Source organism: Peromyscus eremicus, chromosome 2 (assembly GCF_949786415.1).
Source record: "Peromyscus eremicus chromosome 2, PerEre_H2_v1, whole genome shotgun sequence".
Classification (NCBI taxonomy): Eukaryota; Metazoa; Chordata; class Mammalia; order Rodentia; family Cricetidae; genus Peromyscus; species Peromyscus eremicus.
The window spans coordinates 59,772,430-59,916,608 of NC_081417.1; positions in this window are offsets into that span (position 1 = coordinate 59,772,430).

The following is a 144,179-nucleotide window of genomic DNA, read 5'->3' on the forward strand; positions in this document are numbered from 1 at the left end:
TGGGGACACATTTCACATGAGATTATTCTTTTATTTCTTTTGTTGAAGATTATATTTGAGCACTTCATGATATGAAAATGAATATTCTTTCCAATATTATATTTTCTTTTCACAATTAAAATATAATTAAATCATTTTGTTTCTGTCCTTTCCTCTCTCCATCCCATTCCAAATACTGATGCTGCCTTTCTCAAAAATGCATAGCCTCTTTTCATTTGTTATTGTTTTATACACACACACACACACACACACACACACACACACCACCACTGCTATACCATTTAATGTTGATTGTGTGCATATGATTTCAGGGCTGACTGCTTGTATTTGGATAACCAATTAGGGACCTCATCCTTGGGAAGACTATTTCTATCTTTCTCAGAAATCCTGAGTGGGCTGTACTTCTTTGTCTAGTAATAGGGCTCCATGAGACTTATTGCATCCATGTTAGCACATCTGTTGGTGTTGTACTTCATCAGGTTATGTTTAGGAAGCCCTGTTATTGAGGTACAATATAACACAACTGGGATAGCTAGGAACCCCAACAATGAACAGGATGACAAGATAGCCCTTAAGGTGTAGTAGTAGAGCTCAAACCTTAGTGGTAACTAATAGCAGTCTGATTGGACTTAAGGCTCACTCAACAAGAGGGGAAATATGCCTGATTCTGGAAACCTACCCAACTTTCCAGGGTTAGTGAGGGCCTGGATCTTAGAGAGAAGCTTTCTACTGCCATCTTACCAAACCAGCATTATTCTTGACTGCATTCTAAACACTCATCCTTATAACCACAGATAAGTAGTTCTTTTTTTTTTTGTTTTGTTTTGGTTTGGTTTTTCGAGACAAGGTCTCTCTGTGTAGCTTTGCGCCTGTCCTGGAACTCGCTTTGTAGACTAGGCTGGCCTTGAACTCACAGAGTTCCGCCTGCCTCTGCCTCCCGAGTGCTGGGATTAAAGGCATGCACCACCACCGCCCGGCAGATAAGTAGTTCTTATCCCACATCCAAGAAGCTTCTCTTTGTATCAGAGAGAGACGTTACAGAAAACTGTAACTGGTCTAAACACAGAGAACCAAAAATCCTGGTGAGCATGGACCCAACAGATATATCAACAACAAAACTCCTTCTCCTAGGGGTCAGAGAACATCAAGAGGTGGAAAAAGATTGTGAGATAGAGGACCAGGAAATCTGCTGTGAGATATTGTTTCCTAGAAATAAATGTTCTTCTAACATGTATAGCCAATCTCATTGAGTTTGCATTTTGGTGGGTACAAAGACAAAATCAATATTGCAAAAATAGAAAGGAATGGAGAAAAGTTGAGTACTTTCTAGTAAGAAAAGATGGAGTTAATTGAATGCTGATTAGCTATTCTAATAAAGTGTGGGTATTTTATTCTGGGACTTTATATATATTTTTATGTACAAATAATAGCTAGGAAAATATGAATCAACTTTTGAAAACATTTTCGACTTTAAATCATATTTATATCCTTTCTCATGTCTGGGAATATTTATTATAAAAGGGCATTGCATTTTAAGAAATAAAAACAAATCTTGCATATATCTGATGTTTTACATATAAACCTTTCCATTTATTTATTTATTTATTTGTTTATTTATTTATTTATTTATTTATTTATTTATTTATTTATGGTCAGCCATCATGATTTTGAGGCTAATCACTTTAGTTGAATCAGAGATAAAGCAGGATTAGGATTAGGTTTCATCTCTTCCCAATCTCATATACCCTCTCTTTTCATATACCATATAGGTAGAAACAGCTCTATAGGGTAAAAACTCCACTTTTAAGAACAGTTTTGGAGTGAGTAAATTAAGGTGAGGATCAAATATTTGCTTCATCTCCATGTCCCCAGGCTTACGTTATGTTACATTGCCATGGTCTGAACTAAGCAATTAGGCACTGGTAAGCAGGAAGAAAGGAATGTCCATAATGATTGAATTCCCTACAGATTCTCATTGGTCACATTGGTCACCACATTCCAACAGTTCTTCTGAATTTTTCTAACCTTAAAAACACTATATTCTGAAAGATTTTTTATACCAAGAGCTCCTAGCTCAATTCTTGGAAACATGGATATTAAAGAAGGAAAACCTTGCATTTATTACTAATTTGCAGCAGATATAATTTGCTTTTGTTGGTATATAAACTATGCATATAATTTTGACATGAAGGTGATATTTAATATATTACATTAAAATTAAAATTATGAAATCTGACCAAAAATTCGTCTTTCTGCTAGAAAAATATGTCCCTCTCTGAGAGAACCTGAATAGATAATGTATATAAAAATAAGCATGAGTGAATATATTTCAAATAGTTCATCTATAAAAACTAAAGAACTATTGTGCTTTTCACCATTACATTCAAATAATCATTCATAAATGATTAGTTACTCTTCCTGTTGCTGCAATAAATACCATGATTGAGGCAGATTAAGGAAAAAGAGGGATTATTTGTGATTAGGTAATAAGACACCATTCTATCATCAAGATATAGAAATCATGGTAGTAGAAGCAGCTGAACATATTTCCTTGGCATTCAGAAAGCAGAGATTGACCAGGAAACAGATCAGGTTATAAAACTTTGAGATCTGTTTCCAGAGGCTATAAATTTATACTTCTTTGAGTTATTTTTACTTAAAATCAGCCCTTTTTTCTATCTTTTTCTGTTTCATTTGTTGTTCTTTTTCACTGCAGAGCTGAGTAAGAGAGATGACTAATCACCATGATGCAGATCGAATGCTCCTCTGCCAGAAATTTACTCTGTGAAATATATTAGTTTATTGCATTTAAATTCAACTTTCCTCCAATTCTTAGATTGTCAGCCAAAGAGAGATTATTCAACAGTTAAGAGCACTGCCTGCCCTGCCAGAGCTCACAGGTTCAAATCATGGCACCCACATGCAGCTCATAACCATTTGTAACTCCATTTCCAGGAGATTCAATGCCCTCTCCTAGACTCTGCCGACATTAGGCTCTCCATGGTTCACAGACAAACATGTAGGCATAGCACAAATACACCCAAAATAAGAAAGAAAGAAAAAAGGAAGAAGCAAACAAAGAAGAAAGGAAACTGGGAGGAGAGAGAGAGAGAGAGAGAGAGAGAGAGAGAGAGAGAGAGAGAGAGAGAGAGAGAGAGGGAGGGAGAGGGAGAGAGAGACTCAATTCCTCCATTCATTGAGGGACTACTCTCTAAATGTTCTGTGTCCTTGCTCGTCAGTCCCACAATCTGAGGTCCAAGAAATCAAACCAGAAGCCTATGGGGTATGTTTAATTCTTTCCTTTAAAATAACTAAGACAATTAAGACTTCATGAATAATAGAAGCATTGCATTTAAATAACAGTGAACATTTTCCTTATAAATGTAATTAAATGTGAAAAATTATAAATGAACAGTGAAACATATAAGAAGTGATGGGTTCATTTTTGTACACTCATAGGATGGTCTGTATACTTTTTTTTCTTCCAGAAATAGCATTGATATTGATAAAACTGTATTAAAGATGTGGAAATTCTAGTGATCAAGTAATAGCCTTAACTACTGTGATGGTTAATTTATGTGTCTACTTGGCTAAGCCACTATAACCCAATACATGCTTAGTTGTCAATCTAGACATCACTGAAAAATACTTTTAGACAGGATTAAAATTCAAATAGTGGAGTTTCAAAGTAACAAATTCTTCTTTGTAATATGAATGTTCTTTTTCAATCGGTAACAGGCCTCTTAAGACAAAGTGAACTATGAGGAGTCTATGAGAATAAAGGAATTCAGTCAGAGCCTGTTCGTAGATTTGACCTACATTGTCTGCGATATGGATTCTAACCTAGTTGTCTAAACCGCTTGCCTGACCTGCTGAATTCTTGATGGTAGACTCCATATACATGTAAGCAATTACACAAGACAGGAGAGAGAGAAAAAGAGAGGGTGGAAATAAGGTAGATGATAGAACAAAACAAAAATAAAGGGGGAGGGTGGCAAAGAGAGGAGGAGGGATAACCTGACTTTGTTTACTCTGGGAAATCCTGACCAAAATATATCATAGATATCATGTCTCTGGTAAACCAGAGGTTTTGAAGATGTTTGGAAGGTATAATGGTAATCTGAATTGAGGGGCAAGCCAGAGCAGCGAACCCTCAAAAGTAGACCAGATAATGGAATGGGCACGTGCAATGGAATGAAGTAAGAATTAAAACTGGCACTTGAACTCAACTCCCTCTTCCGAATTTTAATGTTTTCTCATGACAGAAAAAGAAAAGTCACAGACAAATTGCCTGCACCACATACAAGCTACAAGTTGGGATTACCCTTGAATCTGACTTAAAAGTTGTTAGAAGATATTTTAAACTGAAATTAGGCAGTGATGCTTGTAGTCATGTGTTTAGCGTACTATGATTGTGCTTTCAGTACAATACTTCGTTTCATATGGAGAGAAGTAAATTTTAAATGTACAATCAAACAGGTTCATTTGATGCTATGATTATTTTAGTATTATTTAATTTAATGTAGAAATAATAATTATAATCATAAATAATTGTTTCATGAATTAATGGGACAAAATTTCCAAAGTTCAAAGCTCACTTTAAAATCTGATGTGATCTTATGAATGAATTTCCCTTGAATTTCTTTGTTATTCCAGAAACTGAATTAATATCTTTCTTCTATGCCTAAAACAGTTCTTTAAGAGAAGAAATAGATATAATTCTCTCTGATATCTCTGAAGATAAATATTTAAGCTCCTGAAGTCAAATTTAATTTACAGAAAGAAGGCTATTCAGAACTTGCTAACACTTATTCTGAAATCAAAGCTTTGTCACTAGCACAATAAGCTAGTGTATATAATTATATTTATGTATTATTGTGTGTGCAAGTGCATGTGTGCACATTTGTGTACACATGTGCATTTATATGTGTGTAGGACAGAGGTCAGCTATGGGTATCATTCTTCAAATAATTTTCATTTGCTTTTTGAGACAAAGTATCTTACAAGCCTAGGCCTCCTAGTCCAGGGACCAGATTGGCTTACTAGGGAATTAAAGATATGTATCCTACAGTGTGTATTCAGAAGGACAACAGTAGAGTTTAGGCTTGTTTTTGAGTTCCAAATCTGAATTAGGCAAAAGACCTTCAGTGACCTCTTTCTAATTTCCCATTTTATTTATATTGCATTTGAGAAATTAATATCTGTACTACATGATCTTGTTTACATCTTGATTACTTGATCAAGACAAATCTTGTAGTCTATGTAAACAAACTTAAGGGAGTTCATTATATTGTATTTCAATGTTTATTTTTCCTCCATATTTCAGCAATACTAAATCAGGAACTATTGACAAGAATAGAATCATGAGTCGATATGGACAGCACTTAAATTTAGATCTTGCAATTTTAGTGAGACAGAAGACCCACCCAACTGTAATTATTGCCTAAGACACCATATTTGTGCAAAATATGATTTTAATACCTCAGGTACCTTGAATTAATTAAGTTAAGAAACTTAATTAACTTATAAACTTGTTTCCTCTATATGTTTATTAGCTGTGTGAAAAATCTTTGAAACAGAGGCATTATAGAAATAGTGTAAATAAAAATTTTATTTAAATACTTTCTCAAGTATATCTATTCTTTCTTCACTGTAGAAAAATATAAAGAAAATAGTTTGTCTGTCCTCATCTAAAATAGAATATTGTTAATACATATCTGAACAGGAAAATTTTAGGATGGCAATATATTTATGAGTCTTAAATAGTTTTGCATGAAAGTCAGTGTTTGTTTATTATACTTGCTACCAACTGCAAAAAAGAAATGATCCTGTTGTTTCCATGATCTTGAATTTTAATTTAGTGTGCTATACTCACGAAATTATAAGAGACACATTTGAAAACATCCAAGGTTATGTATGGTTTCCATTTATTTCCCTCAATCACGTGAAGATGGCAAAAGATAGGTTATTTGGAATTTTGTAAATTGTTAGATGAGAATTAGTTCTTTGCTACTTTTAAACTTATTTTCCCAATGCAGAGAACAAATGTTTTGTACCAGTATCTTCTGAAATGAAACCTCTAATTTTTGAAGTGAGCTCATTAGGACACACATAGGATGTTAAAAGGAGGTAAAACAGCAGGTTATCATGAGAAGTGGTGTTTACAGGAAAGTCAAACAACAGGAAATTCTAAGAGAAGGGAAAAAAATCTCAGCTTGTGGTGGAAACTCCTTAAGCTCAGGAATAAGCAGCTCAGAATAACTTCAGGAAGTCCCTGCAGCTGACCAGATTCAGCAAGCCCCACATAAGCAGGAAGGACTCCTGAAAGACACGCTTAGCCAACCTGAGCTGTGTGGAAGAAATAGAGACCAGAGAAACCAACTGTAATAAGCAGGGAACAGCCAGTGGAAATATAATGGCAAGAGTTAGAAATGCAATGACAGCATCACTCCATTCTTTCAAACACTGGTTCATTTAATATTCACATGTATATTTAAGTGCAGTTAAGGTATTGGTCTTGACATTCATGCGTATTTTGAACCAGATCAGATGGGTGTTCATTAATTTGGTGACCTAAGTCTTCCTTTATCATGATGCTACTAATCTATGGCTTTCATTTTTTCTTAGACCTATTTTATTTAACGTATTTTTGTATATATAAACATGCATGCAGTGTTCACAAATGACAGAAGAGGACATTGTATGCTCTGGAACTGAGGTTATCAGTTGTGATCTACCATGTTACTGCTGAGAACATAATCTAGTCTCTGAAAGAGCAAGAAGTGTTCTTAAGCACAATTCATCCCTTTAGTCCTCTCACTTACTTCTGTGTCATGAATGTTTTTTTTTTTTGGAGTCATCTATACAAGCTTAGCATTGTATATTACTGTTGAGTACCAACTCATCATGTGTAACTAGAGTTATATTGCAACACAATAGGCAACCCCAGTAAATTATCACTTCTTCAACATTAGCAGACTACCAGAGGTGTATAAAATTAAGTTCATATTTATTGATTAAGGCATAATTATTGGGCAAAGATACTTGAAAGGAACATATTAAAAAATTATATATATATATATATATATATATATATATATATATGTTTAACTGAGTAGCCTTTACAATCAAATGTCTCTCTGCAGTTAAAAATCCCAAAGACAATATAATTCAGACTCTCTGTGTGATTTCCATCTTTATGTGGCTTATTTTTTATATTACTTTTACTTTCTCTTTAAAGACTTTATTTTTTAAAACTTTCTATTTCTTTAGATAACTGTCTATATTCCTTTTCCTCTCTCTTCCAAGCCTACATACATTTGTACACACACTGTAAACTGTTTAGGGTTTATGCCATCTGAATGTGTCTTATTGTGAATCTATAATCCTTCTCTGACCAGAAGAGATTTTTAACTGCTGAACTACTTGGCTAGTACAAAAAGCAGCAACCTTGGTTGCTGACTCCACCTACCTCAGCTTCCCAATATGGCAGCCATATGTTTATAGCCAGCCCTGGATGCCATGCTCTCTGCTGACTCTGGGAGGCAGTAGGTCCATGACTCTATCTAGCAGTATATAACCCAGAAACCTCTTTTTTTTTTTTAACTAGAAAAAGCTAAATCCACCATGCAGCATACTGTGTTGCTTGGAGATGCCCCTTTGTACTATGGTGGGAATCTGCCATGCTGTGTTTCAGCCTGCACACAGTGAATCCACCATACTGTAGCTCAAGTCCATATGCAATGGCATCTCTGTACCTTGGTGTCTCTATACCTCAGCCAGCATGAGATATGAAGTAGAAAGCTGTTTTTGGCTCCATTGTTGTGTGTTTAGAAGCCCTTTTTAAACTCTTATAGGCCTTATGGAAATTTGAGAGCCCCAAGTTGGTACATCAAATGTAATTGTAAGTTTTCTCCTGTCCTGCCTGCACCCACAGCCACTCAGACCCAAATAAACACACAGAGGTTTATATTATTTTCAAACTCTATGGCTTAATGGTTCAGGCTTCTTACTAGCTAGCTCTTACATCTTAAATTAACTCATTTCTATAAATCTATACTTTGCCACACAGCTTGTGGCTTAATGGTACTTTACATCTTGCTTCTCCTGGTGGTGGCTAGTAGCATCTCCTCAGCTCTGTCTTTCTTCTTCCTCTCTCTCTAGTTAGAATGTCCCCCCTAAACTTATTTTGCCTCACCATTGGCCAGATTTATTTATCAACCCATCAGAGCAATATATATTCACAGCATACAGAATGACATTCCACTGCAGGGGGGAGGCTGTCTAAAATCTTTAACTATCAGAGAAAAGCAAATTTAAATAGCTATGATATTCCATCTCATCACAAACAGAACAGGTATTATTGAGAAAAGAGAAAACAGCTAATTCTGGTCATGATGGGAAGAAAGAAGAAGCCTTATTCATTGCTTGTTGTGGTGTATAATAACACACCTATCATGGAAATAATGAAGGCTTCTCAAAAAACAATAATAGAGCTACAGCATGACATATCTATACTACTGTACATATGCTCAAATGATTCTGCACACTAATAGAGACATTTTGACATCTATGTTTATTGATTCATAATTCATAAGAGTAAGGAAATGAAGCAAGCCTACATATGCATCAACATGTGAATGAATAATGCTAGAATTGCATTCAGCTGTAAAAAAAAAAATTGCTGGAAAATGGATATATCTGGAGTCTTATATGAGCTGAGATAACCCAGACTTAAAAAAAATGAAAATAAACATGTTTGCTTTCATATGTGGAATCTAGCCTATAAGGCTTTTATGTGTGTAGAAGTGGAATTGAGCATGGATGCATGATATGAAACTAGAAAAGATATCACAATCGAGGAAAAGAGGTGCTGATGAAGGACAAATATATTCAAAGCCAAAAAGAGACTATGTTGGGGACAATAGCGTGTTACAAGGAATTGTTAGGGAATGAGCAGAAGGCACGACAAGAAAAACAGTGAAAATTAATTTGTTGATAAGTTTTATTATTTCATATATGCAACTTCTATTGCATATAGAATCTGCAAATGAGTTTATTTCCCAACCTTAATAATTCCTTTTTCCTAAGTTCACAATAGCTATAATTGTTACTGTTGTTAACAGTTTCACATTTAAAGTTACATAGGATTATGTATTCAGTAAGATAGAAGGATGACTGTAATTTTGCACTAAACTTTACAGGATTTAATTAACCTCAAGTGTACTCATTGTAAATGCTCAATTATTATAGGTGATTGTTTGGTTTCTTTAAATAATACTTTAAAGTTCTATATTTATTAACTTCAAACAATTCTATATTTATTAACTGTCTTAGTTTGAGTTCTATTGCTGTGAAGAGGCACTATGATCATGGACACTCTAATAAAGGAAAACTTTTCATTAGGGCTGGTTTACAGTTCAGACGTTTAGTTCATTATCATGAAAGGAAGCATGATGGTATGTAGGTAGACATAGTGCTGGAGATGGGGCTAAGAGTTCTACATCTGGATCCTCAGGCAACAGGAAGAGACAGTGAGCCACCAGGCCTGGCTTGAGCTTCTAAAACCTCAAAGCCCAGGCCCCAGTGACACACTTCCTCCAACAAGGCCACACCTTCTAATACTGCCATTCCCTATGGGCCCAATGAGGCCAATTTTATTCAAACCACCACATTAACTTAAAAATTTATTAATCCAGCTTGGAATCAACTGGATCAGGCCCTCTGAGTGGGTGAGACAGTTGATTGGCCTGATCTGTTTGGGAGGCATCCAGGCAGTGGCACCGGGTCCTGTGCTCATTGCATGAGTTGGCTGTTTGAAACCTGGGGCCTATGCAGGGTCCCTTGGCTCAGCCTGGGAGGAGGGGACTGGACCTACCTGGACTGAGTCCACCAGGTTGATCTCAGTCTGTGGGGAAGGCTTTGCCCTAGAGGAGATTGGAATGGGGGGCGGGCTAGGGGGAAGGTGAGGGGGGCGGGAGGGGGGAGAACAAGGGAATCTGTGGCTGATATGTAGAACTTAATTGTATTGCAAAATAAAAATTTTAAAAAAAAATTTATTAAAATACAACTAATCATTTAATAAAGAAACTGTTTCTTAGCAAATTGTATTATCTTAAGGTAAACAAAATAATATTGAAATTAGTAATTTAATCTGATCATAAAGAAGAACAGTTATGCATTGTTTAGAATTATAGTTTAGAATTCTCTATATCTCCATATACAATCTAGGGTTTGTCTTCTCTTTCAGTTAAAAAATTTAAAAAAAAAAGTCTTTCAAGCACCGCAAGTAGCAGAATTTGAAGAATGTTGTTTATTAGGGGTAAGGAAACACAGACACAGAGAGAGAGAGAGAGAGAGAGAGAGAGAGAGAGAGAGAGAGAGAGAGAGAGAGAGAGAATATACAGAGAAAAGGGCCTTCTGCAAAGCAGAGTTGGGAGACTCAAAAAGTCAAAATCTCTGGTCTTTTCAAGGGCTGGGAATTTTAAGGTCTCTAAGGAGCTTTCCTCCCTTTAGCTACATTGGTCACTGTGAAGGAAGACAGGATGGTTTATTGGCCTACAATGCTACCTGTCCTTTTCTGGCCTTGAATTTGTTGAGCCAGTCCACGATGCTGATGGAAGACAAAGGCTTTGAAAGGCCTTTGTTTTAAGCTGCCAGGCTTCTATCTCAAGTCAAGATGGTGAGGAAGAAGTCGAACATTTTGAGTTTACCACCTTCATTGTCTAGCCATGGCCCTTTTCCCTCTGCCTACAAGGGAGCCTGTCCAACTCCTAGTCTCTCAACCCACTCTCAGAGATCACCCTAACTGTTGTTAGGGGTTTGAGGTCATTGAAGGCTACCCTCTGCTTATATCTGACAAGGATCAAAGATTGAGCGGCAGCATCAGAGTGCATCTAGAGGGTCTGTCTAAGGGAGGATGATAAGACCTAATCAATGACAATGGTCCAGAGCATAAGACAGCCTTGGTGATGCTGTTTACCTTTGGAGTTTGTCATATGTAGGAAGTAGCATCTGCAACATGTAAAAAGTGAGACTGTTAGTTATATAGTAATTCCTACTGAGAGGCAGTTAGAAAAATAGCTGGGGCAGTTGGATCCAAAGACTCATCAGCAGACTTTGTCATTTCTCTCAACGTGTTTCCATTTATCAAAACCTGTTTTGAGCATGTATGAAGAAATTTTAATCATCATCATATGATATTTATTTTTAAATTGTTTTATATCGATTCTCATTTTCAGTTAGACTGAAGGAATTTTCTTGCCACTATTTTTGTAGTTTATCTTATTTTTATCATGTTTAATTGTACATGTTGTTAGACTTTCATACGATATTCAGTTTGTACATTGCAGTGTGACTAAGATTGATGAAGTAATAGATTGATAGACTCAAATTCTCTCACAGAATTCCTTCAAGTTTTATAAAAGCAATTATTTATTTTTATTATTATGACTGGTATACTCATATTTTAACATTCATTTTATAAATTCATTTCATTTCATGACCATTTCATAAAGTACTAATGTATATTTTAGATGGCAGATCTATTCAAATGATTTTTGTGCTATACTTGAAATAACTTCTTCTTGCAACTGAAGTGAGGATAATGTTTTTCTGAATATTGAGATCATTCAATACACCATTTTGCATAATTCACAAAACAAAATTAAATATAACAAACTGTGTTTAAAGTGTGTGTTCTACCTTTAAAAGAACAGTTGAGGCTGAGATGGATGGTGTGAAAAACTGTGGTTAACTCCAGGAACTGACTATAAAGTCAAGTGTTCAGAGATCAAGACTGGGATCACTAAAGAGAATTCTAGCTATGCTTCAGCTGTTCTAGTTTTTCTAATAAACAGAACATAGAATTTCAAAGAGAATAAGGAAGAGAAAAGCTGCCCAGAGGCCTGAGACAGTGGAAGCACCTTGAGTCATACAAACTTACACCCTGTAAAAAATAAATAAATAAATAAATAATAAAAATAAAAAGCTTTGACCACCATCTCTTTGGCTTTGCTTTGATTTTCTTTTGTGAGGAAGTTTGTTCAGAAAGATCTAGCCTTAAGAGGTTCCGAGAAATAGCCAGGGAAGCATGTGTTCTCTCACCATTGGTTGTCACTTTCTGAGTCACAGTGCTCTCCATTGAGTGAGTGTGGAGTTGGTAGGTTAAGGCTGATAGCAGAATGTGAATGTTTACCAGATAAGGCTGTCAACATTCCAACCTATCAAATATATTTTTAGTTTTATTTCTTCAGAGTTCTCAGACTCTAAAATTTATGTAACTTCTGTTTTGCTTTATACTTTGTTGTTTGGAATATACGTGGTGAAATTTTTCCAAGGGATTACATGATGACAGACTCTTAAAAAATAATAATGTGTGGGGAGAGAAAAACACAAGGAAAACAGACAACTAGCTCCCTTTCTCAGCTCCTCTTATTTGATAAGGAGATGTCTTAAAGGGCAATATTTTAGAAAGCTTCATTCTTTTCTATTATCTCAATTGTAATTTGTTGTTGTTGTTGTTAATTTTGGCTGAAGCCTTGAAGACTTTACTTCTTTTTAAACTGTCGTGTGTATGTATGTGTGTGTGTGTGTGTGTGTGTGTGTGTGTATGTATGTGTGTGTGAAGATTTGTGAGCATGTGTATGAAGGCCAGAATTTGACTTAAGATATCTTCCTCTTATATTCTCTACTTTGGTTTTTTTGTTTGGTTGGGTTTTTTGTTTGTTTGTTTTATTTTATTTTATTTTTTTTAAATATAGTCTCTCAATGATCCCAGAGTTCGTTCATTGGCTAGTATGGATATCCGATGATGATCCATGCAAAGCTTTTCTGTGCATGTGAAGAATTTGTATTTGGGTCCTCATCCTTGTGTGGCGGACACTGAATAACTGAGCCACCTCCTCAACCCAAAAGCTGTTATTATAATTGGAAATACATACTTGAAACCATTATGTACCTTTTTATACCGTAAGTTTCAGAAAAAAATATCTTACATTTACGCTGGAAATTCCCCACCCAACTCTTTCTCTGAAAATATACCACCTAGAAGCCAAGGTCATGGAGTACCATGGCCACTGTTCACTACTTGTAGATCTTTGCTGGCATACTGAAATGAGCAAAAGTGTTTTAGAATTTGGAATACATAAGCCCTTTGAAACTCTAAGAAAGTAATGGATGTCCTCTCATCTTCATATATTTTTGACCCCCATATATCTGGAACACAGAAATCAGGACAGTTACTGACAAAGGTTTTGGGCTACTCTTTGGTAAATTTAGTGTTGTGAGACACATTAGGAAACAAATGCATTGATTCTGGCTAACTGCTTGAGTCATAAAAAAAAAAAAACTTGTAATTTTTACTTAAAAAATGCTTGTATGAATTCTTCAAGAAATACAGCTGATTAAATTATGATCAAATTTACAAAATCTATTACATAACCTCTCCAACATTCATTCCTACCGTCTTGCCCCCACAACTTCATGTACTTAAGCTTTTTTTTTTTTTTTTTAATTAATCATTGACTCAATTCTGAGCTTCATATATATTTCTGGGTGCAGGGTCATCTATTGAAATAGGGTCAGCCTATCAGGAACCACATTGTCAATAAAACTGATTCTCTTTTGACAAGAAGTAATCAACTGTCTGCAGCTCTTCAGTACGGGCTGGAAGCTTGTGAACACATCTCCACTCCATACTAGGCTACTGACTGGCTTGATTTTGTGCAAGTCTTACTCAGATAAACATAGTTTTTAATCAGTGGTCCTGTATTGTCCATAAGACACTGTTTTGATCAGATGCCTCACAACTCCTGAATCTTAAAAATATTTCTACCCAATCCTTTGCTATTGTCCCTTACCCATGCTGAGAGAATATGATAGTGATACCCCATTTCTGGATGAGCCATACACTAATACTTATTCATTGCACATTGACTAATTGCCAAATTCTGTGTTAACCACTATCTACAGTTTGAAGAAGTGTCTTTGATGAAGTCTAAAATCTTAACTAATCTTCACAAGATAGATGTAACTTTAGAGGGGAGATTGACATTATGCACATATAGCAGAAAGATGGTAATATGTAAACCCCTAGGAGCCATGAGCTCCCAACCAATGTGATATATTGTATATCAAATAAAGCTTGCCTGAGGATCAGAGGACAGAGCCTGCCACCAGATTAAACATAGAGGCCAGGCAGTGGTAGCACACACACCTTTAATACTGACACTCAGGAGGCAGAGATCCGTCTGGATCTCTGTGAGTTCAAAATCACCCTGGACTACATGAGATCAATTCAGTCTAGGAGAGAAACAGAGTCAGGCAGTGGTGGCACACACCATTAATCCCAACACTTGAGATTTCTTTGCCTTTGCTACTAGTATTTGGGAAGTACACATGCCATTAATCCCAGCACTAGAAAGGAAGTGAAATGGCTGGGGGGAGAAAGGTATATAAGGTGTGAAGAGAGAGGAACTAAAACCTTTTTTCAGCTGGAGGCACTTTTGACTGAGGAAGCTTTTTCAGCTAGAAGCTTTTCACCTGAGGACTCAGAGACATTAGGTCAGAGGATTTGTGGAGTTGGCAAGGTGAGATGTGGCAGTGGCTTGTTCCTTTGTCTCTCTGATCTTTCAGCATTTACCCTAATACCTAGCTATGGGTTTTTACTATAAGACCATTCATGATTCGTGCAACAAACCACAGATACTTGGCCAGACTTACAGTACAAGGCCTGAGTTTCCTCTTGTGGAACAGGCCTTAAATTCAATCAGAAAGCAATTAGTTATTTCCATAACATTCCTAGAAATATTGCATGTGTGGTCATGACTTGCTGTATTATTAACTTTTCTAATGCTGTGATAAAACAAGATGATCAAGGCACCTTATTGAAGAAAGAGTTCATTTCGCTTTACAGTTGCAGAAAATTTGATTCAATGACAAGATAGCACGACAGAAAGCATGACAACCTGAGAAAGGAGCTAAGCACTGGCATCCTTTGCCACAAGCACAAAGCAGAGAGAGTAGACTAGAAATCCCTTGAGTCTTTAAGCTCTTCAAACTGCCTACAGTTACATTCTTCTTCCAGCAAGGATGTACCAAGTAAACTACTATGAACAGTGCCATCAGCTGGGAAAATACTCAAATGCCTGAGCCTATGGGTGATACTTCTCATTCAAATCACCACACTTGTCATGTCATTCATTATTTCAGTTCATAGGTTCACAATGGAAAAGTTCACAATTGGTAACTTTCTTCCTTCAGCATCCTGAATAGCATCTGCCAGCATCATGAAGGATAGCCAACAGGGATGAAACATCCTCTATGCAAAAGTTTTATTCAATACTTTTATTTTTTGGTACGTGGAATTAAGAAGTCATTTTGTTACTTTTTTTTTTTTTTTTTTTTTTTTTTGCAAAGCAATCACCCACCCGGAGGCAGTGGCGCATGACTTTAATCCCAGCACTGGGGAGGCAGAGCCAGGCGGATCTCTATGAGTTCAAGTCCAGCCTGGGCTACCAAGTGAGTTCCAGGAGAGGCACAAAGCTACACAGAGAAACCCTGTCTCTAAATACCAAAAAAAAAAAAAAAAAAAAAAGAAAAGCAATCACCCATCTCACCCAGCTGTGAACAATTTGAGCTAAAATGGCTGACAGACTTGACAAGAAATGCCCATTGGTGCAGTAGTGACACAGACCTTATGAGCATAACCATGATGAGGAGAAGTGATAACTCCCCCACCCATGTGACATCTCTACAAGTTGTAAGAAAAACCGAACAAACAAGGGAAAGGGGTCATGTTGTGGTTCCTTCCTTTTTTTTTTTTAATCCTGGCATGATCAGACACTGGATGGCCTGGGAATTGAACCCAGGTCCTCTGGAACATCAGTCAGTGCTCTTAACTGCTGAGTCTCTCTCTCCGTAGGGACCCCTGAGACTGCAGCTTCCAACACCATAACCAGCCACTTTATAATTGAATTTAAGACCTATTACACAAGTTGAAAACCTTATATGACACTGATACTGAGGCCAATAACCTGTATCTAGATGCAACAGAGGCCATAGGTAAGAACTCAGTACTATTTTTCTACTAAATTGGGCATAGTATGAATCTGACTCATAATGACTTATTGGCATACCCATAGATTAGCACATGTCTCAGCTTTCATGAAAGAAACCTCCTTTTGCAGTAGATGACAATTAACACGGAGACCCATAACTCATTAACCTACAGAGAATAAAGTGTATTTCTCATTCCCAAATGAGATATCTGTATCATACTCCTCCCCACAAGGTTCCATGATCATTGTGGAAGAGAGGGTAGAAATATTGTAAGAGCCATAGGCAGTAGATTACTACAAAAAAATTGTAACAGAATACACAAAAACTACCCAAGCTCAAGCCAGACAAAATTTTAGCATTAAGAGAGAGGTTAAACATCATTCCCACCAGGATCTATAGAGCAATTGGCAATTAATAGCAGCTGGAAATAGGGAGAGACAATTTTCTTTATTAATATGACATCTGGCAGGTTGAACATGCTCTAGTGGAAGGCTGCACATCTATTGTATGGGCAGCATAAACTATGTTTGATGGATTTGTTTGTTTGTTTACTTGTTTGTTGATAGAAATTTGAGTGGGTAATGATGAGGATAAGTATAGGGAGAAGTATTAAGATCTGTAGCCCTTGGAAGAATTGGGAAAGGTAGTGAATAGGATAAAAATACATTGTATGAAATTCTTAAAGAACTAACTAGAAAAAGTGGAAAAAGACAGACAACTATACCTTTGTCTTTAGAAACACAAAATCTCCAAATATCTGTTGATTATTTAAAGACTTCCAAACTGAATCCCACAAGTTAAAAAAAAAATCATGCTTTGAACAAAGAAACTTCAGTTTCAGGATAGATTAAATCAAATGTTATGTTTCACAAATGTGGGTGTTATGTTCCTGCTAAAAGATGCCTTTCCTCTCATCATCATTATCATCATCATCATCATCTTCATCATCATCTTCATCATTATCCTATACCTACAGCAACTTCATCTGAGCAGAGATATAATGCAACAACCATTCTCTCCTCTGGAATAAAATCCATCATCCATTTTATGTGGTTTATGTAAAAATATTCTGCCACTTTTGAGTTATCTATTGAAAGATCAGTATGATCGCACAATCTTAAATCTCAACATTATCTGGTCACCTTCATAGCACCACAAGTCACACAGCAGGAAATGCTAGACTATAAAAATCTATTCTCTGAAGAGAAAGAGTATTACTTAGGGTAACTGGGTTTCAGATTTTTTGTTGTTGTTGCTTTTATTTAGTTTGGTTTTGGGCTTGTTTGTTTATCAAAATTTCTTCCAACCACATGAAATTTAGACATTTCAGACCATGAAATTAAGGCTAATAAGTGAAAGAAAGTAAGTATGTCAGACTCCCCTCTACTCATTTTCCACCTGATCTGCTCCTAAATTCTAAGTGTATTTACTGTGAGTATTGGAAGCTGGTATATAAAACCAAGTAACTAGAGAGTTTTAGTTATAGCATTTCTCTGTGTGTCAATAAATGTCATTAGCAGTAGAAAGAGAAAAAAATTAGCAGGTCAATTCCCCCAAAATCAGTTTCCTGAAATATCAATTTTCTGAACACAAAATTGCCAAAAAACAATTTGCTGAAGCACTGGTTTGAAGAAAACAGACTGATGTTTAAATTGTATGTTGCCTCAGTCAGCTTATCCTTATGGGCAGGGCAAAGCAGAGTAAACCAGACAAACAATTGCTAAATAAATATCTAGGGCAGAGTCCCAGACAGAAGTGGGGGAACAAAAAGAAGAGTGCTGCAAGAGTCCAGGATAATGTCCTTCAAATTATTACTTCAGGGAGAGGAAAGACAAAAAGACAAGCAGGGCTCAGACTCTAACACAAAGGGAAAAAACAAGGTCTGGGAATGGCAGAAAATATGATTGCCATGAACCATAGGTGTTTTCCCAATGACACCAATCGGTTTCACCCACACTCTGCTCACCACCTGGTCATGGGCAGTTCCCAAATCTATATCACCATTAGCAGCAGCAGCCCAAGAGCATGCCCTCAGCACCCTCAGTGACAGCACATAAACTAAGGAAGTGTAGGCAACATGAATGCCAAGAACTGCATGGGATACCGCATAGGGCCCAGGACTCACTTTGTTAGGGCATTTGAGTGTGCTGGTGCCCAGCAAGATTTATCAACTCCTAGTTTATGGGTTTCAAATCTACAGCCAGGAAGGATCCCTGCCAGCCAGCAGCTGCAGAAGCTCACCAACCAGTATTTCTAATATCACACACACACACACAAACACACAACACAGGCATGGACACATGTACTCATGCACACACAAGGGTACACACCTTGTTAAAATGCTTTTTGGCTGACAGTGCTCCCCACAAGAACCATAGACTAACAGAAAGCCCGGTACCAGATGTAAGAAACCTCCTTTTAAGGGTTGATAGGGTAATTCAAGTGACTGCAAAACAATATAGATAATTTGAATAGCCCTTTCAGTCTCTCAGGGTTTGAAGGTAGGCCACTATTGGTGAAGACATCAAGCAATTAAGACACATGACTCAGAAAATTCCATCTGAATCTGACCTGCCTCCTTCCTGAAGTTTAGTTTCTATGTCTCAAGAAAATATTAGGCACATTTCCAAGAGAAAGAAGCAATTAAATACTCCTACCCAGCTGCAACACCTATAAGCCAGGACAATTACCAGAATGGTAAGATACACATAAAGGTGCAACCAAGAGCTACCTAATTATGCTTAGGGTCCACTCAGTGGGAGGAAAATCACATCTGGTACTATAAACCTAGTTAGGCTTCCTGGGGGCTAGTAATGTCATAGAACTTAGAAAAGAATCCATTACCACCAATTTGCCAGATTAGCATAATTCTTTACTCCATTCTAAATCTTTTTCTTATACCACTGGAAAGTGTAGCACCATTCCTCATGAAAGAAGACTCTCTTTACAACTGGATACCAAACAGAGACCAACAGATCATGGGGAGCCCAACCCCAGAGGATACATCTACATCATAGTCTTGCATTATGGCCCAAGGGCTATCAAGAAGAGGGGGCTAAAAGGTTGAAAGAGCCAGAAAACTAGTTTCTCTTATAAATGACTACTTAAACAAGAATAAAACAATGGCAATATCAGTGGACCTGTTAACATGAGAGGTAAAATGTTTACCACCCTTAGAAATAAAAACACAGTCAAATTATAATTGCTGGGAGAAGGAGAATTAGCCTCTTCCAGGGATGAATTCCCTTATGGTTGCTCAATACAGACTGATAAGCCTTGAAACCACATACACACCACTAACCAAAATGTGTGTGTGTATATATGTATGTGTGTGTATGTGTGTGTGCTTGTATGTGTGCATAAACACAAAAATACATATATGTGTACCTATTTATACATGTAAATATATATACATACATATGTGTGTGTGTGTGTGTGTGTGTGTGTGTGTGTGTGTGTGTGTAGTGGGTAGCCATTCCAGCTTTGACCTGGAAGTTCCAATCCCTAATGAGGCTTCAGTAATAGCCACGCCTACAAGGCAGGTCTGAGAGTGGATGCTGAAGACCTGAGATCTAGATGCGCGGGTTCTCTTGGTTCCTGGACCCAGGACACTGCTGAAGGTAGACCAAGTAGAGTTCTCCATTGAACACTGCTGGACTGCGCTACACCTTTCCCAGACCCTGCAACCTATCCCTTCACTTGTAAGTTACCCCACAAAATAAACCTCCCTTTTAACTATGTGGAGTGACCTTAATAATTTCACCAATATCTGATGCCCAACATGGGGCAAATTCCAAAAGGCCTGGGCAGCTCCCACCCTCAGTTTCCTCCCTGGCTAGCAGGCACTTGAAGCTGCAGGGTACGACCTGCAGAGCTCCATAAATTCCTGAAAAGGAGCTAATCGGGTCTCAGTTTGGATAAGCGAAACTGCTGTGAGTGAGGCTCCCCGAGTCTCCTCCCTGAACACTGGCTCCCCATCCTAGCCGGGGGGCTTCCACAGTTTCACCTAGTTAAAATAGACATGGCACTGTCCCAGGCAGCGGCATCCTACAGAGGCACAGAGAGGGCTTGGAGCCATGCCTGCTGGATAGGTATAAGATATTATGGTAGATTATTGTATACACTAGTAAACAAATTTAGTAAAATAGCAGCCTTAGATAATTTACAGTGTAATTTGCACTGTCATGAATTCTTATATGTTGATACAAATATAAACTATTCTTATATTCCTGTTTAAGATATTTTGTATATTGATACAAATACAGAACTTTATTTGTTATAATGTACACATATTTTTTACTCTTATTTGAAATATTTGTATATTGATACAAATGTAAATTTATATCTGTCATACTGTATGTATGTTCTCCTTCTGTTCAAGTTATTCTGTATACTGATATATATTTAAGATTATTGTCATATTGCATATTGTACTATACATTCCTACCTCTGTTATAAATATCTTGTGTATTGTCACAATTTTGAAGTCATTGTCCTTTACCGTACATTTGCTTATAGACTGTTTAACTTGTTTTCATGAAGCCTTAGTCCTTAGGTTATTTAGGTAGATAAGACTTACAGATTTATATTTACCTATGCTTGTCATCTCTATAGTTAAGTTAGTAAGGTTACCCAGATTCACAGATAACATAGGTCTGATGGACAGGTAGTCTTCAAACACTTCATGGACCTAGAGAATATGGCATTTAAATAACTTAGAATTCTGTTGACGCGAGACAAAATTGCTTCTGGCAGCACCAATTTGATCCCGAGAGAATGTTGGGCTTCTAAGACATTTCCAGTTGGAAGTTTGTCTTCTTGGCACAAAATGGCCTATTGGGCAAAGAACTGCCCTTGCCTCAACTGCTGACAGTATGAATGCTATCCTTCTGGACAAGCACGACACAGGGAAAAGTGACTTCTGAACTCTGGCAAGACAGGGTAAGATGGTCTTTCAGAATTCCTGCTTCTGAAAATGGTCTGTCAGATACTCTAGGCCTGTAGCCAATTTGAATGCACCAACAATGCTGAAAAACATTAGGTGACTGTCTAGGCTGCCAGCTGTCTCTGTCTACTCTTGCAAGACTCCCAAAAGTTGCTTGCATCCATCTTCCATTTCTCAGGTACCATTATATTCCTTCTCAGGTTTTTTTTTTTTTTTTGAAGATATCAAGGTCTGTTTTATTTTGCGTTCAACTGTAAAATGCCACCCTTGTAGGGCAGAGGATCGCTGCTTCTGAGTAGGGCTCACTGACTGCTAAGTTGTGGGTAGTATTTCACTTTGAGACACTGTTAATATCCAGGCTTATCCAGGTATAATGACCTCCCTATTTGTGACACATTGTTGAATTTTCTGGTTCTTTTAACTGATTTAGACCTTTTTCTCCCCTCCCTTTCATTGGAAGACTGGGATGATCCTGAACAGAGCGATAATTCAAGGCTGCATGGCTGTTGGTCATCCAGACAGAGTCAAGAGCACCCAGGGGACATCACTGGAAGGATATAAATTACTGCTACAGAAAAGGTAATTCTTCTGAGTGATCTGGCTCAAAACAACACATTTTCATTTTGCAGATTCTGAGCAGGAGTATTGAGGTGTTTTCTGGCTTGGATAGAACAATCACAAGGCATTTACACCTTATATTAATATTTCTATTTTAATCTAGAAGAATCTTGAAAATTTATGTCACTTAGTTTGGTAGTATGCTAAAAAGAGAAATATTGACTTCAAATGTTTCTATGCAGGTAACAAGCCACGTGAGCTTTATTTACTCTGTGAGCTCCAGGGCTCCTTGCATTGTGTCCATCTTTATAGTAAATTAGAAAACTTAAATTAGCATGTGTGCTTTTAAACTTTTCTCCATTTTTTTGAACATGGAATACTGTAAAAGTAAAATTATAGAAATGAAACAATAGCTGACTTGGATATAGAAAAAAATCATCCTGAGTGAGATAACCCAGACTCAGAAAGACAAACATGGTATGTACTCACTCATAGGAGGATACTAGATGTAAAACAAAGATGACTAGACTGCTACTCACAACTCCAGGGAAGCTACCTAGAAAACAGGACACCAAGAAAGACACAGGGATCGCCCAATGACAGAGAAATGGATGAGATCTACATGAACAACATGGACATGAGTGGGGGTAATGAAGGGCAAGGGTCGAGGGAAAGAGAGCTTAGGGGAGTGGGAGATCCCAGCTGGATCAAGAACAGAGAGGGAGAACAAGGAATAAAAGACCATGATAATTGAAGACCACATGAGAATAGGAAGAAGCAAAGTGCTAGAGAGGCCCACAGAAATCCACAAAGATACCCCCACAATAGACTGCTGGCAATGGTCGAGAGACAGCCCGAACTGACCTACTCTGGTGATAGGATGGCCAAACACCCTAATTGTCATGCTAGAAACCCCATCCAATGACTGAGGGAACCAGATGCAGAGATCCATGGCCAGTCTCCAGGTGGAGCTCCAGGAGTCCAATTAGTGAGAAAGAGCTGGGTTTGTATGAGTGAGAATTGTTGAAACCAAGGTTGGATAAAGCACAGGGACAAATACCCAAACAAATGGAAACACAAGAACTATGAACCAATAGCTGAGGAGCCCCCAACTGGATCAGGCCCTCTCAATAAGTGGGACAGTTGATTAGCTTGATCTGTTTGGGAGGCATCCAGGCAGTGGGACTGGGTCCTGTACTCAGTGCATGAGTTGGTTGTTTGAAACCTGGGGCTTATATAGGGACACTTTGCTCAGCCTGGGAGGAGGGGACTGGACCTGCCTGGACTGAATTGACCAGGTTGAACTCAATCCTCAGGGGAGTCTTTGCCCTGGAGGAGATGGGAATGGGGGGTGGGCTGGGGTGAACGTGGGGGGTGGGAGGGGGGAGAACAAGGGAATCCGTGGCTGATATGTAAAATTAAATTAAATTATAAAAAAAGATAAAAAAATAAACTTTTATTTAAAAAATAGTTCCACCATATCTTCTTTAAGAAAAAAATATGATAGACAGAGCCTATTTCTGGCCCATTCCAAGTCCTTCTCAGGTCTTTGATGGGACTGAAGACTAGCAGTTATACTTACAACTTAGTATATATATAAAATCTTAGACAGAACATATTAAGTATTAGATTTAGGTTCTTTAGGATAGGACACCTTTTGGAATGATCTTTATAACATGCCATTTACCCACGCTCTAGACTTCTCTGGATTTTAGTATGTGATTCTTGCTTGATATTGTTCACATTGTTTGTAGTTCCATCTTATCCAGGTCATTATCCCTCATTACTTTTGTACAATATTTGATAACCATTCCTTTGTATATAGTCTTGTATTAGGTTAGAACCTTCTTATTTAGACAAAAGGGGGAGATGTAGTGGGTAGCCATTCCAGCTTTGACCTGGAAGTTCCAACCCCCATTGAGGCTTCAGTAATAATCACGCCTACAAGGCAGGGCTGAGAGTGGATGCTGAAGACCTGAGATCTAGATCTGCGGGCTCTCTTGGTTCCTGGTCCCAGGATGCTGAAAGTAGACCAAGCAGAGTTCTCCAGAGAACACTGCCGGACTGTGCTATACCTTTCCAAACCCTGCAACCTATCCCTTCACTTGTAAGTTACCCCACTGCTGTGGGATGTTCTGTATGGCAAATGTGTTGCTCTGATTGGTCAATAAATAAAATACCGATTGGCCAGTGGCTAGGCAGTAAGTATAGGCAGGACAAGGAGGAAAATAAAGCTGGGAAGTGGAAGGCTGAGAGAGACACTGCCAGCCACCACAATGACAAACAGCTTGTGAAGATGCCGGTAAGCCAGGAGCCACGTGGCAAGGTATAGATTTATAGAAATGGATTAATTTAAGCCATAAGAACAGTTAGCAAGAAGCCTGCCACGGCCATACAGTTTGTAAGCAATATAAGTCTCTGTGTTTACTCTGAGTGGCTATGGGACTAGCAGGTGAGAGAGATTTGCCCTGACCTTGGGCCAGGCAGGAAAACTCTAGCTACACCCCACAAAATAAACCTCCCTTTTAACTACGTGGAGTGGCCTTAATAATTACACACACACACACACACACACACACACACACACACACACACATACACACATACATATATATGAGTATATGTATATATTTGAGTACCTGTATATATTTATATACATGTATAGGGAAAGAGGCTATCAACTTGAAAATGAGGCACATGAGAAGAGATTGAGAGAGGGTAAGTAAGAGGGGCTGGGAGGATAAAATAGGGGGAGGAGTGATATAATTCCATTTCAACTCAAAACATTAAATATGTGCTTTCTTTGTAATTGACTTTTCCCTAAATTACAAGTCCCTAGTACTTGCAAACAGCTTTTAGTTGACAATTCTTCTTATTCCTTCTAAATTGATACAATTTCAGGAACTTTTTATGCATAACAATTTTTGAAGTGTGAATGCCTTTTGACATGACTAATTTAGCTAATTAAAAGAAATTTGCATTAAATCAGAATTCTTTCCTGATGATAAAACTATATCACTTTTTTAGTGTTTTCAAGAAATTTTCAAGAAAATCAACCAACAAAGAAATAAGTCTGATGTTCATAGATGCAAACATTAGTACAAATGCTGTCAAATCAAAATCAGTGACACAGTCCCAACATCATCTGCCATAGTCAGGTGGGCTCCACCTAGAGATGAAAGGATGACCCAGCATACATGGATATGATGAATATCAGTGTGATGTATGGGATTAGCAGGATGAAAGGCAAAATTCTTCATCCTCTCAACTGGTGTTTGATAACTTGACCACAGGATGTTTCTTTACCATTAATATTATTTGATGACATGTTTCCTTACCGTTCATAGTAGTAGATGGGACAACTTTTAGGATTCTTGTGTTCAAATTGTCTCTTTCTTTCTATTTGGGGAGGAAGATTAAAGAATCTGTGAATTCTCTCTATAATGTAAGAACAAATTAAGAAAGAAGAATATAACGTTTTTTCCATTTCTGTTTTCCCAGCCTATGGTAAACAGGATTAATTATTAGTGCTTTAATTTTGTTTCAGTTTTTAGGATTAATTGTTAGTGTTTTCTTTTTAATCAAGTTTTTAATCCTTTGTTTGTTTGTTTGTTTTTCTGAAAGATCAAAATTTTTTTGCTTTTATCCTGTGATGCTGGGTCAAAAGAGAACAAACTAAAAAGAGACTGGTAGTTACACTCCCAACTACTATATTCCTTAACTTTGCTGCCTATAGTTTGGCTATTTTTTTTCTGATTAGCCACACTTCCTTCTGAGAACAGAATAAATTACAATTCTTTGTGAATGAACAGCTTACTTCTAGGAAATGATAGTCATATATTTTCACTCTTTAAATAAATATAACAAAAATATGCCCAATTGCCACAGAACTGTGAACTCCAACCTGTCATGTAAAACAATAGAATATGTGTTCCATCCTCTCAGCTTTCATTTGACTCAAAAGGGAGTCTATCTACTCCCTCAGGATGCAGAGTCCCCCATCTGCTGAAGCTGTCTCTGCCTGAGGACTGCATTCCCTTAGGCAAGCATTAAAAATAGGACACATTTACTTAATGTTTTAAAAGGAAACTTAATGAGAATATGTGTATCTGCATGAGTTTATGTACGTCACATGTGTGCAGGTGCCTTTGGAGACCAGAAGAGTCAGATGACTTGGAACTGAAGTCACAAGCAGTTGTAAGCCATGGCATGTGGGTACTGGGAACCAAACCTTGGGGCCTTAGAAAGAGCATTAACTCCTCTTAACTTCTAGTCTATTTCTCTAACCACTATTTAAGTATCTCAAACAGGACTCTTGTCTTCAAGCACTGATGAAACTAGCCACATAACACATGCACATACACACACAAACACACACACACACACATACAACACACACAAAATTTGAAGAAAGGTATTTATACACCAGTGAAAAAGTGGAATATTTTTGAGTACTGTTTGCTGTACCACTGTACAGATATGATTAACATAATGAACCCCTTAAGGCCTTGGAAATGTTCCTCCTATTTGACAATATTTGCTTAAGTAAAAGGCATAAGACACTCAATCATATGTAATTATACTGATTTAAGAAGTTTTCTTTACACAGATGTACACTAAAAATATTTTTCAACAAATGTTGACTCAATATAAATTTTCCATAATTTCATCAGTTTTATTCAATCAATTCATTTACACATCTGCTGTGTCATTATCTGGGTGCATTATAACATTAGCCTTCATGTTTAATAGATCATCACATAAGTGACAAAGGTGCTAATTAGAGAGAGTTACCGCTGAAAAATCGCACTCCTTAAGAGTAATACTGATAGGGCCTGGCATAGTGGCTCTCAGTTACTCTCCAAGAGTGGGCAAGAAGCTAAAATCGATGCTCAACACTAGAGAATCACACTATAAGGATAGTTGAGGCTTTTTTCTTTTCTTTTTTTTTTTTTTTTTTTTTTTTTTGGCTTTTCGAGACAGGGTTTCTCTGTCTAGCTGTGGTGCCTGTGCTGGATCTCTCTCTGTAGACCAGGCTGGCCTCAAACTCACAGAGATTCACCTGCCTCTGCCTACTGAGTGCTGGGATTAAAGAGCCTTTAAAAGGAGCTTGCTAAAACATAATATAGTAAGTGAATAAATAAAACAGTCACACTGGTTGACTTGTTTAATAATAACTTTCTTTTACTGGTGTAAACATTATTTAAAATACTTTTGTATGTACCTTTCATCTAAATTGTAATGTTTAGTAATCATTTTTTATAATTAATGGACATAGTAATTCATTAATTACAAATGTATACACATTACTTAAAATTATTAAGGTCAATAATACTGTTTTTTAAAAAGTATGACTGCTTAATGAAGTTAATACTGTTCAGAAAACAGCAAATTATTTGTATGACTTTTATTGATTTATATATCACTAGAAATATAATATTTCAGTCTTTATTATGACATTTTTAGAACTTCACAACAAACTGTGATGAGTTAATGCTTGTTGCAAACTTAAGATTCATCACTAGAGCTATGCAGCAAAGACTGCACACTGTACACATGGGCATTTTCTTCTACAGATGGTGAAATAATAGGTGTGGAACAATTTAAAAATTTTCAGGTATAAAAATAAAAAATATTTTTCCTTACTTTAATTATGAATAAAACTCTGATAAGGTTATTTTAATGCTACTGAATAAAAAGAAAAATCACATTTTATTAAAAAATTACATTCCAGACATGTCACTGTGTGGAATGCCTATTGGTTTGATTTAATATTATAATAGGTATATAAAGTATACCAAAATACTATTATTTCTTAATAAAATGCAATAATTAAATCCACTCAACTGAAACATTTTGTCAAAATCCCATGTGCTTTTTTTATATCTTTTTATTTTTTTATAATTTGATTTAATATTACATATCAGCCACAGATTCCCCTGTCCTCCCTCCTCCTGCCCCCCTTGCCCTCCCCCCAGCCCACCCCCCATTCCCATCTCCTCCAGGGCAAGGACTCCCCTGGGGATTCAGCTTAACCTGGTAGATTTAGTCCAGGCAGGTCCAGTCCCCTCCTCCCAGGCTGAGCAAAGTGTCCCTGCATAGGCCCCAGGTTCCAAATGGCCAGCTCCTTAGGTCCTGTCCTTAGGTCCCAGTCCCACTGCCTGGGTGCCTCCCAAACAGTTCAAGCTGATCAACTGTCTCATTTATCCAGAGGGCCTGATCCAGTTGGGGGCTCCTCAGCTATTGGTTCATAGTTCATGTGTTTCCACTAGTTTGGCTATTTGTCCCTGTGCTTTATCCATCCTTGGTCTCAACAATTCTTGCTCATACAAACCCTCCTCTCTCTCGCCAATTGGACTCCTGGAGCTCCACCTAGGGCCTGGCCGTGGACCTCTGCATCTGCTTCCATCAGTCATTGGTTGAGATTTCTTGCAGGACAGTTAGGGTGTTGGCCATCGTACCACCAAAAGAGAGGTTTGACCTAATTATCTAATTTCATATAAAGAAAATGAAAGTTCATCATTCATTTCAGTAGTCTTTTACATATGAACTAAACAGATATTCATTGACTTTACTCTATGAAGTTAGCAAGTCAACCACACAACTCATCAAGTGATGGATACCTGTGCGGACCTGCTCCACTAGCGACTTAGGTCACCTGTGAAAAAGTGGCCTGGAACTGAGGAAAGGTAAGCGCGCGCAGCGCTCTCCCCATTTCCCAGCCTTCCTCTTACCTAGAGACAACCAGATGCAGCTGGGAGTCAAGTCAAGCAAGAACTCCTTTATTGTTAGGCAATAAGCCTCTTTTATAGCAAAAACCTCAGAACACTAGGAGGGGGTGAAGGAACCAACCAATCATTTTAAAGGTCACCCTATTTACAAATTGTTTATGCCCTGACATCATCTCCTGTTTTTAGTATTTTTTTTTTCTTTTTTTTTTTGGTTTTTCGAGACAGGGTTTCTCTGTGTAGCTTTGCGCCTTTTCTGCAACTCACTCTTTAGACCAGGCTGGCCTCGAACTCACAGAGATCTGCCTGGCTCTGCCTCCCAAGTGCTGGGATTAAAGGCGTGCGCTACCACCGCCCGGCTCTGTTTTTAGTATCTTATCTTAGCATAAATAACTTGAGCTAATTTCCTTCCTCATTTGTCTCTAATCTCCATACAAACAACCCAAACTAACTTCCTCTTAGCCATCCTTTGTATCTATTCTCTGCATAAACAGCTTAAACTAACTTCCTCTGGTACCATTTGTATCTACTGTCAAGGAAAACAGCTTAAAGCTTAAGCTCTATTTGTCTAACTTTCTCTGGGCACCCTCTTCGCAGCCCATGTACGCCCCAGAGATACCCAGAAGAGCGCATGATTAACATGGTTAATCTTGATGGCAAAGTTGACTGGATTGAGATCTGCCTGGAGGTTTAGTGAAGCACAGCTCTGGATAAGATCTGCACTGAATGTGGGCCACAGGAAGAAGTCAGGCAGGAGGCCTGATGGGACAAAAATGAAATGAGTAAGCCTGCCTCTCTGAGAGGTCTGTCCTCTCTTCCTGTGGTTGGCTTCCTGCTCATGAAGGAACAATTTTCCTCTACCACACTCTCCTGCCATCATATTCTCCATCAGCACAGCTTCAAAACAAAACAGTAAACAGATAGAATTGAAAATTTTGGCATCACAGGTCATAATAAACCCTTCCACCTTCAAGTTACTTTATTTAATTTTTTTTTTTGTCTTGAAAAACTAAGTAATCATGGGAGAAAATGAAGTTCAATAGGATGATGTTGTTAATGACGTGAATTTTGCGACAACTAGAAAAATCAAAATTCAGTCTGGAAATCCATTTTATTTCACAATTTAGGAAACAACTGATAATGTCAGGCAGAGTTTGATCACAAAAGTAAGAAGATCAGAAGAAGAGAAGGGTTTCTTGTAGATATAAAAAGAGATAGATTCCTGCATATTTGGGATTTGGAAGATCAAAGGGCGGGAGACTTCTTTCAAGAAATATTCAAGTTGGAATTTCCCAGATTTCTGAAATTGGTCAATACAAATCTCTATAGCATTAAAATGTATAATTTTATAAAAATCTCCAGAGTAAAGGCAATTATCATTTTTGTCTGATTAGAGACAAATTAGTGAATGGGGTTTCAGTTGCCTGTGTAGAACAAGTGCTTTTCAATAGAGCATGTGATTGTCAACTCTACAGTCCATTTGATTGATTAGTAGACAGTGATCATCAATGAGGTTAAGTCTGGGTATGAGTGAGGCTGCTTCCAAGAGGATTGACTGAGTACTTGTACTGACAGCGAGTGGCAACATTCTCTAGACTAGGTTCCTAGACAGAATAAAACAAGACAAAGAAGAAACCCAAGAGAGCACTAGCATTCCACTATCTTTGAAACTTGATCTGCATAAGTGTGAGCTTGTAAGGAGCTTCAGCTCTGACATGCCTTCCTCACCATGATGTACTGTGATCTCCATTTCTTCTTCCATTTAGTTGCATTATGTCAGACCTGGGGTCACAGCAATGTGAAAAGGACCTGGTAATGACTCTAAACTCAACAAAAGCTGTTGCTGAAGCTCTGAATTATCTATCAAACAGCCGTGATTGAAAATCTAGGTTTTTATTTTTCTTCTATTTTCCGAAATTCGATCAAGACATATACTGCCTAAATATAACAGCTAAAGAATCTTGTAAATATATTTCAGACATACATACCCCTAAAGCAAAAAGAGAATGAGGAATGGGGGAACTCTGTGGTCCCTTAATCCTCACTAGCAAGTGACTTAAGGAGGAAGAAATGAGATCATTGTGTAGGAAGCATGTGTAACAAATATCCCAAAGCATTCAGACAGCATTTCTGCATTTCACTGCACATTTGAATGTGACACTGTGGGGTCATAGAGAAGAAAAAGGCTTTTCCTTCTCTCAGTTTTTCTGTGAGAAGTTGCATGTTTTGAAATCTCTCAAGGTCTGCAATGTAGTAGAGCGTTTCAATTCATTAAGAAGCTATTCACTGTCATTATGTTGGACAATGTGATTTTCTCAGATTATATGTCCCCTGTTTAGTATAAAGTGGCAGTTACAGACACATTAGCAAGGCTGCTTTGAAAGGACATTTATTTTGAAACACTAAGTAAGAAAGTAGAAGTAGCTAGAAATTGCCAAATGGACCATTTCAATTCATAGTAAACATAATTATCTGACAACTAAAGTCTATTGTGTTTGAAGAAGTTATATGTAGGATGAACAATCATAAATACAGTCTTTCTTGAAACTTGGTAAATATTTATATAACCAATAGTCAAATGAATACAATTCCATATAAACTTCATATGTGCAATGCATACATACATGTATAACTTACAAGCGTATATATGTGTACATTCATACATATCATGTATAATCATATATTACACATCAAAAATTAATTAATTTTGATGTAGTCATGCATTAAGAAGCTACATATTAATATGTAATTGAAGCATTAACTCGTCCTGGTGCAAGGTGAACAAGCACCTCCTCATGCCAGAAAGTCACAGTAATATTTGGTCTGTAACCACAGAGCAAAAGGCAGTTCCATTAAAATACCACTTGTCAAACCAATTGGCTGATTAAGTTTTCTTTCAGACCACAGTGTGGGATATTACTAAAGGAGTCTGTGTGACTCCAAAATAGTTGTACCACCACAAAATCTAACCCTACAATAGAAGAAGTACTGGCTGAAGCTGAATGATTGGTCCCACTTTCAGTTTTTATAAGTTCCTAAGATCATTTGAAATAGAGCAGAGGTAAGGGTTCTGTGGTAGGCCCTCCCCTTTCTATGGGAAATGTCAACATTCACACTATGATTAAAATAGACCTAGGTAGCACTGCTTTGCTCTAGATGCTCAACGGGTTGTAATGGTCACCAGGCCAAAGTATTTGCTACCTCAAGATGGTAAAGACATGATTGTTAATATCTGACGGTCATGGGAAGGGTACCGCAATTTTATATATCACATTTTTAGCACATGGTACACACACAAATACAAACACATAAACACACACACACACACACACACACACACACACACACACACGTATGTGTGTAATAGAATGATATTATGACTAAAAAAGAATTTATGTATGTGTATTAGAAACAATTGATATACAAATACACTATCAATCAGAATAAAGATTGTCATAAAAAGTTGAGCTAATAATAGAAAGTTATATTTTAAAGCCAGTCTAAAATTTATGAAACTATTCATTTACAAAATGTTGTAGCAATTTATAAGTAGCAGAGTTTTAATATCTCATGGAAGATCTTTACATATATTTCATATGTAATTATATTTACTGCTTGTTCCTGAAATGATTTCACTTGCTTGCCACTTTGTGCTACGAATTACCATAAAACAACTAAATTGTTTTAAGAAACTTTTAAGAGTTTCTTACCTAAACAGATTATCTCCACTGGTTACTAATTTATTTGAAGCTTATGAGTATTATCTTTGCTTTGTTGTGTTCCAGAAAGTCATAATAACTGTTATCTGCAACTTAGTTTAGGGGTCAAGAATGATGATTTACCAAGGAAACACAAGGAGAGCTGATAATCAGAGGCAGAACTTCAGCATAGACTTGGGCAGCAGAAATCTATTAATCCTGGGTTGCCCGAGGGATCACAGAGGTTGAGCGTTGGGCTTTCAGGGTGAGAAGAAGGCTGTACTGAAGAAAAATCCATGTGCTGAAGGTTAAATTTTCCTGTGGAGACCAAAGCAAGGCATGCTTGTGCCTCAAAGCAGACAAAAGAAGAAAAGGGGTGATGCATGAAGCCCCTGGTCAAATGCCAATAGTGATGTTTGATTTCGTACTGAAATGTAGACACTATGGTTTAATTGAGTAACAAACTGTTTGAAATATGAATTGAAGAACAGTGGTTTTATTGAGGGATCAACTTCCTGATAAGTTAACCAATCCCAAGAGGTCAGCCCTAAACACTTATGAGCAAGTGTGTGTGTGTGTGTGTGTGTGTGTGTGTGTGTGTGTGTATAATAAGTCATAAATTTGAGAAAGGAAGAATTGGATGAAGGAGAGGCATAGAATAACTAAATACTCTACTTACGTATGAAATTCTTAAAAATTAATAAAACTCAAAATTGTAAATTTTAAAATGATATCTGCAACCACCTTTCATAAAAAACGAGAAGGCCTTGGAATAGCTCATTCATTGAGTTACTGTAATTGGATGGGGATGGCCAATAAAAGAGGTCTGAGGCCATATAAGTTGTTTGGTCAAACACTGAGTTGATACCATTGAATTTTGTCAGTGTATTACTCTTGGGCCATCTTATCAACTTTGCTGGTACTTTTTATATTCTTGAAGCAGTAAATTTATTACAATATGATTCAATATACCAATATAGTAGAGGGGCCACCAACTTGGCTGCCAGAGAATGTTGACTTCTTTAAGGTCTTCAGTAACTTTGATGATTTAGATTATGTGGCTTTTGCAGGTACCATTTTGAACATTTCTTGGGTGGGTTTGCTGTGGGATGGTCTGTATGTCAAGTGTGTTGCTGATTGGTCAGTAAATAAATCACTGATTGGCCATTGGCTAGGCAGGAAGTATAGGCGGGACAAAGAGAAGAATTCTGGGAAGTGGAAGGCTGAGTCAGGGAGACACTGCCAGCCGCCATGATGACAAACAGATAAGAAGATGCCGGTAAGCCACGAGCCATGTGGCAAGGTATAGATTAATGGAAATGGATTAATTTAAGCTGTAAGAACAGTTAGCAAGAAGCCTGCCACTGCCATACAGTTTGTAACCAATATAAGTCTCTGTGTTTACTTGGTTGGGTCTGAGCAGCTATGGGACTGGCAGGTGATAGAGATTTGTCCTGACTGTGGGTCAGGCAGGAAAACTCTAGATACATGGGTTAGTTTTTAAAGACTTTATAACTTTTAGTATACATGTGCAGGGAGGTGTGGGAGATAGTGCATGCCAGTTCAATGCCCTAAAGGATAGAAGAGGGTGTCAGATCCTCTGGAGAAGAGGTTGCAGGCAGTTATGAGCCATCATAAATACCAATACTCATTGTAATTATTATATTAGCAATAGGGAAATTAACTATGCCTAACAAGATTGAAAACAGTATATAATATATGATAATTTTGCATATAATCTTAACACAAGGCTAATACCTAAATCTTACACGTGAAGATGAATGCCACAATTACAAGATCAAGTTGTAATTACCAATAAATTCAAATACACACAGTTAATTTCCTGACATTTTTCTCTCTCTTGGTTGACATAAAAATTTAAAAACATTATATTCTAATAACTGTTAGTTTTGTACTTGGAAATTTGTAGAAAAGGTAAAATTGCATGAATTATCACTATTGCAGTGTAAAATTTCACTTAATATAAAATTGTATTCATATTAGATACTTTTAGTACTCACATAGCATCAGTGTTAGGAAAAAGTACATGCCTCCCACATCATGCATATTTATGAATACAATTTATATGTTAATTGAAATTCATCTACATTTACTCAGATTTCATAGAATAAATATCAGGTTACATTTGACAGCAGTATGCTTACCATTCATATAATTCAGCTAGTCATCCCTTTGGGAAAAATTATAAGTCTTTGTGATGTTTAGCAAGAAAACTTAGATATCCACATATTCTTTCAGAAAACAATATATTCTCTATTTTCAGCTAGAAGGTTTACATTATTTTCACAAACCTGTTTCTCATGATAAATATATGTTTATCTGCATGATTCCCAAGTGAGAATGTTTACAATCAGGCTTTTTTCTCCTCTGCATTAGTGAATGTGAGTATGTTAAGGAGGAAATAATGCTATTTATTCTTAACTTTTGCATTCATGTTTTCATGGTAATGAATATTAATTCAAAATAAATATGCTGTAAAAAACTATGAATGCCTTTCTATCAGCAAACTGGCAGAGATCTTGGCTTTTGGTAAAGAAGAATGAGCTTGCTATTTTGTCTATGTATAGATCATAGTTACAGGTAAGAAAGTGACAGAAAATAAAAAAGAATAAAACTGCAGGACTTGCTTTATATTTTGTTACTGGTATTTTGAACAGTAGTAAATGAGTTGGAATATAGCATGGCCACTGAATTAAATTTATATCATCCATAAACTGCACAAGCTGTACATTGAAAATTACAAACAGGGCAACTGATACACTGTGATGTACTGGTGTTTCATAACTCTAACAAGAATTGTTATCTTTCTTCCAATTCTATTTACTATAAAACATATACTTTAGAGGTAATAAAATAGAATTTTGTAGAGTTAGAAGACAGTATATAAGAGAAAATGGGGAAACTGGAAGATGTGGTTAGGGTGAACACGATCATAATGATGATAGACTGCATGAGATTCTCAAAGATTAAATAAAAAGTATTATATTCCAAAGGGAAGTTTATACCAGGGAATCTTTGGGAGAGCTGGTAACAGAAAGTGAGCCTTGGGACTGGATCTGGAGGAGCAGAGGAAAAGGTGCAGATCTGGAATCAGCCTACCTGCCTCCAGGGCAGAAGTGGCCTATGGGTTCCTAGGCAGTGTCTGATGGAGTTGGAGGCTGGGATAAAGCAATGGGCTGGGGTGGAGGGGGATTGGGAGGGGAAGATCTGTGGGATCAACTGGAGGTGAGGGCAGGGTGGGGAGGGAGGCAGCAGATGTTTTATTGCAGAGCTAGGGACATAACTGGAGGATTTGATTTGGAGGACCAAAGGAAAGGTAAAGGTCTGCATTTAGCTTACCTGCTTCATCTCTGGTTTAGTGTTTTTATGGGATTCCCGAGTGTATGAAGGTGTGGGTCTTTGATTCTAGTGCTTTGTGTTGGGCCCTTTTCCTTCTACTTGTTTATAGTGTCCAACTTTAATGTGATAGTTTTGTTTTATTTTATTATATATTTTTGTTATTTTTTAAAAAATGAATATTTGAAAACCTAGCAACCATGGCAAAGGTTAACAAGTGAACTGTCATTTACACCTGTTGGGAGAAGGGAAAAATCAGTTTTCTCCAATGAACTGACACTGTCTATACCAACCACTCCAATATATAATGTATTGTTGTGTGCACTTACTTGTTTACAATTTGGTGTTTATTTGTTATTCTTTTTGTGTGTTGCTTTATTTTATTTTATTGGTACTGGTGTTTTTGTTGTTCTATTGGGTTCCTGTTTGCTTTTGACAAAGTACTTAAAATTGGTTGGGTAGGGAGAGAGAGGCGATCTGGAAGGACATGGGGGAAAAGAAGAATATGATAAAATATATTTAAATTTAATTTAAAATTTGTTTCAAACAGTAAAATATATTTGAAAAAAAGAAGCTGTTAATCAGAGCTTCTTGGAATTGAATAAAGTTTAACGTTGCTAATATATCTTAATTACTTACATAATTAGAGTTCAACAGTGCCATGTTTTTATTAAAATCAAATCTTCTTACATACAAATTAAATATCTCATTAAATTTCAATAATATGTAAAAACCAATTCATAATAATGCCTTAAACACTAACAATGTAATATTGTCAGAAATCTGTAGATACTTATTTAAGGAGATCAAAAGTTACATTTGTAAAAGAAATCTCCAGAGCTACCTATGGTGACATTTTTTTTTTTTGAGCTTCCATTCATAGAGTAACTCATGTGTATTGTTCAAGCATGGTTTTACTACTTATTTTTTGTTTATCTATGAAATAATAAAAATTGTGATTCAACTTTATTTGTGGTGGCTATACATTATAAGTTATTTTATTCTTTCTAAGAGCTCTACTGATCTACCTTTAAGATGCTTTTATTCAGTATTTATAATTTGTTTTTCATGTGCATATTTTTATTCTACCAAAATTTCTTCTTTACAATTATTTCTCTTTGCTTCTTCATTTTATTTCCTAAACACTACTTATAACATATTTTACTTGCTTATTGTATGCAAGTTATGAATTTTCCACATTTATTTCATAATAGCACAAAAAAAGATCTTCTTGAAAAAATTTTGGTATCGAATTGACTGGGCTTCCTGAGCACTGCTTTACTTCAAGCTGTTCTGTAACAGTGACCTTACATACAACAATTATGGGCAGCCTTATGAGAGAAATTTAATTAAATTTTCATAGCAGAGTCTATATCAGGCTTTGATGATGTAGCACTTAAACACAATATGTGCCTTATTAAATAAAAATTAACAATCCGTTTTGTAGAATTAATCATGAAAAACTGCATTATCACATAATCATTAAAGAAAAATAAAAGAAAGGCAGTTAAGCTGGAAAGAATTCAACACAGTAATCATGCTACTTACAGGAAATATCCCACATCTCATACTTTCCACAATTTTTGCTTATCTTTTCGTTTTTCATTTATGAAACTTCAATTGCAGCTTAAAGGGCTTACTCTTAAAGGAGGCATTATACACAGCAGCCCATTAACACTTAGGTCAGGATGAGGGAAGCCTAATTCAAAAGGCTTATGAACCATCAGATAAAGGGGTCTGGAGTACTGAAGAAGATATAAGAGACCATAGATGATGGTGATTGGGCTTTCTAAATTCAGGCTCACAGGACATGCTAGGAAGTACCTCTGAAAAGATACCTCTCAAATCAATGAGCTACAGGGTCTGCTTTGTCAAGAGAGGAAGATTCACGCACTCCAAGCTCCCTGAGTTCACCACAGTTGCTCTTCGAATTCTCTTCCCTTTTCTCTTGCACACTTTAGATTGCCAACAGTCTCTTCTTCATATCCAAGCAGTCCTTCTGTCCCCAAGCTAGTCTCTACCAAACTGACTAGGCTGCATGTTGTTAAACCGTTTACAAAATAAATCACTTCAATATACTATTTGAAATAAACTCATAACTTCCTGAACTTTGAAAGATGAAATGTTAAAATATGAAAGGACATTTAGAGAAAGGACATCTTTCATTTGGGACTTCTTTTACTCCCTTGTTGGGAGCTTTCTATTTCCATTTCATGCACAGGCCACACACGCTATGTGTGCACATGCTGCTTTTCTGATACTAAGTTCTCACTCATCCCATATCCTTGCTTTCTACTTTAAATTGTCATTTTTCTCTTCAATGTGTGTTAAAAATTTAATACCATCAATGAACTATCCATAACCCCTGTATGCCAATTATATTAGTCATATTCTTTCATCTATAAAAATATTTTCCACATTCCTGATTTTAATGTTTATTATTAATTTATTTATAGTATATTCAGAATCAAATATTGGAAAGTTATAAAAAATAAAGGTTTTGCAAATTATTCTCATGGAGATAATGATTTATGAAAAAGATAAAGATGTTGAGACTGTACACAGAGTAGTGATAACAGAGATGAGGATAATTCACTTAGAAAGAGGACCAGGGATGTAAGGAATGTTCCATAGGCACTAGGAACACACTTATTAAATTTGGTTTGGCATATTTGACAGTGAGGGATCATAAACACAGAGAAAAAGGACACTCTTGTATTGCATTTACTGACTTAAAAAGGGAAATCATTGTTTTACATAAATAGGATGAATTAATCAAGTCTATATCTCAATTTACACCTTAGTTACAACAGGCATTTGAGTTTTCTGATTCTTACTAAAGAAGACACTGGTCACCAGATCCTATATATTCTTTGAAAAAAGGTTAGGTGTTCTAATGGAAACAAATAAGTCTCAGGAACTTTAGAAAAAAAATTGACACAATCCACTCTCTCTAAAAAAATGTTGTCTAGAGACAGTGAGGAGAGCTCTCTGCATGAGGAAAATAATGAATACTAGGGGAATTGTTTTAGTTTCAGGAGTCAGAAGTTGAGTAAAGAAAAATAAGAGTTCCAACACCTAAAATTAGTCAGAAAAGACAGAACTTCTTACTTAGGAGGTAGTATTTCCTGAATTTCCAATCAGTGAATGCAGAGAAGCATAGGAGTTCCTCTACAAGGAATTCAGAGAAACACAAGCATCTGAGTCTGCCTCGGGTGTCTATCTGATGCACAGCATTATACAGAAGACAAATGCAGATCCTCTCACAGAAAAAGAGAGTGAGAAAACGTGTCTTTACCCATGACACACCTTATGTGTTTCATATCCTAAGACATGGTACTTTATGAAAACATATTTTTAATAGCTGGATATACTCACCTTTTATCATCATTTGCGTTGTTTTAATAGATTTTTGGGTATTTGTTTTCTGATTAAAAATGAAATTAGTACAAAAATAACTCATGGCACAAGTTGCCTTCGAAATAATATGCCTTCATGAATGATAAAAATAAATTTATTCTAATAAATAGTGGCTGTACTTCTATTGGTACTTAAATGATGTTATATTATCATGATTGCACCAAGCAACTTTTATGTTTTGAAGTTGAAAAAATATGAAGTTTAGAACCATTCCACTTCAAGTTGAATCATTGAGTTGCCTCTGCAACTATAAGCAAACTGTTAAATTCCCTTAAAGTACAATTTTCTCACTTTATAGATTGACTTACTTGGTACAATTCTACTACATGATATCCAGGCATAGTAAATGTTACTAAATACAACTTGATTCAGTAAAGACGTTACAGTGACCAGATGACTAATATTGTGTAGGTTTTGTGGGATGGTTACTCTCTGACATCATTACTTACCACTGTAACTGTGGCAGCCATGGTCATCACAGGGTAGGTAGGTGTGGTTTTGCTCCCATAATGATTCACTGAAACAGGTGGTAGTCTATGTTAAGTCTGAAGGCTATAATTTGCTTATGACTAGAACAGAAGAATGAATAAGAAATGTAATATTTAGTATTTTCTCCAAGAGGTTGTTTATCAGCAAAAAAAATATTTGTCAATGTACAAATATTTTCTTAAAACATTTAATATGAGTGATAATAAAAGGCAGCACAAACCAAACTACTTCTGGACTTATCCCAAAACTGTTCTGAATTATCTCAAAAGTTTCAATGGTTTTGAATACTTCAAACCCACAAAAATCCCAACCAGTCACTCCCTAAACACTCAAACATCTTCAAAGAGGGCTTTAAAAGCTTGCTGCTTCTCTCTCAAAGCTCTGTTTTAAAGGACTTTGGTTGCCTTACTTTAAAATTCACCAACGAGCCTGTAGAGACAAACATGCACAGAACTGCTGGGCTAAAATGGGGACAGCTGTCTTAAGTTTTGCTATGGTTCCACTTGTGAATTCTAGTTACATACTAGTTTCAATCAAGAATTCTACCTTCAAAGAAAGATGTAGAGTATATAGACATGAGCCTCAAGTGACCAAGGAAATGAAAGCATCTGACAATGTGTCTATATAGAGTAGTGACTTTTAATTTATTAACAGTTCTTTCTGGTACAATATATTCCTACTAAGAAAAACTAGAATTTTTTGTTTTGTTTTTATTGTGTATAAAATGAAATTCTGTGTTACAAATTAAACATTATGATTTATGAGACTTATTAAGTATTAGAAAAATTATAATTAGTTTTCTAGTGCCAGAGGCATTACTAAATTATTTGAGTAGAGTGCTGTTGGTTTTGTGACAAACCTGTAATAGCAAGTCAATGAAAAATAATTAATACGTCTCTCATCTAATACCTTCATATTTTTATTATTGTTATTATTTTTATTATTTAGTATTACAGCTGTTGGCTTTTACTGTAAGATGCAGTAATTGAAGGAGAACATTCATCTCTTTTGAAGGTCAGTGTGTAAACCATAAAATGTGACCCAGCTACCACTCCTCAGAATCTGAAGTTCATATATACAGAAATATATATATATATGTAAAAATAATGAAATTTAAAAAGTGACATCTATTATTAACTTTTTTTTTTTTTTTGGTTTTTCGAGACAGGGTTTCTCTGTGTAGCTTTGTGCCTTTCCTGGGACTCACTTGGTAGCCCAGGCTGGCCTCGAACTCACAGAGATCCACCTGGCTCTGCCTCCCGAGTGCTGGGATTAAAGGCGTGCGCCACCACCGCCCGGCTTTTATTAACTTTTATCTTGACCTGGTTTTAGGTTGGTGCTTATCAGATGACACCTACTACCTGCTTTGGCCACAGAAGAGTAGCTGGCCTTGCTCTTCCTCATCTGCATCCATCTGGGCCTAAGAATGAAGAGATGGCAGGTACTCAAGAGAAGCTGGGTCAGTAGTAATACACACACACACACACACACACACACACACACACACACACACAGTGTAAGTATCCATCCTTTTGGCTTTGAGCCACTGGATTCATTGTCATTTTCAAACTGCCTTTTTGCAAATCTATTAACAACTAAGTTTATCATCTAGGGATAGAGAGGCATGCTCAGGCCCTAAATCAAACATGAGAATAGGTTTTGGTAATGATGAACAGCTATGGACAATTTTACAACCCACCATACTAATTCATGATGATGACAGTATAGCTTGTATTTTACCATGTCTCACTTTTTTTCAGAAAAAAATTCAGAATAACAAATAACAACATGACTATTTATTGTTTTCTTGGGATAAATGAATCACTATAAGTAGCATAAGAAATGAGTGCACAAAGCATCCTTTCACCCTGCGTCTTAGTATGGGGTAGTCTAGTGATAGAGGATCGGACAAAGATTTGGACAAATACTTCACTTGAGAGATTAGCTCTGACTGATAAGAGTGGGAAGCCAGAGGGGAAAAACAACAGGGGAAATTCAGTGTGACATGAGATAAATGTGTTGCTTTAAAGACAACTTGTCTCATACCCTAGGAACCTTCTTAGTTGCTGTGGACTGTAACTCAGAATGATAAGGGGAAGAAAGAAACGCCTTATTTCCCTTTCATTTGTTCAGCACGGCACCTGTGGTATGAATGACTCCTCATTTCTGGCCTGCTGTGTTTGAACTCAGTACTTTTCCACTGGCTAGAAATGTTATCACAACAAAAAGCAGGAATATTAAGGAATTTATTCACCTAAAAAAAGAAAAAAATTAATAAACTGGGTGTGCATCATGGACAAACAAAATGGAAGAACATTAAAAGACAAGTCACAAAGATATTTACTAATTTTAACCATTTTCTCTGAAGAAAGTATCTTATATTCGATTTTATTAAGATTTGGCAATTTTCATTTAAAAATGTTCTAAAGTCATTCTGTAAATTTATAAATATTTATTTTTATTGTTGCAGTGAGTATTTTTTATATTCTGTGTATTTTCTTTATGTTTGAAATGTCTAAGACATAGGTGAAAGCAAAGTAGATAAAATGAATAGTGTGATTGGCCAGTTTCATTTTGTTTTCATATATCTATTTATTTATTTTATATGGACATGTGTATGCCTGAGTGTGAGTCTGTGCACCACATACGTGCATACCTAGTAGTCCAGAAGAGGGTATTGTATCCCCTGAAACTGGAGTTGTAGACAATAGTGAGCTCTCCAATATACTTGCTGGGAATCCAATCCAAGTTATCTATAAGAACAGCAGGTCTGGGAGATAAGAGTAGAATGCACCTGTGTTAATGGAGTATAAAGAAGCCATAGAGAGCTTGCTGTGTTGTAATTCAGCCAAAAAAAAAAAAAAAAAAAAAAAGAAAAGAAAAAAAAAGATATGAGACAAGGATTGAAAGGACACATGCTGTGGGATGTTCTGTATGTTAAATGTGTCACTCTGATTGGTTAATAAATAAAATACTGATTGGCTAGTAGCCAGGCAGGAAGTATAGATGGGACAAGGAGAGAGGAGAATTCTGGGAAGTGGAAGGCTGAGACAGAGAGATGCTTCCAGCCGCAGCCATGAGAAGATGTTAAGATACTGGTAAGCTACAAGTCACATGGCAACTTATAGATGAACAGAAATTGGTTAATTTAAGATATAAGAACAGCTAGCTAGAAGCCTGAGCCATTAGGCCAAACAGTTTAAATAATATAAGAGTCTGTGTGTTTATTTTATAAGTGGGCTGCGGGACTGCCAGGGCTTGGCGGGAGCTGGAGAGAAACTCTCCAGCTACAGATACACATTAGAAAGCTGGATGACTCTATCCATGCAAACAATGTTATACTAAATATCATCACTAGATCCAAGTATGAGCTATCTCTATAACATTGGGTCAAGAAGAACCAAGAAGCACATAGGCTCAAACAGTATTTTTATATCTCCTCTTCTAAATAAGCCTCAGCGATCCTGAGGAAGAAAGGAGAATAAATAGAAAAGATCCTTAAGATCTGGAACCCCACTACAACAGCATTCCCCAAACTCTGAGGAAGAGGGCACAGGAAATAGGAAAGATCCTTAAGATTTGAAACTCCACTAAAACCCTCTCCAAAAAATACTCAAAACAACTATTGCAATCATTGGCTCAAAACAACTGGTGTTCTCCACCGTGGATCAACATAAGACTAATCCTATCAACAGGCAAGGAAAAGGGAAGCTCCCCTGAGACCTTAACCTTTACTGCTGAACTCTCATCTATTGAATGACTTAGGGGAAGACTTGAGGTGATAGGGGGTGGGGAGACATTGCTGTATTTAGTTGGATACCCACTGATGATTCCACAGGCTCCAACACACAGTGACAATCCCATAGTCACTTAGACTTCCTTGATTAACTTCAGTGTCATAAAACATTATAAATACCATGAATGTGTGAGAGATGTATGCACTTCTTATATATGAAAATGTTTTTAAATACAAATATAGTAAAATAAATTTTCAACATTTGTAAATTAAAAAGAGAAATATAAAATAAATTTACTTTGTCACAAATAATTTACAGAGAACTACTATATTTAACTTTAATAAAAATCAACCACAACCCATATGTTCAATAGTTTAAACTTACATAATGCCACTTTTATTTCTTCTCTTAGGAACTCTGTGTTCTGTTCTTTAGCCAACTATTTGCTTAGTTGTTTTGTTTTCTTGCCGTTTAGTTTTTTGAGTTATTTGTGCATTCTACATTAGTTCTTTATCCTGTATGTGACTAGAAGCATTTTCCTCCTATACTGGAAGTTTTTGTTTGTTAGATTGGTTGGTTAGTTGGTTGGTTGGTTGGTTGGTTGGTTGGTTGGTTTGTCGGTCAGTTTTTGTTGCTGCTGTTTGCTTGTTTGGGTTTCTTTTTCAATTTCATGCATCCCTACTTGTCATTTGTTATCTTTATTTCCTGAGCTTCTCTAATCCTTTACCTATGCTTATATGTTTAAGTACAGCCCAGACTCATGAACATAAACATGTGTTCTCTGACATGTATTCCTTTCTTAGGTTCAAGTTTTACATATGTGTTCTTATATGGAAACAGGTACAGATGCTAGGGACTTGGAAAGAAGCTCCTGGATGTGAAAAACGAAAAGGGGATTCCAGGAGAAAATGATGAGAAGAGGTAGGAGAAGGCAAGTGACAGGAACACAAATAAACCTCTGCTGAATACAGAAAGATGAAGTAGGGATGGAGACAATGATGAAAGATAGGAGGGGGAAATGGGCAAGGCAAGCAAAATTAGTGTATGTGAAACTGTAACAAGGAGATCTGCTAGTTAGTAATTCTTTGTTTAAAACTGAAAATAATGAACTACAAGCTCTTTAGTATATTTAGTGCACAATTTGTCTGACAGGGTCATGCTAATTTATGGTATTAATTATGTTAATAATTCGGATGTAACATGGTCATTGCAAGAAGCTTTAAATTCTTTGGTAGTGTAGTCTCATAGCACCTAAATTCATCATTTTCTGTAACAGAGAGGGAGAATAGAAATCATACCAAGCAAGGGCTTCTTTCCTTCTTTTTTTCTTTCTTTCTTTCTTTCTTTCTTTCTTTCTTTCTTTCTTTCTTCCTCCCTTCCTTTTCTTCCTTCCTTCCTTTTTTCCCTCCTTCCTTTCTAAATAATTAATTTGTTAATTAACATTTAATAAAAACACTAGAGAATGAGTTGTGAGATAGTGTTTTAGTAATTGTCTCCTTGAACTTAAAACACTGCCCCAACTGAATAAAGTCATCAGTTCCTTGCTGAAGTTCTAAGCAGAAATCATAGTATATACACTGAAATCATTTGAACACTTCTGACACAGATAAGCAGTTTAAAGTGTTGATACTGCTGTTGCAAAGGGATAAGACCTCTCTCCTGGCAAGACATTTATCATTACAAGAAAAAAAATACCCATAATTTTATTCCCAATTCTGATATTATCACTCACAGCTATGGTCTCTGTTATTGCAATAACAAATTGTGAAATAATATTTCCCCCAGGAAAATGTGGGATGTTTTAATGTTTTATGGCAGAAAGACATTTTTTGCAGACATTGCAGGAAGCTAATGCCTTCTTTAAATTGTGCTATAATTCAAAGAAAACTATGAAATGCAGCTGCAAAAGTCAGCTAAATAAGCTTCTAACTTCTGTCTTTCTCTTTTAATATGTTTATCTTTGTTATTGTGGCTCACGTTTTGTTGAAGGTGTATCATACAATTTTTTTTTGTCACAAGTATCTTTGAAGAAAAAAGTACATCTAAATAATGAAGTGGAAAGGTCAATAAAAATCATAGATATGAACATATTAGGTCTCTATTTATATTTCAGTTCTCATGTGTTATACATTAATCTATATAACTCCTATTTATTAGATAAAATACTATACTTTGAGACTCAGTATACTTTGAGAAAGGCACAAGAGGAGGAAAAGGTTTACATGATTAGTCGTGGAAACTAAAATTTGTAGAGCAGACTGACAGAAACAATAAAGTTAATAATGTATTCTGAAATCTGTAATAAAATATTAAGACAAAATAGAATACATTACATATTAATAACCAACATCAATTTGAATAATATTACTTATATCTAACATATTTTTCTCATATAAGTAAATTGTGCTCTATTCAGTTGTATCAATGTAGTTTTGAGGTAGGTTATTTAATTTTTGATTTAGAAAAACAAAAACAAAATCGTGAGGAATATTTCAAAAACATAATATGGTAGCATGTCTATTCCCACCTTTCAAGAAATAGCAAGTTTGCGCTTCTTGTTACAACACCGCTCTATTCTTCCTGCAGGAAGTGACCTCCACTTCCACAAAATTGAGCACAATCACAAATATTCTGTTCCTTATTTTTGTACACTTTTAATGTTGCAAACCAATTGCTCAGTATCATTAAATTTAAAATTATGAAAATAGAGTCACAGTGCACATTGACCTTTGACTTACTTGTTATGTAATTTTCATATTGTGTCTTCATTAATTTTACTATTTTCATATGTGTTGTTTTAATTCATACTACTTATTTACTATGCACAACAATAGTGTTCTACCAATTTTCATTTGATAGACATCTGAAAATATTTACCAATTTTAAAGGAGGCAATTGTGGAAAATTGTTTTATATGTCTATCCTCAGGAAAACAATAAAAATCATTTTACCAGGATTACAATGAGTACATTATTACTGAAGTTCATGTTCAATTTTATTATGAAATGAAAAGCTTACAAGGGAAACAAAGATATTTAACATAGAATAAAAAGTCAAGAAGTTACATAATCATCTTTGGAGTTACAAGAAAACAATTGATAAAATCCAATACTCTTTCATTAAAAAGAAAATGAAAATAGAATGAAAGATTCTTGAAAAATGAGATCTTAAAAATAAATAGAAATGCCACTTCCTTAGCATGGGATTTGTTTTTCTTGTTGATATTTTATGAGTCTAGAACACCAAAGGAGACCATCTTACAACATGCCAATGACAGAAAAGTACACTTTCCTAGCCATGGAGAAACATAAGGAGGACACGCATTGCTGTAAAACTGGAGTGTTTGTTCAATCCTCTAAAACAACATCTTTTGAGATGTGCATTGGCAAGAAAGCTTGTGAATTCCTCCTGTGTAAGCATGTAATATGGGAAAAATAAAGTCCAATTTAACGTATTATTTCAAAGGAATTCTTATGCAAACTCTTTTAATTTCTAGCCTAACATTATATATTATTTCTTCAAATCAAGTAAATTCATATTAATAAATATATTAACATGGGTAAAGTGAAATACATCTTGGAAGAGACCTCCAAGTCACCATGCATGATTATTTAGCCACAGTTCTTTAAATTTTTGTATAAATATTAGACATAATTAATAGAGAGTTTAAAAAGTTGTCAGTGTTGATTTGTATTTGGGTTGATATGGCAGAAATTTGCATGACAAAATGGATTTGGGAAAAACCCTTGCATGTAGGCATGAATGTTCAGCTCATCTCCAAGCAAAGTATTAGCATATGATTTGAAAAAGAACCCTCTCTAACAAAAGATTCATAATTACTCTATTGTTTATTAGAAAAATAAAGCTACAAACCTTATTAATTAATGATTACCTTGAGATTTTCCCAAGTATGAAGACTAACTGAAATAAAACAGCAAAGGTTTTAGCATGTGTGGAGTTGAGGTGTTCATTTGACATTTGCAAACTTCTAATTGTAACAGTATTTGTGAATTTGACTTTATCTCCATGGAACTCACATTTTTACTAAATTCATGAAATATATATTTTCAATAAAGTTTTAAAGAATGATATAGTTCACTTTAAGGGACCAAGAATACTAAATTCCATTCTATAATGGTTATTGTTATCTTTGAAAAACAATATTTAGAACTAAATATGCCTTAGACCAAAAATAGAGAAAATAAAATAAAACAAAATATTTCTAAGAGAAGATTAGTGGATGATTTAGTTTGGAATTCCAAGACAGACCCAGTGAATTTTAGATAACGAACATTTAATTTGTCAAAGGCTTATGTATACAGGCCTGTGGCATATGGGTATCACACAACTGTATTTTATTTGTCAGGAAGAGGAATTCTCAAATTCCCATCCTTGCATTAATTGATCATGTTTTCTGGAAATGAATTAGAGGGTTCCTCTAATCCCAGCTCCATAAATAGTTATTGACTTTTTGATCGTAATAAACACTAATTAGATAAGATTGTTCCTTGTGGTAAAACGATAGCTGGAAGGGGTGAGGAATGTATGTCAATGCTTCATAGAGAACCACAGAGGATATTAGAATTGATACTGCTTGTATTAATATTTCCTCAGCTGCTGAATAAGAAACTATAACGTGTGTGTGTGTGTGTGTGTGTGTGTGTGTGTGTGTGTGTGTGTGTTTATCCTGTTTCTCATGTAATATTGGGGAAGTGATCAAGGTTTATCATTTATATTTTCTTTTATATGTGTTATCTTAAGAGACATCTGTTTAGGCAATTTGTTATTGTTCACTATTGAACGAGATAAAGTAATAAATGATTCTTTTGTCTATATCTTCTGTAATTAGTATTGTTTATAGTATTCTTGAAAATAATGACAACCAAAAAGATAATACTTACCAGGGTGATGCCTGGAGTAGAATTAGACTCTCACTATCTTGATTTCCAACCTACTATTCCATTCTTCCTATGGCTTTTTCCTCCTTTATAAAGATATAACAATGATTTTATTCATGTTATAATGGTTAGATATTATTTCATATTTGTAACTATAAATTCATATATTGATGCATACAATGTGAAGTTTTAATTATATTAATGTAATATAGAATGATTAAAATCAAGTTACATAATGTATGTGCAACCTTGATTATCTTACTATGAGATGTAAGTTAGAAATATATTCTCTTGTAAAATTTAAAATATATAAATCAGCCGGGCGGTGGTGGCGCACGCCTTTAATCCCAGCACTCGGGAGACAGAGCCAGGCAGATCTCTGTGAGTTCAGGCCAGCCTGGACTGCCAAGTGAGTCCCAGGAAAGGTGCAAAGCTACACAGAGAAACCCTGTCTCGAAAAACCAAAAAAAAATAAAATGTATAAATTGAGTGGCCCAGAAGTCTGGTCACTGGGTACATACAGTACAAGTAGGAGCTAACTGTAGACCCATATTTATGGTGGTATTATTTATGTGAATCAAGACAGTAAATTACCTATGTGTCTATCAACACAAAAGTGGTAATGAAAATATGTTGTATAAACATGTCAAAATGTTATATTTTCATAAATTGTGAAGTTAAACCTGTTCTTTACACAAAACTGATAAACCTGAGGATATACAACAATAAAACAAATCATAAAAATAATGATATATCAATATATTTGCAGTCTAAAATAAATGACTTGTAGGAAAAAATATATGTTTTATTTAAAATACAATTATATCAGTTACCCCATCCCTTTATTCCCTTCAGCCATTTTCAGCTACCTTCCCTGGACCCCTCCCATGCATCCCCAATTACAAGTGAACAGCCTCTTATTCCTTGGCTAATATTGTTATGCACAAAATTCAGAGATCAACAGATCCTAGAGAGCCCAGCCTCAATAGATATACCTACGTCACAGATACTACATCTATGACTCAGTGCACATTGTGGGGGATTGGGAAAAAAAATTTTCAAAATGAGACAGAGTCAAAAATACAGGTTATTTGAATGCATTAAATTACAGGATGAGAATGTCAAGATAGCTTGCAAGTTTTATTTTCCAAATTGATGAGGAATAAAGGAAGTAATTATAGTACATTAGACTTATTTTTGCATACTTCATTTTTATTTCAAATATGCATATCTGAAATACAAATATGTATACACACAGACAGAATTGCTTTAAATTTAAGCAAACATCACAACTACCTTTTATAGTTTCTTTACACTACTCATATCTTGGTACTAAAGGTAATACTTGGAAATACCTAATGAAATATTTGACTAACCATTGGCCATATTATTACTAAGGTAGAGAGTAAATTGGTGTGATGTCTGAATTCAAACTCTACTTACAGTCTTATGTTCTCATACTACAGTTCAGTTATAAGTATTTTCTGTAATTTTTTATTTTAACAGTTGTAGGAGCCTGTTGGCAGGCAATGAGTCAACTGGGTATCTGGGTGGAGGCATGAGGATTGTAGAGACAATGAAGAAGAGAGAACAGAGTCAAGATGACTGCCAGTCAAGGAGTTTATTTCCCAGTCAGCTTAGATAGTCTTGAAGGACAGAAGTGGAATAATGCACAGCACAGGCATTCAGCCACTATGTATCCTGTACGTTTCATTTTCTACCTCTGTGTACCTCCTGCTGGTGTCTAGATATGCACATAGCTAGAAAGTACCTTCTTTCCCATGGGTTAATCAGGACTTTCTCACTGCCCTGGAGCAAGCCAGTCTGAACTCGGTTGACTCAGAATTGACTTCAGATTCAAACTGGGAAACTGAGTCAGTTGTGGGTTCCCCAAATTCCTCCTTTTTTATTTATTTAAGACTCCAGGGTTTGGGGATTTAGCTCAGTTGTAGAGCACTTGCCTAGCAAGTGCAAGGCCTGTGTTCGGTCCTCAGCTCCAGAAAAAAAAAAAAAAAAAAAAGATTCCACTGAGTCTCTCAGATGACTGTGCCTGTCTTAGATCGTTCTTTACCACATTTCAGTCTTACCCATCATGGGAACATAAATTTCATCATTCATGTCCTGTCTTAGGTTGAAAGGAGGCAAAGAAAACTTACCCATCTTTGGCTATTAGCCTTTGGTATCATAAGTCAAGGGAATGTGTAGGATTTTACTCCATGAAGTTCTGAGCTCAATATCCATAATGAGTTCATAATCATCTTGAAAACCATAGGCAAACAGATTATTCCTACTAAGATACATTCTCCAATAACTACAATACTATTTAAGAGTGAAGTAGATGATGACCATGATGGTTTAGACTTTTTGAATTGTTCTCAAATATTTTCAGCTGTTTTAGCTGCATCAAAATCCAATTTAGCCTTTTTATTTCTATAATCACTTGATGTATTTTAGCCAAATCTAAGGATTCATTAGAATCATGCCAAATTCCTTTAAAATGTGCCTTAACTCTTTCCCATTCAATAGCACTTTCATTATACACAGAAGACATAGCGCAAATCTATTCATAATTAGCATGACATTTCAAATGTACTCTTGTTTTCAGGCTTTGGAGTTTATCTCCCAGAAATTGTACCATATCATACAAAGCATTCAATTTATGTTCCATTTTCACATCTATATCTTCCCGTGTCTCTAGTGTCATAGAGACATTCATAGACAATTGACTAACAAACCCTGCTGTCTGAATGGATTGAGAAAAGGCCACTGAAGCAACCATAGTAGTAGCAAGCATAGTAACAAGAGCTACAATTGCTGTTATAACTAATCCAGCACCATGTTTTTGTCTACTTAAACCTTTCTTGATTTCTTCAATCACTTGTAACCCTTTATCATCAAACCATGGATCACTCATATATACTAGCAATATTAAAAGGAAGGTTGTTTTAACACTAGTGTATGAGTATGATTATCCACTTGAGAAATATAACTATTTAAAATACAGTTAAGACATGATACATTAAACATAGAGCCATTCATAGAAATATTTGCTTTACCAACTAAAAGAACATAGGGCATTTTATCACATACTAAAACAGTTTCTTTCAAAGGACAAATAAGTTTCAAGTGACTGGAATGTCCTGCAACTGTTCCCATGGGAGCAGCAAGTTTCCAAACATAAGTTTGTGGAGATCCAGTACTGGAATACCAAATTCCAACTAACAGTCCTTGGTCTTGAGATTCTGCTGTAGACACAGGATAAGAGTCACTATACTTGTCCTGATTTCTAGACTAACCAAGAATATAGTGCTGTGTCTCTGTGATGTTATACTTTAAAGGAAAAATGCCAGTGCATCATCTCCATAGTTCTTTTAAATGCTAGAATTTTTTTTCTACATGAAAGAAATCATTGGGTGGTGGTGATATATTACTTATCCAATTACCTTGAGGAAGCAATAATTTTGTATAACATGTACATTATTTATCATGCCCCAATACTCATTTTGGAAACACTCCAAGACATTCCTCCAAAGTAATATTTTTTTTTTGCACAACATACAGGAATCCATTTATCATATCCAATATAAGAAAATTTTCAAGCAATCTAGATCTCTTGAGTGGCAGGTCAATCTAAAAGCCTGGTATCATTAACTGTTACCAAAATTTCTTTTCCTTCCTAAGTCGCAAAATGTAAAATCAGTGGATCAGTAACATGGGCCCAATATGTATTACTCTGTGATCTCTGGACTGTCATCCCCAACATTAAGACCAACATCTCTTTGCCCCATACACTGCACCAGTCATTCAGGCAACCAACGAGCTTCATTTTCACCCTGTGAAAAAACACAAACATTCTCTTGTCCTCATATTAAAACAGGGGCAGGGGCCTTCCATAAACCAGTACAAGGATCTTTCCATTTGACTTGAACAAATTTTGAGGTGTTGCCTTCATGCCAAAGTCAATCAGCTGAAGATTTTCCAGCAGCATCTACATTTAAAAATTTTAAAACAAGTAAGATATGATTCAATACATGATGTGAAGACGGAGGGTATACTTCCCCCTTTTTTAATTTTTGAAGATGTATTTTGAGACTACCATGAGCTCATTCAATGATACCTTGTCCTTGAGTATTATAAGAAATACCTGTTTTATGCTCAATTTTCCATAGAGAACAAAATTGATAAAAAGATTTACTAATATATCCAAATCCATTGTCAGTTTTAATAACTTTTGGTAACCCCATATAGGAGAAACATTTCAGGCAATGAGCAATTACATGCTTGGTAACCTTACCAGTTTGAGCAGTAACTATTAAAAATCCTGAATAAGTATCAATTGTTACATGCACATACTTCAATTTTCCAAATTTAATATGAGTAACATCCATTTGCCATAAATAATTAAGAAAAAGACCTCAAAGATTTAATCCAAAATGAGGTGTAGGAAAATAATGTGGACACATAGCACATTTCTTAACAATTTGAGGATCAGTTTCTCTTGTTAAATCAAATCGTTTTCTTAGGCTTTTACTATTTTGGTGATACAATGCATGTGATCGCTGAGCAAGCTCAAATTGAGATAAAGCAATCAACTGAATAAATTTATCAGCTAAAACATTACCTTCAGCCAATGGACCAGGAAGATTTGAATGTGCTCTAATATGTCCCACAAAATATGGCAACTTTCTTGAATGGTATCCTGAATTTGTTGAAATAATATTCTTATTTGCTCATTAGTAGTTTTAATATAAGAAACAGTTTCTGTAACTTGAAAAGCTCTGTAAATATAATGACTATCTGTGTATATATTAAATGAATTATTTCTAAGAATTTGAAAGATCATCAACAGCTCATTGACTACTTGAGCTGAAACAGTAGTAGTCTGGATTACATATCCTTTTCCATTGATGGCATAGGCTGCTTTTCCATTAGATGAACCATCAGTAAAAACCAAAGCACCAACTTTCATGGGAGTCTGCATTACCACTTCAGGGAAAATAAAGGAATGTATCTGAGCACACTGTAATAATTGATCAGCAAGATAATGATTAGCAATTTTATCTAAAATTGAGCAAAAGCAATTGCCCAAGACTCATTATTTGAAATAGCCAATTTGTTGTTGAGTGAATGACACACCAATAGTTTCAGGCTCTTTGCCAAAATATCTTCTAGATTCAACTTGACTCTTTTGCACAAGATATGCTACAGCTTCATAATATGGATATACTGCTTTGACTGGTGAAGCAGGAAGATGTAACCATAAAAGAGGACCATTTTGCCATAATACTGCTATAGGCGTAAGTCTAGTGAGTGAGCCAGGTATATGCTTGCCAAGGTTGATCATAATTAATATAATATAACTGCTGATATTGAATAGCATTGTCAACCTATGAAAGAACCTGTCTTTCTTCTTCAATTAACTGTCTGGGTGAATTAGGATCACTATCTCTTTTTAAAATATCACTCAAAGGTTCTAAATCACCAGTAGATAATTTTAAATAAGATTGTAACCATTGACTATCTCCTAAGAACTCTTGAAAATTATTCAAAGTTTTGAATCCATCTTTTCTTATTTTCAATTTCTGAGGCTGTAGTTCCTTAGGATATAATGTATGTCCTAAATATTGTAAAGGCATGATCATCAGCTAAATTTTAAAATAAGGAAAACCAATCGGAATTAACCTAATATGGTTAAGTTCCAACATATCTTACAGTTTCCCTTCAAATTCCACATAGTTCATATCCTCTCTGGCCTTCTATAACTTCCCATGTACCTTCAGGTCAGGCCTTTCCCCATGTTTGTGATTCTGGATCAGCCAGACATAGACAAGTTCCTTTTTTTTTTCCTTTTCTTTCATTATTCTAGTCTTTTGACTTCTCTTGCTTTTCAGACAACATGCAAATTTCCATCAAAGTCCGTTTTTTATGGTTTCTTCCCAGTAGTTTAGAACACTGCATAAGTATAACATTTCAAACAAGAATAAAAACATATAGATACATATGCATATATCATAAAACTTATATTTGCATTAATATATAAAAACATGTTTCAATATGAAACATTTGAGATGTCAGTAGTTTTTCTTATCTCAACCCATAATAATTTATAACCAATTCTCTTAAATGATGATAAGTATTTGTAACCCATTGAAATCAAATTACCAAAATCCATGTATTTTTCTTTTCCTGTGGAAGCGAAAGCATAATTTTTCCCAAACATAATGTATCCTTGACTTTTATTCTAAAGTCAAAGCTTTTCAAAATACACAAACTGGTAATTCAACATTTTTTAAGGAGTATCATGACAGAGACGGGTTAAGGTGGGAAACTGCTGGGCAGAAGAGACCTTGACATTATCACAGTGAAGAAGAACTTGGCTTAGGAAGGAAGGGAGGGGGACAGTGGGTGTAGAGTGTGCCCTTGGCTGCCAGTGTTCCTGAAAAACAAGTTTTTGATAACTCCTCTGACTATAATAATTAACAATTTGTGGTTAATATATTGTGCACCCCAATAAACTTATCTGGGGGTCAGAGAACAGAACAGCCATAATATTAAACATAGAGGTTAGGGAGTGGTAGCACACTCCTTTAATCCTAGCATTCCAGAGGCAGAGCTCCATTTGGATCTCTGTGAGTTCAAAGCCGCACTGGAATCAGCCAGGCATGGTGACTCACACCTTTAATCTCAGGAAATGACGGCAGGAAGCAGAAAGGTATACAAGGTGTGAGGACCAGGAACTGGAGCCTGGTTAAGCTTTTAGGCTTCTTTTAGCAGCAAGCAGTTCAGCAGAGATTCATTCCGGATGAGGACTCAGAGACTTCCAGTCTGAGGAAACAGGATCAGCTGAGGAATTGGCCAGGTGAGGTTAGCTGTGGCTTGTTCCGTTTCTCTGATCTTCCAGCATTTACCCCAATACCTGGCTTCAGGCTTGATTTTATTAATAAGACTTTTTAAGATTCCTGATACAACAATTAACGCCAGATTCTCTTTTCAGTGTTTGTTCAGCTTGTCAAGTGTAGGCAGTAAACTCCCTGATACTCTGCCCATACTTCCAATCTCTGTCTGCGTTCCTGCACCAAGATTCCACACTCCCACCCTCTGCAAGAGCCACTAACCTGCTGCAGGCCTCTCCTGCAGGCCAAGACCAGCTCTGCCCATGCTATGGGCCTAATAGCAAGACAGCTATGGAAGGAGGCAGCCATTGCCATGCCTCTCTCTTCTTGTCTTCCAGGAAAATGAGGAGGATAATAGACAAAAACAAGTAACAATTACATAGACCGGTACATCAGCACTGAGACAAGGGCCTCACTCACAGTTAGAGAGCCCTGTCTAGCAGATGGCTTCTCTTGCAGTAAGCAGGCCTCACCTGGCAGGAGCTACCTGCTTATCTCAGTTAAGTCAGGGGGACCCAGTCCCCTTAAACACATGGAACGGAACAGTAACATATTAACAGTCAAAACACAGACCATGACAAAGACAAAGAGCACTCACATTTTCATTTACCAGCCTGCCATGAGCAGATGAGACATGAAAGTGAGACATCAGGCCAATCCTTTGCGGTAGTGACCTGCTTAATCTTTCCAGAGGAACCATTCATAGTCAGGAGTGGAGATGCGGGAGAGTCTTGAGGTGGTGGAGAATCTTCATTATAATACTTGGCAGTCTCTTCCTCTAATTCTTCCTCATTGCCAGACTCTCACTGGTCATTATCCTCAGATAACTTTGAAAAGCATCCACATAAAGTGGTCCCTAGGGCAGAGTAGAAGGTTTAGTTTCAGTTTTACTTGGTTCAGGAAACACTTTCCTCATTTCAGGATGGAGGTCTAAGCTATCCCTAGTAAGTGTCCAGAGACTAAGAATATCTATTGGAACTTTTTCTGGACCATGCTTATCATAACACTGTTGTATCTTAACTCCAATAAACCCCCAAATATCTGCATCCAAGGCACCCTGCTCAAGAAACCAAGGGCAAATCTTTTCTACAAATTCTAAAACTTTACACAGTTGCTGATGTCCTACTTTGGTACCTCTAGCCTTTAAGTAAATGTACAAATAGCTATTTTTTATTTTCTTGGCCCATACATAGTTTCTACACTTATTCTCAAATTTTTTACAACGCATCTGTTTTTTTTATTTATACTTATCACTTTTACTCTCCAGTTGTACTTACCACAGCTTCCACTTTTTTTCAACTGCACTCCTTTTTCTTAAAAAAAAAACTACAAAAATTTTATTTGAAACTGTAAACAGTAGAAATCAGCATTCTTCTGATTGTAAGACCTGTGTAAAATTGCGATGAAGGAATTACAAATTTTAATTTCATAGAGATTTAGTTGTTTGTGAAAAGAATACATATAAACAAGAAAATTAATTTCATTAAATCTGTAACTTGATCAGATTAAAGTAGATCTCTGTAACTCCCTACCCTTTAATAAGAATTTAACCACTAATGAAAAGAATGAAAATGAAAAGGGGAATTACTTAATTTAAATTTTCAATTTGAAAACACCACATTAAGGGTTTTTTTTCAGCTTCAAATAGTCACATTAGTGAAGTAAAAAAAAAATTATAACTAAGGAAAACTGATAGTGTCTGTTTGTTCTGATGTTTGGCATAAGATCTGCTTACCATTCCTGTAATATGAATCTTAAAAGGTCTTATTAATAAAAATAAATCTGGAACCAGGTATTGGGGTGAATGATGAATGAGAAAAACAGAGCAAGCCACAGCTACCTCACCTCGCCAATTCCTTAGCTGACCCTGTTTCCTCAGACTGGAAGCCTCTGAGTCCTCATCTGGAATGAATCTCAGCTGAACGGCTGCTAAAAGCCTAAAAGCTTAACCAGGCTCTAGTTCCTGGTTAATATACATAATGGACAAAAAATCCATTATGTATATTAACAATGTCCAGTCCATTAACATTTGACAAATTCAGACAAAAAATTTTCATTACTTATCATGCCTTATTTACTTTTCTGCTTCCTGCCATCACTTCCTGGGATTAAAAGTGTGTGTCACTATGCCTGGCTGATTCCAGTGTGGTTTTGAACTCACAGAGATCTGGATGAATCTCTGCCTCCAGAATGCTAGGATTAAAGGTGTGAGTGCCACCATTTTCTGGCCTCTATGTCTATCTAGTGGCTGTTCTGTTCTCTGACCCCAGAAAAGTTTATTATGGTGCACAATATATTGGGGAATACAATATCACCACATTTCCTCTTTTTTGTCTAAAATTTTAAAAAGCTTATAACTAATACTAGAAAAACTATATCACATAAGTATATATAATATATACAGTTAAGAATTATTTTAACAATGTCTAGTCCATTAACATTTGACATATTCAGACAAAAGATCCATTATGTATATTAAGAATGTCCAGTCCATTAACATTTGACAAATTCAGACAAAAAATTTTCATTACTTATCATATTTAAAACAAGTAGTTCCTTTTTTAAAGTAGACTCAATAATTGACCTTTTTATATTATCATATCCATATTCTCTTTTCTTTTTATAATAGATTCAATAATCTCCTTTTGTCATTTTTACATCTTCCCTTTTTTCTTTTTAGAGTAGATTTAATGATCTACCCATTTATCCTATTATTTCTTTATCTTTTTTTCTCAGAGTAGATTCAATGATCTACCTCATATCTATATTCTCTTTTTCTTTTTCTTGGGTATTTATTACTTGTATATACTGTATATAGTTATTGTACTTATTATATATAGTATTTCTTATAATAGTTATAACTTTTTCTTTTTTCTTTTTATTAGAATAGAAAGGGGAAATATGGTGATATTTTATTTGTGCTGAAATATGATTTTATTTGTATGTTAATAAATAAAGTTTGCCTGGAGATCAGAGGTCATAGCGATCCAGGAAGAGCAATCAGGCAGTGGTGGACCACGCCCTTAATGAGATCACATGGCAGACAGAGTCTTTGTGTGGTCAAGTACACAGCCAAGCGTGGTGACCCAAGCATTTAATCCTAGTACCAAGCATAGCCACCTGGAGGTCTGTTTAGACAGGCAGTGATGAGGAAGTCATGTGGTTGGGTTTAGAGCCAATGAGAAGGCTGAACAGAAAGGCAATAAAAGCATAAATCAGGCAGGAAGAAACTCTTTCTGGGGAAGGGACAGTGACGAGGTGGTAATATAAGGTAGTTGTGACTCTCTGATCTCTTTGGCTATTTACCTCTGTATTTAGCTCAGTGTTTATTTACTAAGACTGTTTAGAATTTCATCTACACATTCCCATCACGTTCTAGTAGTGGATTATGGCTAAATCTGATATGCCTTTCATCAAAATAGTCTGTCTTTGGTAGACCTCAAAAAATGTTTCCCATAACTTTGAATTGTTCCATAGACTGTCATAGGCACTAGTACAACTGTGGACATATATTCCAGCGATAACATCATGTTATACTGTGAATCAAGAGCACTCCTTTATCTCCGGTGGTGTCCATCATGGAATCCTTCATGCCCAGCCCCCAGAGCTGAGTGCCACCTGTTGGAGCCTGCTGATGAGTTGACTGGCTATGTGGGTAGAGGAGTGGGGTTTGTAGAGATAATGAAGAAGATAGAAGAGAATCGAGAAGCCTGCCAGTTAATGGGTTTACTTCACTATTTCTACCAATAAGCCAGCTTATATACAGTCTTGAAGGACAGAAGTGGAGCAATGCACAGTACAAGCATTCAGTCACTGTCTCTCCTGTCCTTGGACAAAGGAGCAGGCAGTTTCACTTTCTACCTCTGCATACCTCTGGCTAGTGTCAGCAGCCTGCATATAGCTAGATAGTATGTTCTTTCTCATGGGCTAATCAGGACTTTCTCACAGCCCTGGAGCAAGCAATCCTGAACTCTATTGACCCAGAATAGACTTCAGATTCAACCAGGAAAGCTGCATTAGTTGTGGGCTCCCACAAACAATACTAAATTTAGCCCTACTTGACAAAAGCAAGATTTACACACATTTGAAACCAAACCCAAGTTCACCACTGTCCTCTATTTTCTCCATACCTCTTACACCATTCATCCATCCTCTATTTTGTTTCTTTCTTTTCTTCTCCTTACAATACATTACAGTTGCTATAAATGTTTTCTTCAGATGACAACCTGCAAGGTGAAACTAAATAGAGATCCAGGTTTTACCATTTCAACACCAAAGAAAATATATTAGTTATGATCAATATGTCCTTATATATGACATAGAAGAAAGGCTCTGACAGACTGAGATTAGCCTTGATACAAGTCCTATATCTATATTGGTTCAAATGATTGTCCAGAACTGACTTTCAAGCCCTAATGGTGGTTATGCAATGTCAAGTACAGTAAGTACCACTCTGGGTAATGAGGGATTATTCCAAATGAGCAATACTGCTGTTACACCTAAAAGAGATGTGTCAATCGATTGCTTATCATACTGTGAATTCTGAACCCATTCATTCTTGTGAACATAGACATTGTGCAATTTAGGAAGGAAAGCAAAATCAGTAGAGAACCATGCTGATACTAATGATGTGCATGTGGAGACTGCAGTTCTCAAAATTATTTAGTTGTTGCATATTTATGAATCCAAGAGAGTTCTAAATATATAGTTTATTTAACGTTCAATGTTCTTGTCTAAAAATACCAGAATAAACACAGTATATTAACCAGATTATTTAAAATATCAGTGCCAGCCTGTAAATTGAGACTAGTAATGCTCCTAAATTTATAGATTGCCATTAAAATTATGCTTTGAAATGGACATGGGAAATCAAAAGTAGTTACTGAGGTCACCATGATTCTTTAGTCATGTCTTTGCTTTGCTGCAATGTAGGATTGAATCCTGGAAGCCAGGATATTATTTACTGACTTCCATTATCAAGTTAGGGAACCTAGTTCTTGTACAGTGATTTCTCCTAAACAATATTTCAAGTAAGTGGTGACAATCCTGTAATTAATGACTCAATGTTCTGAGATTAAATTTTATATACAAACTTTGTAATTGTAGAACGAATTATTGAGAAAATTAGAACATATTGAAGCTAAACAATATAACAGAGTACTCAGGAAAGTAAGACTTAATATTTATTTCATAGAGAAGACAAATTATGAGAAGCCAAAGATACTTTTGGGTAATTATAAGTGTTCCTTATCTCATAAATGAAAGGGTTCTAAGTTTTCTAAAACACTACAAAATCAAAATAATTTTCACTATTTCATCTGTCTTCACAGTGACTAAGAAACAGACATCACCAGAGTAGATACTGAGTTACATAGCGCTTCTCTGGTTTGCCCAAAAGTGTGATATTCCTTGGGAAGAAAACTTTTATTTCAATATGAATGTTTTGTTTTGAACATGGTCTTCAGCCTAAGCTGGCCTCAAACTCTCTAGCCCCTAACTTCTGATATTCTTGCCTCCAAAGTCCTCCTGATGCTATGGTTGTAGGTGTGGACACCAGACCTGGATTATGTGGTGCTGGGGATCAAAACCAGGACTTCTGTATTAGGCAAGAACTCTAGCAGCTACACCATGTGCTAAGCCTGTGATTTGAAATTTTGAAATAACCTTTCACCTCAGAGAAGCAAGGGATCACTAAAATCAGCCATCACAATAAAGGTTCTGTAGAATATTATGGGAAGTGAAATCTGATTGTGCTGCTTTTAAATTAATGGAGAACATATAGCATTTTAATACAAAAAGGTCCCTGATGTCTGAAGGTTCCTTCTTCTAGCACACTTCTCTGTTCATAGACATACATCAGCATTTTTATAACAAAAATATTTCTTCTAGTCTGGCATTCAAATAGACAAATATGAAGTGGGATCCCTAAAAAAAGGTAGAAGTTCCCTGTGAGCATCTTTACCCAGCATCTTCCTATAAGATTTACTTTGGAACCAATTAGATTAAGGACACACAAGGAAAGCAAGGCTTTTGGCTTCCCTAATGTATACTTCCTCAGTAGGCATAGGATGAAGAGCAAAGAATATTGGAAAATAGAAGCCTGACTATATTGATAATTATTTCTGTACCTAGAGAGAGTAATTTAATCACATCAGCCCTTAGTTATCTAAACTTTAATGAGATGTGTTTGTAAAAATTGCCTATAATAAACTCTCTATATAAATTAGCTTGCCAGTTTCTCATATATTTAAATAATATTGAAGATATTATTATGCTGAACATAATTCTATATCAGGGATTTATTTAACTCAAGCCGGTAATCACTGTCTGGCTTCTACATTTTACAGCTGAAATTTGGAAGGTTAAGTTGTACTTGAAGTGAGAAGTTTCCAGTATTTAATATGTTTAATATTAGATATATTATATACAACTTGTGTTGTATAGAACTATATATATTAGTATATTCATTAATTATTACAAATATGTGGGATGTTCAAAGCAAAAATATTTTAGCAATTTAGAAAAAAGACTTTTCTCTAAATCATATTTCAATTCTTGCCCATTTGACTTTTTTTATAATGAACATTAAACTGGACAAAATCATTAGAGATTGATTTTATATCTTTTAAGATGTAGTGGAATCACAAAAACATGTATAATGTGGTATTTTCCATTTTTTAAAATATCAGTATAATGCTTGGACTTAAACCCCAATTTGGGCTTAATTTTTTCTTCTTATTGTAGGCTCTCAATTTTGGTAGTGAATTTATTAATTAACAGGGGAAAATATAAGAAATCAATGCTTGAACCCAAATAAGAAACCAAGGAGAGAGTTCATCAAAACAAGAGGCATGGCCTCCCCAGGCATCAGCATCCTTTCCTCTTGTCATATGCATAAGCTTTCTGTTTCCTGGCATTACCATGCCAGTAGCCTGGAGGGAGTATACTCCTTGCTTCTTGGCTCTTAGGAAAACTGCAATTATGCTCAGTCATCATCACAGCAAGAACACACATGGTAAAGTTATACACCAGTTTAGGTGAGATCTGATTTGAAAACTTGAAATGCAACTCGTCAATTTTGTGGATCTTAGAAGCACCTTATTCAAATCAAAGACAAGGCTGACATTTGTTGAACTGTTTAAATTTGGAAATCCAGTAGCTTGTTTTCCTTTGTCACTCTTCTCTGCAATTTCTGAGTGCTGGGCTCAGCTTTGGACTCTTACTGGAAGTTTCAATGATTTATCTGTCTGTCACTTGTATTTCATAGAGTCTTCCCAAACGGAGGTTATTGCAGTTCTGGTTGTTTCTTGTTTAGTACACCTCACCAACTGCCACAACAGCTGCCCTTACAGCTTTCTAGGTAGTGGCTGGCTGGGCTCTGTGAATCTTCTCTGGAAAAGTGGCATACTTTCTGTGAATTGTCCCAAATAGCATGACAAAGGTATGACACTGGGGCTGAGCTCAACCATAAAATGGTAGTGAATGATCTTCCCTAAATGTGATATGTTGCCCTTTTGCTTGTGCAGTGTAAGTACATCAGGCCATGTGCCCATGCCCAAATTAGACTGGCAAAATTTGCACAGCAATAAGCAGTAGTTTACCACGGAGGGGAAAAAGAAAAGAAAGCAAAGAAACAACAACAACAACAACAACAACAACAACAACAAAGCAGTCAGCAACAGTTGATTACAATCTAATAGAACATTCCACACAATTGGTGGCAAATACCCATTTTCATCCTTTCTGTATTACTTTAAAGTCATTGCTTATTGCTTCCTGAAGAAGACACTATCCCATCTTTGCACAGTCAGAGCACATGGCTCAAAATCAAGATTCATGAGCATCTATTTGCTCACAGTTACAAATGTGTTGCTGTCCTACAGTCAGCCAATAAACACTAACCAGACTAGGGCACACTGACAGGTTAAGGGAAGACAGACAGCTAGGGTAGAGAGGCTCAGGTCAGAAGCTCCACCAGGCTCTCCAAACATTCCCTATTGTACTCAAATTCTGTTTTTCAGTATAAGTATTTCAAAGTGACAGACCCTGTGGCTTTTGTTCTTTTGTTAAGGAGGGTATTTTTCCTTCCATTGTGGTCCTTTTACCTATCCCAAAAAGGCACAGGTAAACATGCGTGTCTAGAAGACAGGACAAAGTCTGCCTATGTGACTCACTAATGTGTCTTTCACAAACCAGCAGTTACAGTTATTACTCTAGTTCAGACTGGAACTGAAACTATGGGTGTAACTGTCTTAGACAGCAGTATCTTTCTACACTCATAATTAATATTTTGAACTTATTAGCTCTATGAATACTTTACCAATTATATTTCCTGTAGCATTAATATGTCATCAATCTAGCTAAATATGTATGTAGATATAGATATAGGTATAGACAGATATGAGTGTGGCGTGGATCCGTGTTATCTTTTATTCCTATTACTACCTATTAGCACTGGCTGTGATTGCTTTTATGTAAAATGAAATGCTAGTATGGAATACACTTGTCCTCAGCACAAGAGGAAAGCACTAAATATTTTACTAGTGAGTTATCATACTTCAGTAGTAGTAGGTTTGTTGGTTTGTTTGTTTGTCTGTCTGTTTTAATAAATGTGCTTTATCCATTTAAGACTCATTGGATTATATAACCCAGATCTAATTTGGTGAAATCTATTATTTTCCAGGAACTTGAAATTATCACATATTTTTGTGTTCATTGTTATGAATGATTTTTATTAAGCTGTGTATCACTATAGGATTTCCAAGTATGTCATTTCTGTCTGTGTATCATTCTCAGGCACTGTATTACCATGAGTGTGACATAATACATCAAAGTTTTAAATAACACTAGATTTGAGTGACTACTGATTTATTTGTGACCATATTTAGACGGTACTTGTAATTTGTCTTTCTCTGTAGGGTTTGGGCTAGTCTTTGCTCTCAAAATTATGTTGTCCATATGAAATAACTTGACAACATCCATTTTACATAAATTTGTAGAAAGTATTCATTATTTCTATTTAGTAATTTATAAAAATATACTTCCTAAGTTTCTGAACCTGAAAATGTTCATTATATGTTATTTTTACATTTGTTATTTTTGTTAGTTACATTAATGAATAATCTCTACAGAATACAATTTACTTTTAATTTATTTACTTATTTATTGTAAGGGAGACTCACATGCCACATTCCATGGCCCTTGTGTGGGGTCAGATAGAAACTTATGGGAGTCAGTTCTATGTACCTGGTTTACTTCACTAACTTTCAGGATACTTTTCCTACTATTATTATCATTGTAGTGTCTGCAAGATGCCATAGCACATGTGCAGAAGACAACTTTGAAGAGTTCTCTCCTTCCAGCACAGGGAGTCTAGGACTGAACTCAGGTATCATACATGTTGCCAAGTTTAGCCATTGCAACATCTTTCTGGCCATCAGGATGATATATTTGAAGCTCCCATAATGGTGTGTGAATCAATAGATTTTTCTTTTTGTTTCACTTTTTAAAAGATTCTAAGTAATGTTCTATCTCATGGACATATTACATTCTCTTTATTCATTTATAATTTGATGTATCTCTAATTTGTGGTGAACGCTTGGGTTTTATATCCTTAACCAATATACATATGCTATATGAACATTTAAATGTTTTGCATAAATATGCCCTTACTTATTAAGATCTAATCTTTATTTCTGACTCATCTAGTAAATTAATCTTTCATCATATCAAATGCTAATATATGGGTTCACTCTTGCACTGCTATTAACAAAGTAGAAATATCCAGGCTCCAAGCACTCAATAACCTTACAAAGATCTTATCTTTCTAATGTTAATCTTCTAATATTCAATGTATTTCTCATTGTAGTACCATTTCTATTTTTGTAATGGCTAGCAATAATGTCTATAACATGAGACATTATTTCTATTTACTCTCTAGAGTATCTAGATTATACTAGATTGTTTGGAAACGATGGTCACAATAATGTTATCCAAATGTACCCCCACTTTGCAATATTAATTTGAATATCTTACCATGAGAATACAAAGTTTATATTATTACCTTTTTTTGTATGATGTTATAAAAACATGATTTACTTTTGGTAGTGTACCATTTGACAATAGAGCATAATCAAAAGACATAGACAATAAAGGACATCAATTATATCTTTTGAAAAATTCAATTGTTTGGTTTCTTTCCCAAATTAATATAGAAATACTTGAAAAACACGAAGTTACATTCAGCACTTTGTTGAAATACCTTCTTATTTGATTCAATAGAATTTTCATTTATGTCTAGCAGCACAGGTCATAAATGAAGGACTCACACACACTGGGAAAGTGCTCTACTGCCAAACGTATTGGAGGCCACCATGCTCTTAAGTTTTAATCACCACACTTGTTTAATGCTCTTCTCCCTGTGAATCTTCTTTCATAGTCTCTTTATCCAAATCACCACCAGAAGGTGATAGAACATCCTCTTTGCATGCTAGGATTTTGTATGGGTTGATCTTTACGTGTCTTGTGCATGCTGTCACACCCTATGGGCTTATTTGTGCAACTTCCCTGTTGTGTCTTGGAAACCGTGTTTCCTTGTAGTCATCCATCATTTCTGGCTCTTATAATCTGTTTTTTTTTTTTTTTTTACTTTTTTATTATTAAGGAGTTTTCTATTCATTTTACATACCAACCACAGATCCCCCTCATCCCTCTTCCCTCCCTCCAGCCTTTTCTCCCATCGCACTCCCCATTCCCACCTCCTCCAAGTCAAGGTCTCTCTTAAGGAGTCAGCAGAGCCTGGTACATTCAGTTGAGGCAGGTACAAGACCCTCCCCCCTGCACTAAGGCTGCACAAGGTGTCTCACCATAGGGACTGGGCTCCAGAAAGCACGTTCATGCACCAGGGATGGATCCCAATCCTCCTGCCTGGGCGCCCCCACAACAGTTCAAGCTAAACAACTGTCTTGCCTAACCAGAGGGTCTAGTCCAGTACCATGGGGGCTCCACAACTATTGGTCCACAGTTCATGGGTTTCCCCTAGTTTGGCTGGCCTTCACTGTACGTTTTCCCATCATGATCTCTATGTCCCTTGCTTATAGAATTCCTCCTCTTTCTCATTGATTGGACACCTAGAGTTCGGCCTGGTGCCTGGCCATGGATTTCTGCATCTGCTTCCACCAGTAACTGGATGAAGGCTCTATGATGACCATTAGGGTATTTTTGGCCCCTATCTCACAATGATATAAGTCTTGGGAGGATGGGATGTGATATAGATGTACCATTTAGAGCTGAACTCTATTATTTTTCCTTAAATTGACACATGCACATATAGTTAATAATCATTTACCTCAAACAAAGTCTCCTGAAGTGTCACAGGTCTCAGTTCCTATCATCAGACTCTTCTTGCAGTTCTCTTTGATACATTTCTCATGAAGCTTCTATCCAAATGCTTCTGACTCTAACTTTAGAATATACATAGATGCCAACAACCCTTCAATATCTCTGTTGCTAAAAAGACAATTGATATAATCATATCAACCTAGTTTGGAGTTTTGTGACAATGTTCAAGTCGTTGCCTTGATTCCAATTTTTATTGGTTCAGATTGATTAGGGTAATATAAAGATACTACTCACATTCTCACGCACTTAGAGCACTTCCCCAAAACACGTCCATTATATGGCAATGCTGTTAGTTTTTCAAATTTTTATTTTATTTGTTTGTTTATAGTATTTATTTATTGTTTGTATGTATAGGGCTTCAAGCCCACAACATCATATTAGATAAACAATCAGGGCCTCATCCTTGAGGGAAGCTAATTCTCCCTGTGTCAGCAATCATTAGTAGCCTATAGTTCTTTGTCTAGAACCCCTGTGACATTTTTCCCCATTCCATATTAGAATGTCTATTGGCACTGTCATTGTTCAGGTTTTGTTTATGCCACCCTATATAAAAATAGGCAGTCACATAGCAAACTTCCTGGTATCCTGGCCTTTGCTGTCTTTCTACCCATCTATCTCCATGTTTTCTGGGCAATAGATTCAACTGCTAAATTAAGAAGTGATCATGATAAATACTAAACAGTGAAAACTCAAAATTAAATGATGTCTTACACCAAATGGTGCTGTGGGATAATGCTTTTGTACACTGGTTTAATAAAATGCTGATTGGCCAGTAGCCAGGTAGGAAGTATAGGTGGGATAAGCAGACAAGGAGAATTCTGGGAAGAGGAAGGCTGAGCCAGGAGACACCAGCCCACTGTCCAGGGAACAGCATGTAATGGCACACAGGTAAAGCCATGGAAAACATGGTGACATATCGAGTAACAGAAATGGGCTGAATTTAAGTATAAGAGCTAGTCAGTAGTAAGCCTGAGCTAATGGCTGAGCAGTTTTAATTAATATAAGCCTCTATGTGTTTATTTGGATCTGAGCAGCTACAGACCAGATGGGACACAGAAAAACTTCTGGCTACAAATTGACTTAACAGTTATCTACTCTTCCACCCAAGTGCCAAACAATGTATATATTCAGCATCACATGGGAGTGTCTCTAGGTTAGACACAAATATAAAAAAAAAATTGAAATGATTTCATGAGTCCTATCCAACCGTTATGTAATAAAATTTGAAATCAACAGAAAAAAATAAATTTTAGTAAGTATATACTTCATGGAGTTTAAACAATTCATTATTGAATGCTGCATTGGTCAAAGAAGAATTCAAGAAAAAAATAAAATACCATTGGAGCTAATTGAAACTGAAAAAAAAATGACAAAATCCCTGGTATGCAATATAAACAGTTTTAAAAGGGAAGTTTACAGCCCTAAGTACCTATATTAAGACATCATAAAGAGCACAAATGCATGACTTAAAGATGCAACTCACTAATTTGGAAAAAATAAAGAACTGTCTTGATCTATTAAGTGTACTATTGCTGTGAAGAGATACTCTGAGCATAGTAAGTCTTATAAAATAAAGCATTTAAGTCAGTTTTGCTTACAGTTTCAAAGGTTTAGTACATAATCATCATGGCAGGAAGAACAGCAGCAGGCAGGAAATATGGTGCTAGAGAAGTAGCCAAAAGTTCTACTTCCAGACTCCCAGGCAATAAGATAAGAGAGACTCTGGGCTGAGAACTGGCTTTTTGAAACCTCAAAGCCTAGCAGCACTGACACACTTCCTTCAACAAAGTCACACCTCCTAATCCTTTAAAATAGTGCCATTCCCTGGTGACCAAGTATTCAAATCTTTGAGCATATGAGGGCCATTTTCATTCAAACCACCACAAGAAAAAATCAAACCCAGACCTTCCAGATAGCAAGAAATAACAAAAATCACAGCAGAAATTAATGAAATAGAAACAAGGAAAAAAATGTAGGAAATTGGTAACTCTATGAGTTGGTTGTTTGAGAAGATATCCAAGATCAACTGACTATGACACAATTAACTAAAAATAAAATAAAGAGATGGCCCAAATATACAAAATCAGAAATCAAAAGGGAACCTTACAATGGACAACAAAGAAATCTCTTTTTTTTTTTTTTTTAATTTTTTGAGACAGAGTTTCTCTGTGTAGCTTTACACCTTTCCTGGATCTCGCTCTCTAGACCAGGATGGCCTTGAACCCACAAAGATCCACCTGCCTCTGCCTCTGAGTGCTGGGATTAAAGGTGTGTGCCACCACCGCCCGGCCCAGAGAAATCTTATAAGGGAATATTTAACAAAAACGTACTCCAGTATGTTGGGAAATCCAAGAGTAATGGGTGAATTGCAGAATCAATAAAACTACCAAAGTTACAGGAAGAAGAGATCAACAACCGAAAGAGATCTGTACCAAAGGAGGAGACAAAGAGCAGTGAAACACCTTCTGATGGAAAAAGCTCAAGGCCAGATGGATTCACAGTAGAATTCTACCAGACTCTCGGGAAGAGCAACTCATACTCCTTTTGTTGCTGTTTCATTTTTAATTTTTATTTGTTGTTTAATGTTTTATTTTTCCTAAAATAAAGATTTTCATACAATATATACTAATCACAGCTTTCCCTCCCCCAATTCCTCCCAGATCATTCCCACTTCCTCATCCAGCCAATTCCAGGCCTTCTTTCTTTGTCTATTTAGGAAACAGAGGCACAAACAAACAAACAAAACAAAAAAAAACAGTAAAAAATTAATAATAAGCAAGAGAAAACACAAGAAACACACACACACACAAACACACACACACAAGCAAAGTCTGTTAAAACATAAAATCAGAAAATAATATTCAAGCTAAAGACCATTAACACAAAAAAACGCCCAAACCAAGCAATATGGAACAAGAAGTCTACAAAAATACTATTGAATTCATTTGCTGTTGGCTATCTACTGCTGAGCATAGAGTCTACCCTTAAGTATGGCTTATATACCCAGTGAGACTACATTGGAGAAAAGACTTTTTTCCTTTGCAAATGGATGTCATCAGGAGATAGCTCCCTGGTTAGGGATGAGAGCTCATATCTACCTCACCATCTCACACCAGAACCTTGCCTAACTAGAACTTGTGCAGGTCCTGGGCATGCTGCCAAGTCTCTGTGAGTTTACATGAGCAACAGTCCTGTTCTGTATAGAAGACACAGTTTCCTTGATGTCATCCATCCCTTCTCTCTCTTGCAATCTTTCTGTCTCATTTTCTGCATAGCTTACTGTCTTGAGGGGAGGGGTTTGATGAGCACATTCAATACTTTTTAAACTATTCAAATAAAATTCAAAAAAGAATGATCTTTTCCAAACTCATTCTATGATTTGCTAATACCCAAACTAGGTAAAGACATATATATACACAGTTAATTAAATACAATAACTGATATTCTGGATGGATAGCTATCCAAAAATCCTCAACAAAATACTGGCACACTGAATACAGCTATGTATCAGGAATATAATCCACCATGATCAAGTTGACTCGTCTCAGAAATGCAAGGATGGTTCAAAATAAGCAAATAATTTCATTTAATAAATTATAAATAGACTTAAAGATAAAAACACATGATCATCTCAAAAGATGCAGATTAGGCCATTGATAACATCTCACATACTGTCACGATAAAAAGTCCTAGTAAGAGTAGGGCTAGATAATATATCTAAACACATTAATTATATGACAAAATAATTGTATAAATATGACAATAATTTTATGACAAAAATAAAGCCAACATTATCTTAAATGGAGAAAAACTCAAAATAATTCCATTAAAATGAGAGAAGACACAGAGCTGTCTGTTATTCCCATTCAGTTTTAATGTATTTCTAGAAGCAATAACCAGACCAACAAGGCAAGAGAAGCATCTTTCAGGGATACTAATAGGAAAATAAGTTATATTATTCCTATTTGGAGATGATATGATATTGTACATATCAAATACCAAAAATTCCACCAGAAAACTTCTAGAAATAATCAGTAATTTCAGTAAATTAACAGGGTACAAAATTTACCAGCCAAAATCAGTAGTCTTTCTATGCACTACCAACAAACACACTGAGATCATGCACACACTTTTATTTATAGTAGCATCAAAGACATTAACATATCTTGGAATAAACCTAACCACAGACACTAAAAACTTCTACCATGAGAATTTCAAATCTCTGGATAAAGAGATTGAGAAAGATAAGACAAAATGGTAGTTAGTTTCAAAATATAATTTAAAAATTCTGTTTACTTTTGTGAAGGACACAGTTATGCCATGGATTGCAAATAGGTCTCAAAGGAGAATGTGTGGAAATGTTTTCTTAACTCCGTAATGTAGGTTCTGGGGATCAAGTTCAGATCATTAGGCTTAGTACCCTTGCCCACTTAGCCACCTGGCCAGTCTCATGGCATTTTACTCTTACATTTGTACTGATGTCATAATTTACTCTTATGTTTGGCTAGAATTTCCACAAATTATCATAACTACTTTCATTATTTGAAATCATGTAGGAAATGTTTGTATACTTATTTAAATTACAATTGTCATTCTAGGTTGGATGTTTGTGATTAAGCATTTGTTCACTGCTATATCCCAAGTGCAGACATAGTGATAGGCCCTTGATATTTCTTTTAAATAATGGAACATTGATGAATCTAAATTATGCTATCACAGTTACACTTGTCACTAAAATAATAAGATCTCAATTTGTCCTTGGCTTCATTTTCAACAAAGAAGATATCTGAAATGAAGAAACATAAAATGTATTTTCTGTGAACCATTAAGCCTTTAAAATCAAAGAGAGATTGAAAGTATTTCATAAAACTTACTGAGGCAATTTATTGCTCTAAAATTATAGACAATAAGTGAAGAAAATCGAAATGTTGAATATATTTCACAAAGTGAGAACACCAAAACTTAGGTCATATAAATTTAGCAACGTTGCATTTTTAGCCTCTTTTAAAATTTAGCCCATTTCAAAACTGAGATGTTGAATTCATAGATGACTAAACATATTCCCCCAGCTTTACCTACTGAATGCATACAGAACCTTATTTACCAGGAGGCTTCTATGTCTGCTAACAGCCATATCTATTTATATGGAAGCTGTTCAGTGAGGTTCTCCACATTTTACTTCATTATAAGCATATAACTACACTATAATACTTGTGAATGAGACAAGAAAACCAATTCAATGTAATCTTTAAAAAGCTTCCTCAGCAAGTCTGTTTATTAGCTACTATTCCATATTAACCTGTTAACCAAAATATTTTAGATGTTATCCTAGACTCACTGTGTATGTGATATGCATAGACACATTTATATACCTAGGCAATTATATAGATAGATGTAGATATGAAGATACATATGCTATAATACACTTTCCCATAATTATTGGAGGATCCAGTTGTAAAGTGAAACAAAGACAATGATTTACATTTGAGATATCGCTAAAACTTCAGCTGCATATTAGTGTGTTGTTAGCTTTGCATCCAGGTAAGGTGGAAGTTAGAAGTGAGGAAATTGAGAAAACTATGTCTGTGTCTGCTGACAGAGTATTAGTTTGGGGTTAAACATCCTAGAAACTATAGCTAAATTCTTCAATAGCAGAAACCAGATTAACATACTTTCCAAATAGCCGAACATATCACAGGTGAAAGGACTGGCGTATTCAAAGACCCTGACTTCACTATAACGTCTTTCTCATTGAAAATGTGACACTCCTCATTCTGTGGGCTTCTTAAAATCAGGGTTAAAAAAATCCCTAAAAGTAAGATCTGTCCAAAATTTGGGAAGGGGACATGATCACGTTGTAAGTAGACAAAAGTTATTGTTGCAGGTGACTGAGACAGCTCACCTCAATGTCTCGCTTTGCGTTCTTTTTCTACTCAATTTCTGCTTAGGAATTCTGAAACTATTGGCTGATTTCCTTCATCCAAGAACACAAAACCTGAGGAAAAATCTTGACCCTTGTGACACAAGAAAAAATTAATTAATTAGTTGTAAGCCACTTAGGAAAAAAAATTCTCTTACACAAATAATGGAATCTTGTTTTTCTAATAATTGCATCAGAAAAGAAAAATTTTAAAAGACAGAAATGTTAGAAAAACTTGTAACAATAGCAGAAACCACATGGAATAAACAACTCCAAAGCATGAAAAAAATTTATGTTCTTTTCAGAAGATAGTCACTAATTCTTAATGTTATTTTGCCAACATTTGATAAAACCCAAATACTATTGCAAATGTAATGTAATACTTAAATTACTGTAATTATTTTAAAGTAACTTGTATATTTTTTATAAATGTGAGTAATTAAAATATTTCACAAATCCATTGATCAGGAATACATAAAATTAGATAAAATTTAATGAAAGATGCAAAACAGACACAAAACTCAGTAGTTAGAAATACCACAGTTAACTGGTAAGGTACAAGAGAAGAAGAGTAGGATTTTTTTGGTGAACCTACTAAAACTTGATAAACAATGAAAGAAACTCCTCCTCCTGTTCTTTTTCAGGGATTTGTGCATTTTTATCTACCTTAATATCAGGAAAAGGGATTTTTTTAAGTGCTGTGAAAGTGATTTTTTAGTACAGTTCTGATAAAGGGCAGAGGGTTCTTAACTCAGACAAAGGAAGCAAGAGAAAAGTCGTAGTTTCGGAAAGCTTGTGGTGAAACATATCCTATAACAGTGGGAGAAAAATGTCAACAGAAGGCAGAAGGCAAACTCTGAGAAATGTTAACATGCCTGCAAGGGAAGAGAAGAAATGTATAGGTTTGCTTTGCTTTTTCCTTTGTCCTTTTTAACCAACATGCAAACACATGTGTCTTAGTTAAGGTGTCTTTTGATGTGGTAAAATACCATTCCCCAAAGCAACTTGGGCAGGAAAGGATTTATCTAATCTCATAGCTTATAGTATATCATCCAGGGAATAGTGTTCTTCGTGGTTTACTCACCCTGCTGCCTTTTAGTACCCAGGACAACCAGTCCAAAAGTCACATGCTACCTATGATAAATAGTCTGAGCCCTCCCTTACAGCAGAATCTAATGGAGACATTTTCTTAATTAATGTTCCTTCATTTCAGGGGACTTTAGATTATGTCAAGTTGACATAAGACTAGACAACATATAATATTTGACTGCATTTGAATTTGCTCAAGTAATTTTTTGTGTTAATTTTATAAAAATTCTATTTAAACACTCATTCAAGAACTTTTATTTTGAGACAGTCTTATAGATCACAGGTTGGTCTTGAACTCTCTATGTAGCTGCAGATAGCCTTGAAATCGTGATAGTCCTGCTTGACTTCACAAGTGCTAGGATTACAGGACTTGACTCTCACTTTCTCAAAAAAAAATTTCAGGAAATAGAATTAAAGGAAATAAGTAGTCCTCTTTTCTATACAATATGCTCCCAATTCTCACAATTTAAGCTACATATAAAGGATGTTTTAAATAAGTGAGTATCAGGATTTGGAGATTCAAAAAGGTAAAAAGTTAGTCTTGCTTAGTCACATCATACAACATATGAATGAAGAAAATATTGTCTTAAAATGTTTTCCTCCAGAAACAATTCATTAATTTTAAGGAAATTTCTCAACCAAATGCAAAATTTAAGGGAAGACTTCATTTAATGAAGCAGAAAACATCTATTCCCAAATCGAAATATATTCATGATCATTTTGTATTCATGTTATGCATGAGATTTTTCATATACTTAGACAAATATCCAAATATATTGCTTTATTTCAATCCACAAGCTGTTAGTCTTATTAATGTAATTTATGCCAGTTTAATTTTGTAAGGGTTAGTGCTCGGCCTGGAGTATGAACTTTTAAATTTCAGTAAAAAGAATAAATTGCATTATTTTTCTCTTTCTGCTATTTGAGGGGAATAACATAGTTTGGGACAAGCAAGTCAATTTATTCTGAATTTAACTGCTCCCTGAAGAATTCTTCTCTAGGAATGCAGTGTAACTAAATCTTGCTTTTCAAATTCAAACAGATAGGTACATAGGTCAATATATCATGACATTAGGTGCATAAGTAGATAGATAAGTCATAGATTATAAAAAATATGGAAACAATTGAAGAGAAAGTAATTTAGATTTTACTGATTTAAGTCTAGAACACAAAACACAATGCAAAAAATATACCTTTTTCATGTAGAAATTGTATGTCTTTGCCTGTGTGTCTCTTTTAATATATATTTTGTTTCTCATTCATCTGTATGTATTTGTGTATCTATAGCTGGAGTTTTCTCCAGTCCTGCCTGGCCCATGGTCAGGACAAATCTCTCTCACTCACCAGTCCTGCAGCCACTTAGACCCAACCAAGTAAACACACAGAGACTTATATTGCTTACAAACTGTATGGCTGCAGCAGGCTTCTTGTTATCTAGTTCTTATATCTTAAATTAACCCATATCTATTAATCTATAAGTTGCCACATTGCTTGTGGCTTACCAGTATCTTACAGGTTGGTACTCATGGCAGCGGATGGCAGCATCTCCTGACTCAGCCTTCCTGTTCCCAGAATTCTCTTCTCTCCTTGTCCTGCCTATACTTCCTGCCTATACTTCCTGCCTGGCTACTAGCCAATCAGCATTTTATTTATTAACCAATCAGAGCAACACATTTAACATACAGAACATCCCACAGCATGTATCTGTGTGATGGTACATAAATCTGCATGAGTGCCCCAACAGCCAGAAGAGGGCATCAGATCCCCTGGATCAGAAGTAAAGGTGGCTGTGAGCATACTAACGTAGGTGTTTAGGAACTGAACTCCAGTCTTCTGGAAGAACACAAACTCAGAGCCATCTCTCCAGGTCCACTTTGTGTTTTGTTATTAATTGCCAGATAAATGTCATCCTTCCCACTAAAGTAACAGGAGAAAATAATATTCAAACAAAGCATTTCAACCAGTGTGTTCTCCTATTATACGCCATGATAAATATAAGGTGTATAATTACTTATCTAAGATTTGTTTTGACTTAATATAAATTTAAATATTTAAAAATATGACTAGGAACAACTTCCATTTATTACCATTAAAAGATTTTGTCATTTGATTTTAATCAATTAATTGTCTTCTCTTGTAAACTTAATTGTCACTAAGAGAAGAATGACTCTTAAAAATATAGGCCTGGATTAAAAAGATGACTTGGAGAATGAATACACTTGCCACTTAACTTGTCTTCTACAAGGTTAAAGTAGAAAACATATCCCCACATTCTGTCCTATGATGCTACGCCCACGTGTATGAACACATACATCATAAAGAAGAAAATGTAATGAAAATTTTCACTCATTAAAAAGAATATTTACCTTCCTGAAATATTAACTACACTTAAAAATAATTATATTTATTTGTGTCTCTGTTGAAAATAACACAAAAATAAATTATGGAATTTGAACTAAAATGAAATGTCTTGATTTGCTACCTATGATAGTGACAGTTATTTAAAAAAAACATAGTTATCCACTTAAAAATAGATTATTTTAAAATCGCTTATTCCAGATAAACATATGTTAAGACCTATACTAGGATTTTATTTGGAATACAATATGTCTAAAAACATGATTTTATAAACTGGAAAGTAATTGTAGTGAGGCAATACTGAGGGGTTAAGGAATCATTCACACCTTGCAAAGAAAAAAATTTAGATTAAAAAATTAAAAATTAAATTAAAAGTGTTTTAATTTTAGTTATTTTCGCTTATAAAAGGGTCTGCATGTATCAGTACTTCAATTTAAGAATAAAAAGGTTATTCATTTTAACAGAATTCAAACTAGGAAGTAAAATGAATTCAAATTGTTTGAACTACTTAAATCATTTTTATCAGGCTATCTCCCTAAAGGAGGATAATTTAATTTAAAAAGATTGGAGTATTGACTGAGGTACAGATCCCTGGGTACTTAACAGATAAATGAAGCAGATTAAAATGAAACTTATCAGTGTGATACATTCCTGTGGTTATTTACATCTAGGTTTCTTCTATTACGACGGTACTTTATTTACAATAAGATACTGCTTAGAAGACTTTTACTGGCCATACTAAGAAAAAAGCCTAGTAATTTATTAAACAAAGGGTCAAATGATAAATATTATGAGCTGATTATCTACTCTGATCACACACTTTTCAAAGTCCATTGTGATAGAAGGAAAAGGCAATTATTAGTGGTTTGGCATAAGGACTCTTTGCTTTCTTACCAGCAAAATAGCCTTCAGTAAGTTGTGTATTAACTCTTGGTGTGAAATTTTGTACCTACAAAAGCCTGGTGATGGCATGACTTACCTCCTCATAGAGTGAACACTCAAGGATCTCATGTGTCTAAAACACTCTCTAAAGGATTAGCATACATAGATGGCAGCTCTCATTTTTACTGATGATTCTTTTATTGTTTATACAGATGCTCATCATCCATAGAGCAAAAATTCCACCAAGTTTATCATTTCAAATCTTTTTTTATTTTTTTGAAATAAAAGCTAGTAAGTAATCTGTGAATCCAAATATATTATCTCATTATTAATTCATATTAAAACAGCACAAGTATACATCTGAAAGGCCTGTCAAGTAGTCATTGTACTTTTGTTAATCACAGGAATCAATCACGATTCACTCTGTAAGCACTCTACTGCCTTTCCTGGTGTAAGTCTTACAACAGAAAGTTAAGGCTAGCAGCAGGTCTGTGGCTTCTGTATTTGAATTCCAGGTACCCAGCAAACTACTCTCCTTGCAGCATGCTGGGTAGAATCAGAGACACTGGAGTTAGGAAGTGCTCGAGGAATAGAGGGAATAATATATGAGTCAGAATAACTTGGAATTGCTGATGGAAGGATCTGAGATTCTCATTCTCTTAACTTCTACACTCTAAAGTAAATTATAATATTAAGAATTACTGAAAGTAAAGGTAGATATGGTAGTCGGAAGGTTTCTCGGGTCCTGGGTCCTACCTGCCCCCCTACCCCATGCACTCCTGCAGCCCTCAAGTAAAAACACAGAGGCTTATATTATTTACAAACTGTATAGTCTATGGCAGGCTTCTTGCTAGTTAACTCTCATATCTTAAATTAACCCCTAACTATTAATCTATGTATCACCACATGTTCCATGGCTTTACCTGTGTCCCATAACAGGTTGCTCCTTTGGCGGCTGGCTTGCAGCTCCCCAGGTTCTGCCTTTCTCTTTCCTGTCTCTCTCATTTCCTGCCTGTCTCTAAGCTGCTTTGACAAAGACCAAAGCAGCTTATTTATTAACCAATGGGAACAACTATGTTCACAGCATACAGAAAGACATCCCCCAGCAAGATGTGATCATTAGTTGTGAGACAGTATGGGAAAATCTCCTGTAAAGTAAGAGGAGAGCAAGGGAAGGAATACAGGGAGGTCCACACAAAAACTAACAGCTATTTGAAGGGTCATACAGAAACCTAATGCAGTAGAAACTTTCAAAAATACTTATGTATGTCAAGGCAATCTAAATGAAATTGTAAATAACAGGGGGATATCTCTCATTACCTAATGAAGCTTCCAGTAACAGGAATGGGTTGAGTGTAATCAAGTTTTGGGCCAAAGGGGTCCCATGAGAATACCCAAACAACCCAGGGTATTTCCAAGGTGGCTCACCACAAACTAACAATAAGATTATATTACTAAAGATAACATCTAAGCAACTCATTCAACATTGGGAAGTTGAGCTGGAGCCTACACATAGAGCCTTTACCCCTACAGGCTAGTGTTCATGGTACTGGAAGATAATCTGCATGCTACCAAAAGCTAAATACAAACCCAGATACAAACTCTTCCTTTTACGATGGTGACTTGCCTCGAAAGATAACTGATACAATAGTAGCCCAAAGCTTGTGGGCATGATCAAATACTGTCTGATTTGACTTAAGACCTACTCCATGAGAGGGAACCCATCGCTGATGCTGCTTGGCTGGCGAAGAACCTGAGACTAGATAGCCGAAAATCCTAGGGGGAAATGAAATACTACTATTAAGCTACAGAGCAATAAATTAATACCTAAGGGCATTCTGCTATAATAATAGATTCACCCCTTGCTCAGCCATTGCTTTCTCCTGCAGTTGATGGGAATAAATAGAGACCCACCATCAGACAAAATCTCAGAAAGTCTGAGAGCTTGGAACACTCAGCCCCAACAAGGATGCCTCCATCAAATTCCTCCCCTTAGGGCTCAGGGAACTCTTAAGAAGAAGAGGCTGAAAAAGTGTAAGAGCTATAGGAGATGGAGGGCACCAAGGAAACAAGGCCTTCCAGACATAACAGGACTGACTGATATATGAACTCACAGAGACTTAGGCAGCAGGCACAGGGCCTACACATAAAGGATTAACATACACCAGCTGAGCTCCTGGAGCTGAGAAGAGAGGTGGGCATGCAACTGCATCCCTACCTCAGATACTGTCTTCAATTGATAGCAACTTGAAAATGGAAGTTTTGTTTTCTCCAGTGGTGTCTCAGTGGGCAAAACAAACCCTCTTAAAGGTAGGCCCCATGTCTGGCAGTACATGGCAAACACAAAAAGAACTCAATGGAATCTTTGGAGTTTCTTTATCTCATAATGTTAAGTCGTGGCTTTTTTTCTTTTCTTTCTTTTTTTTTTTGTTAATCCTATAGGTTCTTTGCATATATATTACGGCTTACAGTTTTGTGTTTTAAAGCTATTATGGTATTCCCCTGTGCATGAAGTTTTTTTTCTGTGTCTTATGAATGTATTGTACTTTTTATTAGGCTCTTTTCTTGTTTGGTTGTTTTGTCCTGTTCTGATTTTCTTAAATTTTATTAGTTTATATTATCCCTTAGATGTCTCTTTGTTTAGTAAGGAGAGACAGAAAGTCTAAATTCAGATGGGAGGGGAAGAAGGGTGGAAATGGGAGGAGGAGGAGGAGGGGAAAGAGAAATAGTAATCAGAATATATTGTATAAAAAATCCATTTTCCTATAAAAGAAAATAATAAAGTGAGAGGGTAAAATGACTATATTTAAATTGTGCTGACAGTTTACCCAACAGTTTGAATTGATGTACATTTGTCAATCTGAGCCTTAAACATTAATTGTCTGGAACTGTACGACTTTCATGATCAATATTCAGCTTCCTGGCTAGAGGCATAATGATAGGGTGGTAGGGTCCCAAATAGGAAAATAGAAGTATGGAAGGACAAAAAATAAGAGGACTTTTGGGAAAGAGTTTTTGGGTGATGGACAATTGATTAATTGTTAATAAAGAAGGAAAATGAGAAGAAAGATTTACCTTTGTTTGTCCTATTTGGTTGTCTTTATCAATGAAGCAAATAATGCTTTGGGTGAGTGTAGTGTATAACACTGAAAGGTATAATTTCAGAAGGAATGAAATTTCCAATCATTCAAAAAAATACCTCATGTGTTAATTCATGCTAACTTTACATTAGCACTAGGAAATATGTGATTTCATTAATGGCACAAATTATTCACTTTGAAGAGTTGAATGATTTTTGTATCAGAAACTATTTTTAAGACCTTTATTTACTCATGTGTATATATGTCTGTGTGTGTTGCTTATGCGTGGGGTTCAGAGAATGACTGCAGGACTCAAGTGTCTCCTTCTACCATGTGGGTGAAGGTGATGTCCTACGTCAAAATTAACAATCATTTATTGATTGCTTTTTTCTTTTTTCTTTTTCTTTTTTTTATTTATTTATTTTTTCTTTTTTGGTTTTTTCGAGACAGGGTTTCTCTGTGTAGATTTGCACTTTTCCTGGAACTCACTCTGTAGCCCAGGCTGGCCTCAAACTCACAGAGAAATGCCTGGCTCTGCCCCCTGAGTGCTGGAATTAAAGATGTGCACCACCACCACCCGGCTTAGTAATTGCTTTCTATTGGGGAACTTTTGTTTTCAAAAAGACTCCTCAGCATGTCTAGGAGCCTAGTTCTGTTCCTACTTATTATATGAACAATACTCACAATAATTTTGAAGCTACCATCAAAGATTCAGTTTATGAAAGTATCAGTAAGTTTCTCATAATAAAAAACAATTTATTTCAAAGAAATATATAACAAAATCAAATCCTAGAATACCAGCATAGAGCATTATGGTCAATATGTATAATTTTTAAATGATATAAATTTAAGTTACCATAAATTATGTATTCATCAGTTTATAAGAAAAATATATATATTACTATATATAAATACTATAAGTTTATGTGTTTAAAATATTATATGTTACCATAAATTATTTACTCTTCAGTTTATGAGAAAATATACATGGATGAATCAGAAGGTTATCAGAAAACTGATTTCAAGACGGAAACATCTAGAACTAGATATAAAATTGTAACAAGTAATAAATATTCATGTAGGTGATGCTGAAGAATATCTGGGGTCCTTATAATAAAGGTAAGTGTGTTTGCAATTCCCACTAAAGTGAATACAGGAAAAATAAATATTTTATTTGCTATTATACTAACACATTTTAAGAAAAACCTTTCTCTACTATGACAAAATGACAGGCTGCAAACCAGCAGTGTTCCAGTTCTCCAATAAAAAATAATAACGTTTTCCTCAGAAGTGATTTCTGTTTTAGGTAATGATTTGAAAAAAGTAAGGGGAAAAAAGGCTCTGTAGATGTGACTAATGGAAATAGCTTTTACTGATAACAATAAAACCTTGCTTCTGTGTTAATTTGTACCGCAATGAGAAAGTTGTTTCCTTTTCTATTTCTAGAAGCTATGTTATGCAGTGTGTTTGTTTGTATACACAGCTCAAACTCATAGAGGAGGAGGCCACTTCAAATACACATGAAGGTAGACTGTCCTGTCTGCTGGTAGTAAAAGGTAGAGAAAAAAATCAATGCCAACATTTGTCTTATACTAATTATTCTATAAGCAGGACTGTAGTTTGAATTTGAACTGTCTCCTCATAAAAGAATCATGTGTTGAAGGCTTGATCCTCTCAGCTGGTAGATCTAATCACTGAGCAATGACTGGGTCATAAAAACCCTGATCTAATCAATCAATTGACAGATTCATTTGATGGCACTTAGGAAGGTGGTAGAAAGGAAGGAAGTCAGATTTATTTCTTTGAAGGAAAGTACCTGGAGCCTGTCTTTGTGGATCTGTCCCTTACCCCTTTCTGCTCCTGGCTTCCAAAAGGTGAGTAGCCTCCTTTACCACTTTCTCCCACTGTTATAATATTTTACCTGGCCACAGACCTAAAAGCTATGGAATATTTTGAGCAGTTATAGAACACATTCTGGTCATACTCACCTACCACGCTCTCTTATACTTTTCCACATCAATCAACCCCCTTTCTCTCAACAAGTCCTACCTCCACTATAATTATTCTTTCTCTGATTTACTTTTTGGTTTTTATTTTGTTTTGTTTTGATTTGAAACCTACCAAGTTTAACAAAAACTACACATTTGGACACTGGAGTGCTAGTTACTCAACAATGGCTACTCCAGTGCAGACAAGGACTCCTCTTTACCTCCTGCTGTCAACTACTAACAGTTCCCAGAGAGGATTGCTAGTCCCATGAACCCTCTTCCACTCTTGGCTGAATAGAAAACTATATTTTCCTAGTGACTTCTTAGTAAACTTTGTAGTTACTTTTGGGTCCATGGATCATAACTAAGGGGACAGAATTAACATCATCTGATAAATCAGCTATAGATTGCTCATTTGTTTTTCCATTTTGTCCTTTTATTAAAAAATAAATTCTTTTTTCATACAATACATCCTAATTATAGTTTCTCCTCCCTCTACTCCTTCCAGTTCCTCTTCACCTCACCTGACTTCTGGATCCACTTCATTTCTGTCCCTCATTAGAAAGAATAGGCTTCTAAAAGATAACAACCAAACATTACAAAATAAAATATGATAAGATAAAGCAAAAAAAAAATCACATCTAGGCTGGACAAGGAAACCCAAGAGAAGGAAAATAGCCTCAAGATCAGGCATAAGAATGGGAGCCCCACTCATTCACACACTCAGGAGTCCCATAAAAATATATATATAACACATATGCAGAAGACCTGGTGTAGACACATATAGGCCCTGTGCTTGCTGCTTCATGCTCTGTGTGTTCATAGTTGCCTTGTTTAGTTGATTCAGGGGACCTTGTTCCTCTGGTGTTTTTCATCCCCTCTGCCTCTTATACTTTCTACCTCCTCTGCTGCATGATTCCTTGAAATCTGAGGGAAGGGATTTGTTGGAGATAACTCACTTAGACACACTCTCTCTCTCTCTCTCTCTCTCTCTCTCTCTCTCTCTCTCTCTCTCTCTCTCTCTCTGTCCATAATATCTACCTGTGAGTCTCTGAATCTGTTACTATATGCTGCAGGAGGAAGCTTCTCTGATGATGACTGAATAAGGCACTAATCTATGACTATAGCAGAATATCATTAAGACTCATTTTATATATATATATATATATATATATATATATATATATATATATATATATATATATATATATATATATATATAATCAGAGTGTTTTGGTTCTACTCCACGTCTCTGGGCTATCTAGTCTAGGGCAAGTGTCGCACAAGAACTTGTGAGAGTAACTAACCAGTGTCTGATTTGACTAAGGACTCACTCCAGGAGATGCAACTCACATCCAACACTGCTTGGGTGACCAAGAACCAGACACTAGATAGCCCAGAGATCTAGGGTAAAATCACTTTTTAAACTATGGATATGGGCTATTTTTGGTAGTAGTAATACCTCCATTTATATTATTGAACTTTTTGCATATGTTACCTTGTTCTTGTTTGTTCTTACAATAACCACATATCTCATTTAAGATATGATGCATGCAATAAAAAAATACATAAACAAAAATACCAAAACAAAACAAAAAGCACACACACACATGAATTCTGTTCTGTGGTGATCACCTATATCTGGGCATGGGGATTGCCCTGGAGTTTGGTTGATACAGCCAGTGTCATTCTGTGGAAAATTAACTTTGCCCTATTAGGTCATATATTTTCATTTCTTCTTGTTTTGTTTTGTTTTTCAGTTGTTTTTTCTTTTCTTTGTTTATTTGTTGTTAATTTACTTGTTTGATTTTTGAAGAAAGAGAACATGAAGGTGGATGAGAAGAAGGTGGGAAAATTGGGAGACTTGGGGGAGGGGGTAAATCATGGTCAAAATCTATGATATGAAAGCAGATTTAAATTTATAAAATTTCAAATATAGAACACGTTTAGTCATATGCAGTAGATTCTGGTGTTCATCTTCTTTATATGAGATTCTTGAAGACCATTCAAAATTTATTTATTTGCATTCTTGCTGCTACATTCAGTGGTTGATAAATCATAACCCCTTAATAAAGACTTAAGGCATAGACATTGCAGTGGAGTATATGGAGCATGTATTCAGGAATGCTAGGCATGGTTTCCTTCTATGAGTTCTTTTTTTATTTTGTTCATATTAATACGATGAAGTAACCACTGTGTAAATTAACATAATGAAACTTATCAGTCCTGTGCATTCCTCAGGATTTAAGCAGTTTTTGCATTCCTTGCACAGTAAAATATATTATATAAAAATATAAGTTAATTTGTACATTTCTCAAGCTATACCAAAATACTTTTTCCCAATTTCATTGGGATTTATTTTTAACTCAGATATAAAGAACAAAACTATTACAAACGTTCTTGTATGGAATTTTTGAAGAACATAAGCCTTGTTCTCTGAAGATAGATATTTAGGGGTTCAATATTAGGGCTATATGAAAACGTATGTTAAAAAGCAAGATAAATTAGAAAATAGTCTTCAAAACGATTTTCCCCATTTATATTAAACCAGAAAAGCACAAACCCTATATTTGCTGAACATTTTATTTAATAATTTTCATTTTTAATATTTTACATTAACCACACTAGTCGGTGTAATAATCCCACACTATGGTTTTCACTTGTATCATCTGGAAATTAATAATGTAGAGTATATTTTCATGTGTTTGGCCTCAAGGCCATCTTGTTATATGAAATGTAAATTTCAGTAGCTTGGACGATTTTCCAAAATTGTATTCAAAGGCTTTGAAATGCAATAAAATTTGAAAAATGAAGCACATGAGCATTCATGCTCATAACATGAATTTGAACATTAACTGTTCTTTCTTTATCAAGCATGACTATATCCCATCATCACCGTACCTCTCTGTTTGCAGGACTTCTTCCTGAGGAAATGTTAAAGGTGTCCACCTGGCCCAAATAGGGTATTAAGGGCAAGCCAAGGTAACAATTCTATCAAAGTCCAACTTGGTAAACAAATAAGTTTAATTGGCTTACCTACAGAACTGGGTGAGAGTTTACTGCCAGGAGCGTAGGTGACCCCAGAGCAGCTGCATCACTGTAAATCATATGTCCTACCCAACCATGGAAAACAGGCTCATACATGAGGCATCTTTCAGGTAGCTTTCCTGTTTTTATAAATTCTAAAATTACTCTTGTTTTCATCAAAGCTTTATATTCACATTTTAATCATTCATTTGGCATGACTAAAAAGAAGATAGTATTTTACTGGAGAATTAATTCACTATGTTCATATTCCAGTTTCATTTGTGTATCAGCAATTAGTTTATTTTATTTAGCAAAACACCAATGTAGCACTGCATTGTGAATTTAGGTTTCTTTATTATTGTTTTGTTTCAATTTCATTTTTAAAGGAATATTCCCTATGGACAAAATGGCTGTTTCTTATCTGAGATGTTCATGGATGATTTTCTCTACATATTTTTACTCCTCTTGACTAAACACTTAATGGAGTTTCTAAATTGTAAGAGATTTGTGGTGGTGGTGGTGGTGGTGGTGGTGGTGGTGGTGGTGGTGGTGGTGTGTGTGTTTGTAAGTGTGTGTTGAGAAAGGGTCTCTCTATCCCTGACTATCGTGGAACTTAATATTGTAGACCATACTGGCCTACAACTTATAGAAATCTGCTTGCCTGTGTCTGTCTTCCAAGTGTTGGGATCAAAGGCATGCACCACCACTCCTGGTAAGATGAGTTCTTATTGTTGTATAAAATTGTAAGAGGTATCTTTTTTCAGGTAGTTGTGCCAACCTAAACTACAGTGAAAAGTGTTTGAGAGACTCAGATCACAAATTTTATAACTGACATTGGTTATAGACAATATATTTTACTCTTTTCATACATTAGAGAGTGATTCTAGCTACTGAGTAATTATTTGCCTTCTCCAAGTACATAGAACATTGGAAGTATATAGTACTTTTTTGGTTTCCTAGAAAATACTTTCATTAATTTTCATGTAAGAGTTATTTTGGTAGTAAAATTATATTTTAACCATCTAGGATGTGTCTGAATTTTATTAGGGTTTCTTTCCGTATATCAAAGCCTACATATGTACAAAACAAACATTTTTAGCCTTTATTATTTCAGACCAATGAAGAACTACATTCTTTGAGTTCTTCAAGGAGTGCTTATCTGAGGTGGCCTGCTAATCCCTGCCTGATGTATTGCCAAAATACTAAAATGACTGATAACCATATTAATATTGATTCAAAGCTGATTTGTACTTTGACCATGTCAGCCGTCTGAGACACTGAAAATGAGATATAATTATTCTCCTGCTCAGTGTGTCCTACTCACTCAGTATTAATTCTGAATTCTCCTTGCAAAATTAACAATCTCTTCCTTAGTTCATTTCAGTCTTCCTCTACCTTATCATATACTGCTGAAATTAAATAGAAACTTCTTATGTTTGCCGGAGAAGTAATTCATCAGAACCGTTCATTCCTTTTCCAATTCTTTTTTTTTTTTAATTTTTATTTTGCAATACAATTCAGTTCTACATATCAGCCACAGATTCCCTTGTTCTCCCCCCTTCCGCCCCCCTCACCTTCCCCCCAGCCCGCCCCCCATTCCAATCTCCTCCAGGGCAAAGCCTTCCCCACAGACTGAGATCAACCTGGTGGACTCAGTCCAGGTAGGTCCAGTCCCCTCCTCCCAGGCCGAGCCAAGGGACCCTGCATAGGCCCCAGGTTTCAAACAGCCAACTCATGCAATGAGCACAGGACCCGGTGCCACTGCCTGGATGCCTCCCAAACAGATCAGGCCAATCAACTGTCTCACCCACTCAGAGGTCCTGATCCAGTTGGTGACCCCTCAGCCACTGGTTCATATTTCATGTGTTTCCGTTTGTTTGGCTATTTGTCTCTGTGCTTTATCCGACCTTGGTCTCAACAATTCTCGCTCATATAAACCCTCCTCATTCTCGCTAATTGGACTCCCAGAGATCCACCTGGGGCCAAGTCATGGATCTCTGCATCCAGATCCCTCAGTAGTTGGATGAGGTTTCTAGCACGACAATTAGGGTGTTTGGCCATCCCATCACCAGAGTAGGTCAGTTCGGACTGTCTCTCGACCATTGCCAGCAGTCTGTTGTGGGGGTATCTTTGTGGATTTCTGTAGGCCTCTCTAGCACTTTGTTTCTTCCTATTCTCATGTGGTCTTCATTTACCATGGTCTCCTAGGTTAGTAAACAAGTTTACAGCTTTTATTCCAACATGCAGAGAGTATTATTTCTCAGGTTTCCAGCCTTCTTTGTTAGTCAGTTTCTGATGCACTTGATTATCTCTGTTAACAAGTGTTTTCGTCACAATAGTTTTCTTTGATTTACCTAATTCTTCCTCAACATCCAAGATAGCATCTTCTATTTTCTTCATTCTCTGGCAACTAACAGGCCATTCCAGAACATATTGGCATATACAACTACACTTTACTATTTTCATGATTTTTTTACAGTAACATATAAATTCCTTATAAGGATGTAGTTGCCTGACATTTGATGAAAATTACAAGTCCAAAAGGACACACTAAAAGAAAAATGAGTCTAATGAATAAAATACTTTCTTTGAAAAAATTTGTGTGAATTTTATACAATCTGTGTTTATGATCATACATACAATTATTCACATGTGCATTATATCTGAACGTTTTATGAGGTATTTGATTTTGATTATTATTTTACAATTAATCTTCTATAGAACTTGGACCATATCAGTAACACATGTCTATTTTATAGAAATCCTACCATTTGAACAAAAAAGAAGAATACAAACATAAAACAAATTCAGCGATGTTCATTTTAATATGTCTCATCATTGTAGAGGAACTTCTCTAGTATATAAATTCACTTGTAGGTATATATAGTTTTACTTTGCGTGAAGAATATATTTGAGGACCATCTGTCCTAGTTTGCTGATGGTTTTGCTCTGGCTGATACATTATCCACCTGGCAACAGTGTGTACTGATACCTCTAAGTCAATGCCATTATTCTTTCCTATCTGTGAAACCAGGGAACAGCTGGGTGATACAAGCTATTCTTGACATCTTAATGTACTTTTATGATGTCTATTTATCTTTTCAAACACATCAATAGAATAGTTTAACTGGGTTAAAACCGCTCATAGTTCAGTTACTGTTTAACAGGTATGTGAATTGCTCCATTGTGGATTCTCTTTTTAGAGATGAAGACTTGAACAGGTCCTTATGAGTAAAAGGGGAAAAAAAGACCTTTCTATGCATGACACTGAACTAAGAAGAGTGGCTGAATTAGGACTTACTATGTGTCATGAAATTTGTTATAGGATAAGCTCTACTGGTGGGAAAACTGAGGTGAAAGCTCAATTTTTTTTCTGACCTAATTATATATTGGATCTTCAAGATATCAAAATGGTGAATAAATTTTGTTCTCACATGTAGGATAAAATAAAACTCAAGATGGATGGATCCATATATTTAAATTCTAGTTTCATTTTAATTATTGATGATGATAAAACAGGTTTGCCTAAAAGTAAAATTGCCTGTTGAATTTATGGAGGAGTTTGATTTGCCTATGTGTCTGTACAATAAAAATATCTTTCAATTGGTTGTTATAATAAAATATATTCATAAATATATGTAATAAAATATGTATTTGCATTATACAATAACATATATTTGGTGTAGAATATATTTATATATCATAGAGTATAAGGTATGTATATATTATAAAATCTATTTGTTCATATATAAATATATATAAAGAGCATGTTTACTATTCCAAAATTAAATATAGCTTACCCTTGATCATCACAAATGATTTATGTGGGGGCACTTATCTATGAGTTCTTCAGTTTTTTATTTGAAATTTATAATTATTTTAAAGAATTTTATACATAAGTACTATATTCGTGTCATTCCCTTCCTTCACTATCTCCCTTCCAACTCTTGTGCCCTTGACTCCCTCTCAAATTCATGAAATCTTCTTTAATTATTGTTACATAACATATATACATGCATTTGTTTATATAAATACAGCCTACTGAGTCCATCTGGTGTTGCTCACATGTATGTATATGTTTAAGCCTCACTGTTTTATGAAAGTTTGAAAGAGCTTACAGACAAGCATCATATCCTCAACATTTTAAAAAAGATAAGAAAATCTGGTATTACATGTACATTTAATGCATAAAAACAGCAGTCCATTTTATCCTTTACTTATCTTAAAACAAAAATTGCAAAATTGGAATTACATAATACACACACATATTTGAAATAGAACATAGAAATAACACTGAGGTATATAGTGAGAAAAAAATCTGATAATCTCCTGCTTTCCTAAAATAAATAATGTGAAAGACATAAACTTTAAGATAAAGAATTGAAAATGTAACACAATTCACTGTATTTGGGTTGATTATAGAAACATTCTGAAATGTGTCGTGTTAAGTGATTCATGTTTGCTTCATGATTATCCATGAGTTTCTCAGTGTTTAAATTCATGTGAAGCAGCCTCTTGATGACTTTCAGATAGATCTGGCTCAGTGCTGTAACAACTTTTTTAGGGATTTAACATCATCGCATAAACTAGATGTTCAAACCACTGTTTTTGACCTCCTGATAATTTTGAGTTACTGCTTTGATTGATAACTGAAAATTGTTGAGTTTCCAAATCTAACAAAAATAAATTGTTCTGAACAATGTGTGGTAGTATTTGTATAATTTACCTAAAACCACATTGTTCATACAATGGCTCATCCTCACTGTAATACTGATGCAGCAGACTTTTCATTATTGTCTGCATAGTACACTGAGACAGTTACATTTATTTTATTAAGTTATTATAACAAGGAAAGAAACATGTGCTGTGTTCTTGGTACTCTGGGAATATGATACTGAAAATATTAGAGTGATAGAGAGAGCTATCAATTTTCAGAATTGCACTGGTCTGGTCAGAATAAAAAAAATCATCTTTAGAATTTCACAAATATAGAATCTTACTGGTACCCTTTCCATCAAAACAGATAAGTATACACAACACCCACCTTGACTCCAAGACTGTTAATGGATTCTAACTCCAGATAGTATTGAAGCTATGTAGCTATAATAATTTATGCCTGCATACCTGAAGCCCATTTATTAGCATTTTCCTTGCTTTGAAATCTGTTTTTCTCTGAAACTAATATAGCTAATTCAGCTTTCATTTCAGTAGCATTAACCTGGTTGCCTACTTCCATTAATTTACTTTAAGTCTAGACATGGCTCATGCTAAAATGAGTGTTTTGGAGAAATTTTATAGATGAACATATTAATAGATCGATAGATATGTAGATAGGTAGATAGATAGATAGACAGACAGACAGACAGACAGATAGATAGATAGGTAGGTAGGTAGGTAGGTAGATAGATAGAACCTAACCAGGGAAACATAAGTATTGAATCCCCTTTGGCTTCATGAGTTGCCTTCAAAGGCCACTAGGGGGCAAATTCTTTTGAGACATATTCCTACAGTACCAAAAACACAGCGTGTTTCTTTCCTTGTTGATCACTTAAGGAAGTAAATGTAACTGTCTCAGTGTACTATGCAGACAATAATGAAAAGTCTGCTGCATCAGTATTATACTGAGGATGAGACATTGTATGAACAATGTGCTTTCAGGGAAATTATACAGACACTAAAACTTTTTTTTCAGAATAATTTATTTTTGTTGAAATTGGAAATGCAACAGTTTAGTTATCAACCAAAACACAATGTGCTGAACAGAGGCAGATGCACAGCTCACACAAGATACAGGGACAACTGTGACTCTAGTTACTTTGTGCACACATTATTAAGGCCCAAGTAAAAAGTGCTGTGAGGAATTTCTGCCTACTCTGAGGCTAATATCAACCTGGGAGTGGGCTTGGAATGCAGAGAAATTGAGACATAATTTCTAATACTTATCTCAGAATCAATACATAAATACGTTTAAAAACATGTGTAGCAAACATGACTGGTTCTGTCTCTGCTGTTTGCCAACACAGACCATGAATGTAAATGAATATAAGGGAACTATTCATACCTTCTGTAAATAAAGATATAAATAATGTTATTTGCTTTTGTATTTATAGCACATGGCATTCAATAAGTATTCATTATTTAATCATTATAAAATGACATAGTCTGAATTTTTTCCCTTTTATTGAAAATAGATTTTTTTCTTATATAATATATTTTGGTTACAATATCCCTTCTCTATTCTCCCCACAGGTCATCTCCACCTTCCCTCTCATGTGGATCCAAACCTTTTCTGTCTCTCATTACAGAAAAAAGGGGCTTCTAATGAATAATAATAAAAGAAAATAAGATGAAACAAAACCAAATATGTCAGAATCAGATAAAACAAATAAACAGAAGGAAAATTATATAAGAAAAGACACCAGAAACAATTATTGTGAGACGAATTGCTAAACAATCTTATTAATAAAATACCTGGAGCCAGATATTGGGGTTAAAACTGAGAGATTAGAGGAATAAGACAAGCCATAGCCAACCTCACCTTACCAACACTCAGCCTCCAGAGAGAGCTACTTCCTGAATACCCACGCCTATATGCCTTTCTGTTCTGCCATCTTACTTCCTCTCTCCATGGATAGTGCTGGTGTTAAAGGCATGTGCCACCATGCCTGGCTGTGTTCCCAGTGGGGCCTTGAACTCACAGAGATTCAGATGGATCTCTGCCTCCTGAATGCTAGGATTAAAGGAGTGTGCTACCATTGCCTGACTTCTATGTTTACTATAGTGGCTGGCTTTTTCCTTTGATCCTCAGATAATCTTTAATGGGGGTACACAAATAAAATATCACCTTAAAATATAGATGCATAGACCCACTCATTTGCACACTCAGGAATTCCATAAAAAACACTAAACTGGAAGACATGATACATAGGCAAAAGTCTTGTAGGGTAAAAAGAGAGAAGAAAATATATAAAAATAAAATTTAAAATAAGATATTAAAAAAAGAAAGAACCCTGACACAACATTTTGAGACAAGGAACATCCAAAAATATCATTGAGTTCATTTTCCTCACACAGTTCATTTTCTGTTGGCCACCTACTGCTGGGAATGCAGCCTACATGTAAAAGTAGTTCATTGGCCCAGTTAGAATCCCTCGGAGAACATTAAGTTTTCATTTGTAAGTAGTTATCAATTGAAGATAGACCTGGGTCAGAGTTGGGAGCTTCTGTCCACTTCTCCTTTCAACTCTAGGAATTCATCTGGTGCACACCGTGCAGGCCCTGTGCATGCTGCCTCAGTCTTTGTGAGTTCATATGCACATCATTCCTGTTGTGTCTAGAAGGTCTTATTTCCTTGCTGTCTTCAATAACCCCGCCTCCACTTCTGTAGAGTTCCAGGAAATCTGAGTTGCGGGGGATTTGATGGAGACATCCCTATTTTGGGACGAGTGGTCCAACGTCTCTTGCTCTCTTCATAGTGTCTGGTTATGTGTCTCTATATTTCTCCCCATCAGTTGCAGAACAAATATGGCTGAGCGGGCACTAATCTATGAATATAGCAGAATATTGTCAGGAGTCATTTTATCGCTACTTTTAAAAAATGAGATGTTTTTGAATGATTTAGTTTTACCCTCAATCACTGACCTAGCTAATCTCAGGTTCTTGATCACACAAGCCGTGTTGGGTATGGGTTCCATCTCATGAATGGGGGCCTTGAGTCAAATTGGATTCTAGTTAGTTACTCCCATAATCTTTATGCTATTATTGTACTAGCATACCTTTATATTGATCATTTTAGATTTGTGTTTCACGCAAGGTGTTAAGTATGGATCTACTTGGATTCTTCTGGACATTGCCATCCACTTTGACCCACTTCATTTGTTGAAGATGTACTTTATCCAGTGTGTATTTCTACTTTTTTTATTTAATCAAAAATCAGGTGTCCATATATGTGTGGATTCATGTCTGGGTCTTCAATTCCTTTCCATATACCTATGAGTCTGTTTTTTTCTGCCAATACCATGTGGTTTTTATTGCACTTGCAGTACAATTTGAGGTCATGGATGATAATCCCTCCAGCAACTATTTTATTATTCAAGATTTTATTAGATGTCCTTAATGTTAGTGTATGTGTTTCCATTTGAAGCTTAAAATTATCCTTTCAAGATCTGTGAAGAATTGCATTTGAAATTTAATGGGGATTTTATTAAATCTATAGATTGCTTATGGTAGGATGGTCATTTTTACCATATCCATCCTACCAATCATGAGCATAAGAGATCTTGATATATTCTAATATCTTCTTCAATTTCTTTCTTCAAATTAAATCTTTCACTTTCTAGAGTTATCCCAAGATATGTTATCTTATTTGAGGCTATCGTGAAGGGCATTGTTTCCTCAATTACTTTCTCAGTCTGTTTGTCATTTGTATATAGGTAGGCTACTATTTTTTTTGTGAATTAATTTTGTTTCCTGATATTACCAAAGCGTTTGTCAGCTGTAGGAATTTTCTGCTGGAATTTTTAGGTTCACTTATATATACTCTCACATCATCTGTAGATGAAGACACATTGACTTCTTCCTTTCCAATTTGTATCCTCTTGATCTCCTTCAGTTGTTTTATTGCTCTAGCTAAGACTTCAAGTGCTGTATGAATAGGTATAGAGCTAGAGGACAAGCATATCTTGTTCCTGATGTTGGTGGACTTGCTTTGCATTTCTCTCCATTTAAGTCATGTTAGCTATAGGCTTGGAATAAACTGCCTTTATAAAGTAGAGATAGTTCTTTGTATCCCTAGTCTTTCTACGACTTTTATCATGAAGGGTTTCTGGATTAGGTCAAAAGCTTTTCCTGTGTATAATGAGATGATCATCTATGTTTTGTCAGTTTTTCTTTTTATATGTGGTGGATTATATTCACCCATTGTCAACATTTTGCCAACATTTTAACTCAGCTTGAAGATTTCTGGCTTCTATTTTCTCAGGATTTTGTTGTTGTTGTTGTTGTTGTTGATATGCCACAGTTTGTCCACCAGAAGGGGAAGACACACAACTGTAGCTAGAGTTTTCCTGCCTGGCCCACAGTCAGGACAAATCTTTGTCACCTGCCAATCCCACAGCCCCTCAGACCCAACCAAGTAAACACAGAGACTTACATTGGTTACAAACTGTATGGCCGTGTCAGGCTTCTTGCTAACTGTTCTTACAGCTTAAATTAATCCATTTCCATTAATCTATACCTTGCCACGTGGCTCGTGGCTTACCGGCATCTTCACATGCTGCTTGTCATCATGACGGCTGGCAGTGTCTCTCTGACTCAGCCTTCCACTTCCCAGCTTTATTCTCCTCCTTGTCCCGCCTATACTTTCTGCCTAGCCAATGGCCAATCAGTGTTTTATTTATTGACCAATCAGCAACACATTTGCCATATAGAACATCCCACAGCACTTCCCCCCCTCCTTTGTTTTTTCAAAAAGGAAGATTTTAACCTTAATAAAATAAAATTACATATAATTTGGGAATTTGGGCGTAGCTTCTCTTACTACTTCCTGCTGGAGAGGGGTGCTGTATCTTATGGGAAAACAAAGAAAATTTTAGGATCATGGAGTAGTCCATGAGGCTGTATCATCTGAGCCAGTTGCCTTGAAACCATTCTGGATGTTGGATCATCTGGGTCATGGTGTCATCGGAGACCTTTCAGGGGGTCTTGGCTGGTCAAACCTGATGTATCTTAATGTGGAACAAATCCATAGCCTCTGGCTTTCTGTGGGAACAAAAGCAGAGACTCTTTTCCAAAGCAACATATCCTTATATCCAAATTTTGAAGTCAAGGTATCTTTAAAATATACATTTTGGCATAACTCAACAGCTTTTACAATCAAATGTTTTTCTGCAGTTAAAAGTCCCAAAGACAACACAATCCAGATTCTCTGTGTAATACTCATCTTCCCTGGCTTATTTTTTATATTAATTTTACTGTCTCTTTAAAGACTTTATTTTTTTAAAACTATGTATTTGTTTTTATAACTGTATATATCACCTTTTTTGTCTCTTTCAAGCCTATGTATCTTTTACACACATTGTAAACTATTACATCTGAATCTGTCTTATTGTGAATCTATTGCTTTAACCTGCAGCAGCTGTGGCTGCTGGCTCCGCCTACCTCAGCTTCCCAACATGGCTACGTTTACCGCCAGCTCTGGGAGCTATCCTGGGGGTCTATGCTTTTATTCAAGCAGTGTGTAGTCCAGAAACCTCTGTTTTTGTTTTGTACTAATAAAGGCTAAATCCACCACACAGCTTAATGTGCCACTTGCAGAGGCCTCATTCCCGCCATACTGCAGGTCGAGCGCACAGGCTAGGAACCCACAAGTAGCTCAAACCGGCAGCTGCCACTCATTTGAGAGAGACAATTAGGAACTGTTTTTAGCTCCGTTTTAGAATCTTTTTTCTCAGTTTTTAGGTGGAAACTCTTGCCACCATGTTGGTTGCCATTTGTAGCTAGAGTTTTCCTGCCTGGCCCACAGTCAGGACAAATCTTTGTCACCTGCCAGTCCCACAGCCCCTCAGACCCAACCAAGTAAACACAGAGACTTATATTGGTTACAAACTGTATGGCCATGGCAGGCTTCTTGCTAACTGTTCTTACAGCTTAAATTAATCCATTTCTATAAATCTATACCTTGCCACGTGGCTCGTGGCTTGGTAGGCCTCTTCACATGCTGCTTGTCATCCTGGAGGCTGGCAGGGTCTCTCTGACTCAGCCTTTCACTTCCCAGCTTTATTCTCCTCCTTGTCCCGCCTATACTTTCTGCCTAGCCAATGGTCAATCAGTGTTTTATTTATTGACCAATCAGCAACACATTTGCCATACAGAACATCCCACAGCACACAACTTCCAGGCAATCACTGAATCAGAAACAAACAAAAAAAAAAAAAGAAAAAGAAAAAAAAACCCTACTAGCAATATCTTCTTTGCCAACTGCCCTGATCTCAACTGGGACCAGACATTCAGAAGGAAAAAGAAAGTGAATGAAAACTGGATTTCCTAGGGAAACTTTGTAAGCTCTGGAATTTTCCTAAGAATCTAAAAAGTATGTGCACATTCAAGGTCATTCCAATGAAAAGAAATGTTGGTACAGTGATGGCAACATTACCTTATCACTGGCTGACCAGGACCCTATACAGAGAGTCACTAGAAGCTATAGCTATGTTGTAAAGGAGTTGATGTTTGAGGATATGATTTCAAATATGTTTGTTTAAGACAGGAATAGTATGAGCAAGACAGTTAACAAATGTTCCAATTAATCTTTGGATATATACTCAACTCTTCTTACCACAGTGTGAACTCTGAAGCCAGGCATAAAATTCTCAACAGGAAGCTAAAAAAATGAACTAAAACCAAACAACAATGAAAACCAAAAGTCATCAGTGAAGCCAGTAGTCACACACAAGTCATACAGGATCAATAAGTTTGACTGAGAAGAGTAGTGGGGATAAAAAAGGAGCAAGAGAGAGAAAGATGAAATCTGAAATAGACTGAAACCAAGCTTTGGGGGTTTTGTGACTGTGAACTAAGGGATCTTATAAAATAGTCACTATATATGTGAGTTAAAATGTCCAGTGTTCAACAACAACAAAACAGATTATGAGATACACAAACCAGAAATTATACCACCAACACAAAGGGCAGAAAAGAGAAAATGCTTCCCTGAGATAGTCATGAATATGTATAAGTGACCTCAAATGAAGTCAGGTACAATCAACATGGCAAATAACATAAAACTATATGTAATAAAAATAGGGAAATATGTATCACAATGCAGAATGCCAAAGAGATAGAAAGTAAGCAAGATTTTACTGTTGAAAGACAGTGTGAATGAAAGGGCACATTCTTTAAAATGCCATTCAGTTCCAGTGGATTAATGTTGACAGACGTAATGATAAATCAACACAAATCATTCAAACTGAAGAAAATAAAGTTACTGAACAAGATGAATAGAACAAGACTCTTAACACATCAAATGATCCATACTTGAAGAAACCAAGTTCTGTGATAGTGGTTTGATTATTATATAGCATGTGCATATATGTATTTACCACTCATGCCACATAAAGTTATAAAACATTATGTTGCAAGAAAGGTATAAGTACAAAAAAAACTTAGTATAACCAGATAACAATATAAAATGTGTGTATGTGTGTGTATTGGGGGAGGGAAAGACTTCCAGGGGAAACAAGAAAGTAATGTGAAAGAAAGACTATTTGAAGGAACACAGTCTCAAGACTTCCCAATTTGATGTAAAATATAGGTTGACATATTAAGGAAGCTAAATGAACTCTAAAACACACACATACTCAAAGCAATCCAAATATTTGGTGTTTTCAAGTCAAGTTGCAAAGAGAAAATTTTAAAAAAATCACTAAAAGAAAAATCATGCATCATCTATGACTTAGTAACATTACTAAAAATCAGGAAATTTAGAAGATAGAGATACTATATCTATATTTAAAGAAAGAGGCTCTATACAAAAAGCTACATCTCCACAGAAACTCATTTACAATGGGAAAAGAAGATATTCTCAGATGCAAATAGAGAGAAGGTTTCACTGTGAGTGTCCATGAAGGAAATATAAAAACAAATATTTAACTCCATATGCCAGATTAGATTAAAATACTAAAAATACATAATAATGAAAAGTATTAAAAACTACAAGAAAGAGCAGTTAAGTCACTTATAAAAGCAGCCACAATAGAATAACACCTGGATTGTTCTATACAACCTTTAAAGCCAAAAGGACTTGAAAATGTGTTTTCCAAGTTCTGAAAGACAGATGCCAAGCAAGACTATTCAAGAAAAGCTGGTTCTACAGGAGAAAGGAAGACTTCACACTGAAGAAAGGACACACACCCAAGAGGCTACACAGGAGCAACACAAAGTGGAATTAAGTCAGAAAATAATTGTGAAAATTTAGCAGCTTTAATGATTAAGTGAATGTATAACATTGCAGCAACAACAAAATACCCAATATATAAATGGAAGCTAGACTGTAACTCCTTCAGCTGGAGAGGAAACAACTGTAAACAATTCACATTTGACACCAGACTCACTTGGAATAAAAGACAGACTTACTACAATTAGACAAGCAAATGAGGTAAAATAAATTTTATTTAAAGGATAATAAAAATCATATATTTATATATGACAATATTTATAGATGTCAAGTTGATTCAATTTAAAATTTTCCAGCTATCTAGTTATAATGGGCAACATTCTAAAACACAAGACAAATACAAATTTATTGTATTCCTTGGTACTAGCAATGAATTATTCAAAACATAATTTAATAAACCAAATGTTTATAGCTATATTGTTATAACTATAAAGAAAATGATATACATAGGAACATATTTGATTAAAATGCATAAAATAGTTTATGTTGACATTTTAAAACACTAGTGAATGAAATTAATAACTATATAACTAAAGAGAAACCTAATGTTTATGATTTTTTGTTTGTTTGTTTTTGTTTTTCGAGACAGGGTTTCTCTGTGTAGCTTTGTGCCTTTCCTGAAACTCACTCTGTAGCCCAGGATGGCCTAGAACTCACAGAGTTCCACCTGCCTCTGCCTCCTGAGTGCTTGCTGGGATCAAAGGCATGTGCTACCACTGCCCACTAATGTTTATGATTTGAAAAACTTACCCTTTCTAAATAGCATGAACTGGCTAGTGATCTTTACATCAACGAAGTTTGCATCAACATATGTGAATATTTTTGTCTCTGTACTTTGGGCTTTGCTTCTGTTTGTGGGGTTGTTTTATAGAAGTAGTGAAATTGTATTTAAAATATATTTGTGTATATAAATGGCCAGAATATTTCAAATGCTCTTTAAATACAATACAATCACAGAACTCAAAGGTCTTATTCTGAGGAGGCATGAAAATCTATAATAATCAAAAGGGGTGGTATTTGCATCTGCTTAAACATATAGATCTCTAGATATTTGTTGATATACATAGTTAAACCCTCATACTTTAGGTCAGTTGATCCATTATCAGAGCAACACAATTTTGGTGTGGTGAGTTATTATAGCCTTATCAACAAATGCTCAAGGCTCACTAAGGGGTAAGTCCCACTGCAGAGGGAGTCAAAACTCTGCAGCAGCATTTCAGCTTCACCGCCTCTGCAACAAATCCTGCTGCCTTACTATTACAGCCTAGTCAAAGGAAGTGCCCTACTAGATGGTGTGTGCCACAACCTGCAAGCTAACCTGGCATTAGGGAATATTTGCTTTTGAAATGGTGAGCTGTTTCCAGTCTGTTTCCAGTTACTACTGCTGTGCATTTGTCCTCAAAGCTGTGTGCTAAAGAAGCTCCTAAAAAATCCTCAAGAGCCCGTTTGGCAGAACATGGAGAATAGATGCTGCTTTTTGAAAAAGGTCTCACAATCTGAAGACTTTATCACCTTTATCAGGCAAGGCTGCTGTGAGGAGAGAAGTTATTTTCCTTGCCTGTCTTTAGAGAAAAGAATACACAGGTAGGAAAAGGATATAATTATTAAAGACCTTTGCTTCTCAGCCTATTTCAGCTGTCTATGGACAACTTATTGTACAAGAGAGATGGTCTGTGTTTATTTGAGAAGCAAATGACTAGTCTTACATGTGACTTGTTGACAGAGGCACTGATGCAGAGGAATATTATATTGCTATTGCATTTTATTACTATGTACAATTTCATGTGTTTTCTATTAGATTCAAGAAAACCCTAAACTATCAATCTCAAACTAAATACAATAAAGCCCCTTTGACTACCAAACTCAAACAAACAAATAAATAATGCCCCTTTCAATGTGGCCATTTTAACACTGTGCCCAATGTGCTTCTGTGACTTAAGATATTTGACCTAATTTATTACAACCACTTACCTCTCAATTCTTTTCTTTATTATTTATTGTTAAATTCTTCGCCCCCCCCTCAAATGCAAGGGTTTTACTCTTTTTAGTGTTGGTGAAAAATTTTCTGGATGTCAAGTGTATTTGATAATTCTCAGGTCTCATTTTAATTAAAGTTTAAATGTTTAGATAATAATCAAATAAATGTTATAGTTGATACAGAAAACATCTGTTCTTCAGTGTACAATACTTTATTGTATCTACTTACATATAGTCAGACTCTTTCTTAGTGTTTGTGTGTGTGTGTTGTGTGTGTGTGAGGAGTGGATGTGTGATGTGTGTCACTGTGTGTAAGAGGTGTGTACATGAGTGGGACTATTGTGTAAGCATGTATAAGTGTATATGTGCATGATGGATAATGTATTTGTATGTTGTGTGTATGAGTGTATGTGTGAGAGTGTGTGTGATGTGTGTATCTAATATGTATGTGTGTTCTGTGTGTGTAATACATGAGTTGTGTTTATGTGAGTATGTGTGCCATGCATGATGTGTATATGTGAGTGTGTGAGTCTGTGTGTATGTGTGTGTGATCTGTGTATATGTGAGTGTCTAAATGTGCTGTGAATGTATGTGAGGTGTATATGAGTATGTTGTGTGCCATGTGTGAATATACATGTAATGTGTTCTGTGTAAGTGTTTTGGAGGGTGTGTCTAACAGGTGTGATATTTGAGTATTTGAATGTGTCCATGTGTCTAACTGTGCATGTAAGTATGTGATGTGTGTATGTGAATATATATGAGGTTTGTGTGAATGTATGATGTATATCTGTATAATGTGTGTGATATGTGGGTGTGTGAAGTGTTTGAGTGTGTGAATGTATGATGTGTGATTGTGTGATATGTGTGTATGTTAATGTATTTGAGGTGTGTGTGAGTGCATCTGTGTGTTGTGTGTGTGTAATGTGTGTTTGTGTGTGTATGTGAATTATTTGACATGTGTGTAACTGTGTGTTGTTTGTGCATGTGTGTGTGTGATGCATGCATGAGTGTATATGAGATGTTTGAATATGTGTGTGAACATATATGTTAGTGTAGGTGTTTGTGATGTATTTATTGAGTGTGTGTATGTGTGTTTATGTTTGATGTGTGTATGAATATGATGTGTGTGGTAAGTGTGAATATGTTAGTGTGTGATGTATGCAGGGTAAGGTGTCTGTGTCTATCTGTGTGTGTTTGACTCTGTGTGTGTATGTATGTGTGTGTGTGTGTGTGTGTGTGTGTGTGTGTGTGTGTGTGAAGGTATTCATATGCCACAGAGAGTGTGTGGAGGTCAGAGGACAACCAGGAGGAATCTGCTCTTGCCTCTCACCTTGTTCCAAGGCAGGATTTTTGATTTGCTTTTGTTTTTGTTTTTATTTTTGTTTTTGTTTTCCTGCCTCTCTGTGAACTTCACGGTAGCAGGCCGGTGAGTTTCTGTCCTATTCTGATGTGTTTGTCTCCGACCCCACAGGAACAGTGCTGGGGCTACAGAGTCATACACTACATGTGTCTAGCTTTTTATGTGGATTCTGCTGATCAAACTCAGATCAGGCTTATGCTGACACAGTTTCACCAATTTGAACATTGACCCCGCCCTCACCCCCTCACCCCTTGCCTATTTATTTATTTATTTATTTATTTATTTATTTATTTATTTATTTTGGCTTTTTGCCTCACTCCCTTTTTTTTATCAATTGTTCCTATAAAATTTACTGTTTACGTACTGGAACAACTAGCCATCAAATTTTTCTGGTCTCTTTCCTCATTTGGTAGTCTTACTACATATTATTGAGTGATAGAATGCCTAGCACTTAATAACTTCTAAATCCCTGCCTTTAACCTAATTGTTATAACTACAAATTAACATGTTCATGTGCTGTCTCTACTGGAATACCTTGTAAATAAATTCAGGGTGATACATTCAACACCAGCCTTTACATATACTTTAAAATACTTTAATTATGCCTTTAGAAATACAGTTCTGACAGAGTTTTATCAGTTACACACAGACCATTAAATAATCCCACAATACAAAAATCTCAAGGGTTCTGTATGATCTAATCACTGTGTTCCCTTCCTATACAAACCCAGCGTCCCTCTGAAGGTATTACCTAAGGGTACCAATGATAAAAAGGACAGTAACCTCAACAGAAGCTGTAGTTTATTTAGCTTTAGAACTGATTTAAAAGATAACTACTTCAAATCAAAGAATATTCATTTCCCCCTCGATTTATCAAATATAGATCTTTTATGAGTGTGCTTGCATGTTCATGTGTGTACCAGTGCAGTGGATGTGTAGGTGTACATGCATGTGTGTTTGGAGGTCAGACAACAACCTCAGGGGCTCAACATCGGTCCTGTAACCATCACACCTAGCCAGAACTCGTTCTATGATCTCTGTATTGCAATAAGTGGAAATTGCAGATTTCTAATGGGTCAGGCCAAACAGATGCCATTATTTCTCAATTCTTCTACTAAAATCATGACCCATAATAATTCATAAATAAAACCTTCTTATGCATGTGCTCTATACAAAATTCCAATGACTCACCATTCAAAACATCTAGAAATGTTTCTTGTGTCTTAAGCATGAGCAGATTTGTTTTCTAATTATCATTGCTTGAAGAATAGATGTAGGTGGAGTTTTCTTTCCCCACCAGCCCACTCCCAAATTGCCACAGAGAGACTTAATATTAATTACAAATGCTCATCCAATAGCTCAGGCTTATTACTAACTAGCTCTTACAACTTAAATTAACCCATTTCTTTTAATCTATGTGTTGCCACATGGCTCATGGCTGGTTACTTCATTTTGTACATGTCTTGCTTGTCTGCATCTGACTGGCTACTCCTCTGACTCCATCCTCCTACTTCCGAGGCTCCCCTGTATCTAGCTGTCCCACCTATATTTCCTATCTAGTTACCAACCAGTCAGCTTTTTATTAAACCAATCTGAGTGAAAAATCTTCACAGTGTACAAAAGGATCATTCCACAGCAAATAGAATGTAACAACTTTTTTACATTTACATTATTACAATATACTAGATATTTTAAATGATCTAGAGTTGATTAAAGAATCCACAGGGTGTGTGTAGATTACATGCAAATACACTTTTTCATAACAGTCTTGAGCATTCAAAGAATTTGGCATTTTTGGGTGGGCCTTTGGACCAAATTCTTTATGGATTCCCCTCAAAAAATCAATCAATAAAATAAACGAAAGGCCAGTATTTTCTAATATGTTCAAAGAACAACCACCTCTCATTACTATCACAATTTATGGCAATGATACTAAAGCACTCTATTGTGTTTAACATAGTAACATTATGATATTGATCTATCTCTGTCCTGCAAACTCAAAAAAAAAAAAAAAACCTCCCTTATGTAAAGCACTAAAATATATTCCTAGAGTCATACTCAGTTAACCTTATGGTCCAAATCTCTTAATAAAATTTTATGTTATTTAGAATAAAATTGGAACTAATTTACATATCCTACAGAGTGTATGGTCTACTGTAACTGTTTTACTTTTCTTTTCTTTTTTTTATCTTGTCATCTTCTCTTTTCTTTTTTTATTTTAGAATTTAATTTAATTTTACATATCAGCCACCGATTCCTCTGTCCTCCTTCCTCCCAGGCCCCTTCCCCCCAGCCCACTCCCCATTCCCATCTCCTTCAGGGCAAGGACTCCCCTGGGGATTCAGCTCAGCCTGGTAGATTCAGTCCAGGTAGGTCCAGTCCCCCTCCTCCCTTCACCCAGGCTGAGCAAAGTGTCCCTGCATAGGCCCCAGGTTCCAAACAGCCAGTTCATGCACTAAGGACAGGTCCTGGTCCCACAGCCTGGGGGCCTCCCAAACAGTTCAAGCTAATCGACTGTCTCACTTATCCAGAGGGCCTGATCCAGTTGGTGGCTCCTCAGCTATTGGTTCATAGTTCATGTGTTTCCACTAGTTTGGCTATTTATCCCTGTGCTTTTTCCAATCATGGTCTCAACAATTCTCGCTCATACAAACCCTCCTCTTTCTCGCCAATTGGAATCTCAGAGCTCCACCTGGGGCTTGGTCGTGGATCTCTGCCATCTGCTGGGCTGGAGAGATGGCTCAGCCGTTAAAGGCTAGGCTCACAACCAAAAATACTTTCTTTTCTAATCAACCTCACACCCTCGACTCCACCTCCATTGACTTTAAAAATGTGCCTCCTGTGTACTTCATACTCTGTTCTCCCACCAGTTTCCTTCTTAGTGCCTGGAATACTACTATGCCACAGAAAGCTCTATGTCTCATTTCAGTATATATTTTATAATCTATGCATGTATGTATGTATGTATATGTGAATATATGTGTGTGTGTGTGTGTGTGTAATTGTACCTATTATTCAAGATCGTGATGTATATTGTATGAAGCACTTATATCAGAGAGATCTAGTTTAGTTATTATACTTGTGAATTTCATTCACACTTGTAGACTTATGGAGTTGGAGTCTCTAGTAATATAATCCTATAATCCTGTAAATGATTGCTTTAAATATCACTTGAAAATAATTTAGATCATATCCATATTTGAGAAAATTGTAATAAGAGATTGAACCAGATTCAATATTATATAGAATATGTATTCAAATATGAGAAAAAAGTTTTAAGAAATTATAAATCCTTATTTTCATTCTTAATTGCAGATTTGTTCATGTTGAGAGCAAAGAAACAGTGACCATAGCAACAAGTATAAATATCTTATTAAATTGCCTGACTGAACTATGTTTTCTAGTTCTAAAGATCATGATTTACAACTACTGCATTTAGCTTTCTGTTTTCCCATCAGATAATAGTATATGTTTAAATCTTCTATAAACTACTTGAAGGTTAAGGAATGCCAGTATGTATGAAGCATTAATTAGGAGATGGATAGATCCTAACATCAATCTACTCGTAAGTGGAAATTTTCAAATATATGAATGAATGAGAAAAATACCTTGAAATCAGCAAAATCCACATTAAATCAAGTATTCACACCGAGGCTAAAAACAAAAATGGAATAGAATCTTAGTCAAAACAGAATATCACTACAATCATTTTTAAAGTGGATTGCATCAACTTGTGTACTGAATACAAGTAGCAAGCATGATATCAAATGGATCACATTTGTGCCTACTATACAACCTGAAGGTAAAGTCTTCAAAGCAGAAAAGAACTAAAGATATTCTTGGTATCAATGATTCATGGAAAGAGGGAGCTATTGACCTGTAAGAGTAATCTCTTGGAAGACCATTTGTGAAACAATAGGTAGACAGATAGCAAAAATATAAATTCTCACAGAAAATAGTGTGACAAATTTAGGAAGTGAAACTTGCCTCAGAAACAAAGCCTCATCCATTATAGTGAAGCCTCATTAACTGAAAAAGGAAATCCCCTACAGCAACAAAGAAAAATGCAACAAAATCAGCCTTGACAAGTTTTATTTAGATGTTTTCTTATGAGAGTGTGCTAGGTTAACAAAAACTCAGTGGAACTAATGGAAATAGAATGCAAGCATTGTGCAGTTGAGTGACAACTAGGTTGTAAGTTAAGTATTTATACAAATAAGCAGCCAGTGTTACAAAAGTTGCTGGGCAGCCTTTAGTTTTTATTGTGTAACTCGGGAGTATTTTTATATTCTGAATGGCTAGTTTACTCTTGTATAAGATATATATTCATGAAATTGTATTATAATATTTTTTATTAGAAATCAAAGGTGCGTAATGTATCCAAATCCAGAAATGACAAAAAGTTAGCAAATCAATCTATATTATTGGATAATCTATTATTCTTGTTTCATTTCAGGTGACAGTCTTCATTGGCCTCCAAGAATGACCCTGAAGTCATTAGGTTGCCAATCGATAAGGCTCAAAGCCCTTTGATATACACTTTATACCCCCTCATGATGCATAAGAATTCTAGGTCTTTTAACCCCTGTGTCAGGGCAAAATGCAATGAGACCTTGGTCCCCAATAATATAAGAGGTTTTCTCAGATGAGCAGTCCTTTATTGTACATGCTGGCTCTCAAAAAGACCTTTTTGATTGACAGTGGCCCTGTGACATTGTTCTAACATTGATTGATGAAGCATGAGAAAAAAAAAATGAGGCATGTAAGAAGGGATTCTAGAAAAGTCTTTGTGGTTATTGAATCCTGATACATTTGTTTTATATCTCACTAAAACTTCTATGGGTGTATATTACAAGGCTTTGCACAAAATGTTTTTGTATACAAACAGAGTCATTTAAAAAAGAATAAACATTCTAAAGCAAATGTGTGAAGCACACTTACATTGTTAAATATGTGAGAAGAAATTTTGTATGCTGTTTTCAGTATAACCAGATAATTATCACTTTTATACCAAATAAAAGTCAAATGCATGCCTAAAAATCAACATTTGCAAGAAAAGTCTAGTTTTATCTCCCCTCATTAGCAAAGACTTATCAAGGTCCCTGAACTGATTCCTAAGGAATGTTAATAAACATCAAACTTTGAAATACCTGGGTATGCTCCTAAAATAGACACTCATAATGTGAATTATTTCATGGTAATAGTTTAATAAAGTATCCTTTCTTAAATAAGCTAAAGTGCTATTTTTGATCTGTGAGGTTAAGAGTCTGACATCTCTTGCTGACCACATCATTCACATACTTACATCCACACACAGTCACTGGATGTAATACTTTCTAGATTTAGCACCAATCCTAAGCTTGTTTATAACACTGTCTTTACTATGATCTAAGAATTTTTTAAAATAGTGCTTGTGGAGACTCAGTGTCAAATGAGGTAAAACAACTATTTCAATTATACCATCTGATACTTGAGAAACATAACAATGTATTTATCACTTCACTTAAATGGTTAAGTAAATTCTTTCACTCATGTTAGAATAATGGTATACAACAAAGGTCCAAATAATGTGCAGAAGCAACACCAGTACTTTTACTTGCAATAGATTTAACCATCCTAGTAATCCTATAAGCATCACAGGACTTAATTAGCCATTAATTAATTAATTTAAACACATTTACTAAACACCTTTGGTGTGTCAGGCACTCTGTGAGATAGTCTCTAGGACATGACACAGCATCAAGGAACTCACTGTTAATGACAGTTTGCTTCATTAAGTCAGAGACAGAAATTTCTAGCATGAACAATTGTTTGAAATGTTAAGATTGACAATAACAAGCAAAAGACTGGTTTTCAGAAATTATACTTCATCACAAAAATGTCTGAAAATAAACGCTGAGCTAATTTTTTCCCATTGCTACTATGAATTCCTTAAGATCATCAATTATGAACTATATAGTAAAGCTACCAAAAGGGTATTACAACAAAGCACTCACTGTTTAAATGCAAAATATTTTAGGGTAAGAAACAATATGCTGAGATCTGGGGAGAAGGCTCAGTGATTAGGAGTGTCGGATGTAGTTCAAATCTAGACCCACATAAAAACACAAGAATTGTTGTTCAAATATAACTGCAGCAATTTCTTTGTGGTTAAGCTTCTACAGTAGTAGGTTTGTATGACTTTTTGAAAAGCCCTGTTAGTTGTCCCTCCCTATATTTTCTACTTTAGCCTTCTTTTCCATCCTCCTTCCTAATTAATCTCCTTAGTCTACTTTCCTTTTTATCTCCTTATAACATTGTATTCTACTTTCTTTTACTAAATGATCACAGTAAATGCCATTTTTTTTCTGAAACGCTTTGATATATTCCAAATATTGTGTGTTTTTTCTGCTCTTTAATTTCTCCTCCTTACCAACTGGATCAGGCCCTCTGAATGGGTGAGACAGTTGATTGACTTGATCTGTTTGGGAGGCATCCAGGCAGTGGGACCAGGTCCTGTGCTCATTGCATGAGTTGGCTGTTTGAAACCTGGGGCCTATGCAGGATCGCTTGGCTAGGCCTGGGAGGAGGGGACTGGACCTGCCTGGACTGAGTCTACCGGGTTGATCTCAGTCTGCGGGGAAGGCTTTGTCCTGGAGGAGATGGGAATGGCGGGTGAGCTGGGGGAAAGGTGAGGGGGACAGGAAGGGGAGAACAAGGGAATCCGTGGCTGATATGTAGAACTGAATTGTATTGCAGAATCAAAATTAAAAAATTTAAAAAAATATCATTACATATAAAATTATCTTCTAATTGTATGGCCAATCTCTATATAGAAATTATAAGAGATTTGTCAATCAAATTCTGTTCTTGCATGTATATTTTATCCTCCAGTAGTTATGCAGTGAGTCTCTAGATAGAGAGATGGATGAATGAATGGACAGATGTACAGACAGGTGGATGCTTAAGTGTATACATTAATTGCTGCCTACATACCTTCTCCTTTTAGATTCTTTAGCTACCATCTTTTGGAAACATAAGTCTCTGTAAAGAGATTCTCCCCCATATGACTAGGAATTATCTCTTTTAATAAAATATCAAATATTTTGCTTTGGATTTCCATTGTGAACAATCATGAGGACATTGAAATATCCATAAAATCAGTTTAAGCAGACAAGTCTCACATGCGCCTGCTGACATTTATATGAAAGAAGTAAGTCCCACAACAAAATACAGTATGTGAAAGGTACTTGATATCTATTTAGTTAATACATTTTAACTAATATAAATTACCAATGTACATAAGATAGTAGACAAAAACAACAAAAGTTTTCATTTTAAAATATACTCTATAAAATATCTTATATGAATTTTATCTTTCCCAGCTCCTGTGGAAAGATGTTGGTTTGTTATATGTACATTAAAAATTTGATCTATTAAATCTGTTCATATTTTAATCAAGTGATACCACTCAATTTATTAAAATAATCTAAAAAAAATGTTTAATACACTTGATATCCTACTATATAGTTTTGTAAATGACAGTTTCAAGGGTCAAATGTCTTTTTGAAACATCAATTTATATTTATAATATGAAGCAAATTTAAATTTTTCAGTTGAGACTTTTAAATGTTAACTTTTCAATATTTAGTGGTCGATTTTTGGCTTAACATATCTAAAGACATGCATGCTCATGAAGTTTCCAGTAAGTACAACATCATGGTAAAGTTCTCAGGAAAACACAATATGCAGTATTATATTTTTTTTTTTCAGGTTTGTCTCAAGAAAAGGAAAAGCAAAACTTCTGTGAAAAAGGAATGTAATGATGCCCAAGGACTATGACATATAAGGAACACATGACCATGTGGTGCCAACCAGAGGTGGTACACTTATAACAACCCAAGAACTTAAGGGTCAAGAATATCATGGTATCACCTCTTGCTGCCAGATAGTTCTTATAGACATGAAAGGGAAGTTGCACATGTGACTCTTAATATAGTTGCCTAAAGAAGACTTGCATAATGGTAATGCCAGTTGACATGCCAAAAATGGATGGGGGAATTCTCACAAGGCCCCACTCTTACATTAAAAATTACAAGCAATTAATGACTGGTACTTAGCATATAAGTATGTTTCAAAGTTGCATCTATCAAATCAAGACAGAAGGAGGAAAAAAATGTTTCAAATTCTTTAGTTACCACCTTCTTGGTTTTTCTAGTTTTTAATAGAGCTGTTTTCTTATGTCAACTTTTTTATATACCACTGTACTTAATCTTCCTAGGGAGTTCATAAGAGAATGATGAGATTCATATTTATATTCCTCAGTCAGTTTTTATCATACAATAAAGAAAATATCATAAAAATAAATTTTGCAATTTAAAACTATGTTGTGTAGCTATCAAAGTACTAAAAGGCATTTTATTCAATTCTTTCTTTGCTAAATATCTTCAGTTGTATTTGTTATTTCTTTCACAAAAGAAGTGAAGCCATCCATTTTTAGTTTGCTTCTCCCTTTCTCCTTCTCACTTATAAATATGTATCTCCTCATTTCCTCCTATAAATATGTATTTCAACATTTCACCTGGACATATTGCCCAATTACTAAAAGAGCCAACATGTTGGCCTGACATTAAACCTAGCCACTTGGGTGTTTTAAAATGTAAAATATCCAAATGTATACCAAAAGAATTTAAGAAAAGAATAGAAAAGGATGCCTTCTCAATTTACTGAAAATGAATGTATGGCCACTCACCTACACATTAATCAATATATACTTATGCATCTATGAACTTTCATATCGACCTATGTTTATATATTTTGATATTTTTATTTAAAGGAAAATTTATTTTCACTAATTCAAAATTTTACATTTGGTCTTAATATATTTTAGGTAAGTATCATCTGAGAATTTATCAGAGCTAAGAGGACCATTATAAAATACCTTTTTTATTGCTGTCTTATAGTGATATCTCTGAATATTAATGAAGCATAATTCTATTTACATATTCAACATCAACATTTCTTCTTGAAAAATCAAATGACTGCTTCTAAAATTCACAAAGTTATTCTTCTCTCCTTAGTATGCAGAATTTTTGTTTATTCTGATTATTTCTCTTTTAATCATATGCTGTATTTTTAAACATTATCTGTTCCTATTTTTATCCCTATATGCCATGTTTTTTCATTTCTTTTTATGTGTGTGTTTTCAGTTTTTAATCGGCCACAATGGATTTATTTCTCACCTAAATTATTTACTAAATATACACTTAATATTTATTTGACAAACACATTTTTATATTTTGAGAAATAGAAGTTTAGTTTTCCCTATAAACTCAGATCTAGAAATTTATTTTCCATTGAAACAGTAGTGAGAAGTGGAATATTTAAAGGGGACCGGGTCATGCAGGTTATATCTCCATAAATGGATTAATTTTATTCACATGGGAAGTTATTAACTTGGGAAGAGATTTACTATAAATGCATTTTTGCATTATTTCACTCATCTTGGTATTAACTGATTTAGACTTGAAGTTAATAGTGTTGTGTACTTCTTTAGTAGGAGAGACACAGAAGAGAAGAAAATGTGAATTACTTTTCAGGAAGGGGTTACTCTAGATAGACTAACAGAAATAAAGTTGTTAATAATGACATGGAAGCACAGGACTAGGATCTATGACAAGCTAAAGTTACTAGAGGACTCAAATGCAGTATGAAATGCGATAAGCTTAATTACACTCTGTGAGTGTGAGAGACAAAGGCAGAAACAGTGAGATGAAGAGATCATGCAAGAAAGAACCAGTGTATAGTTTTGTACCACGCACTTTACTAACAGCCCTAAAATAACAAAATATAAAAGCAAAAGTCAACATGTGTAAAAAGAAAACAAAAGATTAAGATGCATAGAAAAATGCCAAACGAAGATTTCAACCTGGCTTTCAGTTACTTTGATACTTAATACATGTGATTCAGTGTGTGATCAAGTAATAAAATTGTGTTAAACCATACCCAGTGAATCAATTATAGCCCTTTTATTGGTCATTTTGCCATAGACCTGCTATATAATTTGTCTTTATTTAATATATATTTAATTCTATATTCATTCTAAATTAATTCTACATTAAATCATGAAAGTATCATTTTGATTATTAAAATTGATTTTACCCAGACCAATTTGAAATTTCTTATTTTACCATAAATATAGTTTGACACAGAAAGGATGACTCAATTACTGGGTACAACATAATTTCTAATTTTCTCTAACATTGTTAGTGCTGAATTCAGAAGAAGTGAATAAATGTCAGGATAGAAGTGTTTCGTTACTGAATTGATAACCCCTTTCAACCCAGTTTTTGGGCATTTGTTACATTTTCATACGCATGCTTCAATAAGAACAACAGCCATGTCAATCTGGGTATGTTAGTCTTGCCAAATGTACTACTTAATGTTGCCCTGCTGCCTATGATGTATAACTCAACTCAAGCCCGGTGTGTATAAGGAAGGTGATAACTAGTGAATGCCACTGAAACCAACAAATGATTTAGTTGCCTGAGGGTTTCCAACAGCTTATGGAACCAAAGACCATAACATTGCTTTTCCAGAGCCTTTGATTTCAACCAACATCATTGTGCTCTGATCCTTGGAACAGATGAAACCCTTGTAGCTGCATTCTTTCTGTACTGAGTTATATTCTACCACTTGGCTTGCTGTGGGATGTTCTGTATGGCAAATGTGTTGCTGATTAGTCAATAAATAAAACACTGATTGGCCATTGGCTAGGCAGGAAGTGTAGGCGGGACAAGGAGGAGAATCAAGCTGGGAAGTGGAAGGCTGAGTCAGAGAGACACTGCCAGCCGCCAGGATGAGAAACAGCATTTGAAGATGCCGGTAAGCCACAAGCCACGTGACAAGGTATAGATTAATGGAAATGGATTAATTTAAGCTATAAGAACAGTTAGCAAGAAGCCTGCCACGGCCATACAGTTTGTAACAATGTAAGTCTCTGTGTTTACTTGGTCGGGTCTGAGCGGCTGTGGGACTGGCAGGTGAGAGAGATTTGTCCTGACTGTGGGCCAGGCAGGAAAACTCTAGCTACATTGGCTTGCTACCTTCTGTTATCAACAGAAAAAAAAAAGTCCATTAGTTGAATGGTCCCACGTTTCTATTTCTCTTCCTTTCTCTGTAACTAGATATTGCTTTCTGTAGTTATTAATGGACATTCCTAGACTTTTAGACAAGTCGGTTAAGTATCATCCCTTTTCAGTTAATTGCAGTTGAATTGCCTCTCCCCATTCCCTTGAAACCACTCACACAGAAGTGTTATCAATGACTCAAATACCAAATCTGAAGAAGCTTTGCCATAATGTTCATTCTGTTTACATAGCACCCGTACTGATGCCTAAGCTACATTCTATCTCAGTGTCAGAGTTTAACTTCATCCTTCCATACTTTGTGGGACAATAATAATCTACATGGCCTCTTTTCTTTAGCTTCTAATTGTGTTCAATAACTGTAGTATGTGACTAGAAGATTTACAAGATGAAGGAAAATGGCAGGCCCTACTCTGTTAGTTGGCCTTCTCTAGGTTAAGGTAACTATACTTTCCCCATAGTATGGATATTAAACGGGCATGGGTATTAATGAAGTTCTCCACATGAATTTTAAGTCCAGGGAACTACTGTTTATTTTTGTTTTACTTTGTTTTTGTGTCATGGAGAGATTCTGGTGTAGCCCAGGCAGGCATTAAACTGGCTAAGCAGTTGAAGATGATCTTGAATTCCTGATTCTCATTCTTCATCTTCCTAGTGCTATGATTACAGATATGCTCCACCACACCCAGTTTATTTATTTTGTTTCATTGTTATTGCTTTATTGCATTTACTTAAAATTTTTGTACCTTTTCCTGATGTCAGAGCCAACAGAACAGCCACTTCCATTCAATATCCCATTTTCCTTTATTGTCTCTAGCAGCACACTTGATTATGTTTCGTTTGTGGTTTTGGTGAGTTTTGTTTTTCTCTAAAGTCCTTCATGGAAACAATTCTTTCTCATGTCCTGGCACTGACATGTCAATGATAACTAAATGAATCTCGTTCTATTTCTCCTCATTATTCATTCAGTAACTATATTACTTATATAACCATATAACTTATATGTAAATAAATTAGTTACAACTGTCTTCAGCATCAATATAATATTGGACTTCCTCTCAGAGACAACAGTGATCACATAATCTTCTTTTTTACAGTAGTTTCATTCCATGTTTATGACTGGAATTTCATCATCACTCCCATGGATCAACCTGTCACTAGCTGTATCTTTTAGTCATATGTGATAGTAACTCTTCAGTCTGATCCCCGCACTGTAGTGACTTTATCATTGTTAGTTCAAACATGAAAAATTCAGCACCAATATTTTAAAAATATAACTACTCACTCTAATGTTTTTTTTCTTACTTAACCCTGTTATTTTTTAATCCATATTTCATGATGTTATTTGGTAAAGTACTACAAACCTGGGCCCAAACATTGACACTTTCACCCCTGTGAAGCATGTAACAGCTGTAGAAATCTGAGCTCCAGCCTTTTGCTTTGTTTATTGTTTAAATTTGTTGCTATCGAACACTACCCAGGTGTCTACTAAAATATTTACCACAGAGGTATATAAACATCTGCCCATTTGTCTTTAAGATGTCAACTGTTGTATGTAGCCTCAATGCTAATATTGCATTGGCAACAATGTGAGCACTCCTTCCATTTCATGGACCAGAACAGAAGAAAGAGAGAAAGTTGACCTTTAGAGCATTTATTTCAGTATTGAAACCAGGACATTTCTGTCTCTGTTGGTTTTGATAGCTTCACTGAAGTTAACAGACTCCTGCAAGTCCAGTGCTGCCCCAGCAGAGAGATTTTTTTTGTCATTTGGCCTTTTCTGTAACATATAATTCACACTGCGATGAATAATAAAAAAGATGAAGATTCTGAAGTTCAGAATTAGAGGCTTAATCAATGCTCTACTCCAAACATTCTTTTTCTTTTTAATGGATCCCCTCTCCATATTGTTGCATGACAAAAGAAGTTGCTATAGGTGAGTTTTGGACTGAGGTAAGATTGTATTTAGTTTTATTTCTGTTCAAAGTGACTATTAATGGGGGTGAGTATCTGTATTCTTTGGAAAGATCATCAAAGCAAACCAGGCCTTGGATCAATTCTATTTTCAGCCTGCAATAAAACTGTCATAGAGATTTATCAAATAAAATTAAATAATGGGAAGGCAGGAGTAGCCGGATCAGTAGCAAGGTCAGAGTAATCATCTTGAAGAGTGTTGCCAACTGAAAGGAAGAAGTGACTTAATGATAATAATACAAAGTTTTATGAGTTATTACCTGTTGATTTTTGCCTTTTCTTCTCATACTGTAAATTGCAGATTCAGAGTTTAAGTATGTGTATATGCAACAAGGAACAGACACTTAAACACTTTTCCTTGGAAGGAAATCAATAATTACAGCCTTCTCTTTTAAGTCAATATTTTATACTCTCACATAAACCAGAGGCATATCAATATTTTAACATCAGCATTGTAACCATGCTGTTTATCCACTTGGATATAAATGCCCTATAGTGTCAGTAAAGTCTGTGACACTTCTAAGAAATACCATGCAGTAAAAAAATTAACACCCATTAACAGTAACTAAATGAACTATTTCTGCATCTTAAACTTAGAATTCAATGGTCACATATTTACTTATGTATCATATATGTAAAGTGAGCCATACAATACATTTGTGATTTAAATATATTTATTCATACAGTCATATCCTACCTTTGCATTAGTATTATAAAGTAACTATATTCACAGTAATCTATGGAAATACTCAAATAGTTTATCTTACTAAAGATGTATGTGATACCCACTTTTAGATAGTTAGGTAATATAATTAAATAATTTATGGCTATCTTCCACAATGTACTGAGGTGAGCTATTGAGATCCTCATTAAACTTAAATGACACAAGCATGCAGTGCCTGAAAGCAGAACAATTTACACATAAAGTAAAGCCGGGACCTTTATAGTCCTATCTTCATGTTTCTAATGACATATTAGGTCTTTTTATTTAAACTAAATTCTCCATTCTTAGAACTCACATCAGGAATTAACAGGTATTTAAATGAGCAAGATGCCTTAAAAGAAATCTTTGTGAGAGTTTGTGTGGATGTGAGTACATGTCTGTGTATCCATTGTATGAATGAGGGTACATGAATGCCTAGTGCAGTCCCAGGGAGGCACCACAGGTATTGGTCTAAATTTCATGAGTTCTCACTAGTTTGGTTTGGTTGTCTCTGCAGGTTTTCCCATCATGACCTTGATGCCCTTGCTCATAGAATCCCTCTTATCTCTCTTCAACTGGACCCCTGGAGCTTGGCCTGGTGTTTGGCTGTGTATCTTTGAATCTACTTCCATCAGTTACTTCATGATAGTTAAGGTATATACAGATCTGATTACCAGGGTAAGCCAGTTCAGGCACCTTCTGCACTATTGCTAGTAGTCTAAGCTGGGGTCATCCTTGTGGATTCCTGGGAACTTCCATGGCACCTGGTTTCTCCCTATCCCCATTATATAGATGCCCTTCAACTGAAGAATGGATAAGGAAAATGTGGTACATATACATAATAGAGTACTATTCAGCAGAAGAAAAGAAAAAAAAAAAAACAATGAATCATGAACTTTGCAGGCAAATGGATAGAACTATAAAATACCATCCTGAGTGAGGTAACTCAGACTCAGAAGGACAAACATGGTATGTACTCACTCATAAGTGGATACTAGATGTAAAGCAAAGGGTAACCAGACTACAACTCACAGCTTCAGAGAAGCTAGCTAACAAAGAGGCCCCTCAGAGGGACACATGGATCATCCTGGAAAGGGGAAATATATGAGATCTCCATTAGTAAACTGGGGGTGGGGGTACAACAGAGGGTATAGGATGGGGAATGAGAACATAAGGGAATGGGATGGTCGAGCTGCAACAAGGATGGAGTGGGAGAGCAATGAAAGACTTCTACTTTCTAAATCAGAGAGAGTCATGTTCAAACAAAACATTTGATCGCCTAGGAAGGAACAAAGACAGTGTGTCACTGATCCATTAAATAGTACAAAGGCAGCTATGAGATTTCAAAGTCTGGTTCTGTCAGTTTTCAAGCTTGAATGTTCAAATGGTAAAGCAGATCTGGATGTCATATGTCCTCATTAGTTGCATTAGGCTAATTCCACTTATTCTTCTATCAGACCCATTGAGGTTCCTTCTCATTGTGTTGGCCAAATGATCAAGTAGAACTGTAGACTGGATTCAATTGTCATATTGCTGTAATTCATGGTGCATGCTCTTTAAATTAATCAGAGTAGGGGTCGGATCTAATCATATAGGCCATAAAGTTAAGAACACAAAAAAGGGGACGATTGCTCAAAGCCTGGCATCCTCCCTGTATCAATCTTTGATTACCTTCACTGTGTAGTGTGAACAAAGTAAACCATGCATCTGCTATTGCTTCTCTGTCATAAAACACGTCCAACAGGAGCAGCTTCAGGTCTACAATGTTATCTTCTGGCTGTTTTCTTTGCTCCACAATTATCTCCACCCCAGATATCATGCCTGTGAGGCTCTGTTCTTCTCAGGATTATATATTTTTTCCTTTGAGGGAACCATTCTACAATTTTGTCAAACTTACTTATAAATTGTCATAGTTGTCTGTAAATCTCTCAATTTCAAGATACAGACAGCTAGTATAGATGTGTTTACAGGTTTTTTTCTTAAAAATTGATATTACTTGATTTTATTTCACAGTCTAGGTGGTTTTCAGTAAGATACTAGTTTCCAGCTTTGATTTAGACCAAATATAGCAGTTAAGACATCTCATCATTGTCTTAGTTCGGGTTATTATTGTTGTGATGAAACACCAAGACCAAAAAGCAAGTTTGGGGTGAAAAGGGTTTATTTGGCTTATGCTTCCACAGCCACAGTCCATCAGTGAAGGAATTTAGGAAGAGAACTCAAACAGGGCAGGAACCTGGAGGCAGGAACTGATGCAGAGGCTATGGAGAAGTGCTACTCACTGACTTGCTTCTAATGGCTTGCTCAGCCTGCTTTCTTATAGAACTCAGGACTGCCAGCCCGAGATAGTACCATCCACAATGGCCTGGGCCCTCCCATATCAATCACTTAAGAAAATGTTCTATAGGCTTACCCACAACCCAGTCATGTGAAGAATTTTCTCAGTTGGGTTTATCTCCTCTCAGATGACTCTAGCCTGTGTCAGGCTGACATAGAATTAGCCAGTACAACCATTAACCAAGTTCTGCTGCAAATGATGTGAATGATGTTCATCATGGAAGACAAGTCCCATTATATACCCAGTTTGTTAAGATTTTCTTAATTGGATATTTCTGCTTTGTTTAATCAGGAATGTGTTTTGAATTTTCTGACATAATCAATTGGTATCTTTAAAATAATTGCATGATTTTTCTCTTCATTTACTTTTAATAAAGTAAATTACAATGATATTCTAGTGTTAAATCACTCTGGAAACCCTTGAGTAAACTCAAACTGATGTGATGTATTGTTCTCTCGTACCAGATAGTTTTCCATTCAGTAATGACTTGTGTCTAATTTAACATAAGAAGATGTGGTTGTTGTTTATCCAAATATCTTTGATGTTTGGCCATCCTGAGTTTTCATGAATATTGAAATAAATTGGCAAGTATTCACAATTTCTTTATGTTAGTTGGATGAGCTTTTCTGTAGGATTGATGATGCTATAAAGATCTAGAGTACTCACAGAAAGTTGTTTGAAAATCATGCTTTTATAAAAGTTGTTTAAAATATATTAATTATATTTAATAATATGTTTGACTCAGATATTTCTTTTTTCTAACATTTTATTGATTCTTTGTGGATTGCACATCATGCATCCCTTTCCCATATATCTCCCTGTCCCTTCACCTCCACCCTCTGCCACAGCAACTTCCCACAAAAAAACAAAATAAAATGAAATTTAAAAGATAGAAAAAAGCCGGGCGGTGGTGGCGCACGCCTTTAATCCCAGCACTCGGGAGGCAGAGCCAGGCGGATCTCTGTGAGTTCGAGGCCAGCCTGGGCTACCAAGTGAGTTCCAGGAAAGGCGCAAAGCTACACAGAGAAACCCTGTCTCGAAAAACCGAAAAAAAAAAAAAAAAAAAAAGATAGAAAAAAATTATCATTGTTGAAGTCACAGTGTGATACAATGAGTCACAAAGTGTACCCCTCAGACCATACATCTTTACTTGCAAGTATTCACTGCAATGAGTCATTGGTTTGATCCCAGGCCTCCAGCTTCTGCTAGGCCCTCACTGGGACTCCTCTTGGACATCCTGCTGTTACCCTGTGTCATGGAGATCCTGCAGCTTTGGATTTCTAGAACCCAGCCTTTCATGTGCTCCAGCAGATCATAAATGGGGTGGAATTTGGGGTGGGCCAACCCATAGTCCTTCTGGGCCCTGGTGGTAGCTGGGTTGGTCAGCCCACCAGCTCTCCCACTTCTTTATCTCCAGGGCAAGCTCTCCAGCACTACTCCAGCTAATTCACTCTATGCAGCAAGCAACAAGGGGTAGGACTGGTTCTCCTGTTCTCATGCCCTTCAGGCCAGCTCTCCTGCACCTACACCACCTGGGCCACTTCTACTGTGTTGCCCAGGCAAGGTGCAGGGACCACTCTCCTGAGTGTTGCAGCTCGTATGGTACAGGGCCATTTCTCCCATGACTGAGACATTTCTTACATGTGTAATGTAGTTTGGATGCAATCACTCCTCACTAACCTCTCTTTTGTTTTATAACTATTATTTTTAGTTTTTAAAACATAATTTTATTCTTCAAAATTTTCAAACAATGTGTTGTGATATGTTCTCCCATCACCCCTCTCAGATGTACTTTCTCCATCCTACCAAACCAACTTCAATTTTCTTTTTTGTTCTCTTTTCCATGGAGTCCAGTTTATGTTGTTGTATTACTCTTGAGATTTGGTCCCATCCTGGAGTGTGGCCAGCCTACTCTAGGCACATTATTAAGGAAAATTGTCAAAGAAGAGGGAAAACACATGAAATTCCACCACTTGCTGACATATATTAGAATTTGATGGAAGATGAAAATGATTTTCTTAGGCATTTCAGAAATAATTTGATTCTTTTTGGATACTTTCCTGTTCTATAACTTTAACATCCCACATAATAAATAACATTGTTAATGGAATATTTTCCCTAGCATCTTACTTTTGCAATGACAATAATCTCTGTAGTGATGTGGAGGTATCTGATATTGGAAGATTTCATTTCTACTCCCAGTCTCTTCTTTCTCTTTGATTGGAACAGTTATTTTATCAATGTTACAAATTCTGGTTTTGCTATTTTATGGATTACATCTTAAAATGTGCACTGTTACATTTAGCTCTTGATTTCCTTACTTTGTCTCTTCTGTTCTCCTCTGAGTTTGATTGCAGTCTTAGCTTCTGAAATGAATAATCCCATTCATCACATTTGATCATCTGTGGTTTTCCATAGACGCAGCCCAGACACATAGTTTCCTTAGATGGATCCCTGGTGTGTTGAGTGTTTTAGTCTAATGCATCTCATGATACTTCCTGATGTCCCCTCCTACATTTAATTTGAAACACTGATTGTATTTATTTTAGGTCTCTGATTAACAGTTTTCTAAACAGTAAGTTCAATAACCACAGAGGGAGGAAAAAAGATGCTGATTTATATGAACTTTTAAAACTAAGTGATGCTTGCTTTCCACCAGCAAATGGCCATATTTAGTAAGAACACTATACTCCGAAAAACAATTTTAATTTTTTTCCTTTGTGGATCCAGTTTTTACTATAAAACCTGCTTTTCCAGCTGTTTTTACTAATTATTGTAAGCAGTGCTTTAAAGTATTCCATCATTACTGTAGGTTTCCCTGATTCTTCTTCAATTTGTGTCAAACTTTGCTCTGACCATTGTGACAGATATTATGTTGTGACTATAAGTTGAACAATAGGGATTTGTTTGAGTATGCCTTCAGACCCCAGTACTGTTTAAAAGGGAGACTCTGAGAAGCTAAGCAGCAAGTAACAAAAGGAGAATTCAAGCTGCTGTATCTGTGTGACAAATGTTTCAGAAAAGCTCCAGGAAGCACAGAGTGATATCAGATTTTCAGAGCAGCACTGAGTGGAGCCAGAATCGCTCATGTTGGTCAGCAGCTCAGTGGAAAGGGATCGCTTCAGATAGGGTGTTATGCTAGAGGGTTTCTCTAGTGGAGACACTTCTTCTGTGAGCTGCTAGAAGATTGACTCTCAAAGAGTTGATAAATATGGTTGCAGAACAATCAGAATGATACTGTAGCTTCCATCCATGAGTTTGGAGTAATTAATTGTAGATATATCGGTTTAGCTTTATACATTGAACCTTTGCCAATATAACATATAGAAAGTAATAGCTCAGAGAAAGTAATAGCTATTGTTCAGAGTTTCCTTTATATTAATCTTTTATATGGTAAATATATGGATAGTTTATATTGTTCCAGCATCTACCTTGCAAACATTCTATTTCCTTATTTTTAAAAACTGTATTTGGAATGAACAATTTAAAATATTAATTTATTTAGAATTTTTTTTTTTTTGGTTTTTTGAGACAGGGTTTCTCTGTGTAGGTTTGTGCCTTTTCCTGGAACTCACTTGGTAGCCCAGGCTGGCCTCGAACTCACAGAGATCCGCCTGGCTCTGCCTCCGAGTGCTGGGATTAAAGGCGTGCGCCACCACCGCCTGGCCTTTATTTAGAATTCTTACGTCAAACTGTTGTGATATCATTAACATCATTTTTGGTTTCATATCTACATTGTAATATTGTGTTCTAAGTAGTATATATCCAGGTTGTTTATCTACATTTACCTACACTTATATTTTGGGAGCTTTTTTCTAATATATTTTCTTAGTTTAAGTTAATTGTATGCATGTTCATAATAAAACAATGCTATGTCATGTTACCTTACTAGTGATTCACATAACAATTTAATTTTATCTTCTATACTTGTTAAACTATTATGCAAAGAATATTTTTATCCTTCCTCAGTACAATAGCATTTAGAACACTACATGATCTTTTCTAGTCTGCCTTACTTCAGCATCATTTGTACAAGTTTACATGCATTAAACTGACTACATTTTATATTATGCTTCCAAGATTAGCTATATTTCCTAATCTATAGGTAAATATTTACTTATGTTTAATGATGCAGTCAATTCTCATTGCCCTTCATTCTTTATTTTTATCATAGTTTCATCATTTAGCTTCCTGCTTAAAATATTCAATATATTTTTTTCTAGATACTATCTGCAATAAACTCCAGAATAGTTTTCTGAAAGTGCACTCTTTCTGTCATCATTTTTAGAAAATTGTTTCACTGTGTGCTTAATTATTGGTGAGTGAAATTCTACTCTAGTATGCCATTTCATATCTTTTCTATTAGAAACTGCGAAATCTGATGTCACTTTGTACTTGCAAATTTTTGAGCATCAACAATCTTCTCAGTTCATTCTTTTTAAGGTTTTGCAGTTACCTAGTTCTCAGACTTTATATGTATACCTATATTATGAATTACTTATATATAATTCATTTATATTACATTTAATTATTTTCTATGCCATTTTAGGATGTCTTTAAACTATAGCTTGCATTGCTTCAAAGTTGTGAATACTTAAGCTATTTTTTCAAATATTAGTATTCATTTTTCTTTCCATTTCCTGAAATATTTATTGCTGTATGTCATGAAGTTAAGTGCTATCTCGTGTGTTTTTCTTGTCTGTATCCATATGAATAATTTAAAATAGCATATTTCCTATATGACTGATCCCCTGCATAGCTTCTCCCATGGAGTGGTGCTAGCCACAATTAGTGTGTCTCTGCCCAGCTCAATTAACCCAATCTAGATAATCCTGCAACAGACATAGACAGAGGCCAGCCAAGCCTAGATGATTCTCAGAGGCATTCTCAAAAGCTGGTCTTCAGGGTGATTCTAGACTCTCTAAAGTTGACAGTAAATATTAATCAACACAAAACTAAACGTATTTTAATTACAAAATCAATTTAATCTTAAAAAATTCTGTTTCCATCAATCATAGGTAAACTCCATGTTTGAAGTTAGGGACCCACAATCTTTCCAATCTCTTTAAACAGTGCTGTTCATTAAGAAAACAATATTTTTAATCTCTAGATGTTTCTATAAATTGAATCATCAGTCACATTATGTTTTTTGTTTGTTTGTTTTTGTTGCTTTGCTTTTTTTGTTTTGTTTTGTTTTTTTGAGACAGGGTCTCTCTGTGTAGTTTGGTGCCTGTCCTGGATCTCGCTCTGTAGACCAGGCTGGCCTCGAACTCACAGGGATCCATCTGACTATGCCTCCCATGTGCTGGGATTAAAGGCGTGTGCCACTGCTGCCCAGCTGCATTCTGTTTCATATCTAACTTTGTTTCTCCAAATTTTCAGAAATAACATTCACGTGTGTTAAAACGTAGGTCAGCATTTCTAGGTGTAGGTGAGAGACTTTGAGCACTCAACCCTAAAAGCTATTTATATCAAATGCATCCCCTAAAGACTCAGAGATCTATTTGGAAGAGGGAGTAGAAAGAGGGTAAGAGCCAGAGTGGTGGGGAATTCCAAGGAAACAGTGAAAATTAAGCAAAACAACAAAGTTTGTCAACATAAGCTTGTTGAACATACATGACAATTAGACAAAAATCTTAATAGTACTAAAAAGTATTCAAGTTGAAAACTGAAATGCTGTCTCAGTTGAGTAAATCATTTGCCACAAAGCCTGATGGTCTGAGTTAGATTTCTGGAAGCTATACACTGGGAGGAAGCGACCAACTATGTAAAATGTTCTCTGATCTCTGCAGAAACAAGTCCTCACCACAATAAATGTAAAGAAACAGGTAAATAAATAAATTTTAAAAACTAAAAGTATTTTCAAGATGATGCCCAAGAAATACTACAACAGAAGAAATAAAATAAAATAAAATGTGGAATATTAATGAAATAATACCAACATTTATGAAATATTGCTTAAAACTGCTTGATAAATTGTTTATAAAGAAAATGTTTATATTAAAAAATTAGTTGTTGAAAAGCACAAAATAAAATAGTCTGTATGAACTCCGTCATTATATTTAAATAACATCACAAAGTAAACAAGGTTGTTCTGCCAGTGTACATATTCATATACGATTCAGAGTTCTCTCCTATTTATTTATTCAAGAGAAATAAAACAAGATTTGAACCCCAAAATACACATAGTCAGATTACTAAAGACTAAAATGGAAATAAGCAAATGTGTGAATAGGTGGCCAAAATATATAATATCCATTGCTGGTATTCCATCAGCAGTGAATAAGTGTAACTCTTTCCCATCATTTTTGTTTTGTTTAGTTTTCTTTTTAATTTAAGTTGTTGGTACTAGCAAGAGACAAAATTTAAAAGTACTTTAGTTTGCATTTCCATGATAGCTAAGAATGTTGTACATTTTAAACACATTTGTGAGCCATATGTAAACTTTTTGAGAAGATTTCCTGTTTTAAGTTGTTTGTTGTTGTTGTTTTGATATTTAGTTTTTGAGCATTTGTATATTCTGGATACTAGTCCTCTAGCAGATATAGCTGGTAAATTAGTTTTCCTGCTATCTAGATTCCTCTTTAGCTAAAGGATAGTGCTATATGTTATACAAAACCTGTTTAGTCTCATGAGACTTCATTTAGTAATTTGTGGTTTTAATGCCTGTGCTCTCAGACTCTACTAAGAAAGTCCTTCCCTGTTCCAATGAGTTCAGGTACATTCCCTACTTTCTCGTACATCATATTCTGGGTATATGTGTATTCCATTTGGAATACCCATAAAAGTCAGGAAATTAGTGAAGAACCATGAGGTATGTTTCTGTGGAAGGGAGACAGAATACAGTCCTTTAAAAGTGGGCAGGTAAGGGGAATAATGGAACAACAAAGGTAAAGGGGAAAGGGAAGACATAGAATGGAATATGGGAAAAAAGAATAATACTAAAGATATTTAATAAAAGCCACATGGAAAGCTGCTGTTGTAGAAGCTTCATAAAACACATATATACACATATACAACATGAGTTTAAATGGAGTTACTGTCTATTGGGACAACAACATGCCTACTAGGTATTACAGATTAACAAATGAAAAGACCAATGAAAATATGGATTTCCTGTTTGGAAGTTGTTAAAAAACTGTGGGGTGTTTACCCACCACCTCCACAGTTCCCCAGAGTTTTCTTGAGTGCGAGCAGCAGGAAATATTAGATAGAAGGATTTATTGTGGAGAATCTTGCGGAGATAAACAGATAGAAAATAAAGGATAGCCTCGAGAGGGCCTGGAACCTATTCCAACGGGCCCCGACTGTCTCTGCCCCAGGGTTTTTATAGAGATGCCAAGGGGTGGAGCAAAAGACCTCCTCCCCCAGCAGAGCCAAGTGCAGACCATCTCAGACACCTGCACTCAGGCCCATGGTCCTAATCATCCTCTATGCGGACCTGCTGGGTAAAGCCACGAGGAACCCGAGAACGGGCTCCCACAGAAAACAAAGTTTCATAGGCCCCTAAATATTACAGGCAATTGCTAGTGTTCTTAGTTAACCCCTAGAACTTCACAGTAAGGCACTATTGCTGAAGATAATACACACTTGAGTCATGGAATAAGGAGAAATGAAGCTAGTACTAGCTTAGAAGCGTCATCCCTACAGACTAGATTTCCTAATGCTGGATGCTGCTATGCGTATTAGCAGGGAAGAAAAAGAATTAGCAATGTTACCTAGTTGTGAACACTGTGAGCTACAGCAATGACTGGTCTGGCAAGAGATGCCCAATGCTTCAACAGTGACATGAATGGCATAGGAGTAGCCAACCTCTTTCTGAATGGATTTAATGAATGCTTATCAAGTTGGCATCAATATCAGGGCCACGAACCAATGGCTAAATAGGCCCTAGAGGAGAAACCACTACTATTACTCTGCTAAATGTACATACTACAAAACCAATTTTTTTTCATGTTTTTTTAAATTTTTATTTTGCAATACAATTAAGTTCTACATACAGGCACAGATTCCCTTGTTCTCCCCCCTCCCGCCCCCCTCACCTTCCCCCCAGCCCGCCCCCCATTCCAATCTCCTCCAGGGCAAAGCCTTCCCCACAGACTGAGATCAACCTGGTGGACTCAGTCCAGGTAGGTCCAGTCCCCTCCTCCCAGGCCGAGCCAAGTGACCCTGCATAGGCCCCAGGTTTCAAACAGCCGACTCATGCAATGAGCTACATCACCAAGTAGGCTACCTGGAAACCAGGACCCCAAGAAAGACACAGGGATCGCCCAATGACAGAGAAATGGAATGAGATCTACATGAACAGCCTGGACATGAGTGGGGGTAGTGAAGGGCGAGGGTGGAGGGAAAGAGAGCTTGGGTGAGTGGGAGATCCCAGCTGGATCAACAACAGAGAGGGAGAACAAGGAATAGGAGACCATGGTAAATGAAGACCACATGAGAATAGGAAGAAACAAAGTGCTAGAGAGGCCCACAAAACCAATTTTTGATGGCACTATTATATCCCTAGATTAGTCCATCTCTCAATAGTCATTACAGAAGTTATATTTGTAGCATATGACAATTAACAAAGAGATTCAGAACCGGTTAAGATGCAAAAAATGAGAGAATGCCTAATGTCTCTCTGTAATACACACCCTCCTCTCAGTGCTCAGGGATCATAGCCGAAGAGGGTTAGAAAGATTGTAAGAGCCTCTGGCACTGTTTTCTGGGCATACCAGTTGCACATAATAATTTACATCAGTTAATAAAGCAAGCACAAGACCTGTGAAAGATTAAGCCTCAAAAAATTCCTGGATGAAGAAAAAGGTTGGCACAAAGCCCCATTCTTAGCCAAGAGCTATTGGAAATTGATAGCTGCTGTCAAGAGGTCAATCAGTTTCTTTAAGGGCCTAGTGGTTTGACCATGTTAAAATGATATTCACACATCAAGAGTATATTGGGAAGGGAAAGAATATGATCCAAATATATTGTACGAAAATAATAAATGTATTTTTTAAAGTGCAGAGGGCACCATAAAATGTACTTGATGTATATTTTTAAAAAGATAAAAAAATAGACCACAAAATGGTTGGGGATGTAAGGTGGGATGGGCCTGGAGGGAGGGATCAATATGATTAAGCATATTGTACAAAATTCTCAAAGAACTAATAAAACAAGATATATATATATATATATATATATATATTCCACTCAAGGAATATGAGCAGGCAATAAAACTGAGTCTTCCAATGATGTATGAAAAATAGAGAAAATCTAAATGTTTTAAGCTACCTAAGATAGTCAGATAGACATTGATACAATGATTTAATATTTCTTTTAACAAAACTCTAGAAAAACTAAATGATTCATATTAATCAAAATTATGGCATTACTGGCATGGGCAGACCTGAGGAAGAACAGTATGTCTGCAAAGCACATTGGTGTCTGCTGGGTGAAACACTTTGTCCTGGCAGAAGGAGAGAAAAAAAGAGTCTGAATAGAAACAAATATAAAACCTTGGATTAGAGTAAGATGTGCACAGATTATTTAAATTAGTAATTACATTTCTGAGAAATGAGAACTAAACTTAATTTCAACATTCATTATTACAAAAAGTGTCTAAATCTGAAACAGTAAGATGGATGAGTCCTATCTCAACATATATTCAAATATAATCTAATTCAATTATAAAAGAAAAATCTGATTATGAAAAGAAAAATTTTAAATTAGGTTTAGTAGATAAATTTTATTTCAATAAACTTAAAGGAAATAATTAAACTATGACACATATAATTATTCCTTCAACAGCATAGAAATAACACAGACAAGAAATACAAATTTATTAATTCAGCCATTAAAATTAAGCAATGTGCTCATGAATTGACCTTAATAGGTGAGGATAAAATTAAATCATATAGACAATACACATATTTCCAGTCTACATTTACAGTTACACATATGTATACAATTCATTCTTTACTAACCTTTTCCACAAATATATTATTTTTAAAAGTGAAACTTCTTGACATAAATACTAATGTGACACAAAAGAGGAAGTTATATCTATATTTGAATGTAAAAACAAGGTCATTATCTGTGATACAAAATTGCAATATCAATCCCCTGACCCCTACCAATTTTGAAGGAATGAAATCTATACCATTTCAGATGAACAGCCATGACCTGATGCAGCTCAGCACAACTTGACACGTATTCCTCACAGAAGTGTAAAACACACTACAAAGTTGTTGAAGTCTTGTGTGTTGCTGTGTATATGTAGTTTTCTAAGTAAGGCATACACACTTTTGTGTTACATTAACCACCACATTTACATATTAATAAACAGCTGGGAATATGAATGCATAGCAATATTGCTTCCATTATCCCTAACTGGAAACTGCAAATACACACCAAGGATGCAGTCATTTCCAATGTCCCCATTGCACAGCACTGTAGGCAGACTTTTCTTTGCTGTACACCAGTTTCCAAATAACCAACACAGAGACTCAAGGTTAATCATAAATCCTTGGCCAATAGCTCAGGCTTGTTATTAGCTCACTCTTATATTTTAAATTAACTCATATTTTATCTCTGTTCTGCCATGTAGCTCTGTACCTTATCTCAGTAAAGCATGTTTACGTCCGGCTTCCTCTATGTCTCCTGGCTACTCCTCAGACACCTCCATTCTTCTCAGCATTCTCCTAGTTTGGCTTTCCCATCTATCTCTTCCTGCTCAGCTATAGGCCAGTCAGGTCTTTATTAACCAATGAGAGTAATACATACTTACAGTGTAAAAAGATTGTTCCACAGCAGAGCACCGTTCACGGGGAAAAGAATTGCTGAAATCCATCAGTGGTGAACAGATAAAATTTGTTCTACAGTCTGTAAACCCAAACAACAGAGATTTTTAAGTATAAACTCTACCACACATTGTGTATGTACACATATTCCACTATATAGCAAATGCATCAATAAAACTGTATTTTAAATGTAATTATGTTTTAAAGTATAAAATCCTATTGGCTGCTTGAATATGGTTCTTTTACTTGCCTTCTCTCTAGCCTTCCTTCTTTCTAGCTTCCTTTCTTCTTTCCTATGCACCCTCATGTTGTGTACTTTATTTTCAATCAGCTGCAAAGAATATAAAAGCACATTATGAGACATTGCTGAGTAAAATCTAATAGGTCCTGAATTGCTGAATATTATCCTGACTAATTTCTCATTAACTATGGTAAAGTGCTGGTGAACTTGACACATGCTTCCAGAATAAAGAAAAAAAGAGAGAATGCTTTAAAAATTCTACCAAATTAATCTCCTGTGGTGATTTCTTCAAATTCAAGCATTTACTCACCTTTCCATGCTACGAATGGAAGCAGACAGACCAGCCAGAGTTTTTTCTGCCTCTGTCATATTCTTTAACACAATTTACCTTGAGCCAACCTAGTTTGACTAATTTAATTAGATGTCAATAGAGCAGCTATCATTCAGAGTTTCCGACGAGGCTCATTTAATTTAGGATTTCAGGCAACAAATTGGATTAAAGATTAGACTCATCAGACTCCTGCTGAAAATACTCCAGAGGAAGAGAAATTAAAGTCCTGGCAGTACCAAAAGCAAAAATGATGGGACAATGAGAATCTTAAAGAAAAAAAACCAGGATTTTGTTAACAAGGGCTATAAATACAATGCTAAAATCACAAGGCAAAAGTAACTTTGCTAGCTGGCATTATTGGGACTTTGAGTCTATGAATCAGAAATGGTCTTTATAGTCTGAACTCTGAATCCAGACTCCACCTTATAGAATTGTCTTCAGGGTTGTGAAGCCTTCAGCAGGTACACCAGATGGTGAGAGTGGGTCTTTTGTGGGGACCTGAGAAGGTCATGACTAGACCTGGATAGAATCTGGTTTTCCTATCCTCCAGCCACCATGCAAACAAGTTTTTACCACCTGATCTGGCTGCCAACAAGCAAATCTGCTGGACCTTCACAGGTAGGAAGAACTTCAGTTCCTTAGAGAATATAAGCATTAAATACCCTATCTTTCCATCAGTTGCTCAGTAAAGTAATTTTCATAGAGGCTTTGAAAGCAACTCATCAAGTGCAGAAATACAATTAATTTTCGATAAAAACATGTGACTTTGTTGTATCAAAGCACAGTGGAATAAAACAAAAAGTGAGAGAAAGGACTGAGGGCAGAGAGAGTGAGAGAGAAAGTCTCCTTTACTTCTCCTGACCATGTTAAGTGCAGACTGTCCTCCACTTTACAGTCCTCATGAAACTGGATCCCCATCTGTGGAAATGTGTGAACACATACACACACACACATGAAAAAAAAATAACAAACAAACATATGCCTTTGGTGTTTTGTATAGGATATTATAATTGTATCTTTCAAATCTTTCATCATATCTTACATTTTTAAACTTTCAGTACCAACTATTATATCATGAATAATTTTAGATGCATGCAAATATAGTAGACTACATTGTTAAATGTAGATTTATTTCTCTTAAAACTAAATATTAAAAGTATTCAAATGAAAGGTGTGAGCATCAGATTACACTGATCAATAAATATTGAAATCTGAAAGTGTTAGGCTTTCAGAAACAATATAAACATTCCATATATAAAAATACCTGCCATACTACATGTATGGAAGAATGTCTCAAGTGTTAGCAGCATAAATACTGATTGTTACTTTGTCTGACTCAACCAAGCGATTTTAAGAGTAAGTCCCCTATGTCGCCTACACTCTCTTTACTGTATGCACCAAATATTCTTTACTAAATGATTTTAATATGCATATGATAAACTGTCATTTTATGTCTATGTTTTATAAGTAACATTGACATTTTGTGAATCCAAATCCTAAATATATATTAAAATGAATTTTACTTTATTTCTATGTTGAGAATTTTGTACATGTATGTAGCATATTCTGATCGTAGTTGCCCTCTCCCCCTCCAGGTTTACCCAGATTCACCCCGTAAACAACTTAAATACAGTTGGTCCAGTATATATACATAAGTGAACTAAATTATCTTCAGACACAGAATATGTTTATTGGTTTGCTTCCTGGCTCTTTTGCTAAGATCAAGTGTCCTATTTGTTCTCATTAGAAAATTTCCAAGGGAAGTTTATTTTATTCTTACTTATTATGCACACCAAATCCTTAAAATTTAACAGCTACGAGTAAACTAGTATCTCTGTGTGTATGTGTTTATATATTATACGTAATACACTTAATTCTTTGAGAATTTCACACCATACATTTCAGTCATATTCACCCCCACTCCTTCCATACCCAGTCTCTACCTCTGTACTTCCTCCCAACTCCCTAACCTCCCATTTGCTTTGTTTGTTTTTTAATAACAGATACTGAGTCCACCTTTTACTGCCATTATACTCATGAGTGTGGGGCCACCCACTGGATCTTCATTAACCTACCAGTGACCAAACCCTTAAAACTGACTCTCCCTCCTCCAGAATCCACTACCTGTCCACAACTTCTTAGTTAGGAGACAACCAGGGAAAACTCTGGAAGGACTCCTAAGCCTTCTTCCCAACTCTGCACTGCAATGCCAACTGACTTAACCTTGTGCAGCTTTTCTGCATGCAAATATAGCTGCTCTCCTAGACATGCTTGACTCCCAAACTTGAATTCTATTCTTGTTTTGTTTTGTTTCTTATTTTATTTTATAATTTAATTTAATTTTACATATCAGCCACGGATTCCCTTGTTCTCCCCCCTCCCGTCCCCCCCCCGCCCCCTCCTTTCCCCCAGCCCACCCCCCATTCCCATCTCCTCCAGGGCAAAGACTCCCCTGAGGATTGAGTTCAACCTGGTAGATTCAGTCCAGGCAGGTCCAGTCCCCTCCTCCCAGGCTGAGCCAAGTGTCCCTATGTAAGCCCCAGGTTTCAAACAGCCAACTCATGCACTGAGTACAGGACCCGGTCCCACTGCCTGGAAGCCTCCCAAACAGATCAAGCTAATCATCTGTCTCACTTATCCAGAGGGCCTGATCCTGGGGGCTCCTCAGCTATTGTTTCATAGTTCATGTGTTTCCATTCATTTGGCTATTTGTCCCTGTGCTTTATCCAACCTTGATCTCAACAGTTCTCACTCATACAAACCCCCCTCTTTCTTGCCAATTGGACTCCTGGAGCTCCACCTAGGGCCTGGCTGTGGATCTCTGCATCCGGTTCCATCAGTCATTGGATGGGGTTTCTAGCACTACAATCATGAGGTTTGCAGGTAAATGGATGGATCTAGAAAAAATCATCCTGAGTGAGGTAACCCAGACTCAGAAAGGCAAACATGGTATGTACTCACTCATAGGAGGATACTAGATGTAAAACAAAGATGACTAGACTGCTACTCACCACTCCAGGAAGGCTAACTAGAAAACAGGACCCCAAGAAAGACACAGGGATTGCCCAATGACAGAGAAATGGATGAGATCTACATGAACAACCATGGATGTGAGTGGGGGTAATGAAGGTCAAGGGTTGAGGGAAAGAGAGCTTTGCGGAGCGGGAGATCCCAGCTAGATTAAGAATAGAGAGGGAGAACAAGGAAGAAAAGGCCATGATAAATGGAGACCATATGAATATAGGAAGAAGCAAAGTGCTAGAGAGGCCCACAGAAATCCACAAAGATACCTCCACAGTAGACTACTGGCAATGGTCAAGAGACAGCCTGAACTGACCTACTCTGGTGATAGGATGGCCAGACATCCTAATTCGTCGTACTCTATTCTTTCCAAACCTGACCACACAACCATTTTGCACTGGTCAGGAAACATATTCTCATAGGTCTTTCTACAGGAAAAAAATGGATGACTTAATTTGTATTGATATATTGTCCATTAGGCAGGTTTCTCTTAACTCTTTCCTGAGAGTTTTTAAGATTCTTTTATGAATGCCCCTTATTTCTTCCTGAATCATAGACAAGCTCTCCATTTGGAGATATTTATTCCCATAGCTGTCTTATAAAACCCACAAGAGAGTGATAAACCACATTGAAAGTGATACTGTGATGAAGCTAGGATATGCCAAATATGTAGATCCACTATTTGCATACTTGTGTGACAACTGATAAAGTTTTCTGTTATCTTAGTTCTGATGGACTGAGAAAAAACTAACTGTAGGTTCAATGATGTTCAAGCACCAAAGGTCATTCTGACTCTTGAGATGCACAGCTACATATACACTCATGTTCTTGTCCCTGGCTATCTCATAAGACTACTAGGAGATCTAGCTCCTTGACTAATTAGTTCTATAGCACAACCAAATTGTCCACTATTTATGAAGTTATAGCATTACTTCATTATTCTCCTGTGATATCAAAGTGGAGACATCATGGTCAGAACATCTAGGGTTTCAGGAACTGATTATTTATCTCTGCCTCTCTGAACAATAAAACATCAAGAAAAGCTGGTTTTTATTATTCAGCTAAATTTTACTGAAATACGAAGCATGTACACACACACACACACACACACATCAAAGCAAAGCAAATGAAGAGACAGATTCCCCAGTGGGGAGAGGACACAAAGATAGTGTCTAAGTCTGTCTGACTGAGACAAACATTTTGTGTTTGGGGATGTTGTAAATTCCCTTCCTCTCTCAGTAGTGGTTGGTTTGCGCTACTACTGAGGGGGATTGGATAATGTAAACAAAAAAGGGAAACTGATTGGTCTCTTCACAAGTTTCTCCCTGTCTTGATGGAGATGTGAGATTTGAAAGCACCACCCTAGTTTTCTCCAGCAGGAAAAAGTCCATCATGTCTGTCTTACAGAGGAAGAAAAGGCAGGAAGTCAGCCATCTTAAATGATTAAGCAAAAAATATGTTAATCTACATTGATCCTTGTCCCCTGTCTGTCTGCTTGCCCAGGATATGACTAACTCCTGGTCCCTCAGGACAAGGTGCTTCCTCGAGAAGTACCAAAAATTTAATTTCAATATAAAACTTTGTCTTCAACCCTAGAGCCAAATTCTTCTTTGGCTATAACTTGAGTAGCATAACAAATGCAGAGGCCCATTTCAGAAATACCTATGGGAATCGTTGTTACTTAAAAGGTCAATGGAGATCTAGCTACTCCTTCAGTTAAGATAATTAGTTAATGGCAAAGCCATACAGTAGATTATAATATTTTACAGGAGACAATGGATGCTCTTTGATCTTTTATCATCTGTCCTTGATAGGTTTTGAGTAGCTACATTACATAGTATTCCCATCTTAAGAGGTCCACCTAGTTTTCTCTCAGGCATGTCTCTTATTAAACATCTACAATAATCTTCAGCCTTTTGATTTCAACCTGGCCTTGATGTACACTATGAAATTTAACCCACCATATCTAATTATTTAGCATAATTAACATGTCTCAATCATGCTGAGATCCTGTCATATTGACTATCATCAGGGGTGCTGATTTACTCAAAATAACTACTTACCACTGGCATCAATCAACAGGAAAACTCTCAATGAGGCTGCTATGCTCTTCAGGAGTATATTTTTATTACTTATTGCTTATCACTTTGTGTAAAATTTACATCAACAAAACCTTATTGTGACATAGTTGACTATTGAGTTTCTGATTTGTTGTAAACATCCCTTTGACAAAATCATCCTCTCATTCTTTGATCATTTTTATGCCATCAGTGTTTGCAGTTCTGGAATCTCCTTTTAAATAATATAGGCTATCTAAATTTAATTCTTCTAAGAGCCCAGCATTGAAGGGTTATTTAAAGAGCTGCTTGTCAGTGTGCCTGTTCCTGTATCACAGAATATATGACCAGGTTGATAAATCCCTCTTAACTCACACTAGGACCTACTCTGCTTGTTCCTTCTAACAATTCATAGTGATGAACACATTAGGTTCTCCTGGGCTACATTTCTTTCCCTTTCTTAATTGGCTCAATACTGGTCTGTCTGGGATATGTTGTGATATGGCCATGACTATAAGTAATATTCCTGGGAAGAAACTTAGTGTAGATCCTGGGAAAGGCCATATTGTCTTGAAAGACAAAAGCCTCTCTATTATACTTAGGTGACTTTATCTGTTGGGTTTTCTGTCTGTCTGCTTATTTGTTCATTTGTGACAAATATCTGATAGAAGTAACTTAAAAGAAGATGTATTTATTTATTCCAGCTCACATTTTCAGAGGTTTCTGTCAAGGATGTTTGGGAAAGTAGAGGGGAATAGCTCACATAGTGGTCACTTGCAGACAAAGGACATCTGGACTAGTGAGTGCTCTTCTTTTCCATATTTCATTCTATCTAGGCTCCAAGAATGTGGGATAGTGCAACCAACAAATAAGATGGGTCTTTAACCCTTAAGTTCATTCTTCTGGAAAGCATGAGCGACACATGCCAAAGTATGTTTAAATAATTTTCTGCATATTCTTCAGTCTCATCAAGCTGACAATTATTAACCACCACAAGTTCACACATTCACAAGGGGAGACAGGATATTTATATAAGCTCAGTACCTGCAGAGAATCTGATGACTCAATATTTTAAAGTTTATAATCTAGATGATGTGACCTCAGTCAAAAGTCAATGGCATTTTCCTGTCATTCACAGTCTACTAGTCATCAGAGCAGACTAACTACATTTTGGAAATTAACCTTCTTTTGATTTGTGCTGGCCTTGATAGTACATCAAAAGCTCCAGCTCATGACAGAGGAAACCAGTTATGCCAGTAAAATCTGAATATATTTCTACTTTTTTCTCTTTAATAGCTAATCTCTATTCAACATATGCTTAGTATCCACAATGGTAAGAAAGTAACTAAGTGTGAAGATGCAATGAATCAACAGGACTGGAAGGAGAATCAAAAAGGTAATGGGGAAGAATATGATATAAAACAATGTGTCTATGTAGTTATGTATACATGAATTACTAAAATATATTAAATTTAAATACAAAGCTAAAATGAGAAACAGAAAAAATATATTCATATAGCTTAGCTTTTTATCCCCTAGGAGAGATAAATAAACTAAAACAAAAGCAATCAAACATATAAAAAGTCCAAGAATCCAGTCAAAAGGAAGCAAAAATTAAAATATACTTATTAAGTGTAGAGTAAATAACTTCAAGTTCATTTTCTATTGCTCTGATAAAAACCATGACTAAATGTTCCTTGGTAAAAAAAGAGTTTATTTGACTTATACTTCCATGTCATAGTCTATACTTGAATCAAGCCAAAGCAAGAACTCAAGTAGTGTAGGGACCTGGAGGCAGGAACTGAAGCAAAGGCCATGGAGTAACACCTTAGCTGGCTCCCCATGACTTGTTCAGCCTGGTTCCTTATACAACCAGGACCATCTGAGGGTGGCATCACCACAATGGCCTGGGCCCCTCCCACACCAATCAATAATTAATCAAGAAAATGTCTGACAGACCTTCTTATAGGCAATTGGATAGAGGCAATCCCTTAGTTGAGATTCCCTTTTCATAGATCAGCTTGTGCCAAATTGATAATCTAAACAGCACAAAAGTCACTCCCATAGGTTAAACATTAGTCTGTCCTTCACATGTTATGTCATTAACATCTGGTACTGAGAGACAATGGAACTCCATCTGCATTTTTCTAGAATAACAAAGCTGTAAAGTAAACAAAATCTGTGAAAGTACAAAGCAGAAAAATTTAAACATATCAGAAATAGAACTATGAAGTACGATGCGGTGGTTCATATCTTTATTTCCAGCTTTTGATTAGCTGAAGTGTGGTGGGGGTTTACTTTGTGCTTTAGAATAGCCTACTGTGTGTGTGTGTGTGTGTGTGTGTATATATATATATATATATATATATATATGAAATAAGGTCTAGGGTACTCTTTTTGGGGAGGGGTCCAGTCTAAAAATAAACAGTCACAAAGTAGGGAAAGAAAGAAAGAAAGAAGAAAAAAACACGAAGGAAATAGGGAGGGAGTGTTAAGGAGGCAGGGCCCAAAGGAGGAAAGGGCATATATTATACTGAATGCTTAATGAAGACAGTAAAAGACAATAATGAGAATAATGAAATCATTATTCAAAAGAGGGTATTCAGCTATGAACATGCTTATAGAAATAAAAGAGGACTATAAAAATATTTGTGTATAAAATGAATACAAAGAATCTTTGTAAAATATTAGTAAAGGAAAGAATATACAGGTTACATATTTGAGGATGTTAAAATTGACAAAATGGTCATAGAGGGATAAAGTAGGTAAGTTAGAGACTGTTAATTTCATTTGCTATTGATGAAAAAGTTTCTAGCTGATTACTAAGATCATTAAAATAATGAAATTTTCCGAGAATTTAAAATTTTAATTAACTTTTGTCTTTTAATTCATTCTGTTTTTGTCCTTTTTTTTGGCAGTCAATAGAAAAGGTGATTCAGGAGCTAAACTCCTTTCAAAGAAAAACAAGTATTTATGTGAAATATTTTACTTTTCTATTTTCTTTTTCTTTTTCTTTTTTCTTTTTTTTTGGTTTTTCGAGACAGGGTTTCTCTGTGTAGCAAATAAGTTTAATTATTGTTAAAATGATACACATGCATACCATTTTATAAGTATGATTACGATTTCTCTTTATATGACTTTCATCTATTGTTCAGCAACCTTATCAATGATCACATTCATATATCCAATCTATATCTGTCATCTGTTTTTCTACCCATTAACCTGCATCTATAGATCTGTGAGCTCTCCATTTATTCTGACATTTTGCAGAGATAATATCCATATGAAACATATTTCCTAACTCACAATCTACCAACCAATCTTATTTTCTCTTCAATTTGCTATCTATTTGACTCTTTAGGCTAACTGGAAATGAGTTTGTATTTTAACTACATTACTATTTGATTCTGTGTATGTGTCTGTGTGCATGTCTGTGTAATTGTTAGCATACATGTTCCATTTGTATATGATGGTCGGAGTACAGTTTCAGATGTCAGTTCTCACCTTCTGCCTTCTTTCTAGTGTCTTCTTTTCACCACTGTGTCTGCTGTGGGAGCCCGTTTTCAGATTCCTCTTGGCTTTACCCAGCAGGTCCACTTAGAGAGGATGATTGGACCACGGGCCTGAGTACAGGTCTTTGAGATGGTCTGCACTTGGCTGTGCTGGCGGGGGGTGGGAGGTGTCTTTTGCTCCATTCCTTGGCATTTCTATAAATACCTTAGGGCAGAGACAGTCAGGGCTTGTTGGAATAGGTTCCAGGCCCTCTTGAGGCTACCCTTTATTTTCTGTTTATCTCCACAACCTATATCCTTCTATCTAATATTTCCTGCTGCTCGCACTCAAGAAAACTCTGTGGAACTGTGGGGTTGGTGGGTAAACGCCCCACAGTGTGCCAAGTTTGCCAGCCAATCAGATCCTGGTGTTCTACTGCCTCCACTTCCCATCTCTCTGTAGGAGTGCTCATATTACAGGCTCAGGATACTTCACTGGGTTTTATGTGGATTCTTTAGATCCCACCGCTGTTCTCATGCTGCACAGTGTCATCACTATACTTCTTGTTCTGATAAAAATACCTTGATATAATCAACTAAGTGAGGGTGTATTTTGACTTACAGTTCCAGCAGAATACAGTTGATCATTAAGGAGAAGACATGGCAGCAACCAGGGAAGACATGATGGCAAGAGCAGGAGTTTCACTGGTCAAATATATCCAGTCTGGGAATGAGAAGTAAATGGGAAGTGTGGCTACATTATAAATCTTGAAGGCTGACCCCACTGGCTCACTTCCCCCAATAAACTCTACCTTGAAAATGTTTACAGCCTTCTCAAATTGTGAACCAGCTAGGAACCAAGTATTCAGACACATCAGCCTATAATGGACATTCTACATTTGGCATCTGGCAAACACTTTACTCACTGGACCATCTTCCCAGTCCTATTATTTGATTAGTGGCACACTAAATTTGGATTTCTATTGTTCATTATAAAACACTGTATATTCTTCCTCCTTAATCAGCCACTGGATATACAGTAATGATTCTCCATAAAACTTCATGTCCAAAAAGAAATGTCATATGCCTGATTTCACCAGACACAATAAAGATAACTTGGAAAATATGAGATAAAGTGCTGCCGTTACAGATTATATGGTAATTACATCACACAGTGATTGAGCTAATTATGTGTGTCCCTTAACATTATTGTTTTTCTGTATTATTTAATCGTAATGGTTTTTTATTTTGATTATAATATGTTACTTAAAATGTTTAACATATTCAGAACATATACATATAAAAGGAATAAAATTAACCATTTTCCAAAAACTCCTGGATTCATCAGGAGTCTGTGAGTTTGTGATACGTGAATTTGCCTTATGAGATTTTCAGTTATTCTCAGCTAGGTATATTTATGGTTACTGTCATTACAACTAAACATGCATCAAAAACATAGGGCCTCAAAAATGAATGTGACACATTAGGAGAATGTGGTAGTCTTTTTGAAATGTTTGTGTGATCCAATAGAAGTGGTAAATGGAAACAGAATACTGATAAAAAGAATCTGCATGTGTGCATATTTATATCTTTTGTTCCTGAAATAGAATACTCTAAATATAATTGTGTCTTTGAATTGGTATATCCTTTTTATGTCTTCACAAGTTACACTTGGCTTAAACTCATATTCCTAGCAATATATCTCTGTCAATAGCTATCTGATCATCATTTATCTAGCTCTTTTTTCTCTGTCAAGAGTCATTCATAGTGTCAAAAGATTGTTTTCCATAAAATGTTCCTAATCATTATTTTCCTAGAAGAGTGATTATCTTTAGAAAAGATAGGTAAATGTCAATGCAATTTATAAGCTGTGTAAGAAAGTAATTATGACAGAGGTTAATTGAAATTTATGAAAATTTAATGACATAAATAAACTCACAGAAATCAGAGAAAATTTTGAGTAAACAAAATCACCATAATTTCTATCTTTAAATTCTAGGTAGCAATTTATTCACATGTTCCATTACAAATAAATATCCCCTCTCTAACTATATATTGGCAATATTTTATGTGTTTTCTCACTGATACTCTCTTGTTTTTTTATTGGATGATATATATTTAACATGTATAATAGAAGCTATCTTTTCAAAGAATATTGATTAGTCTTTCCTTCTAGTTTTTTTTTTTCAATTGATCATAGTGGTTTCCTCAAATTTTTTTATAATCTGCAAGCTTTTGACACAAACCATTTCAAAAAACAAAATTTGACTAGGAACTTATGTCTAAACAGAGAATATTTTATGGATTTCATTTTTTATCATTATTCTGATTTTTTTGTTTGACGTATTTATACATAATATAATGAAGTCTTTGCTATTCATTCTAAAATAACAATGGAGGGGGTGTGGGAAGGGAGCAAAGATTTGACTAAAGACATTAGACTAGTAATTTCTTTAATATAAGAAACAAAGTCAATAAGATGCTAAAGTCTATTTTACTTTCTTAATACTTTTGCTTATGTATGAGTTTTTCCTGTACTATGGCTTTTTTTATGCTACTCTTTGTCAATTCTCACCAATGTTTTTATAGTCATAAGTCTCTTAACTGATACTTTCACTATTCAGACATGTTATTATATCTCTGATCTTACAATTAATGAATATCCCCATCAACTGTTTCAGATTCTCCTTTGTCTAAGCTTAGCGATAGCTCAGATCAGACAGTCCCTTTCACATCTACTTACTGTGTGCATTTATTCCTTCTTTAAACCTAAGACTCAGCACTCCACATGGTCAGTTTTCATTTGAATGCTTTTAAAATCTTCACTGTACTTTACAGCTCACTCTCTTATTTGAAGAGCAATTTATGTCTGGCTCACTAGAGTTCATGAAGACCTCCTAGAAAACAAAAAGATAATACTGTATGTAAGGATGACTGCCTGGGAATCCACTTATGGAGAAACATCCCTATGGTCATGAATGAAGCAGCATCACAAGAATGCTTTAGGCCAGTTTCTTTTAAATATAGAAAGCTGCTGCTGTAATCAAGCAAAATATTATTAAAATGTTTTAGTGCTTTCATGGAAAAATATTAAACATATATTAAAGAATTAACAATTAGTAGCGAAAAACCTATGTAGAAATATCACGTTACCTCAACTATATTAATAAAAGTTAAGTTGATGAACTATGACATTTTCATCTGCTGACAGACAGAAAATAATTTAATTGTAGTGTTGTTTTCACTCCTAGAAAATAGATGTTAACTATTTAATGTTAAAAAACAAATATAATTTTGAAAGATATTTTCAGTGTTCTAGAAAGCATAATATGAGAAAATTAATCAGAAACAGTAGATAATGAATAAGAAATTAAAATACTTATATACAAAATAAAAATTCACCATAATTTTAAAAATAACAACTGGAAAAACAGAAGAACATATGTAGAGTTATATAAGAACTGAGAAAAGAATTCAGTGAGAACAGATGAAGATATGTTAGCATAATGCTGATTTAAAAAAATACTTTATTGGGAGACTAGTTTTGAAATAGAATAAAATAAGCAGATTACATAAACTAGCAGAGACTCAAACTTTGACATAATATTGAGTCTCCCAGCTTCCCTCTCAAGTAGGAAAATATTTCCCTAGAATTCTTCACATATCTTCTACAAGCTATGTTAAAAACAATTTCCATTTTTTAATTTAATGTTGAGAGAAACTTCATATTGATGATAACTCACTATGAACTTAAAATTGTGTTGTATAGATTCAAATATGTAATTTCATAGTAATTTGCATATATACATTAATATTTTTTGAGCTCACGTGTTAGTTTTCTAGAACTAATGTAAGAAAGTCCCAATATCTGAGTAGATTAAGCATCAGAAATTTATTATATGTTAGTTTTAGAAATATAAATATGATGAGTCATTCCATGAGTTGATTCTAACTTCCCATAGCCTTGCAAAAATCTCAAGTTTAAAGCTAATGCTGTCCACTGTGCTCACATTTTCTACTCTCTCTCTCTATGTCTGTATCTGTGACCAAATTTTTCTCTTTTATATTTTGACAGCAAATCCCAATGTCATCATTTTTACTCGATAGAGTGCTATGGCCCTCTTTCCAAATAAGGATCATTCACAATAACTCAAAAAATATCTGAGAAGAAACATTCATTTCTCTAGTAGTTGCACAGCAGGCATCTCTGACTATTACAGAAACAAGTGGGACCCCTATCAGAATGGCTAAGATCAAAAACGTGGATAACCACTTATGTTAGAGAGGATATGGAGCAAGGGGAACACTCCTCCACTGCTGGTGGGAGTGTAAACTTGTACAGCCACTTTGGAAATCAATATGGTGGTTTCTCTGAAAAATGGGACTCAATCTACCTCAAGACCCAGCTATACCAATCTTGGGCATATACCAAAAGGATGCTCAATCATACCACAAGGACATTTGCTCAACTATGTTCATAGCAGCATTATTCATAATAGCCAGAACCTGGAAACAAGCTAGAAGCTCCTCAACCAAAGAATGGGTAAAAAAAAAATTATGTGGTACATTTACACAATGGAATATTACTCAGCCTAAAAAAAAAAATGGAACTAGAAAAAATCATTCTGAGTGAGGTAACCCAGACCCAGAAAGACAAACATGGTATGTACTCACTCATAAGTAGATATTAGGAGTAAAGTACAAGATAACAAACCTACAATCCACAGCCCCAGAGAGGCTAAATAACAAAGAAAGCCCAACAAGAGATGCAAGGATTTCCCTAAGAAGGGTAAATAGAAAAGATCTCCTGGGTAAATTGGAGTTGGTGGTGGGGAATAAGGTGAATGAGAACTTGAGGGGACAGGTACCATGGGCTGGGTGAAGGAGGCTGGTTTTAGGCAGGACTGAGAGGAAGAGTGAAAAAAAGACATCTTGATGGGGGGTGCTATATCAGGGTTAGGGAGAAACCTGGTGCCAGGGAAATTCCCAGGAATCCACAACTCACCAATCTAATTACAGTAGATAGGCAGTTCAGGCACTCATCCGCTATTGCTAGGAGTCTTAGCTGCTTGAACTGCCTATCTACTGTAATCAGATTGGTGAGTACTTGTATATGGAAGATTTCCTGTGTCCTGGCTGGCTAGCAGTCAGAACAAATCTCTCCCACTTGGGTCTCCCAGGTAAACACACAGAGGCTTATATTAATTATAACTGATTGGCCATTTGCTCAGGCTTATTACTGACTAGCTCTTACACTTAAATTAACCCATAATTCTTATCTATGTTTAGCCATGTGGCTTGGTACCTTTTTTTCAGTTCTGCCTTCACATCTTGCTTCCTCTGTGTCTGACTGGCAACTCCTGACTCAGCCCTCCTTCTTCCCAAAATTCTCCTCCTCTGCTTGCCCCGCCTATATTTCCTGCCTGGCTACTAGCCAATCAGTGTTTTATTAAACCAGTGTTGTTTTAAACCAGCATTATCCCACAACAACTACTCCAATTGTCATCATAGAGCATTTATCCAGATGGAAGCAGATGTAGAGATCCACAGCCAAGCACTGGGCCCACCTCTGGGAGTACTCCTGAAGAAAGGGAGGAGGGATTGTAACAGCCAGGGGGGTCAAGGTCATGACCTGGGAACCCACAGAGACAGCTAATCTGAGCTCATGGGAGCTCATGAACTCTGGACCAACAGCTCAGGAGCTTTCATGGAACTGACCTAGGCCTTCTGCATCTGTGTGAGAGTTGTGTAGCTTCCTCTGTTTTTAAGGCTCCTAGCAGTGAGACCTATTACTGGTGCTTAACTGGCTTTTGGGAACCTATCCCCAATGCTGGATTACCTTGCTGAGTCTTTATGCACAGGGAGGAGCTCAATCCTACCTCAACTTGATGTGCCATGCTTTGTTCAAACCCATGGGAGGCCTACTCCTTTCTCAATGGGGACAGAGGAGGAGTGGATAGGGAGTGGGGTAAAAGGGAGTTTAGAGCAGGGAGCAGGAAGAGAGAAGGGAGGAAAAACTGTGGTTGGTATGTAAAATGAATGAAAAAAATGTTAATAAAATTAAATTAAATTAAATTTTAAAAAACAAACAAAAAAGGAAACAAATGGGCTAACTGCTAAAAACAGTTTTAAAATCCTACTTCCTCCAGTTCAAGAATTTAGAAAGGCCAAAAACTAGTTAATGTAAGTGGGGAAGTCTTCCTGGCTATCTTATTAAAAGAACTTCCTCATGAATTGTCCCTCTGAGTCTTCTGTTTATCTGTATACCATCTTTCTAGCATGGTGGCTTAGATGTCCTATACATCATCTCTGAACACAAGAAGACAGAAAAGGACACAGTGCTACACCTTACATTCTGCACCTATAACTGGCCTACTTTCATATTTGATTGTCTCATTTAAATTCCAAGGTTAATTCCAGCTTGAGGGATAAAGAATAATGCCTACTCTCAACATGAGGAGCTGCATGTAGGGACAGTGAGAGGCGCAGGATTGTTCAAGGATTTGTCTGCACAATGGCTATTACAAAAAGCTTATTTGGTGAATTGGAGTAAAAACAATAGATCAGTAAGAAGAGAAGCTAGTAAACAGTTCAAATTCTAAAATACTGCAAGAGGAGGGGAGGGGATTACATGTGTTCACACATCATCAAAGCAAGTTCCCTAATTTCTGAGATGGGAAAAAAATTATATTAATTGAGAAAGTTTAAATAGACCAGGGAATTAAAAAATACACGAAAACAAGAATTCTAATAGCACCATAGAAAATTTAATATACTACAACTATGTCAATCGATAAAAAATTAAATTTTCATAAGATTTGAAGTCTGAATGTTGAAAAGCTTTGTTATAAATTCACGCTGTCTTATGTCAGGCCATTCAATAGCCCAACAGACACTAAACACTAGAGGAACATATGGTTGCCTCACCATCAGGCATCCTGTCTTGGATGCTCATATGTTTCCTGTTAACATTCAGATTAGACCATTTCCTTTGATGAAGCTGATTTCCACACTAACCCACACATACATACAGCATGGTCTCATGTATTAAGTTTGACCTTTCTGACTTATTTAAAGTATTTTTAACTTTAATAATGATTTCTCATTCATGAATAAATATCCATCACCTCTTTGAAATTTCTTATATTCTTCTGGTTTCACATACTAAAGTCCCAATGCAATTCTTATTAGATGTCTGTAGTTATCCCAGGATACTTATGGCAAAATTTCTTTGGGTTCAAAATCCACAAGTTCCTACCTGAAATGAAATATTTTTGAGCATGTTATAAATTTTCCTTATT